The sequence below is a fragment of the Cervus canadensis genome, chromosome 5, assembly GCF_019320065.1.
Source record: "Cervus canadensis isolate Bull #8, Minnesota chromosome 5, ASM1932006v1, whole genome shotgun sequence".
NCBI classification, from domain to species: Eukaryota; Metazoa; Chordata; class Mammalia; order Artiodactyla; family Cervidae; genus Cervus; species Cervus canadensis.
Window position 1 is genome coordinate 97,858,554 of NC_057390.1, and position 136,353 is coordinate 97,994,906.

The 136,353-nt window shown below is 51.6% G+C and overlaps 5 protein-coding genes across 15 annotated transcripts in view; 4 read left to right on the plus strand and 1 right to left on the minus strand.

The window, feature by feature from the left end:
• Positions 1-3,616, plus strand: part of SPACA9 (sperm acrosome associated 9) — an 11,496-nt gene extending 7,880 nt beyond the window's left edge. Inside the window, exons 4-6 of one of the 3 annotated variants that reach the window (XM_043469960.1) lie at positions 1,692-1,894; positions 2,623-2,770; positions 3,548-3,616. In XM_043469960.1, coding sequence (XP_043325895.1) covers positions 1,692-1,894; positions 2,623-2,770; positions 3,548-3,559 — 363 coding nt within the window. In that variant the 3' untranslated portion in view covers positions 3,560-3,616. Of the gene's footprint in view, positions 1-1,332; positions 1,462-1,691; positions 1,895-2,622 lie in introns of those variants that run through there. The other 2 variants (XM_043469958.1, XM_043469957.1) reach the window with 2 other exon arrangements.
• A 904-nt stretch (positions 3,617-4,520) lies between these two features.
• Positions 4,521-56,696, minus strand: TSC1 (TSC complex subunit 1). 5 transcript variants are annotated; one of them, XM_043469940.1, is made up of 24 exons: positions 56,561-56,696; positions 51,089-51,256; positions 47,750-47,812; positions 40,799-40,983; positions 36,586-36,689; positions 35,324-35,476; positions 33,019-33,163; positions 31,369-31,523; positions 30,911-30,984; positions 25,045-25,220; positions 24,109-24,221; positions 23,661-23,772; positions 23,222-23,334; positions 21,384-21,453; positions 20,875-20,979; positions 20,068-20,626; positions 18,973-19,016; positions 18,223-18,389; positions 17,060-17,242; positions 16,103-16,213; positions 15,242-15,364; positions 10,424-10,611; positions 10,180-10,341; positions 4,521-9,850 (listed from the first exon to the last, which is right to left on the minus strand). In XM_043469940.1, the coding sequence occupies exons 4-24, from the start codon at positions 40,902-40,904 to the stop codon at positions 9,337-9,339; spliced, it is 3,477 nt and encodes a 1,158-aa protein (XP_043325875.1). In that variant the 5' UTR covers positions 40,905-40,983; positions 47,750-47,812; positions 51,089-51,256; positions 56,561-56,696; the 3' UTR covers positions 4,521-9,336. The 5 variants fall into 5 exon arrangements, with proteins under 5 accessions (XP_043325875.1, XP_043325874.1, XP_043325873.1 ...); XM_043469939.1 differs by having other exon boundaries at positions 56,532-56,599; XM_043469938.1 differs by lacking the exon at positions 51,089-51,256 and having other exon boundaries at positions 56,561-56,639.
• On the plus strand, positions 42,549-70,568 carry LOC122442531 (formin-like protein 14). The gene is made up of 5 exons (XM_043470383.1): positions 42,549-42,564; positions 48,294-48,459; positions 56,002-56,361; positions 56,553-56,802; positions 70,394-70,568. The coding sequence occupies exons 1-5, from the start codon at positions 42,549-42,551 to the stop codon at positions 70,508-70,510; spliced, it is 909 nt and encodes a 302-aa protein (XP_043326318.1). The 3' UTR covers positions 70,511-70,568.
• Positions 70,569-79,041: 8,473 nt separating this feature from the next.
• On the plus strand, positions 79,042-91,765 carry GFI1B (growth factor independent 1B transcriptional repressor). 2 transcript variants are annotated; one of them, XM_043470541.1, is made up of 7 exons: positions 79,042-79,193; positions 86,717-86,836; positions 87,300-87,440; positions 87,844-88,115; positions 88,678-88,815; positions 89,640-89,898; positions 91,012-91,765. In XM_043470541.1, exons 2-7 carry the CDS (start codon positions 86,737-86,739, stop codon positions 91,188-91,190), a joined length of 1,089 nt encoding a protein of 362 aa, XP_043326476.1. In that variant the 5' UTR covers positions 79,042-79,193; positions 86,717-86,736; the 3' UTR covers positions 91,191-91,765. The 2 variants fall into 2 exon arrangements, with proteins under 2 accessions (XP_043326476.1, XP_043326477.1); XM_043470542.1 differs by having other exon boundaries at positions 89,733-89,898.
• Positions 91,766-115,613: 23,848 nt separating this feature from the next.
• On the plus strand, positions 115,614-134,276 carry GTF3C5 (general transcription factor IIIC subunit 5). Of its 4 annotated transcripts, none has more exons than XM_043469961.1 (12): positions 115,615-116,029; positions 121,572-121,791; positions 123,419-123,617; positions 127,507-127,702; positions 128,504-128,608; positions 129,885-129,999; positions 130,208-130,267; positions 130,440-130,520; positions 130,690-130,811; positions 131,827-131,909; positions 132,727-132,869; positions 133,693-134,276. In XM_043469961.1, the coding sequence occupies exons 1-12, from the start codon at positions 115,874-115,876 to the stop codon at positions 133,851-133,853; spliced, it is 1,641 nt and encodes a 546-aa protein (XP_043325896.1). In that variant the 5' UTR covers positions 115,615-115,873; the 3' UTR covers positions 133,854-134,276. The 4 variants fall into 4 exon arrangements, with proteins under 4 accessions (XP_043325898.1, XP_043325896.1, XP_043325897.1 ...); XM_043469962.1 differs by having other exon boundaries at positions 130,714-130,811; XM_043469963.1 differs by lacking the exon at positions 130,208-130,267 and having other exon boundaries at positions 115,614-116,029.
• Positions 134,277-136,353: the final 2,077 nt, after the last annotated feature.

The window sequence follows — 136,353 nt, forward strand, 5'->3', positions numbered from 1 at the left end:
CCCATCCCTCAAAGGCTCAGCCTTCCACGGGCATGGACAGGTGTTCAGTATCAGGAAGGACCACCTGAGACGCCCCAACTCTGCTCAGAATCTCCATCCGGGCTTTGTGACCCCAGCGTGCTCCTTCTTGCCTTTAGGTTCAAGAAGGCTTCTGGTGGATAACAGCCCCGCCTGTGTGGACTCTCAACCCTCCCCCTGCCCTCCCTGGCCCGGGGCATGGGAAGGTGACCGCCTGCCCCGCAGCCTGCAGGAGCCCAGTGACCGCTCTGTTGTAGTTACGCCACGGTGTGGGCTCCTCCCTGCCCTGGATCCTGGGGCAGGTGTGCGTGCAGCGTAGGCGGATACTGTGGGTGCCAAAAGCCTCTTCCCCCACACAAAGCTGTTGTCCTTGGGAAGGACCACTTGAGATCACTGGGGGAAGACATCCCCTAGCAACAAGAAAGCAGCTGGGAGCGGCAGGAAAACCCGGGTGTAGACTCAGAATTTTCCAGGAACCGGAGGAGGCAGGCGACACCCGCTTCCAGCAGATCCCTGAGGGCAGGACCACATGGAATGGGGCAGTTAATCCTGCCCAGACTGGAGCCCGCTCCTCCTGTGCCCGCGTGGATCTCAGACCCAGACTGACTGGGTGTCCGGATGTGGAGTGTCCTGAGCTGGAAAGGCCCCCAGGGTCCCCAGGGAAGTGAGTTGAAATTAGATCAGCTGCATCACTGTCCTTAGCCTCTTTTGTGGCTTAAGAAAAACTTCAGTTCACTTGCTCAGTCGTGTCCGACTCTGCAACCTCAGGGACTGCAGCACGCCAGGCCTCCCTGTCCATTGCCAACTCCCGGAGCTTGCTCAAACTCATGTCCATCAAGTCGGTGATGAAAAACTTCCCTCCCACTAAAACACATTCACATGGGAGCTTTAGTTTGTTTTTAGTATTTTTTATATTGATTTTTATTTGGCTCAATTTAGTTACGTGGGTCTTAGTTGTAGCACACGGCATCTTTAGTTGTAGCACGTGAACTCTTAGTTGCGGCATGTGGGTCTAGGTCCCTGACCAGGGATGGAACCCAGGCCTTCTCCACTGGGAGCAGAGTCTTAGCCACTGGACCACCAGGGAAGTCCCTGTTTTTAGTAAACAAGTTCTCCATTCTCCTGGAGTTGATTTTGTCTGTGGCGGGAGGCGGAGGCTGCATTTCTTTCCTCATATGGACCAGTTTTCCCAGCTCTCCTTACTGACCTGTCCCTCCTTTCTCTGCCCCTGGAAACGTAGGACAACAAGACTGTAACAGATTCTAGTTTGCTCTGTCGACTGAGTGGCCCAGCCCAGAAATTCTCAAAGTGGGTGGGACCTTGGCATCAAGAGTCAGGGACCAGCCCCCTGTACTTCAGGTGTTGGCTCAGCTGCCTGGGTCCGGGCTCAGAGCTCTGGAGCTAGGGTGACTCAGCTTCACCACTGCGGTGGTGCCTGGGCAGGCATCTCACTCTCTGAGCCTCACATTCATTTGTAAAATGAGGACTGAAAAAGGGGACCCGGAGGGTGGCATTCAGGGAGGACTGAGAGAGATGGGGCCCGTCACAGTCTACAGGCCTGTAGACCCGACGGCCTCGCACACCGGGGGCCTGTCCCCCGTCACCCGGGAGGGCCGGAGGACCAGGGCGGGTGCGCAGGGGCCCTGGGCACTCACACCCGCGGGCCCCTGCAGGTGCAGAGCTACATGGAGCACCACTGCAGCAACTCCACAGACCGGCGCATCCTGCTCATGTTCCTGGACATCTGCTCGGAGCTCAGCAAGCTCTGCCAGCACTTCGAGGCCCTGCACGCTGGAACCCCGGTCACCAACAACCTCCTCGAGAAATGCAAGACCCTCGTGAGCCAAAGCAATGACCTGAGTAGCCTGCGAGCCAAGTAAGACCCTCCTGGTCCCATCAGGGGTCTCCGCACATTCGTGTGGGAGGAGCTGGGGCAGGGATGGGAGAGAACCCCTGGAGGAAGTGAGTCCCGGGGCTACTGTCCAGAGGTCCCCAGCTGGGAAATCCTAGGCCCCTTGGTTCACCGAGTGACTCTGACCCAACAAATCGTTTACTGAAAGTGAGGGATTCTGAAGCCCAGACCTAGCAGAACGAAAACCCTCTGGCTCGAGGCAGCACCAGGCCAGAAGCAGGTGTCACAGAGCAGTTGTTCCCAGGAGCCCACAAAGAAGTGGGATATCAGGAGCCCTATCCCATGGGCGTATGCTACTCGGTTCCCTCATTCTGAGCCCTGGGGGATCGATCCGCAGCACAGAGTACCAGATTTCAGAGCAAGCTGTTTAGGTATAAGGGTGAGCAAAGTCAGACGGTACGCGGTGCGCCTGGGGTGGTGACAGCAGGCTTCCTCGGCCCCCGCCCAGGTCTCTGACAGCCGCAGGCCAGGGGTTCTCCCCTCGCACCCTTCACACCGGGACCCCTGGGGGTTCTGGGGCCCTAAACCCGCTGAGCCACCACCATGCCTGGCATGGAGAGCCTGGCCTGGCAGGCGCACGGCTCCAAAGCCTCCCCAGGGGGCTGTGCAGCGGGGGCAGCCTTAGGAAAAACCCCTGCCGGCACACCAGTCCCCGGAGCAGGGCTCACCCAGCCCGTCCCGCCGCCCTGCAGATACCCCCATGACGTGGTGAACCACCTCAGCTGTGACGAGGCCCGGAACCACTACGGAGGTGTGGTCAGCCTCATCCCCATCATCCTGGACCTGATGAAAGAGTGGGTCGCCCACTCGGAGAAGCTGCCCCGCAAAGCGCTGCACCAAGTGAGTGAGCCCCAGGCAGCCACGCTGGCCACCGCGCACGCTCCCCAGGCCTCGGGCACCCAGCCCCAGCTACGGAAACAAAACTGTGGGCAACTGACACAGAATGTCCCCAAACCTGGGGGGAAAGACCAAGGAAGTTCAAAACCACCCTGGAGACCACCCGGTGGGAAACTGTAACTCGGGGTTGGGGGGACCCACCCGACCCCAGCCCTGCCCCACCCCATCGTGTTCCCTCCCGTCCCATCCCGCGGGGCGTCCTGTAACTAAGCCTGGTTTCCACCAGTTGATCCATCTGTACTGGTGCTCACCATCCTTGTCACTTACTGATCCCCAGGGGGCTACCCCATGACGGCCTCCAAACTCTTTCCCTCTAGCGCTCTAACCTCTCACTTTCCTTCGCCTCCGAGTGTCAGGCCCTGTGCCCAGGAGAAGCACCCCCACTTACATTGCTGCTGGTGGGTTCAGGGGAGGGGGGTGGGCCCCTGGAAGGGCTGGGGGCCTGACCCTCCTGCCCAGGCTCAGCCACACAGCCGGAAGAGACCGCGTGGCTCCCTTCCGGCCTGAGGCTGCTCGGTGGGGTCAGGTCTCTGGACCAAAGGGGAACAAGCCGCCCAGCCTCTCCTTTCCTTGAGAGAGAGATGGAAAGAAGCCGGAAGAACTGACAGTGTGGCTCCTGCAGGAGGACGGTCACCTGGTCCCCGCGACCTGCCTGCGGCCCGGGCGCTGGTGCCGAGCCTGCCAGAGGTGCTGTCTCACTGTTGGTTTTTCCCTTCGCAGGGGGCGACTTAGCTTCTGTATTCTTGCTTCCTCGGGGGCGACAGTCAAGAATAAAAACGTGTTCTGGCACCTCTCTGCCTGGCCGGCTTTCCTGGCGCTCACCCCTTAGAGAAAGTGACACTCACCCCGAAATGCCAGAGGATGCTGGGCAGGAGCCCCACGAGCAGAACCGCTGGTGAAGCTGCCTGCGTGCAGGGGACACCCCTGCCCCACGTGGGGTCTGCTCCCTAGAGGCTCAGGACAGAGGCCCGCAGCAGGCCAGCCCAGTAACTCTCTGCAGAGTTAGAGGCTTACTCAGACAAGAACATCTAAATTTTCCAGACAGAACTTAAAACTGCCACTTCAAAGTCTTGTCCCAAAGGAGCTGCTTCCTCCGTTCAAATAGGCAGAGCACACAGATTTCCAGGGCGGCGAGGCAGAGGTGAGCCGTGGAAAACCACGCCGCACACAGGGCTCTTCACCTCCGCTCCTTCCCCAGTCAGGCCAGGGTGCAGCTAACAGCCGTCTAAAGGTAGTGTAGACCACCTTCCTCCAAAGGCCTCGTGGGGAGGGCAGGTCGTGGACGCGGGCTGCCCTTTCTCCTCGGCACACTCGCGAGACACATTCGGCAAGGCTCGACAACTTCAGTGTCATTTGGGCTCAACTGTAAGGACTGTATTCAACCCCGTGTGCCAGCCAACCGCTGGGCAGGCAGGCACACACCAAAGCCGGTGCGCTAAAGAGGCCCGCGGTCACTGCTCCCGCACCACCACCACCCTCTGGGGGAGGGCACGAATCTGAGACAGACAAGGGTAAAATCTGCAGCTCTGCCGCAACAGAAGGTCTTCCAGGGACTAAAGTCCGATTCCACCCGTCAGCACCCTTCCAGCACCTGGGGTACATAACCAAGCAGTCCAGACCCAGGGCCGGTTCCCACTCAGCCTGGAAGCCCCTCAGAGGCCGGCATGAGCCACTTCAGGTCAACACAGCAGAGTAGTGCAAAACAATAAATTTTTATTTGTTCACAGTTAAACACAAGCAACTGCCTTGACATTTTTGAACATTCTAAGAAGGACAGCAAACCCTTTTGATTCAGATTCCCATTCACTACGATTGTACCATTTTTCTCTTGCAGTTCACATGTTTGGCATCTGATGTGGATTGTCTGACATGCTTTTAAGATCGAGATGGGAAGGTGGAAACCTTTTGACAAAAAATGACTTTCTTAAATTTAGCTAAAAGCAGTCAGCCAAAAAAAAAAAAAAATCTGTTTTTCACTGATGGAACCCCCTTTAAACTGCAAGGTAGCCACGTGTGGTTGATCCATGATTGAGTTACAAAACTAGATTATGTCTTAGCAAAATCTGTTCCTCCGTAATATATTTATGGTCCACAGAAGTCTTCTGAAAAGTGACCACTGATTCTTCCTAGTGCAAAACGCCTGGCTGCCTCTTCGATAAGCCAAAGCCTGTGCTGCCGAGAACAGCGCCGTACCCTCCTGTACAAACACTGTATGGAGGTGGGGAAACAGGGAGGAGTTGGTCTGGAAAGCGGGCGGGGGGGCGTTTCCTCTGAAAGGTCTATTCCAAGTTCAACTAGTCTACTTATCCCCAAGGGTGGACAGTTTGGTGGCACTGGGATGGGAAGGGGGAGAGAAAGCTCCTCTGCCTTCGTGAACTCGTTTCAAGGCCAAAAGCCATCGCGGGCACAGACGCTCAACTATCCCCAGCAGGCTCCCCTCATAGCCGCTAGAGCCATTCATTCTCCTCTCAGGTCGGCGCGTACGGACTGCAGGACTGCATGGAGAAGACGGAAACGCGGCTCCTCCCGCCCCCCCCCGGGGAACGAGCTGCGTGGGGGCTGGGTGTCACAGCAGCAGCCTAGGGACCAGGCTAGAGAACAGCTTAATCAAGTGCCACCAAATCCTCTGCTGCCGTCTGGGGGAGGGGGCGGGTGGGGGCACGTGTCAGAGAACTCTGGACGTAAACAGATACACACACACCTTTCCATGCTCACTGCTGGTCAGTTTTAAAGCACGCACGCACCTCCAAGAGGGAAATTGCCCAGAGTGAGACGTGCTGATTCGGGTCATTTCACATGAGACACACACTTCTGGGTGGGCACAGGCTGCTCCCAGGGGCCACAGAGGACAGGGCTGGCCTCTGGGAGAGCACCCGCACAAGGCGGGCCACGCCCCACAGCAGCCCTGGACTGTTTTCAAAGCCCTCCTTAGACCCATCCACACTTTCTACCACGTCTTATTGCTATTGGTCAGAAAAACCGCATCTTCATGTAGTATTTCTTTTCACTTGTTCCTCAGTTATTTCTTTCTGGCTTCAAGTGGTATATTCTAGTATTTGGTGAGAATTCACACTGGCTCGTCACAGCACTTTTATCATGTTCTTTACACAGAAACACTTAGTTTTTTTTAATTAACTGTTGAGTGTGAACCTCTGTAGTCTCCAGAGACCCCCTTCTCATCCTCATGATCATTTACCCTCTTCTGCAAAACTACTAAGAGTTTTATCTTTCTCAACCAAAACACTGGAAACTACACGCCACATGCTGTTGCAAATAGGGATGGCGCAGCTCTGGACTTCTGTTTCCCACTGTCCTGGTTTTGCCCTGCGGGGGTGCCGACCTCTGTAACTGTCATTGGCTTCTGGGACCTCTTTTAACAGTTTTATCTTTCAAGAATAAGAGTCTGGACTATCTCCCTCGAAATACAGTACACATATTCTGGCTCACAAAGTAGCTTATCTGTCTGTTCCTCTCCACTCAGAAGAGCCTAGGAAGAACCTTCCGCAGCAGCGTATTCCTAAAAGTTAGGCAGTTTCCCCTCCTGAAAAACCGCTGACAAACCTAGGGAGGTCATGTCTTCCTACCCACCTCATACAGAGAGTCCCTGCGCTCATCTCCAAGGAAACCTCTGTCCCAAGAAATGATCTCCATCTCCTAACTTCGGATTTCAGTTACTTTTTTGGTATTTCTTCCAACTCCACAGTAACAAATCTCACAGACTTGTGGCACAATCTTGCCACAAGGTTATTTTTGTTTTAATTCATGAAAGTTCTGTCTGATAGAGACCCATGTGCTTCTTTACCTGTAATAGGTTCAGGAGCTCCGTTTCTCTACAGAGACCATGCTATCACGTTCCTCCCTCTCCCCACTCCCTCACCCTCCCACCCCCGTGATTCTGTAGTGCTCTGTTCTAAAACGTTTCATGCTCCCAAGAAGCAGACCCCAGTCTTCTCAGGGTCTATGCTGACCCTGGTTAGCACCAGGTGGACATCAGGTTACAGACGCCGGCCAAACAACTCTGAGGCAGGCAGGCAGGCAGGCCTGCTCCGGGCCACTGCGGTCGAGGTTAACCCTGATGCCTGTGAACACCTCACTGCTTCATCAGTCTCGGGACAGGCTCAGCCTGGCAGCCAGTTCCCCGGCCTTTGCCCGGGCAGGCCCTGGGCCTAATTCTCTCTTGGGAGTTCCACTACCACTGGCCCCTTCCACCCTCACACACACTCACTGCAGCCTAATCGACCAACCTGCTGACTCTCAGCAGGTCTATGATTTTGAAAATCAAACTTTCTTGTAGTCTCAGGTCTTTTGGAAGAAGAAAGCCTACGTTTTCAGGCTGGGTAACTTCCTCATGACCCCAGGCCTCCGTCCCCAACCTTGGCTGCATACAACCCACGGCCTCTGAGAGCCCAGAGGAAGTCAAGTGCAGCTGCTCAGTGTCAGCCATTCTTGGAAAGCCGAGCACAGAGACACCCCGGCTGGAGGAGTGGGCCAAGGGCCTCCTGTCTGGGCCCCGGTCCACTGCACCACACAGCCTCCTCCTTCCCTGTATTTTTATAATCTGCCCACTAAAAAAAAAAAAAAAAAAAATTTTCTTTTCTTTACACTGGCCTCCTTCATTTTGCCAGTGAGGATAAAGGCTGCAAGCGCCTGGTGTCTTTGTTCTGTGGCAGGGATCCCCTGGGCTTGGGGAGGGGATGAGCGTTTAGAACCAGGTTTAACAGTTAATCTTGTAACATTTTTTTCTTTCCTGAATTTGTTCACACCTTTCTTTCCTAAATAAAGCGGGACTAGGAAACCAGGACGCGTGCGTTTCTAAGCTCTCCTCTGCAAACAGCTGAGTTAAGACGCGAGGCATAGTTAGTAATCCAGTCGGCATCCGGCAGCAGCTGCGGCCCCGGCTGGGCCGGGCTGAGCGCGCTCGGGCACGTCAGTCAGTCAAGACCAAAAACTCCATCCCGAGGTCTGCTGCCTGCACAGCCACGGGGACAAGGAGGCTGGCTCTCCAGCTCCCTTTGGTTAGGATGCTAAGAACACTTTTGCCACGCTTTAAAAAAAGAGATCGTCACCCTCATGTGCCGGAAGCGTCCACACGCACTGAAGTTCCGTACCATTACAGCGTGGTTTCCCTCTTCATGGATGAACCGTTCTACACTTTGAACTGAAAGAAGAGAGAGACGCCACGGTTGTTGGCTCTTTCCTACCAGCCTCTCCCTGCCCAGGTCTCAGCTGGAACCACAGGCAACAATCCTTATTAGGCTTCTAGCGTTTATTTCAGGAGCACTTGCTGGGTTCAGCTTCTCTGCCAGCCCCCGTTATGCTGACTGCTATCACCTCTCCCAAGCACGTGCACCCAGGCCCTGTGGGTCCAGGACGTCAGCCTTTGTCAACCCTCTCCAGGACTCTGCTTTAATGCTCTGCCATGACCAACTCATGCGGGGGGTGGGGGAGCAGCAACCAGCTCCCTGCAGGGTCAGCCCCTGAAGGTAGGAACTGGAGTGAAAAGCTGTCACCTGTAGAAATCTACTACAGTGAGGCAACGTTCACAGCCTGAGAAATGATGGTCAGAAAACTCGGGAGAAACTCTTTGGACCTTCAGAGGCTTCCTGCGGCAGGAGGCCAGCACCGCTCCACCTGCAGGGGCGCGTCCACACGCACAGCACTTTCCTGTTTAGGGAGCTGCGTAAGTTACTGCCCTCTCTCTTGCAGAGCCCAGGTCTGACCGCCCCCACCCCAGCCTGTGCGCAGAACAGTACCAGCTTTCAAGCAAACGCCACGTAAACAAGAGGTAGTGGGGCAGGGGGACAGTGTGCCCCCACGGGGAGCACAGTCTCCACAGGGCCAGCTCCAGACTGTTCGAACAGACCTTTGTTCACACAGAACTTTCTAGGAAGCTTATCAGAACCGCCAAAAGAACTTGAGAGAATGAACCATTGTTTTTTGAGCTCTGTGGCTTTAGATGCTGGACTTTAAAACCAAAAGCAGTGACAACATCTCATGTAAAAGCTCTCACGTCAAGATGCTCAGCTTTGCACGCCATGTCCTCCTGGAAAGGGACAGGACCGGACTTACCTGTGACACCACCAGTGACCTAGGCTCACAGGGAGCCTGCCCAGTGAACTGAGCTTCAGGAAAGGAGTGGGTGGTGTGTCAGACTCCAGGGTTCAATTTGGCCTCATATTGCACAGGTTCAAAGGACGCAACCATTTGGGGGGGGCGGGTGGGAAAGGAAGGAAATAAAGCTAGTGAGGAACGCACCCTGGCCCTCGGGTTAGTACACACTGCCAGGTAAATGGAAGAGAAGGTTTGGGGTGGCCGAAGGGAAAGTGAAGAGGCACTGCAATGCCAGATCCGAAAACCGTTCTGCATTCAGTCAACTGTCGAAGGACCCCATCCCATCTCCTCTGCGGGAGCTCGCCCCCAAGCCCTGGCAACAGGAAAGCTCTGAATCGGGCACTCACACCTCCTGTCTAGGCCAGCGACACGCAAGTTAACACTGACGGCCAGTGTCCCTAGCTGTGCTCGAGTTGGGCCTCGTTGTAGTCCATGATGCGGAGCTGGCCCACGCTGTCCGGCTTTGGGGCAGGCGGCAGCGGGCCATCGAGGGTCGGGGGAGGCCTGGCTTCCACACCCGAGTCTTTGCCCAGCTCTGTCTTTAGGGCCTCGGAAAGGCTGCCGACAGTCAGGCCGTCCTCGTCGCACTGGCTCTCGCTCTTGTTACGAAACAGCTCTCGCGCCTTCATGCCCAGAAAGCTCTCTGAACTGGGAAGCGAGCCCACGGTCGCGGGGGTGCCGGAAGCGGGCTCGCCCACCGCCGTCTCCCACCGACTGCTGAACGGGCCCGCCCTGGGGTTGGGGGGTTTCTCTGGGGTAGAGAGCTCACTGCTGCTGCTGCCGCCGCCTCTGCCACCACCACCGCCCCGGGCGCCGCTGGGCCTGGGGGGCTTGGTCTCACCGTTATGGCCAGGGGCCTCTTCGTTGTGCCCTGTCATCGAATCCGAGCAGCCGTCCTGACAGCAGTCAAGCCTGTGAGAAATCGAGGGGGAGGAAGAGGGTTGGTGGCTGCGGCGTCCAACCACTCCAACCCCACCAGGGAGGCGCGGGGTTACACTGCCACGTGCTCACGCCGACGGGGAGCTCCGCCGGCCGGCTCTGTGTCCTAGGACAGAGGACGCAAGCACGAGAGCGCGTGCACATCAGACGGCGATCTTAAATAGAAATGCTCCCTGGGACCATCACTGAGTGACTCGGGGCCCAGGCAAGGAGCAGAGGACAGCCAGGCCCTCAGGGACGCAGCTCAGAGCTCGTAGGCTGGGACCTCCCGACACGGCCACGGCTGCCGACTTGGTTCCTACCTTTCCTCCGCTGCTTCCGCTGCTTCCGGTTTCTGTTCTTCAAGTTTTCTCAGGAGGCCATCCTTCTCCAACTTGCCGTATAAATCTAAGATCTCCAATTCGAACACCTGGGTGATCCTCTTCTGGGCCTCATACCTGCTCTCTGCAGCCTGCAGCTGTCCTCTGTAAGACAAGGACCGCCCCTCAGAGTGTAGGAGGTTCTACTCAGTATATCACAGCAAAAACCTCTCCCCGCCAAAGTTACCTTGCCTGGAGTTTGACATCCTCTAGATACTTTTTCTGTTCTAAAAGAAGGTGGTCTTTCTTAGCCAGATGAGATTCCAGTTCCAAAATCCGTTTCTGACAGGTATCAAGCCTCTGATTCTGCTGGAGGACGTGGCTTCTGTTTTTTTCTAGCTCTTTCCGATATGCAGCCTTCATCATTTCTACTTCCTTAAAAAAAAAGGGAACTGGAGTTAGTACTTCTAGAAAACGAACAAGCCATATCTACTTTGAAAAATCTATGTAACAAGCACTGAGAACATTGGTTTACTGCTAGTGGAAACAGAAACTAGTACAACTTTCTGGAAAGTAAGTGGGCAGGAAGTATTAACCAACTAATCCTTCCCTGAAATCTAACCCTACGGAGATTATCTGAAACAGGAATAGATATTTTGGCACAAAAATAACCATCACAGGATATTTAGAAGAAAAAAAGACTAGAAACACTGTGAAGTCTAATGGTAAGGAAACAGTTACGTAAATTAAAATACATCTTCAACAAATTTTTTAAATGATATATATCAATAAAAGACTATAAAAGCCATGTGTATGGTATGGTCAATTATATAAATATACACATTCTGACAACACACCAATATTCAGTTACGATCTCAACATGGTGGTGGTACTGAGAGAGTCAATTCCTAGGCAGATTGATAAGAAGTCCAGGGTCCCCGAGGAGAAGAAAGGGGTCTGGGGTTCTTGAGGAGAGAGGGGTCTGGAATTCTCAAAGAGGAGGAAAGGACAAACTTTTTTTTTCCTCTACATTCCTTAGTCTTAGTCACATAAAACGTTTTTTTCTTTAAGCCTCAAACTGATGATTACACAACAAACAACTCAGTTGAAACACTGTACTAGGGATTAAATAACAACAATGTATCCTGCTTGAGGACAGTTTCTCCTTCCTGAAAACCTTCTGACTAATCCTGGTATTTTAGAATGTATATTATGAGAGTACATCTGGTAGGATCTTTCTGTTTTTAAATTCTAATCCTGTTATTCTAAAATGTAAAATGTGGGAGTGGGTCTGGTAAAATGTTTACAACCTTGAGACATTCCTTTGATTTAATTTTAATAACCAAATAAAAAAGTATGTAACTCGCTTGCTAAGACTAGCGAGGGGTGTGCTCTCCATCCCGCTTCTGATGTCTATGTCAGAGGCTTTCTTAGTCCCTCTTCATACTTTAATAAAACTCTGCTACACAAAAGCTCTTGAGTGATCAAGCCTGGTCCCTGGTCCCAAAGCTAACGGAGATCATGAATCCAACACCGTTCACCGTAAGCTATCACCATGCTGTGGGTTGTTCTTTCCTGCTCCCTGCTCTCTCCTAACACCGGCTGAGATCAAGCTAGCGACGCAAGGTGAATGACCAGATTTGCTCGGGCAAGGCAGCATCTGCAGACCAAACACGCACGTGAGGCCTGTCAATCGTGCCAGGAAGAGAGCCTGCCTACTGACTGATGGCAATAGCAAGGGTACACTGGCACGCGGAAAAAGAGGTGGAAAGGACACTTCTCTAACAAGCATGTGCTGCATTTATGTGGTGTGTTGTTTTTTTTAAATTGTGGTAAGATAAGCTTAACATGAAATTTACATTGGTTTTTTTTTAAAGGAGCAAGGAGATGAGCATCCGGGAAGGCACTTTTGCCTTGAAGATGACCAGCAAGTTTAACGCCTCCTCGGTCAGAAGGGGATGGAGTTAAGCTCAGGACTGGGACTGGATACTGTGGCCATTCCAGTTACGGTCAAACGGCTCCAGACTTCAGCGCAGGGTAGTGAGCAAACTAGCTCAGCAGTAAAGAACCTGCCTGCCTATGCAGGAGACGCAGGTTTGATCCCTCAATGGGTGGGGAAGATCCCCTGGAGAAGGAAATGGCAACCCACTCCAGTATTCTTGCCTGGGAAATTTCATGGACAGAGGAGCCTGGCAGGCTACAGTCCATGGGGTCACAAAGAGTTGGACACGACTGGGCAACTAAACAGCAAGTGAACAAACTGAACCTGTCAAAAAAGACAGCAGTTACTTATGGAACCTCAGAGGAGTGAACTTGAAACACCCATGCATCAGCACTAACCCTCACAGCCATGTAAGAGGGGCTACAACCAATACTTACCAGCATTCCCCACCTGAGGCTAGATACCCACTCCTCCTCCTCAACTTGACTAAACAAAGGAGGCCCATCTCCAGGCCAAGAGGTGAGTTCAAGGCAGTAGCTGACTAGGGATGCACGCACAACATCCAGTTCAGTTCAGTCGCTCAGTCATGTCTGACTCTGTGACCCCATGGACTGCAGCACGCCAGGCCTCCCTGTCCATCACCAACTCCCGGAGTTTACCCAGACTCATGTCCATCAGGTCAGTGATGCCATCCAACCTTCTCATCCTCTGTCATCCCCTTCTCCTCCTGCCTTCAGTCTTTCCCAGCATCAGGGTCTTTTTCAATGAGTCAGTTCTTCACATCAGGTGACCAAAGTATTGGAACTTCAGCTCCAGCATCAGCCCTTCCAATGAACATTAAGGACTGATTTCCTTTAGGACTGACCTGTTTAATCTCCTTGCTGTCTAAGGGACTCTCAAGAATCTTCTCCAACACCGCAGTTCAAAAGCATCAACTCTTCATCACTCAGCTTTATGGTCCAACTCTCACATCCATATGTGAGTACTGGAAAATCCATAGCTTTGACTAGACGGACCTTTGTCAGCCAAGTAATGTCTCTGCTTTTTAATATGCCATGTTTGTCATAGCTTTTCTTCCAGGGAGCAAGTGTCTTTTAATTTCATGGCTGCAGTCATCATCTGCAGTGATTTAGAGCCCAAGAAATAAAGTCTGTCACTGTTTCTCCATCTATTTGCCATGAAGTGATGGGATGGGATGCGATGATCTTAAGTTTTTTGAATGTAAATTTTAAGCCAGCTTTTTCACTCTCCTCTTTCACCTTCATCAAGAGGCTCTTTAATTCCTCTTCGCTTTCAGCCAGAAGGGTGGAGTCATCTGCATATCTGAGGTTACTGATATCTCTCCCTGTTATCTTGATTCCAGCTTGTGCTTCATCCAGTCCGCTATTCTGCCTGACACACTCACGTACAGCCTTGACGTACTCCCTTTCTCAATTTGGAACCAGTCCGTTGTTCCATGTCTGGTTCTAACTGTTGCTTCTTGACCTGCATACAGATTTCTCAGGAGGCAGCTAAGGTAGTCTGGTATTCCCATCTAAGAATTTTGCAGTTTGTTGTGATCCACACAGTCAAAGGCTTCAGCGTAGTCAATGTAGCAGATGTCTTTTGGAATTCTCTTGCTTTTTTTATGATCCAACAAATGTTGGCAATTTGATCTCTGGATTTTCTGCCATTTCTAAATCCAGCTTGAACATCTGGAAGTTTTCAGTTCACATACTATTGAAGCCCGGCTTGGTGAATTTTGAGCATTACTGGACACAGAACATGACCTTGGCCAGTAAGAAGGGTGGGAGGTTGGGTGGGACCGGTTTCCTGGATGAGAGACCTGCAGGCAGTGATGTTCTCCTCTTCCTTGGGACATCATGACATCTACCTGTGACAGTATTAACTGGGGCACACACCTTGCAACCAGGAGCACAGGTCGACAGGATAAGGTTGCGTGGTGCAAAAGAGCAGAAAGAACCGGGCTCCTTGATGCTGTCCCTCAACAACTGACCCTATCAACCTGGAACTCACCTGCTTCGGACTTCTTGTCAAGCTAAACAATGACACTCTTTACAGTTAAGCCAGTGAAGTCTTTTTTGTTACAACTCAGTGTCACCATGCCCCTTTTATGAACTGAGGTCAGGGGGCCTACTCGAGGTCCCAAGAGTTTAAGTGTTCCAATTGGAAGACAGCACCGCAGAGGCCAACCCAGCCACACTTCCCTCAGGAGATATTAGTGCATTTAAGTCAGCTTTATCAGATGTCCTCTAGTCCCTCAGGCCTGTTTCCCCTTCTTTCTTCCTCCAAGGCCATTATACTTTCAAAATAAGTGAGAGCTGGTTTCTAGAGACACTTACACATTTAACATTTAAGCGAGTCTGAATCTGAGTTGAGAGAAGCTGAGAAAGAAGGAGTAACTCCTACGAAAATTACATCTCTCTGGTTTCTAAGACTACTCCCTTTATTTGGCAAAAAAAAAAAAAAGTTTACAAAGCACAAGCCCAAGAAACCCCAGAGAATGCCTCTGTGTGATGGAGAAGTTACTGACAGAAAGCATCTAAGCATTCAATCCTGAAATTCCATCCCAACTCACTCACTGATGTTACTCTAGGCTACCTATAAAGTGACATCAAACTTCTGCCTTGACACCACTTGGTGAGGCCCGAATTAATGGGAGATCATCCCGATGCTGGCCTGGTTGCCAGGACTGAACCACCATCTGCTGAAATTAAATTCAGCATCATGAAGGAGAGAAAAGTAAGTATAGCAGTATAAACCCACATCCCTGAGAGCGCTACACTAAACAGAATTGGCTTCCCCAAGCTATTTCATTGTCTGTTTCAAGAGAGCACAGGTAAAAGAAGGAACATAGTTTCATCACCTACTCTGTCCCAATTATCATCAGGTGCTTTTACCTGTGCCTGACTGAATTTTGAAGCAGCCCACTAGGGGAAACAAGCTCATGTGACAGCTGAAAGGAGCCTGTGTTGCCAGGCCAGGGAGAGGTGGAAACAACCCTAGGGCTGCCAGACACTTTGTAGGAAATTGCTCATAAGCCGTTCTCTAGCCTGCACCACAGACACATGGCCTGGGTGGTAAGAGCATCCCAGGCAGGGTGTGGCTCCCGAACCCACTTACCTTGGTGGTGTCTGAATGCTTGTTCTGCAGCTGTTCCAAATACAGCTCGTTGACTTCCCCAAGAACCAACAGTTGCCTGTTCAAGAACTCCATCTGCTGTTGGACCGACTCACTATTTGAGAGCTAACCAAAACAAAGAAACAAGCAAAGGGAAAGAGCTGAGGACACAAAGTCAGCAAAGGGGCAGGAAGCAGGGAAGCAGCTGGCTATTCAGGGCTGGCGCACTGTATACAGCACAGTGGCCAGTGGGGATGGCCAAGGGCAACAAAGATGGACAGAAATGCACTTCAAAACTGTCCGTCTGCAAAGGGGAAGAAGTGCAAATGCTCCATGTCAAAACTGGCCACCTACAGGACACCTGCAGGAGATGGGTACGTATACAACCCCACAGCAGGGATGTTAGGCTCAGGGGAATAAAGTCTCAGGGAAAACCCATCAGTTCTTTTTCTAACTTATTTTTATTTTTTGGCCACAATGCCCAGCATTCAGGATCTTAGTTCCCTGACCAGGGGTTGAACCCCTGCCCCCTGCAGTGGAAGCGCAGAGTCTTAACCAGTGGACTGGAAGGAAGTCCCCCCCACTGGTTCCTGAATAAGCAATTTATAGAGAGTGCGATGACTCCCAGAGAGGAAAAGATCGTGGATCAAAAAGCTGAATGAACTCTTCCCGTTTATGTGAACAAGTATTGAGAAGGAGTTCCTGGAGCTCAGGCTGGGCGGCTCCCTGCTGCAGGGCTGTCCGTACACCGTCTGACATTTAGGGGTACCCTGCCTGCCCGCTCCATGTCAGCAGCATCAGAGATGTCAACCACAAATGTCTGCAGACACTGCCCACGCCCTCTGGGGGCGGAGCGACCCTCACCTTCTGGGACACCTGGCTGAGCAGCAGCTCCGTGTGGCACACCCTGCTGTTGGCCTTCTTCAGCTCCACGCGCAGCTCCGCGATCATGTTCCTGCAGTCCTCAAGCTTCGTCTGCCAGAGACACGGGCCAGGGGGTCACGCGGAGCGGTGGCAGGTCGGGCCACGGGGCGCCCGGCCCTCAGCCCACAGTCCTCGGAGAGCTGGGAAAGCCTCAGGCCTTACTGCTCTACTATTCCTGGGCCATCACACTTAAACCTAACTTCTTAGTTTTAAAAGAGGCAGTTACAGTTTCTGAGTGATTAACAAAAGGAAAAAAAACAAAAACAAAACCACCTTAAGTCTGCAGTTCCCAAACTGTGCGCCGAAGAGCCCCAGGGCTACACAGTAGGCTCACAGGGGCGCTGCGGGGCTAGTTGTAAATTTTGAGGGAGACACAGCGACATCTGTTGGTAATGATGTGAACTACTAGCTGGAGGCAGCTCGGGGCCTGAGTGCCAGCTCTTGTGTGTGCTTTTAGGTGGTTGCTGATAAACATCACCGTGAGGAAAGCAACGAGAAACAGGAATGGAGGGCGTCAGTGTCTCATGATTCCAAGGTCTGAGACTCTCCGCAGCGCAGAGAGTACACTCAGCATTCGGAAGTAGCTGTGGTTATTCAAAAATAAAATTGAAAACTGAAAAAAAAATGCATGTGTATTATTTTCAATTTTTTTTTCCTTCAAATTGCTAGGACCCCAAGCCCAAATTGTTTGGATCTCCTTAAGAAGCAGAACTTTCAGGTGTTTGTTTCAGCTGTGGAGCACCAGGAAAAAATTACTGAAATGCTAAAAGAACTGTGACCTCAGAAAGCCAGGGACCCTCTGCCCTTAAAGAGCACCCGACACAAAATCCAGCTGCTGTGACTTCAGAGATGAGCCGGGGCTTTCACGCCCTCTTGGGCCGCCTCTGTAGTTCGTACCTGTAGCTCCTGGCTCTGGTTGTAGAACTCCTCCCGGTCGTGCTGAAGCTGTCTGATCTGGCTATGCAGCTGGGTGACCACCGTGTCTCGCTGCTCCTGAAGCTGACTGTACCTGGCTTGTTCTTTCTGCAGACTAATCTTCCATATCTGGATGTCTTTCTCTTGCAACTTCAACTGGTCTTTCTAGCAGACACCAAAGATGCCATCATTTTAGCCGCCTTCCAGCCGGGGCAGTGATGCTCAAGTTCAACGCACACTGCAGACGTTTCATCTGAACAGTCACGAGCTAACCTGAGGCTGTAACCGCAGACCAGGAACCTGCCAGCTCACTGCTGTCTAACTTGGCTTTTGGTCAAGGGTTTCCAAATTGCACATTAGCAAGTGGATCAGAAGTGGCTTAAAGAACTTTTCTCAGCCATCAGCCTGCTCCCAATACTTTGAGAAGTCCTAACCGCCAGCACTGGACTTCTCAGGTGGCACCAGTACTAAAGAACCCACCTGCCAAAGCAGGAGATGTAAGAGACGCAGGTTTGATCCCTGGTTTGGGAAGATGCCCTGGAGGAGGGCATGGCAGCCCACTCCTGTGGACAGAGGACCTGCTGGGCTACAGTCCCTAGGGTTGCAAGGAGTCAGACACCACTGAAGCAACTCAGCACACAGCCACCAGTGCTGAGGTGAGCAGCGGTGCTGGCCAAGGTCACTAAGGCGACAGACACTGGATTCCCACCCTGCCCTGCACTGGGCCGGTGTTCTCTGCATCCCCAGTTAAGGCGGAGATGTCGCTATCACTACTCTCATTTTCCCTAACGGGTGACAGGGGCCTCCAGAGGCTCCAGTACTTTCCTAAGGTAACTGGGCGGGGAGCCAAGGTCATGTCCAGCTCTGCCTGGCTTCACAACGCTTCCCCCCACCCCCCACGAGTTTTTGTCATGAGAGTTGCGTCCGGAGAGCTAGTTTTACATCTGAAGAAACAAAATCACCTTTCGCCTATACTATCATTACCGCTGATTACAGACCAACAAACACCAAAAATCACTTGTCCCCACCGGTGCCAAGAGCTGCAAGGGAATGCGGGGATGCAACCCTTCACGGGCTGACCCCCAGACGCCGGTGGGCGGGGCCAGATGGAGAGCCCGCCCCCCGCCCCGCCCCACGGGGCTCACCATGGCAGCGTTGTGCTCCTCCAGAGCCGCGGCCCGGATCACCTTGCGCAGGAGCCGCCTGTTGCGCAGCGCGTGCTGCTGCCGCTTGAAACGCTCGTAGAGTAACTGGTTGTGCAGTAAAAGCAACTGGTTACGGAGGGTGCGGATCTCATCTGAGGGAGGAGAGCCTGATTTTAAAGCAGAGGGAGGATGGCAGAGATGCCTTTTACATGTTGTTCAATCGAGGCCCCGCCCAGAGCTTAACGCAATTCTTGAAGGAAGAAGTCACTCGCTTTGCCAATGACCACCTGGCTCCCAGTCAGTCGCTGGGGGCTGCGGGGGCTGGGGGTGGGCAGTGCTTACTACCTATCTCCCTCTGAAAGGAACACAGAGGGAGGGGCGTGAGGCAGGATGCCTGAGAGCCCTGTGTATCTCCCCACCTATCTGGAATATGATTATATGTGTGTCTACTCAAGACTCTTTTCCATGCTTCACGGGTATATTCCTACTACCCCACCCTTCACCTGGATCTTTTCTAGGGAGAAGCCTGGCGTGAGGACTGCCTTCCTGCGCTTCTGCTCTCAAGCACTGGGCTCCTTGCCACTTTTCAAAAATAGGAAATGCTGACTTTGCAACACGTGAGCTACTATGTAGCCAAGCAGATAACCCAGCTGGAGCCGAGGGGAAGGAGCACCTCCTTCAAGGACAGAAAGGGCCACCAGCAGGCAGGATCCCTGCCCTCTGGATTTGGAGCTGAAGTAACAACTTTACCTCCGAAGTGGGTCCAGTCGACAGACTTGCTGGGTAAAGACAACCTAGGAAGAAAGTTGCCAAGTAACAAAGTTACCGATCTCAGCTGGAAAAACTAGGCAGATCACTTCTCTGTGGTCACAAGCCAGAGGCATGAGACAGTTTCAAACTTGAAGTCCACCCGAGACAGAGGGGGTCAGAGCCCCCAATGAGCATGACCACGTCTCCAGAATGGAAAGACCCCTAACTCAGAGTGTTCCTCACACTGCACCCTGTGTATGCTGGGCGGCTCTTCACGGCAACGAGAGATCAAACACACTGGGTGCTGTTTTCAACCCTCCCTGCTGCCATACACAGGCTCTCTGCTGAGAAGCTACTGTCCTCCAGGTTAAGGACACAGCAGATGATTTACCTGAGTCTACTACACTAGACTTCATTCAAGCAAGACCTTAAACAGGACAGTTATCTGTCAAATTCCACTTGGGTTAATCAGCAGAAGAAAAATGAAAGCCCTCACCCCCTAAGAGCCTGTTTAGGAACGACATTACTGTGGATAGTGACTCTCTTATCCTTTCCTAGGTCACCTTTGAAAACCATAGTAAAAGAAGGGCTGAAAACAGCTGTTCAGAAGGGTTCTTAACCCATGTGTGTGAGCAGGAAGTGGGGACAGGCCACCTTGACCTTGCACTGAAATGTTGATTTTATTTTCCATCTAATGGGCTACGGTACCAAAACAGAACAACAAATCTGTAGCTGGAGAAGGTGACTTTGTGACCAGTATTTCTGTATTATTTGAATACCATAGGCTTATCCTCAAATGTCGGAGAGCAGACATGAAAGCATTTACGCTTGCTCACAGCACAGGAGGGTCTATGCAGGGAAGACTCATTTCTCACTGGCCCGTTATCTAAACGAATAACCTGAGGGTAACATGCACAGAGGACACGCACATTCGTAGGTATAAAAAGGCAACAAGCTAGAAGGACGCCCGACAAAACGGAGAACCAGCTGCCTCTGGTGAGCACACGAAGAGGAACTCCTGCCTCCAACCACCCGCTTCCTGCAGTTCCTAACCGAGTGGCAAGTGCAAAGACCAAGCCCGCGCCCGGGCCTCACCTGCTGAGCTCCTTGCTGTGCACGTCGGCCCCCTGCTGTACCAGCCTGTCCAGCACCTCCACGGGGGAGGCGGAGGGCGGGACGTCCTCTTCTGCGCCTCCCTTTGCCTTCTTCAGCAGCTCCTCCGTCTTCTTGCTGACAAAATGATGGGCAGTCTTTGGCAATGCCACCTCAAAAAGATGATCGTACGGGGGAGGCTGCCCACTGCCAAACCCCACTCCCCTCTGAGGTGGAATTTTACAGGGGCTGGGGGTGAGGATGCTGGCCTCCAGGGAGGCCTGGCGCTCCCTGTTCCCGGCAGGGCTCTCCCCGGTGCCTCCGCAGGGCAGGTCTATGGGCGTGAAGGCTTGCTTTGGTGTGTCAGGCCCCGGCTTGTCCAGGGAGGAGTTTAAAGGCTCAGGGTTTGCACTGGTGCCCTGAGTGCTGGAGGAGGCTGAGAGGGTCTTCCGCGGGCAGCCCGGCAGACTGTCCCGGTAGAAGGGCGAGTCGAAGCCTCCTCGAGGAACCAGGGGCTCGGCATCGGCCGTCGTGATCTCAGACAGCTCTTTAGATATGGCCGCTGCAAGGAGGGAGGAGGGAAGAGACGGCGCATCCGGGTCAGGCCGGGCAGTGTGGGGCTGTGTGCTGCCCTGTGCCACCCAGAGGGCCCAGGCCAGGGCTCAGAACAAAACTCCCATCTCCCTCCCCCAAAGGAAGAAAAAGCAGGCACTCTTGTGCATGTTGACACTAAGTCCCGGTTTTCAGGCAGAATGAGGGTTTTATCAACGTGCAGCACCTCACACAAGCCCAGAACCCTGCACACATTACCTTCTTCTTTATCCTTCTCAATACTGTCTTCTTCAGAAGCCAGGTCTCCTAAAAACCCTGGAAGGTCACTGAGAGTGACAGATCCCTTGCCTCCGTGCAGCTCGTCTAAAGAGAAAACAGGACAGTCAAACAGGCTGGAGACCCCCCGCCGTGAGAACTGCGCACACCGTGACAGAGCAGGCCCACCCTGACTCTCCCGCTGAAGACGGCGGCGAGACGGCTCTCTTCTGGAGCTCCCAGAGCCAGAAGGTTACAGTGACCCAACTCAAAGTACCACAGGAGACAAAACTCTCCGTTCTTTCTTAACATTGCAGAGAACAGCTAAAGCCATGGTTTGATCAGCTCAAGACACAAATACTTAGCAGCTTTTACGGGATGCTATTATGAGGTTGGCTTTTAGAATTAATTACATGTTTCATTATCTCTGTGTTTCGTGGTGCTCTGGAATTTCCCTGTTTCCACACTATAACCCAACCCATCAAGAGTCAAGCAAGGTCCAGAGGCCTTACCTAATCCTCTGTCATTCGGAAGATGGGGTTGTCTGTGTAGACAGGGCCTTACAGAGTCTGTTCTCTCTTCCTGAAAAGACAGGTCCCATTTATTTATCACAAGGCAGAAAATTGTGTGCATGGTCTCTAATGCTAGAGAAATATCCTAAACTCCTCAAATTTTAGTATATTATAAAGGAGTTTAAAGTTTAGCCCAGTAGTTCTCAAACTGGTGTCAGGACACCCTTCTGTTCTTAAAAATGACTAAGAATCTCAAGGATTTTGTTTATGTGGCTAAATCTATTGAAAATTACCACGCTAGAAACTAAAACAGAATTTTAAAAACATTAATTCACTTAACAAACCCAGCATTCCCTGGGGGTTCATCGTGAGGACTCTGTGCTTTCACTGCTGAGGAGATGGGTTCAATCCCTGGTCGGGGAACTAGGATCCCACAAGCTGTGCAGCATAGCCAGAAAAATACCCAACCCAACACATGTAAACATAAATGACATATTTTTACGAAAACATAACCATATTTCCCAAAACAAAGATAAGTTCAGTGAGAAGGGTCTAGTGGTTTCACATTTCTGCAATCTCTTTCATATCTAGCTTAATGGAAGGAGGCTGGGTTCTTATGGCTGCCTCTGCCCTGCTGCGTTACATGTTATTCTGGCTAAAGCGTAGGAAGAAAACTCTAGGCCCCCACAGATAAGCAGTTATAAAAAACAGAAAGATATTTTAGATAATTGCAGAAAACCATCTTTGATATTACTCCAAAACTTGACAACAGTATTTCGTCTTCAAGGTTAGTCATGGAGCAGAACCTGAAGCCATGGCAATTCACTCTTCACACTGTGTTAAGTAAGATCCACTGGTCTCCCTTGGCCCCCAAAGGTTATTAGCTACATGTGGGTCTTTAACATCGCACACAAGGCAGGCAGAACCCTGGCTCACCAAGCTGTGCATATCTTCTAAGTGTTGAAACATTTCATTACATGATATCAAAAACTCAAAACTATCAACCAAGTTTCCCAAGACTTTTCAATCTCGTCATGAAAGACTCAGGGGCACTATCAAGCACTTGGTGGCAGATACCAGTTTTTTAATATTCTAATTGCACCTTTTTATCATGGGCAACAAAGACCGTCAGTTGTTTATCTTCAAGTGACAGACCCCGTTTGTCATCTAAGAAGCTAACTGCCTGCCAAATACTCAAGTCTGAGTAACCGTGGTTTGTCGCCAGATATTCTTTCAAATAAGACTGCTGCTCCATAAGAGAGCAACTAGTTCAGCTCTCAACTCCAATAATGTCACAAGCGCTCATGGAAACCACCGCATGTTGGTATGCACTCAAACTGCTTTTTGTCGACTTCCTGTTTTATCACAAACAATATTAAACACGTGGGTTCTTTCTACAGAATACTCAATGCTGGCACTTTTTTTTTGGGAGGGGGTTGTTGCTTCTTTTCTTCTGCTAAACTGAAAGAACACATCAAGGAAGAAGAATGCAATGCCACTAGAAGAGTTCAATTTTGTGCCAAGCGGCCAGCCATCTTACCCATCACTGTTTCTATGCCATGAGTATAAATGCCAATGCAGAAAAAAGGGGCGAATAACCACATGAGTAACTGTGAAAGTAGATTTGCCCTGGCAGAGTCTCTTAGAAGGTCTGGGGACCCTCAGGGTCAGCAGACCACATTCTATGAGAGCTGCTGATTGGTCTATTTTCAGTTGATCTGATTCAAAGCCATTACATTTTAGGTCAGACTTCTAACTGGCATAAAAGGTTTCCCAAAGTGAGGCTAGAAGTAAGTCTGTGTGCGTGGGCGAGGGGACAGCAGACGAGCCCAGCAAACCTTCTTGGGGGCCGTGGCCTGCGGGAGTGAAAGGTGCACGTAGTCGTCCGAATGGCAGGGTGGGGCTGGAGGAGGAGAGGTTGCAGGGGTTCCCAGAGGAGTTCCTTTCCCACCTGCCCCAAGACAAGAGCAGAACACACACACAAACACACTGTCAGTTTAAAGACTAGGAAAACTGCCACTTTTTTTCTTTCCCAGTCTAACTAGTACTGCAAAGAAAGCTGCTACACTTCACTTTCTGGAGAATCTATATCAGTCTTTTTTTTTTTCCTTAGGCTCACTTTTAACTTCTGAAACTTCCAGGCATTTGTATTAAGCACCAAAACTAGGTTTCCTACTGCAAGAGGCTCTCAAACTCTTAGACCTTAGAGGAGACTGTTCCTTATCATAACAGGCAGGCCCAAACCAATCAGCCAAACCTCACCTAAGCCATACATACCAGCTGTACCAAAGACTCTGCTGTAGGGGTGTGACAGGTCAGGCGGGACGTTTCCAGGAGAGGTTGGAGGAGTGCTCATCCCACAGACCGCAGATGGGCTCCAAAGAGTAGCCTAGGGAGTTAACAGGCGGGTCAGCAACGAGGAACCGCCACCACCGCCTCCGAGGTACAGGCCCGTGACCGACCATCATGTTAAATTTAGCCTTTCAACTGGGAAAAGGAATCTTACTAAAGCTTTATCAAGAGACATGTTGCATTTTCTAAGTCTAGACGCCAAAAGAAACCCAAGTGGCAACAGTTAACTTTCTCTGCAAACATGAGGCATCCTTAAAACTAACTCCTGAAACAAGCAGTGAGGGATTTTCCCAACCGCAGGCTGAGCCCTGACCCCGGAGGCCAGCTTCAGCAGCGAGCAGAGAAGAAAGCAGGCACACTAGATGCAGCGTACTTGAGGCGGCTCAGCTAACAGCCGTGTCGACGGGGAACTCAGAGTCTGAGGTAGCTGCCCTGGCGCGTTTAACGTCAGCCGAGAAGTAGAGTAGGGAGTGGAAGTAGCATTCCCTACAAGGGAAGGGAAAGAACACACGGGGTCAGTGTGGGGCTCCAGTCATTCTGACACAGAACTGTGGTCCTCGAGACCATTTGATAGCATTTAGTTCCCTGCATTTAAAAAGGCTGAGGGGACTCCTAATGCCCAAGGGTATAAAGTAGCATTTAAAAGGCTCTTTATAAGACCCTTTTGGAGAAGGAAATGGCAACCCACTCCAGTATTCTTGCATGGAAAATCCCAAGGACAGAGGAGCTTGGCAGGCTATAGTCCATGGGGTCGCAAAGAGTCAGACATGACTGAGTGACTAACACTTTATAATACTCTTTAGCAATAAAGTTCACTAAGGTTTGATGTCTCATTAAGCTTCAGAATAGCTTGAAAAAGCATAACTTGTATGACAATTTCAGCCGATGCTACCTGTGGATAAGCCTAGACTTTTATTGACTCCAATTGTCCAGATTCATTCAAAACCATGTCAGTGTGACAGCCCAGGGGGCCTCACTGAAGGCATCTGAAAAAGGAGACACTTTCTTTATAAGCAGGAGCCTACAAGTCATACCCTTCCAACCATTTTCTTTGCTAAGTGTTGAGGACACATCTCAAGCCTGCTGACATACTATCAAGGTGAGATCAAGGTCCTAAGATTGTGAATTAAACTTAGGGGAGAACTTAATCAGGAGAAAACGGAGACAAATCCAAATTTTAAGTATTTGGGAAAACAGTTCCTAGGAGCTCAACTAAGCCTTACTGTAGGAAAAGAAACTAAAGTTAACAATAAACAATGCTTTCCAGAGACAAAGTTGTAAAGAGATAAGTACCAAAGTCACTTTTTACCATAGCTATTCTGTGTGTCAACATAAGAGCTGGCGGAGACATCGGCTGAACGATGAGGAAAACGGGCTGAGATTTGGTGAGACACAGAATAGCCATCTTCATATGAGGCTTCTGTAGGGTCCAGAGAGATTTTGGCACATTCTATGACAACATCATGTGTTTCTAATCTCTTCCACCTGTAGAAGACAATCAAATCAAGAAATGCAAGTTATAATCCATTTAATCAAACCATCAAATACTTCAGAGTGCAGACTCAATGCCAGTCACTGAACTATGACCAGCAAAGAACAAGGCAGAACCACCCCAGCCCCAGTACAAATTAGCACTACGATAAAAGGAATTAGCCATTCATTTTACAAACCTATAGTGGTGGTGATTTAGTCACTAAGTTATGTCCAGGTCTTGTGACCCCTTGGACTATAACCCACCAAGCTCCTCTGTCCATGCGACTTCTCAGGCAAGACTGGAGTGGGCTGCCATTTCCTTCTCTAGAGAATCTTTCCAACCCAGAGACTGAACCCCAGTCTCCTGCATTGCAGGAGGTCTCCAGTACTGCAGGTGGAGTGAGCCACCAGGGAAGCCTTACAAACCTATACCCTATTTAAAATGATTACATCAAATTATCAGAAAGTAAACTGAGACCAAAGTTTCAGCAACAAAAGACCAGGCATAGCCTCAAAACAGAACACAGACTATGCAGAGCAGTCAGCAGGGGACTCTCCTTTGGAACAAAAATCATCACAGAACAGGGGGGGCCTGGAAACTGCCAGGCAGCTGAGGCTGACTTAAGGTCTCCCATCAAAGCCTCAGGATTCTAATCCATCCCCAGACCAGAAATACAGATCAGCAAGTCTCAAACCCAGAGAAAGCCCATGAGGATATTTAAAGAACTGTCTCAAAGTCCTGCTGTCTGATCCAGAGTTCCATGTCTAAAGAATCAGCCTGTGGAAACAGACACATATCAAGATGGACAACAACAGTCTGCACAGCTTGTCACAGAAGAAGAAAAGAAACAACCTAAGGTCCAACCATAGAGTCTACAGAAAATTACCCCACCATGAAAAAGCATGCTTTCGGCAGATCCATGATTGCCAGGAGTGGGAGAAGACACTGACCACCGAGAGTATGAAGGAACTTTCTGGGCTTTAGCTTCCAGCTAAACTGTAACCCTACCTCCATACTTCTAGACATCAAATTTCTGATGTCTGAATTTCTAGACATCAACTATTAACATCCTTATGGTAAGTGAGCTTTTAGGTCACTTCCACAGATCCCTTTCCCTCCTCCCCAGTGCTCTCAAAATAACAGATCGCTGTTTTGTTGTTTCTAAACTGATTTTGAACAATTCATTATAGTGACTAGATCAGTACCACTCACAGCTGAGCCAAACAGTATTCTGTAATATTTCCCTTTCTGTTCAATTCAGTTTCTCCTAGAGTTAAAATTTTTCTGTTTCTTTGCCTCAGTCTTCCATGTATCTAATACTAATCCTTCCTAAACTTGCTGTAACAGCTGGGGGAAAACGCTTAATATAATTTTTACGTAACAAAATGCAAACCGTCTACTGAGACTGTTCACCTTCTCCTAAAGAGCTGCCTGCCAGAGCCCTCCCTCTCCTACTGGTTGTTCTCAGCACCACTACAGAAGTTATACCAAGACTTCCCTTGCCGAAGACCCTAAGTCAGATCCCCCATTTCCTGGACTCTGTCTTCCTTGATTTTACTCTCATTTTGGTGAAGGACACGCTTCAATGGTTCACTAAAGAAGGGTACATAGGAGGTGAATTTGAGTCTCTGCATATCTGAAACTGTCTCATACTTGATAGGCAATCGGGCTGGGAATAAAATTCTAAGTTGAAAACCTTTTTCCTCTCCATTTTGAAGGTGTTTCAGAAACTAACCTCATTTTGATTTCTGATCCTTACTGTTTTTTCCCCTAAAATTTCACAATATTGAGGCTGGTAACATTCTTTTCCACTGACTGTGCTGGGAACTACATAAACCTCTTCAACCTGGAAACTGACGTCTTTCAATTCTATTGTTATATTTTCTTGTATCATCTGTACTTGTATTGGAAATTTTCTTCTATTATTTCTTTCACAATTTCTTCCCCCACCAAAGTTTTCTCCTCCCCTTTTTATTGGATGTTAGACTTTCTGGACTGATTAAATTTCTTTCATCTAACTCATCTCTATCCTTTGATTCTGCTCTCCAAGATATCCTCAAATATACCCCCCAATTCTCTTATCAAAATGTTTATTTTGGCTATAGTTTTAAATTTCCAACACTGCTTTCTTTAGTCTCTTGTGTAACATCCCAAACTTTATATATGCACTAACATCTCGTCTCTATTGTAGATGTTCTCCTTTGCTCTCTGCATCATCATTGTTTCTTTCTAGCTCCTCTATCTCCTCTTTACACTGGTCTCTTGTCTCTGGCGCTAGAACCTTTCTTCAAAGGCCAGATGACCTGCCTATACAAGGTGAGTGAGGCTCTGTAAGTTGAACCAGGAGACTTCCTAATTAACGCAACAGACTGGACGTGTGCATCCGACTGCACAATACCCGCACACCCCACCAACATTTGTTTCCTTTTAACCATAAACCTACAAGAAAGACAAGGATGAGAAAACAGAGAACAGCACCACATGTGTTTGGAACCAGAAAGCCAAAAGCCAAGTAGTGACTGAGTGAGTGAATCCCAGAAAGCAGAATCCTAAGCTGCCAATGTTTCAAAGCTAAAATCAACCGGACTTATACTGGAGAATCCTTGAAAGGCAAAAGAACTTGTATACGTCAAGTATTCCTGAAACTGGAGATGAATGACAGGTCAATGAGGGCAGCTAAAATCAGAAAGACGGGGTAAATGCTGCCTGAGCCCTGAGATCCCACTTGGCTCTCCGAAATCTGGACTCATTTCTGAAGAGGTTCAACAGAGTCTAGGGACTGAGGCACTCCAAAGAGAGGAGGGCCTCTTTGAGGGCATGAGGGCTATCCAAACAAGAGGAGTTAAGTGAGCATGTACATTCTGAAGGCCAAGACCACTCCTCTCTTCCACCAAGCAGTCTCTACTCTCCAGAAGTAGCCCAACTCTTGTAGACCAGAGATCAGAAGACCCTTTTCTGAAAAAGTCTGACCAACTCAAAAGGAAACCAATATTGCTATCAGTATCTCCTACAGATGCTCAGAACAATCTACAAGAAACCAGAGAGTCAACAAGCCCCATCCTTGTGAACAGAGTTTTTTAGTCTCCTCATCCAAATACAAGTAGATCACCAAACACAAGTAGATCCAAATACAAGCAGAAAGCCTCAAAATTTTAAAAAGAACAACAGCAGAGCAGTTTAGAGAAAACAGACTATATAGGAAAAAGAAAACCTTAAAAAAAAAAAAACTCCCACTAATCCCATCAAAAACGTGAGACTGCATCCATGTATGGCAAAAACCACTACAATACTGTAAAGTAATTAGCCTCCAACTAATATAAATAAATGAAAAAAAAAACAAAAAAACAGGCTACAATTTTTAAAAATGGGAGCATCCAGAGAACTAAAAAGAGCTCTTCAGTACTGGAAATGTGGCAGAAATGAATACAGAGGATTAGGAGCTAAAGACAATGAAATCTTTAGGAAGTAGGACACGAGAGCAGAGAGAAAAAACAGGAGAGCAAAGACAAGCAGAGAACCACTCCAGGAAGTCTCAATCAGAACATTAAGAGTTCTAGAAAGAAAGACGGAGATAGCTGAGGAAAAGAAATCAAGCACAATATAACTGCAGAAAATTTCCTAGCATTTAAAGATAAAAGCTTCCAGACTGAAAAATGAGAACAGATTCACGGCAAGGGACATCACTAGGAAGTTTCAGAGTATTCTGAGAGCAAAGAGAAGACAGTAAACACGGATGATCAGAAATGAGAATGTCTCTGGGTTTCAACAGCAGCATTGGCGGCAAAGGGGCAATGAAATGATGCCTTCAAACTGCTGAATGACTCCCAACCCAGACATCTATACCCACACAGAAAACATCATCCTTTCTCTAAAATCCCATGAAAACAGGAGTGAACCCAAAAAGAAGGCATGAGACAGAGGAAATGGGAGAACGTGCACAGGTGAGAGGCACAGAGAAGCCATGAGAGAGTCACATGGCGGCCATGCATGAGGCACAGAAGATGACTGCTGAGATCAGAACGCACGCAGAGAGACAGGCGTGTGCAGGCCTCACTAAGGTTTCTGCTGCCACCGAACCACCTTTCCAACAGAGGGACAGAGCGTCTAGGTGACCCTGGCCTAGGTCACTTGTTGGTACTTAGCTTGTCGTGAATGAGTACACTAATGAAGTCCCTGCTCTCCCTGGATTAGCCGAGGACACTCATCTCATCCCACAGGACTCTGCTCTGAGCGGCACTGGGAAGCTGCCACAGGTGCACTCGCAGCAGTCTCCTCCCTCTGCCGTATTTCAGCAGCACGTTCAGTACCTGGCCCTCGCTACTGGTCAAACCAGACGCCCTAACTAGGGTAAGCCGTGTGTTCTTCTCTGTTGGTTCTTCCTCTTACCTCCTGGGAACCTTCATCTCATGGTGACAAGACTGCCTTTTCCAAGGCCAGACTTTGCCTCCTTTCAAAATGAAACAACACATGTGGTCAAACCATAAAAGAGAGGACTTCCCTGGTGGTACAGTGGTTAAGAATTCGCCTGCCAATGCAGGGGACATGGGTTCAATCTCTGATCTGGGAAGATTCCACATGCCATGGAGCAACTAAGCCTACGAGCCACAACTACTGAGCCCTTATGCCCTAGAGCCCGTGCTCTACAACAAGAGAAGCCTCCACAATGAGAAGCCCACGCACCACAACAAAGAGTAGCCCCACTCGCTGCAACTAGAGAACGCCTGTGCACAGCAACAAAGACCCACTGCAACCAAAAAATAAAGTAAGTAAAAAGAATTCTTTTTTTTAATGTAAGAGAATAATTAAAATGAAAGCAAGAACAGCAGTTGTCTCTGAGGTGAGACAGGGAACAGGGACAAAGATGACTGCAACTGGAGAGGGCACTGTCCCATTTTTTTTAAAGAGGTGTCTACACAAGCATCCACACATTACTACAAGCTTTTCTTACACATTTTCTAAGCTCCTCTACCTGTATCTCACAGCAAGTTGCTCACATAAAAGGTCTGTGAGCAGAGGGAGGGCTTGTGGAGATCTGAGATTTGCTGAGGAGATCAGGCAGTGAGTCATCTTTCTCAGGGGGAGATCCTCAAACATCAATATCCAAGGACCACTTTTCCTCCAAAAGGCATCAACTCCCTGCCTGGGGAGCAGCCAGAGAGCAGCAGGGGAAAAGCTGAGCCTCTCACAGCTTGGGGTGTAGGGTTTCACCTCACTCCCTTCTTTCCTGTCATGATTCAGCTCCACCTTCCACCATGCTTGACATTCTCAACCGAGGAGGCTGGCAGGTTCCACTTCTCCAGAGGTAAAACTGGGCACTTCCACCAGGCCCCATGGAGGACAGCAGTCACCTGGCTAAGCAGGATGGAGAAAGCGACCAGGGGAATCCGACCACTCAACATCCAGGCTGCCTGCTTCCAACCACACCCATCACCGCCCGCCTTGCACGACCACAGACCACTGAGCCCCCAGCCCTCTGGGGTTCTCCAGGACAGGCACCTGCAATGCAACCTCTTCCTCTGTCAGTGAGGGGTATGTCTTAGACTCATGCACGCAAAATGCTTCACCGTGCAAGTCCTTTAAAATAAAATAAACAGGAAAACCTGTCTTCTCCAATAACACCTCAAAAGGGACATCTCTGAGATCACATGTTCAATTTCTCAAATGAGTCTACGAAATTCTGTCACTAGTTCAGTTTCTATACCTTCGAGGGTCCAGTTCATGGTCCTTGGATCCAGTCACTAATTCCGGGTGAATTCGCACATGCTCCATCATTGGCTAAAAGAGTTTGGGTTGACAAGTTATAAAAGGCTTAAATTCTGTTGTATTTCTACACAATAAAATGTTATTTGACAATACAAAGGAATGAAGTACTGACACAGACCACAACATGGATGAATCTTAAAACATTACATTAAGTGAAAGAAGCCATTAACAAAAAACCACATATTATATGACTCCATAAGCATGAAATATTCAGGACAGGCAAGTCCTATAAAGGCAAAAAATAGATTTGTAGTTACCAGGGCTGAGGGCAGTGGGCAAGACGGGGAGAAGGCTGAATTTCTTTTCAAAATGTCCCTAACGTTTAATACAAAACTTACAAAGAGTAAGTCGATCTCCATAGTACACTAAGCGGCAAATAAATGGGTGCTCCTTTACCTTGACCACGTCTTCAAAGGTCTCCAGGTTTTCCTTCATACTGTAGTGAGAACGCAGAAAGGAGACAAAGTTGCAAGGGTACATCCCATACAGGCGATGGAAGAGAGCGTAAACGCTGGCGTGGAGGTGGACGAGATAGACTTCTGTCACGTGGCCTAAAAAAGAGATCCATTGAGGGGGCTCCTAGGTGGACATGGGACATGTGTGTGCAAACAGACAGGAGCACAGGCTGCCAATGGGACTTTGTGCACATGTGTGCTCCCGCCTTGCTCCAAAGACAGTAAGTAAAGAGCAGTTTTCCAAAACCCAAATCTGAACACACCGGACACCAGTCTGAAATCCATGGGTGGCTCCTGTGGCCTCTGAATAAACTCCCATCTACTTGGAGTGACCCACAGAGGCTTGCACTGATCCAATCCTTGCCCTCCTCTCTAGGAACCCCTTAACAAGGACCTTAGGACTGTAATACTGAAGCACCTTTACAGGAATATCCCCGGCAAGCTGTCCACATGTTGTCTCCACAGCCTGATTCAGTACACACCTCAAGAACAGCACCAGCTCACTCACCTCTGCACCTTGAGTGCTCTCACTGGGCTTGCTGCATAACAGGCATTCATATATTTGTGGAATGAATGTGTGAGAACCTTTTAAAATCAGTTCGTAGTCTTAGCTATGCAGATTTGTAACTACAGAGTGAAAAGCTACTACCTGAAATTAGCTTAAAGAGCTAAGAGTGGGAGAAATGGAAAATTTAATTCATCTAGCCTTACCCAGACCCTATGGAAAATCCCAACGGTATGCATAAAGCTCCTCTAATACAAAGGACAGGCCACTCCTTCCTCCCCAAGAAGAGCCTACTAGACAAGCCGGCATCATCCAGGCCTCAGGCTTGTTACTCAGTGCGGTAGGAGAAGCCACAGTGTTCCACTTCCCAGGGCTTACACATTTCATTCTTTTGATGTGAACATCTCATGCTGGGAGGTCCAAAAGATCCCAAAGTTCACATGTTTACAGCTTCTGAATCATTCTGATAGAGCTGTACTACCTGCTGATGTAGAAACAAAATCCCCCTGTACTAAAAACTAGAACACTAATCAGGACCAGCCGTGTCTTCTCTCCTCCTTCCACACTTACGACAGACGAGTTCTCTGAACCAGAAGCTTGTGCTCTGTCACTACAGACCAAGAGGAGGACAAACATGTCCCACAAGCATAGTCCCATACTGCTGCAACACAGATTTAAGCTGTTTTTCAGTTTACGGAAAATCAGGAAGTTGTACCCACCACTCAGTTTCTCTGACAACTAATCCTCTTAAGCCAACAAAGTAAGAACAGTATCTCAACAGTCATGCTTTTTTTTTTTAAATTTCTTGGCATGTGAGATCTAAGTTTCATGACCAGGGATTGAACCCACACCCCTGGTGCTGGAAGCTTGGAGTCTTAGCCACTGAAGCACCAGGGAAGTCTCTGTCTTGCTTCTTATTTGTGCCCCTGGTGGAAAATACCTGAGGTATTCCCTCCCTGGCTGGTGAGAACCAACCATTTCAGCTACAGGACTCTACACGCCCTTCTCTTCCAGCACATGGCCTGTCCATCACTCACACAAGCACTCACCTGGTGCAGCATGACAGGTGTAAGGGGGGATCGTTACCTGGTTTCTTCAGGCACCACGACGAAAGACGGCCAAAAATGTCAAAGAAGTCGTGCAGGTGCTGCTTCCCCGACTGAGGAATCATCGGGAGCATGGTTATCAGCACCAGGACCCCCGTAGTGAGGACGACGACATCGGTGTCCATCTGCCGGAGGTGGGGGTGCAGGCAGGAAGAGAGGGCTGTCAGGCGTGAGGCAGGAGGTCCGCACTCGGAGGCTCTCAAGCGAGAACCCCGGCACGGGCGTACCCTCCCCTCGGGTGCTGGGGGCACGGCACCAAAGCACACTCAGCCGCCAGCCGCCAAGGACCAGCTCGACCAGGCCGCGTCTGGGGGCCGCACTCAGGCACCACACGCATCCCGGGCAGGGCGGGAACGCGGCTGAGGAGACCCCAGGCCCAGACACTGCCGACGCGCTATAAACAGCCCTTGGCGGGAAGCACAAACTGCTTTTGAAAAGAACAAAGAAATGTTGCTATTCTTGTTCATTCAACCAAATTATGAAGTACTTACTCTTTAAAAGTCAGCTAAAAAGACCCATATACATGGACAAGTCATTCTCTATTTCTAAAGGATCATAACAGAAGTATAACTTAACAAGAAATTAGTATAGCACTAACAAACCTTCTTAATGGCTCACCTTCACAGCAGTATTTAGAGACCAGAAAATAAAAGATACGGTGACCTCTGACCACGTCTACAGTTTAAACATCAAGTCATATAAATTTAGATTAACTGAACTTAATAACCAACGAATAATAAATCACCTCGGACTAGCTATAGCGGCTCACCTGACCCATAATTGAATTATGAATGTCTGCCAAGTAACTGGAATTCAGATTGAAGCAACAAGACATTAAACAAAAGACTTCCATGCACGTTAGAACATTCATTATTCCTCAAAAAAAGGACCTTTGAGTCTGGAAATAAACTTTGGTTGTTTTTTTTTTTTTTAATAAATATGAATTTATTCATTTGGTAGTACCGGGTCTCAATTGCAGCATGTGCAGTCTTTAGCTGCAGCATGCAGGGTTTTTAGCTGTGGCATGAGAACTCTTAGCTGTGGCATGTGGGATCTAGTCCCCCAACCAGGGTCTGGACCTGGGCCCCCCGCATTGGGAGCATGGAGTCCCAGCCAGTGGACCACCAGCAAAGAACCTGGAAATAAAGTTTTAAATAGATTTAGTTTTTACATCAAGCACCAAGCCATATGTTATGGCAGATATCTAATAGGAAAGACATAAAATACTGATAGGAGAATCAAGAATCTGTAATGAATTCTGACTTAAAAAAAAACAAAAAAAAACACTAACAAAACATCCTAACTGAAAGTTTGGGTTAACAGTTTGTAAGTAATTTTCAAGGCTTATTCTTTTGGAAAAGGTTAAGTATTCTTTAATCTGAACTAAACAGTGTGCCTCAAAATCAGATTATATTCTCATCAATCCATTCATTTAAAAAAATTAAGCTGCTGAAGTGGCTCCTGCTTTTCCTTAACATTAAACGCACATCTTCATGACACCCTGCCACCGTGACTCCCTGAGATCCACCTCTGGGGAGGATAAACAGCTGGCACAGACAAAAATCAACTTGCACGGTGCTGTGTCAGATGCCTCCAAAGGCGTGGCCATCCTGGAACAAACACTACTGGACATCCTCATGTCTCTGGGAGGTACGTGCAGCTCACATTACCCACCTTTCCCTATTTTATAGGTAGTAAACAAGTCCAGGAACTATAACAGATTAAACAAATGCCCTAAGTATTTCAATAAGCCATGGTCAAAACTAAAACCATAGGGTTCTACTTAGGTTTTGACTCTGCAGAAAAGTGCACTAAGCTGAGTGTGAAAAAGCAGAACACAATCTGGTAGGCTTCTACCAAAAAAACCTCAGTTATAGCTGCAACCAGAACCTGCTCCTAAATAGTTACAAGTCTTAGCCATTTTGCTTTTAGCCAAAAGAGAACGCAGAAATACAGATTCCCTCAAGACAAACCAGTACATTTCTAACTGAGGAAAGGCTAGACAATGATGAAATCAGAGAGGGCTGGGACAGCATACTGTTGAACCAATCTGACCAAAAAGTGACCGTATTTGCCTGGACCACATGTAACTGCACTAGACACAGTGATGCACCGAGAGTTTACTAAGTACCAAGTTTGAACTGTGTTCCATTACAAGAAGAACCAAATGCCTAGAAGTTTTTAAACTCTCAAAGTTAAAATCTAGCTGGCTTGTTTTAAGGTACTTAGAATTTCAGATATTATATGATGAAGCTATTTCTCGCAAATCCTTACAAACATCATACCTTGAGACATTTTAGTAGAGAAGGCAAAAGAGGTGCTTGAGAGAGCTTATGCTTCCACGACGGCTGCAGCCTCACGACGTGGCCCAGTAGCAAGAGGGCGGATAACCGAGAGGCGGCCTTGCCCACGTATTCATTCATTTTGTCCAAGAGGTGCTGAATATGCACAAGAACAAGAGAACTGATCTCAGTAAAGCTGGGGAAAGTCAAGGGACCCCAAGGAAACACTCATGTAAGTACATGAAGTGCACACGAGGAGAGGCAACAGTGACCAACTCCAGTCTCTCGAGTCGTCACTTGGATGTAAAAAAGGGTCATTCAGGTAAAGAGATCAAACTCAAGGTTTTTTTAAAGCCAAGCAAACAAACATACTGTTGTGTTGCATGAGTCCTAAGAGAGGGCAGACAGTCTGCAACTCCTGAAAAAAAGTCCCCACAATACAGGTCTGTAAGTGGGAAGGAGACTCCTCTGTAGGCCCTCTTTCTGAAATACAAATAGGCCACTTCTTAGAATAACCACTGTTCTAATAAGTGGAGGCTGCTGAAGTTTCAGGGGATCCTGCTGGAAGCAGCTACTTATTGCTACCAGGGCCCTGCCTTCATGGTTTGGCCCCAGATATAACTCAGGTAGCAGGAGAAGTTAAAATTCAGCCCAGAGTGGAAACAAAACAAAACAAACAAAAAAAACCCCCACCCAAGATGTACTGTAAAAGGCAGACAGTGGCAAGGCCTTCAAATCCCAGTTAAGTAAATCACCAGTACACACAAACTCAAGACAAATCAAAACGTGCAATTGCAATGCTTTGTTAGCTATTTACCATCAACAAAAATAAAAGCAAAAACAAAACATAAAGGAGCCTTCCAAGTACCTGGTGCTTGGAAAGAGCACTAGGCAATTAGCCCCATGAGGTACCACACTTACAGCTTTCGCCATATGGATTAAAAGTCTAAAAACCCTACTCAGAGCACGTGTTTAAAGACGGGTACCTTATGGATCATCGTCACTGTACAATTATAGCTTAGGATCACAGGATTTCTTCTGAGAGCAAGATCTGTGAAGGCCTCTGAAATATGTTGTATTTTGAAACCTTTTCAGGAAACAAAAGTCCTGACGACTATTTGTACGTGTAGTTACAATCTGGGAGCAGCAGCATCAGTGGCACAAGGAAGTGGAAGGAGTGAGCTCCAAAGAGGCCGGGCATTGGGGCTACACAGATGCGGTCACAGCCCCCGGAGAAACGGGGCCACTCAGCACCCAGCAGGTACCTTATCATGGGGCTCTTGCAAGGTAGTCAGGATGTGCAATACAGGCTGAGAGTTGGTTTCCAGGTAATAATCCACCAAGGTGTTCACAAGCATCGGACCACGGTCTAAAGAAAGAAAAGGACTGTTTATAATAGTTATTTCCTCTAACATTCTAAACTTACCTCAAATATTAATAGTTGCCAGTAACAAAATCCAGAGAATGTTTCTTTGTACACTACCCACAGTTACATGAAGTGTTGTATTTCTGCTTTCTAAAATGAATTTAGGTTTAACAACAGGATAATATCAAGTTTATATGCCTAAGTAGCCATAGTTCAGTTCAGTTGCTCAGTCATGTCTGACTCTTTGCAACCCCATGGACTGCAGCACACCAGGCTTCCCTGTCCATCACCAACTCCCGCAGCTTACTCAGACTCATGTCCATTGAGTTGGTGATGCCATCCAACCATCTCATCCTCTGTCGTCCCCTTCTCCTCCAGCCTTCAATCTTTCTCAGCATCAGGGTCTTTTCCAATTCTTCACATTAAGTGGATGAAGTATTGAGCTTCAGCTTCAGCATCAGTCCTTCCAATGAATATTCAGGGACTGATTTTCTTTAGGACTGACTGGTTTAATCACCTTGAAGTCCAAGGGACTCTCAAGAGTCTCCTCCAGCACCACAGCTCAAAGCATCAATTCTTTGGCGCTTTCTTTTCTTTATGGTCCAACTCTCACATCCATACACGACCACTGGAAAAATCATAGCTTTGACTAGAAACACACCTTTGTGTAAAGTAATGTCTCTGCTTTTCAATATGCTGTGTAGGTTTGTCATAGCTTTTCCTCCAAGGAGCAAGCGTCTTTTAATTTCATGGTTGCAGTCACCATCTGCAGTGATTTTGGAGCCCAAGAAAATAAAATCTGTTGTTGTTTCCAATGTTTCCCCACCTATTTGCCATGAAGTGATGGGAATCAGTGAACTATGAACTGGAATGGGCGAATTTAATTCAAATGACCATTATATCTACTACTGTGGGCAAGAATCCCTTAGAAGAAATGGAGTAACCATCATAGTCAACAAAAGAGTACAAAATGCAGTACTTGGATGCAGTTTCAAAAATGACAGAATGATCTCTGTTTGTTTCCAAGGCAAACCACTCAACATCACAGAAATCCAAGTCTACGTCCCAACCACTAATGCCAAAGAAGCTGAAGTTGAATGGTTCTATAAAGATCTACAAGACCTTCTAGAACTAACACCCAAAAAAGATGTCCTTTTCATGATAGGGGAAGTGAAGTGAAGTGAAGTGAAGTCGCTCAGTCCTGTCCAACTCCTTGCGACCCCATGGACTGTAGCCTACCAGGATCCTCAGTCCATGAGATTTCCCAGGCAAGAATACTGGAGTGGGTTGCCATTTCCTTCTCCAGGGGATCTTCCTGACCCAGGGATCGAACCCGGGTCTCCCGCATTGTAGGCAGACGCTTTACCGTATGCAAAAGCAGGAAGTCAAGAGATACCTGGAGTAACAGGCATGTTTGGCCTTGGAATACAAAATGAAGCAGAGCAAGGGTGAACAGAGTTTTGACAAGAGAACACACTGGTCACAGCAAACACCCTCTTCCAACAACACAAGAGACAACTCTACACATGGACATCACCAGATGGCCAATACCGAAATCAGACTGATTATATTCTTTGCAGCCGAAGATGAAGAAGCTCTATACAGTGCGCAAAAACAAGACTGGGAGCTGACTGTGGCTCAGATCATGACCTCCTTACTGCAAAATTCAGACTTAAATGGAAGAAAGTAGGGAAAACCACTAGACCATTCAGTATGACCTAAATCAAATCCCTTACGATTATACAGTGGAAATGACAAATAGATTCAAGGGATTAGATCTGATAGAGTGCCTGAAGAACTATGGACGGAGGTTCGTGACACTGTACAGGAGGCGGTGATCAAAACCAACCCCAAGAAGAAGAAATGCAAAATGACTATCTGACAAGGTCTTACAAATAGTTGTGGAAAGAAGAGAAGTGAAAGGCAAGGGAGAAAAGGAAAGATATACCCATCTGAATGCAGAGTTCCAAAGAATAGCAAGGAGGGATAAGAAAGCCTTCCTCAGTGATCAATGCAAAAAAAATAAAGGAAAACAACAGAATGGGAAAGGCTAGAGATCTCTTCAAGAAAATCAAGAGATACCAAGGGAACATTTCAGGCAAAGATGGGCACAATGAAGGACAGAAACAGTATGGACCTAACAGAAGCAGAAGATATTAAGAAGAGGTGGCAAGAATACACAGAAGAACTATACAGAAAAGATTTTAATGACCCCAATAACCACAATGGTGCGATCACTCACTTAGAACCAGACATCCTGGAGTGAGAAGTCAAGTGGGCCTTAGGAAGCATCACTACAAAGCTAGTGGAGGTGATGAACTCCAGCTGAGCTATTTCAAATCCTAAAAGATGATGCTGTGAAACTGCTGCACTCAATATGCCAGCAAATTTGGAAAACTCGGCAGTGGCCACAGGACTGGAAAAGGTCAGTTTTCATTCCAATCCCAAAGAAAGGCAATGCCAAAGGATGTTCAAACTACCACACTATTGCACTCATCTCACACGTTAGTAATGCTCAAAAGTCTCCAAGCTAGGCTTCAACAGTACGTGAACCAAGAACTCCCAGATGTTCAAGCTGGATTTAGAAAAGGCAGAGGAACCAGAGATCAAATTGCCAATATCCACTGGATCATAAAAAACAACAACAGAATTCCAGAAAAATATCTATTTCTGCTTCACTGACTACACTAAAGCCTTTGACTTTGTGGATCACAACAAACTGTGAAAAGTAGCCTTAAGAGCACATGAAATACTGTCTCCTTTTTTAAACTGTTCTAGTGACAAAAATAATTCATGCCTATTGTTAACAACTCAGATGATGTGAAAGTGAATAAAACACAAGTGACCGTTTCCCTCACCGCTGGCCTCACGAGCCACTGCAGAGACAAACTCTCCTGGGTTTGGTTCCTGTCCTTTCAAAGCTTCTCACTCTGGCAGGATCATGCACACACAGCCCCACGTCCAGACATCCTCCGTCTGTGTATGTGTCTCTGCCACTCAACAAGGTGTTGCGGAAGGTGTCTCCCTCCTTCCTGCCGTCACGACCCCTTCCACAGCAGCACCGATGACCTGCTCCCTTCTCTGCGCCGAGCTCCTCGCTCTCCTCATGGCTCCACTGTTAGTTCAGTCATGCACCTACTGAAGGGTACTTTGGTTTTTCCAAGTTTTTGTTACATTTCATTCAAGTGAATGAAATATGGAATCTTATAAGCGGACCAAATGGCATGTGCTTTTAATTAATGACAGATACTCCAAAAGGGGTAAACGCCCATGTATTCATTCTCCTGCTAACAGTGCCCATTTCTATGACCAATATTTGATTTCTGCCAATCTGGTAGGCAAAAAAAGGGTACTGTTTAAACTTCTATTTCTGTGATTAAAAAGAGGTTCCGGGTGGCTCAGTGGTAAAGAAGCTGCCTGCCAATGCAGGAGACACAGGAAATGCAGGTTCAATCCCTGGGTCAGGAAGATCCCCTGGAGGAGGAAATGACAACCCACTCCAGTATTCCTGTCTAGAAAAATCCCATGGACAGAAGAGCCTGGTGGGCTGCAGTCCATGGGGTTGCAGAGTCAGACACAACTCAGCATGCACGCAAGCATGTTTCATATTAAAAATGACATATGATTTACAGATGAAACGATGTACCTGGGATTTGTTTTAAAATACCTGTGTAGGGGGATGTCAGGGAGGTTCACTGAAACAGTAAAGGCTGGGCACGGGGGGTTCCTTATGTGAGTCTTACTTCTATGTTTGTAAGTTTATGTGAAGGGACTCCCAGGTAGCTCTGTGGTAAAAATCTGCCTTCCAATGCAGGAGACGTGAGTTTGATCCCTGGGTGAGGAAGATCCCCTGGAGTAGCAAATGGCAACCCACTCCAGTATTCTTGCCTGGGAGACCCCATGGACAGAGGAGCCTGGCTCCAGTCCGTGGGGCTGCAGAGAGCTGCACACAGCTGAGCACCTGAGCATGTGTATGGTGCGGCCTGTGAACAGCTCCGCAGCCAAACACTAGCACCACACAGAACGAATCCACCCGCGCATGCCTTCTCTTGGTGGTTTCAAGGACTCTCTTCAGAAGATGAAGCAGCTAAGCAGGGCAGGGTCTGCCTTACCAGAATTGAGATTCTCTTTAAAGACCGCTGTCACGTCGTCACGCACACCCAGCAGCGGGGAGTCCAGCATGGAGAGGAGCTCCCCAATGCTGGCTTGCTGGGCCATTATCTGACACGAGTGTGCTCTGCTGCTTCAGGATGTGCAGTAAAGACTTGGAAGGGTCTTCATCGCTGCCACTACCAGACTGAAAAAAAGAAGAGGAATGCTGTTATAAAATGGCCCCATTTCCCCCCACAAAAACCTACTTGCCAGACAAACCGAGCATGTATTCAAAGCAGTGAAGTTTGTCCAGAACACTGTTGATAAAAGAAGCTAAGGAGTGTAAAAACGGGGTTCTTGACAAATTTATGAAGAGGAGTTCTAGGCAATGCAACAGAGAGAAACCTAATTATTAAAAGAAAAAAAAAAAGACACCCGTTGCAATCATCCCAGAAACTTAGTAACAGGACTAAATCGAAGTTTTATTAATTACTGCTGATTCTACCTTGGGTTTAGGCTTCAAATCACTGATCCAAAGAGTAGATAAACCATTTTCAGAAGAACTGAAAGAATGCTATCTTCTTGATAACCCCATCAGTGTCTAGAAGGCAGTATGGCCCGTTAGGTCACAAGTGTATGCGTTTGAAACCTGACTTCAACCAGGGATGGTTCCTCTGTTTTCAGTTTATGCCCCTCATTTCAGACACCGATCCCACACTCCAATGTTGCCAGTTACAGCGAAGTGGGTGTGAGTGAACAGGGGCATCAGGGCAAAGCCTGCACCTTCAAATACTCCGTCCTTTATGGCAGTGAAGCAGTCACTTTATATAAAAAAGCAGCTCACTTTCCACATGTCACTAGACACACTTATAATCATTCATTCCTCCCCACTATGGTTTTTAAAGCTGTGTTTGTAAAAACAGCTACCATTTCTTAGACAGGCACTGCACACCCTTCACAAACATCATCAAATATACTCCATATATAACTACAGTATGATTGGTTCTTTTATCCCCCATTTTACAGGGAGAGGAACAGAGATCAAGCTACTTGCTTAGTGTCACAAAGCTAGCAGGAGGCAAAACCGGGGAGAACTGAAATTTGACCCCAAATGTACTTCACTCAAACCCTAAGTCCATAAACATTACATTAAACTAACTCGTGGTTTTGATCATCACAGTGACTGTAAGGCAGGCAAATATTATCTTTATTTTACAAACCACAGTATGGATATTCAAAAAGGATAAGTAATTCTGCCAAGGTCCCACAGTAAAGCAGAACTTAGATGGCTCAGCTCTTAGACCAACAACTGTATATGTCACTTGCAGCCATTAAAATATGCTCTTAATTTGTTTTTGCTTGTCTTTGAGTAAGCTCAAGTAACAGTTCTGGGACTGGCGGTCCAGTGACTAAGACTCTGTGCTCCCAATGCAGGGGCCCAGGTTTAATCACTGGTCAGGGAACTAGACACCACATGCCACAACTAAAGATCCTGCATGGCCAATTAAATATTAATAAATAAATAAAAATACATACTTAAAAAAAGGAACAGTTCTCAGGCTTCAGTATGTATTAAAATCACCTGAGATCTAACTTTCTGGGCCCATTTCGGAACTGAATTGTGGACTCAGGAATTTTCATTTTAATAAGCACTCCAGAATAATTCTTTCAAGGGTAGATAAGCCCCATTTGAGAAATACCACTCTAAGGCATAACTGTGCTAACGAAGAGTTAAGCTCCTCCTACTAGAATGCCAAATTTAAAGGAGCAATGACCCCTGAAACTGGTGAGTATTAACTTATTATTATCTATGCTCTTGTTTAATTACAACCTGGTGATATTCACTGATTTTTCTCTTGGTGAATCAGAAATTCATTAGCCAGAAAGATCAATTAAAACACACAAATGAATTTTTGATAGCAAATCTCGATATAGAAAGCATACCGTATGATACAAGTATAATACAAATTTATATTTACATAAGTATAAATCCGACAGGTAAATCATAAAGGAAGTCATTTCAAAGGACTCAGAAATATGAGACCATAACCACTAAGGTTTCACTGTAAAAGTTCAAAGCTGAAAACAGAAACAAATTTCACCTGATCGTAAGTTGGATTAAATTAAATTTACAAGTGAAGATAATACCAGCCTGTCCGGGTTTATTGTCCATTGAGAGGATTAAATGAGGTAACCTCTATCACACAGTTAAGCACCGTACCTGGCACAAATAAACACTGAGTGGTACCCACATATCATCATTATGAATGCTGGTGACAATCTTTGGGTCACCACTTTCAAAATGACTTTAGCAGCACATTTGTCTAGCTGATCCCCACATTCATTTCCACTTCGGGTAACTCACAGAGGATTCTTAGACTTAAAGGTATTTGGCCCCAAGTTTGGTTCCGTGCCAGTAAAGCGGATGCCTACCTTGTCTCAGGCTCGGGAGGCTCCTGAGTCTGTCTTCTGTGTGCTCAGAAGACAGTCTTGTCAGAGCTGCTCCTCCAAATGCAGGCAGCCCGGAGCAGAGTGACTAAACAAAGATGGCGCCCGTCCAGTCAACTTGGCGGTACTCAGGGCTGACCGTCACGGACCACCTCACTTGTTTTTCAGATTGTAATTTAGGTATAAAGTCTGATTTCTGGAGCCTACTCTTTCCAAGTGCTTTACAGAAAGCGAAAATAACATTTTAGTCTAAAATACACTCGTACATTTTTTTGGCAACAAGCTTTTGTTGCTCGTCTCCTCAGTTCTAAAATTCTACCTTTCAATCATATTTTTCTAATCCCCAGGAAAAATATAAATCATGGGCTTTTTGTGGGATTTTTCACTTAAGTGCCTCAAGTTCAAGGATTTTTGACATTCTAAAAAGCCCTCTCGGGAGTTCAATCATAAGCCTTTGGAATTAGTTCCATGACTGTAATATCTCTCATTTTTAAACTTATTCAAATATTTCCTGAGGGGTTAAGTGCAGGGTGCTAAGTAGGGAAGAAAGTCTTAGCATGTGCCATGAAGAACCAGACACACATGAGCAGGAAATGGACACGGTTCAATGAGTACAGAAAGGAGGGAAGCGACCAGCTCCAGCTGGATGTGGTGGGAGTGCGTGAGTTGCACACATGTTAAACACACTTTACAGCCTAGAGGAGACAAGGGAAAAGTCACTGAGAGGTTAGCACCACAGGCTCATCAGGCATCGCTTTCGCCATGAAAGTCTTGCTTCCATTTTGGAAGTAACCAAGCATAGGAAACAGAAGACGGGAGAAGCCGAGAGTTCAGTATCCAAGTCCATACATTTCTGTATCCTACACACCAAAGCAACATTTTGTTTAGTTTACTATTACCGTTGGGGGTCACACAGCACAGTGCAGTGCTATCAATGATGCTGTTTATATTAGGGAGTGATGACTTTCAACACCCACTCCCCACCCCAAAACCTGTCCCTCTGCCAGTTTCCTGGACCTCAGTAACAGGCACAACCATCAGTCTACAGCCGACGTCTAGGTGACATCCTTGACTCTTGCACCACTCTGACGCTCACATCTAACCCGCTGGCAAGCCCACTGACTTCCCCTTCTGTCTCCCCCCAGTCCGAGCCCCAGTCGTGTCCCTTTAACGACAAGGGACCAGCAGTCTCCATCACTCCCCTCCCCTACACCACCACCAAGACGCTGAAACAGGGAAATCAGACTCCACTGCTCCCATGTAAAATCATCCAGCGGCTCCCCACGGAGCTCACAAGAGTCAGCTCCCCTGTGGCTGCCAGGCACACCTGACCAAGCGGCTGTGAAGTCCCACTGCCCCCGGCCTGCTTCACCGCACCCTGCCATCCCCTGCTCGAGTCCAAGGTTTCTGAAGCTCAGGGAAACTGCGCCCTGCTCAGGCCTCTGCACCTGCTGTTGCCTCCGTCCTCGGGGTGCTTTTCTCCCAGATCCTCGTGTTGCTGTCAGTTTCAAGCCTCTGCTCAAAACGTCACCGTCTTGGAGAGGCCTCCCAGATCACCCAATCTAAAGCAACAGGGGGGTTCTAAGTCACTACTTCTGAATAAACCAGACTGAACCTCTACACTGGTAACCAGGTTTGATCAAACAGAACACTCAGCATGGTCTCAACAAGCATGGAAAAGAGGGATTTAACAAAGTTTGATTTTAGCTTCTATTTTTGGCCCAAATCTGGCTGTGGCCTTGGTCTGTAGGACTGAAAGGTGAATGGTCAATCACCCACTTTAGCAGCATTTCTGGGACCCCTGACTGTGTATGCGTGACCAGCAAGGATATGTTAATGTTACCATCATACGTAATCCATACAACGTCTGTAATGTGGACAGGCAAGCATTTAGGATTACTGTTAATATCGGAACAAAGGGAAAACATTCTAAATGAAACATCTAAGCTTTGTGTTTTACAAGTTGAAATTCCATCAATACAATATTTATTCATTTATTTTTATTAAAAATAAAAGCTTCAGTTAATATGATTTTTATGTTCGAAAATAAGGACTTTCAAACAGTTAAATATATTAATGAATATCAAGAAGGTAGGTTCACTAGATAGCTTTACAAATAACAATAGTTATTCTTTGAGCCAAATGTTTATAAAACTTTTAACAATACTTGGCTACACAACAGAAATTAAAGTATACTTTAATTCTAACTTTTCCAGAATTTTTACATTTATTATAAAAAATAATGATTTAATAACTTCATTTAATTTGTAATCCTAATTTGTAGTCTTTCAAGAAAAAGTCAGATTTGGGAACACCACATGTCTTGTGAAGGTGAATTAAAAATAAAATGCCAGCTTGTTACCTAAATTTTAAAACATGAAAATAAAACCCCAAACCACAGTCAACAATATCCACGATAAATAATCTTCAAGTCAAACATAAAGAATATGCAAAAAACAATGTTAAGAAAAAAATGAAATACTCAAACACACTTTATACTCACTAATCAAAAGTTTCAAAACAGATTTTATAAAACTGTTATTGGAAGACAATTTCTTGTTGTTTTTGTCTTGTATTTTGTGTCTATGGGGGCTAAAAGTTTAAGCAAAAAGCTTTTCAAGATGACTGACATAGGCTGTCAATAATTGTTACGGTGGCTTTAAGATGAAGGATCCTTGAGGCTTGACCAAGCTATGAATCCCAGGTACAGGTTCCTTCTAAAACATAATTTACCAGAAACTCGCCTGAATTCCGTTCTGCCTTGTCCACAAAGGTTAGTGATGGGACTAAAAGTGGCAGCTGAAGAGGAACATCTTCCTGGTATCACACTTGTGCTAACACGGGAGCAATCCAGCAGCTAACGGTGCTGACCAAGTACTTTTCCTACATTAAAATTTCAAACTTTAACTATATGACTACTGAAATGTAAAACAAGTGCAATATTGAAAAATATTTAATATAGTCTGAGATTTCTGATGTGTGACAATCAGCTTGGGCCTCGAGGATATGAACAGGACCATCTGACACTGGGTTCAAATACATATTCAGTGGCCTTCCGGCAATGGACAGGGTGAGGTACACACGAAACGCGTGAAAATGGGACTTCCTTGCACCACTAGTCCAAGGTTAAGAACCCACCTGTCAGTGCAAGGGACCCAGGTTTGACCCCTGGTCCAGAAGATTCCACATGCTGCTGGGCAACTGAACCCATGAGCCACAACTACTGAAGCCCATGCACTCTAGAGTCTGTGCTCCCCAGCAAGAGAAGCCGCCGCAATGAGGAGTCCCGCTTGCCACAACTAGAGAAAGCCCGTTCAGCACTGAAGACTGAGTATAGTCAAAAATAAATAAAAATTTTAAAAAAAATTTGTTTTGAAAATGAAAAGTCAAACTCAGAAAGTCTTCCGTACTTGTAAGGGAACAATGCTTCTTCCACCTTCTTGTGAGTCTAATCTGTATTAAGACCCTGTTTGTGAACAGACAGCAAGCTTTAAGGCAAAAATCCTCACCCTTATTTCGTAATTCTTATGAGGTAAGATGAGGCAGGCAGTGACAATGCAGCAAAGGGCAACCAGGGCGGCATCAGATGAACCCCACTCGCCGTCTGTGTACAAAGACAGCGGACTTCCCATCTTCCCCATGCCCCTCCTGCAGATAGAAAGCTGCTGCCCTGCGCATGCCTGCCTCTAAACGCAAAATCTTGCTCAGGGATCACTCAGGCCACTCAGGCTACACTCCCAGCCACAGACATGACAGAGCCAGGATATGTAGGAAGGATATATTCTAGGACTCTGAGAATCCTCCAACAACTAGAAACCACGATATCATATATCTCATCCCCAAAAAACTGATTAAGACAAGTAATAGATAAAGCCATGTTAAGATGTAAATGCTAACTCATTAGCTCAGGGGTCCTCAGCCTAGTTTGTACACTAGAATAACCTGGAAAGGCTACAAAATCTTGAAGCCCAGGACTCACTCCAGAGCAGGTTAAGGGGCGAGGTCCAGACAGTACATCTGGTTTGTTTTTATAGATCCATGTGGGTTTTAAAGGCACAGCCAGGGTTGAGAACCTCTGTGCTAGTTAAATGGCTTGCTCAAACACTCAGGATTCAATTTTATTTAGTGGTTAAAACCAAATTTTGCTGTTCAACAGAGATGATTTGAGTCGCGGGTACACCAAGTACCAGCTATACAACCTTAGGAAAATTATGTAACATTTTGGAGCCCAATTCCTTATCTGCAAAATGAAGACACACCAAAAGTATGGCTGTGAAGAGGAAAATAAATAACCACAGAAGGCACTTAACACCATGCCTGGCACTGAATAAGCCGTTAATAAATTACCGGTAATTTGACTAATTACATCACGGCACAGAAGGTCCAGTTACTGGCAAAAAGCTAAAACCACCAACATTATATCCTGAATGCAAAGAAACCTCTCTGCACCAGTGCAGCCACAGACAAGATAAATGGTTCTCCCCTACCTTCCCGCCAGCTGCTGCGCTGAGTTTACACCTTACCTGTTCTGGGGACAATTGGTACTTCAGTTTCCTGTGCTGTCAACCTGGTGTCTTTCATGGTCACTGGAAAGAGAAAACACATATCTGTAAATCACCATCTCACGCTGCAGTGAGATTCCAGACGCCGTCAGAGGGGGTCGGGGTTTACCAGCTCCCCGCTCCACCCCACCCCTGACAGGTGGCCATCTGGTTTCCACTGGAATGAACACTCGGAATCACTGGATGCATGGGCCTCTCCCCATCTACATTTCTGAACAGCTGGCTGCGGGAAAATTCTTTATATTGCGCTGAACTTGTAAAGTCTGCCTTTCGTTAACTGTCTTTATTAGAGCTATAAATGAGTGGGCAGTAAATGCACGGGCAGGACAGGCTCTAGAATTAGAGCTCGGAGTAGAAAAACTCAGGCTCCGCCACTGAGCAGCCGTGTAACTCTGGCTGGCTGATCGCACATCTCTAACGTCTAACCTTAAATCCTGTCATCCGTACGGAGAGAAGAGTCGCAGCACCTGCCTCCTGAGGCTGTGTGGTGCCTGCTGCCTTGCAGCCCGCAGCACGGTGCGGGGCAGAGGAACTACCCGAGGTGCCCCAGGAGTAAGAACAGCGCCGGGCATGAAGCACTGGGCCCGCATCAGCCCCCCGCCCCCCGAGACCCTACCCTACGAGCCTCACCTTCTCTCAGCTGACCCATGTGCTCCCCACTTCAGGACCAGGTATGAGCTGTCCCCGTGCCCAAGAGACCCGACCTCTGCCCGCTCCCGAGCTCAGTCTTCACCCTCAAATTCTCCACTTGAACAAGCGCTTCCTCAGAGAACCCTTCACTTCCCTCCACTCACGCCCTGACCAAGTCAGGCCTGGCACATGCTCTCTGTAGCCTGTGTTTCTTGGTGTCACTGACCACGACCCGATTACAGAAGTGCAATGAGTTACTGAGCGTGTCCCCATCACCAGCACAGGAGTTCCAGGCAAGGAAAGACAGGAGCTTCCTCACACTGTATCTCCTGCACTGCCACAGTCTGGGACTTGCTGGCGGAATGACTAGGAGTCAGAATATTTCTTAAATAAATGTACAAAGCTGAACTCAGCCTTCAAAACAGCACCAACTCAACCTAATCCCTCTGCATGACAAACATAAAATATTTGAGAACAGCTAGCATTTTTCTATTTTCTTCTCCTGCTCTCTTTTCTGAATTATATTAAATATCCATGTTTAACATGATATATATACATTCCAGTTTGCTTTTTAAAATGTGGGTCCTTCCAACTACATTTAGGTACAGCCTGATTAGACGGTGAGCTCCACGGGGACTGGACCACCTGTTGGGTCCACTGGTGGACACCCAGGGCCTATTTCAGTGTCCGGCACCCAATGGGCAAATACCCTGTGTGGGTCAACAAAGAGTTCACCAGCTTATTTGGTAGCCATTCTAGGGTGGGACATAGACATGGCAGCTGAACCTCATACACAATAAAGGCCTAATTACACTCAGCATGGAAGAGCCGAGAAGCAAGCCCTTCAACATATGATCCTGGCCAAAGTTGAACCAATGTGTCGGGCAGCTCTCTCGCAGTTAAAACTTCATGCTCAGATGATGGGGTAATTATCTTTCCTTGTGGAACACATTCTAGGCATTCAATACCAGCGTTCCTCAGCAGCATACTCCAAGTGTGTGTGCAGAGCTGGGCAGAGAATGGCCTTCCGAGGAGGCCAAGCAAACCATTCGGACAGGGAGTGCTTGCCCAGCCACAGTCACTCCACCAGAAGGGCTGCAGTTAAAACCCTGGAGCCTCTAATCTTGAGAGTGTTAAAATCAGCTGTGAGTCCAGGGAGTCATGGAGACTCCTCTTGCAATTAATCACAGCTGGATGTTTTACCTGAAAAGGAACATCTACGGCAAGGGTAAAATTAGGATGTAATACCAGATGCGATCTCGTAGCCTGTCCAGCCAGGATCACTGTCACAGATAAAGAAATTGGCATAGAAAGTCAGAACGGTTTTTGTCCAATGCTCGACATTAAGACTTCACGTCTTTACCACGATGCTAAAAGATGGTAATGGTAGTAAGTGTTGGCGAGTCAAGGGCTACCTGCCATTATTTACATTTGGAAGTGTTTACCTGTTCACTTATATTTAAATCCTGCCCCGTGGAGATACTACTAGAGAAAATCATGCAGCCTGTGAACTTCCTGCTCAAAAGTGAGGAATGAAGAAGACCCTCCTCAAAAATGTGTCCCCCTGAGGGGTTAGGAAGGAAACACCTGTCAGAGTGTAACAGGGCCAATCCATGTTCTTACCTTCAGAAGCCAATTTAAAAAGGAAACGTGCCCTCAGACCTAGACCCTTCCTCTTTGATGTCTGACCCCAAAGCAGTATTCTCATCTGCAAGCAACACGGTAATTGCCCTTCTACAAGGGCAATTAAGAAGTCTCTCTGAATAAAAACAAAGGGTAGGTTCCAGGAAGAAGATGAGAGCTCTGTGCTTCAGTGTTTTGAGATGAAGCAGGAGGAGCATAGGCCACCTTGTTTTCACATTTCACCTTCATTTCATTCTGTAGATGTTTACAGAGAGATGGCCTATACACGGGGCCACACACGGGCTCCAGCTAGACCAGTCACGCGGCGGTGTCATTTAGCAGGACCTGCACACACTTTTTCACACATCTCTGCCCTAGCATATCTCTGCATTACAAGCGGTGAGAGAGCTAAGAGCTGTATACACCTTCATGAAACACTTGTGGCAGGTACCCAAATGCCTTTAGAAAGTATTTTATCTGAAAATATCAGTTGAATATTCGGACTTTTGGAAAAAGTATTGTGTGTGGCCTTCTCACCCCTGGGACTCTTCAGAACCACAAACCACATAAAATATGTAACTATGTATCACATCGCCTAAGATAATTTCGTACAACTTGTCTATGATGTAAAAACAACTACAGGTATAATAAAGGCAGGCAGAGGCCTTTTCACTGTAACTTGTTTTCTATACTGAGGTTTTTATCTAAGAAAGTTCAAAGACAATTCAGATACAGGTTGCAGCACAGATGGACTATGTCATGATCAAGTCCAGCACAAACAGAAGAGAAACATTACACCAGTAACACAGACAGTAATAAAACGTCAATGATATACTTTATACAGTCAGGCCTGGCTCTGGCTCCGTAACGCTCAGGTGATTTCTTACAGGAATATTCTATCAAGTGAATACAGTTGTCTTCAGCACAAATGCATCTAAAAAAGGTAAGATATGAGCTTCAATTCCCCTTCCTACTTCTGCACGGAAGGAAATATCACTCAAGTGTGTGAAAGTGAAACAGCTGAGAGCAAAACCTGGCAACATGTACCGTCATGTGTGATGTCAATGGTCTCAGCAGTTGTGGTCCCTCTCAAGGTTGTACAGACAGAGGAGGAGCTCCAGGTTCTCCATGCAGAACGTTAGCCGTCAGGGACCCGAGGGGACAATCTGCTGGAGTGTACAGCCTACTTCATAGGTGGATCCTCTAGTATCTTGTCTGCAGGGAGAGACACTGATTTTGGTTAGGTGTACGTCTTCTATAATATAAGGCACTTCCCTGGTGGCTCAGTGGTAAAGAATCTGCCTGCAATGCAGGAGAAGCAAGAGACACAGGTTCAATTCCTGGGTCAGGAAGATCCCCTGGAGAAGGAAATGGCAACCCACTCCAGTATTCTTGCCTGGGAAATCCCATGGACAGAAGGAGCACGGCAGGCTACAGCCCATGGGGTTCCAAACAGTTGGTCTTGAGTCAGTGACTAAAACAACAGCAACCACCACATCATCTATAAACAATGTTTCTTATGTTTTAACTTTCTATTAGCATGAACAAAATTATTTACCAAGAAAATAAACCAAGTGCCATGTTTCAAAATATAGAGCTTCTCTTAAAATAAATCTGAGCAAACTGTAAGTTTTCTTTAGGTTTCAAGTTCAAGGACTAAAATAGAAAACTCCTAGGGAATAAGGGCACAAGCTTTGATGGTCTAGGACTAACACCTGTGGGTCTCAAAGGTGGTCCTCACATCAGCAACACCCATCACTTAGGGATTTAAGCCTGGTCTGATACCCCTGAATCTGGAAGTGGGGTCTTCCAGGTGATTCTGAACCACTAGTCTAGGAAGAAGGGGGAAGGCAAGAAATATTAGATACATATATATTTAATATATAGATATACTTTTGAGGCTCAAAAGGAAAAAAAAATAGATAGTGGATAAACCTTGGAAAAAAGCCCAATGGAATTCTGCCAGGTGCTAAAGGTACACAGGGACTGAATGCTAAGCCTGACAAGCATTTAGCAAGTTACACACCTGAGTTCTCCACTTAAAACTTCTTTTAACGTGACACCTAAGGTTGATTTCCCAGTGAAGTGTAAAGAATCTTTCAATATAGAAGTTTTAACAAAAAGATTTATAGTACAAGCAGTACATAGTCCATCTTTAAAAGACAGGCCTTTCCTGTCTGTGGGTTGCTTTTGTTTCTGAAAGTCCGAGTCCATTTTTAAGAGCAATAAACTATTTGGAATGATCAACCGGTCTTCAGGCTGGGTCTGTAAAGTTCCTATTCAAATTTTCTTATCTGTGTGAATTTTGTTGGAGCTGATGGGATAGAAAAGGGTATTTGGTCCACAGCTTCCCACAAACTCTCAGAGGGGAACTGAGGCCCCCAAAATCTTAAGAACCACTGACCTTTCAACTAGTTTATGAGTTCAGCAGTTCAGACCATTTATCAAGTGAAAGATTAAATGTGTGGGTTCTGGAGTCAACCAACAGAGTTCAAATCCTAGCTCAACTCACTGAATAAGTTACTGAAGCCTCCACTTTCTCATCTCCCTATCCTGCCCCTGAAAGGTTTCGGGAAGAGCTAACAGGATCATGAATGTCAAAGACTTTAGCACACTGGCATTGTGCCAATAAATACAAACAAACTTTATTATAACAATATTACTACTACGCAAAATGTACTGCTAGGTACATAAGGCTTACAAGTCAACACTTAATAACTTATATCTGAAACACTGATAAAGTCATTCTGTAGTTTAAAATGGATACACTTGATGTTTCTCGCTGTGCCTGTGTGCTCTGTACTCCGAGCAGCTCAGGTCTTAACCACTGAAGACAGTAAGGTCATGACATCTGTTCTTTCTCACCGCGGTCCAGTGTGCCCTCCATCACCAACAGGAGAGTAAAATTATCCCTTGTCACTCAAGACACTTCATGGGCTCTACTGCCATCATCTCTCCTTTAGGAGGTGACCTGTGAATTCTAGGTCAGTAACTACCATGTCTTGTTTTGTATCAAAACTAGGTTTTTAAGGCACTTTACTCATTAGATGACAATCTGAATTCATTCAACCTTTAAAAGCGTTGTTAACCTTTTGCTACTTCCCTGTATAGAACAAAAGTTAGTACTACACAAGAGAAGTACCAAGAAATAAGCAAGGCCCTGGGATTATACATGTTTTATATACACGAAAGTTTTTGTTTTTTTTTTCATTCTCCCCCCTCCCAAAAATAGACACTAGACATTAAATTACTAATGTTTAGGAACTATAGGCTTAAAAAGCGAAGCCGATATATGTATACCTATGGCTGATTCGTTGAAGCTTGACAGAAAACAACAAAATTCTGTAAAGCAATTATCCAATTAAAAAAAAATTTTTTAAAGCAAAGTAGAAGAGGAATAATCTAAAATTGTTGATGGTAATTTTAGACCAATTTAAATGGGCTGAAACCTTTTTCAGACCAATGGGAAAAAATAGTTTTTTTCATATACAAACTATATGAAACACAGAGGGAAAAATTCAGTGTTTAAGTATATGCCAATTATAAATATTTATTTTTAAGCAAAAAGCTAGAGGAAGAGGTTTAAATGCTATTGAGTACACTTTTCTTTCATGCTTCCAGCTACTTAATTGATAAAACTAATACCAATAAAACTAATCTCTCAAAAAGAGATTTATAATGTGAGGCACTTACAAGGAATATCTTTTTATTTTATTTTTTTTATCTTTTTCTAAAATGTGATAGGAAAGGATAAAAACTCAACAGGTTGAGCTAAAAGTCGCCGGTTTGCTTAGTTATTATAAAGCCATTTAACACCTGATTCGATCAACATAGAATGTTTAACTTAACCCCCAAAGGACTTGAAATCTATGTGACTTTTAGAAAAGCTCGAAATGGTTGATGTATTGCTGTATTTGGCTCATCTGCAGTCAAGAATATCTAATTAATTCCAGGAAAAGTTAATTTTAGTCCACTAAGGCCCTAGAACCTGGAAAAGAATGGTACCTGCACCTTAACAAACTTTAAAAGAAGACACCCGTAAGATCAAGTCAGCTGTACCTCAGAGCCCCAAACTTACCCACCACTATATACACCAGAGGTTAGAAGCTATTTTAAAAAATGCCTCTGCAGTGAATTATAAATTAAAAGAAAAATAGCCAAACTGATAACTTCAGCCACTGGTCCTCAACCTCTGGTGCCATCACAATCACCTAAAACTTCTTCCAAAATATATACCCAGGGTGTCCTCAGCGACATATGCAAGCTACCTGTACATGAAGGTTTGATAGACACTACTGTTAAGAGATCTCTCATTTCCAGCAATTTCATTATTTTACAGACAGGAATACATTTGATCTGTCCTAGTCAAGACTGTTTAGTTTCACTTCACAAAGGAGAACAGAAGGCACCATGTTACACCCGCAGACTGGGATGTCTTCACCCTTAAGGATCCAATCAGGCTGAGTACAACTGAGTCACAGGATTTGAGACACTCCAATTTAACGGAAAACAAGTAACAATGTGGGTAGCTGCCTAGGAATCTGTCTAACTAGGAATTTAGGAACATACCAAAGTCTTTATGACACCAGGAAATGCATGAAGCAGAGAAAGCTTACATCATTTGCCCTTTCACGCACATGATGTAAGAGTATTTGGCGTAAGATATTAACTTTAGTAAGAGGATATTTCCCATTTACATCTTCTATAAACACACCTTAAGTTTACACCCGGTGGTTAGAGGAAGATTCTGCAGCTCCCCAGGGCAATAGCAAAAGATGTTTCACTGTTTCTGAGGCGCCTCATTTGCTTGATGCACAACCGTTAAAGTTTGCATTTCCCCACACGACCTTAAATCAGTTTCCACATTTGCATATTCCAGGTTTACTCGGGAATGTTCATCTTAAGAATCACAGGTGGTTGCTCAGTAAATCAAGGGCTCCCACAAGGTTGGGTTTTATAATGCTTCTCGAAATTTACAGCCCCATTTTGTCAACAAGTGCAAATTCAGATGACTCCAAGTTGATCCCCAAATTATAAATCCAAGTATCTCAGAAGAATATTATTCTATTTTAGTACTTTTACCAGCTTAGGCTGTGTCAAGTGAAGTGCTATTTCTATGCTTTCTATAAAAAATCCGGCAAGGATTTTAGCACAGCTTCTTTCTGCAATAAACGCATTGGTTTTATGAAAACATCAAATACTTTCCAGCCTAATTTAGACTACCGTGTTTATAGTCACAACACTGCCATCCCAAACAAAAGCTAAGGTATGTGGGCAAGTGGGCCCCTCTTCAAAATTAAGCACGCACACACAGGCACTTATGCACAAACCCTGGCCAACTGATTAACTCTAATCACCTGATCAGAAAGAATGACAAGTTAGATCTGATCAAATAACAGATAAACGAGAATCGTGTTAAGTACAAACAAAGACAGGAGCGCAGTCTTGGAATCAGTCAGACTCCAGTTCCAATCCCGGCTCACAGAATCCTAGAGGCGTGACCTTGGGGCACGGTACCCTAATCTCTGAGCCTCAGTTTCTTCATCTGAGAAATGGGAGGGACTCCTGGTGGCTGCCTCTCCCCTTTGTCGCGAGGGCTAAAGGAGGTGACGACTGCGGAGCCCTTCCACAGTGCTTGCTCGATCAACAAGCTGCTGGTGTCAGGAGGACCGCGCCCCCTCCAAAGCCCCCACCCCCACCCCTCCAAACCTAGAACGCCCGAAGCAAAACTCTGTACCAGGAAACACAAAGAAACAGCTTTAATTCTCAGAAGGCTCTCTGACTGCCGGTTCTTCATCCTCCAGTTCCTCAAATGAATGAATGAGCGTCTAGGAGTGGCTCTGCAAATAGCTGTCTCTTAAGAATCACCTCTGCCGGCTGGAAGGTAACTGTCTTTCACCACCAATTAAACACCCAGAAGCACACCTGGAGCGAGGCACACACGCTCATGCAAATTTCAGCGGAGACACCGAGTCCGGGCAGGTCCCCGAGGCCCACAGGCTGACTCCATTCATTCCCCGCCCACCCACCCCCACCCCGACCCCTCTCATCAAGCTCTGGCACCAGCCCCGACCCCTCAATCCGGACCTGCCTCTCCCGCGGAGGATCTCTCCTCGGCTCTCCACACCCTGCGGGAACCTGTCACCCCACCGAGCAAGGGGCTGGCAAAGCGGCCCACCTCACCCCCTGTCCTCGGCACCGCGGCCCGGGGGAGTGCAGCGGTCCCCTCCGCCGCCGAGGAGGAGCCAAGTGCCGACCAGGGCCTCCTCTCTTCCCCCAGAAACCCGCCAACCCCCGTCAGGCCCCGTCGGAAATAGCGAGTAATAAGAGGGAGGGGAAAGCTCCCCGAACCCCCCCTTCCCGGGGTCCCTTCCCCGGCAAGTGAGTGCCTTGCCCCAACCCCACAGGGCTTCCCAGACTGGGGTCATGGTGCCGGGACTGCCCCGAGAAGACCCCCGCGAAAAGGAAAGGGCGACACCCCCGTACTCACCCACCGTCTCCTCCCCCTCAGCTGTTTACCTCACAGTTCCTCCAGCCTACAGGGCGCCGCCATCTTGGACGTACAGCACCTCCCCCCCGTCGTGAAATGTCCACGGCCGCTGCAGCCTCCGCCACGAAAAAGAGTCCCCAGCCGCGCCTCGCCTCGCCCTCGAACCCGACGACCGTTGACCGTGGTCGCCTGCCCCTTTGGAAAGAAGGGGCCGTTCTGCTCATTACTGGTGGTGCTAACCGGTCGTGAAAGAGCCAAGAAGAGTTGTAAGGTAGGGGGTGTGGGGGGGTGGGGAGGCGGGGACGGGCGGAAGGATTCCGAAAGGGAGCTGCTGAGAGATCTTGTGACTCCGAAGGAGGCAAAAAGAAGGGCCGGCGCGGCGGGGAGGAGCCACGCGAGAGAGCGAGGGGCGGGGAGGTGGTCACGTGACCCGGGCCGGGAGGGAGGGGCCGTGCAAGAGGCGTAAACAAGTTGTCTGGGCTGGGTGTGGTTGGGGCGCCTCCTGCATTCCCGAGGCTCGCACACCCGGGTTCTTCACGACCGAGGGTCTCCCTTGTGCCTGACCGCAGATCTTCCATCTTGTTTCCCAAGGAGGCAGTGGGACCCCCGTGGGAGAAGGGCCTGCGGAGAATCACACTGCCTTCTGCCCCTCAGATTGCTAGCGTTTCAGACACCCGGTCACGACATCTGGGGAAAACCACCCTAATCAGAGAGGGCCGCTTTCAAAGCCCAGCCCCTTCATTCAATCCCTGCCCTGCTCCCTTCCTAGCTGTGTAAACCTGGGCAAGTTTTGAAGTCCTTTGAGCCTTAGTTTCTTTCTTTGTGAAATGGGCGTAATAACACGAGTGGAGTGAGGATTCAGGGACATAAAGTATGGAGGGTGTTTAAGCACAGTGACCCGTGCAGGGTAAATGCTCACAAGATGATGGTCCCCGAAGGCAGGTTGTGGTCAGCTCTGTGACTGATCCAGAGCAGGGTGAGAGAGGCCGCAGTCTAACTGAGGCATCTGAAAGGCTTTCTGAAGGAGTGCGCATCAAGCTAGGCCTTAAAAGAAAGGTAGGTTTTAGGAAATAGAAGTGGGAGAGGCAGTTGAGAAGGAAAGAACTAAAAGAAGCTAGTAGCGCCTGGGGATAACTCTGGGTGAATTATGGAAACCATTTGGGTCACAAGGCAAGGCAGTGTATGGCTTAAGGGGCCTACTGTGAGAGTGGCCAGGGTTCCAGGAAGCCCAGCGTGGTCCCAGGTAGGACTGCTGTTAGCCTTTTAGGGTTGGAGAGGCCCCAAGAGAATTAGAAAAAGGCCTTTTCTCTGGGCCCATAGCCCATGTGAGCAGAGCCCAGGCTGTACCTGGGCCCTTAGCCGCCCATACCCACTTCTCCTGGGGGCCCTTGAGCAGTGCACAGCCTTTATCACCGTCCTGGCTTACGGGGCAGGTGGGCATTGACCTGGCAAATCCGCCAGCCTATCACTGCCTGGAGGCAGCTGGGGAAGCCAAGAGGGGGTTGTTCCAACAGACCAGAGTGTGAACACAGGTTTCTGCTATTGTGCTAATGAACTGAGCCTTGGTTTCTTCCTCTGCAACATAGGAGTTTTAATATTAATCATGATGCCTACCGAATGGGGGTTTGGGGTGGATTTAACGAGACCTTAAGATGTAGCCAGCATAGAACCTATTTCAATAAATGTTAGTTTTGTTAGCATTTGTCAATGCTCTCACAACCGGCATCCAATCACTGCCTGGAGTCAGTCCACCTGATGCTAACTTCTGTGTAGTCACCCAGCATAGCTAGCCTGGGCCCAGAGATGGAAGGACTGGAGGAGAAAAGGGGAATGCCTAGGTTCCCCTAGTCCACAAACCATTTCACTGGAACAGATTCCTGCCTTGGCATTAGCCTGTGACAAGGATTCGGGCACAGTCTGAATCCCCCAGTGATCAGGAGGGATGGAGTCGGGGGATGGGCATGACTCCAGAGCTCCAGCCCAGGAATCCCCTTTCCCCACCCCCCTCTTTCTTGGCTCAGTGACCTCATCCTGCTGGAATGCTATCCTCCATGGAAGGGAGCAGTGATACACGAGCCTCATCAGCTCCTGATCCTCAAGGGGGCCATAACTGCGCTGTTACTGTTTATACAATATCTGGGAGAAGAATGGTAATAGTTCTCTCAATATGGACCGCTAGGGGCTTGTGAGAAGAGGCTAGGAGGAAAGGCAGAGGCAGCCCTGCCCCTGCTCAGGGGCTGGCTCCATGTTTTCTGCTTTTCTGGGATTGATTTTGTCGTTGACTTGTTGTTCAGTCGCTAAGTCATGTCCGACTCTTTGTGACCCCTTGGACTGCAGCACACAAGGCTTCCCTGTCCTTCACTATCACCTGGAGTTTGCTAAAACTCATGTCCATCAAGTCGGTGATGCCATCCAACCATCTTATCCTCTGTCATCCCCTTCTCCTCCTGCCTTCAGTCTTTCCCAGCATCAGGGTCTTTTCCAGTGAGTCAGTTCTTCGCATCAGATGGCCAAAGCATTGGAGCTTCAGCATCAGTCCTTCCAGTGAATATTCAGGACTGATTTTCTTTAGGATGGATTGGTTTGATCTCCTTGGTGTCCAAGGGACTCTCAAGAGTCTTCTCCAACACCACAGTTCAGAAGCATCAATTCTTCGGCGCTCAGACAGCTGTTAATCAGACCGCCATCTTCTATATACCTTCCTGGAGCTTCTCCATGGCATGAGCTTCCAGCCAGGCTTTCTCCAACCATCATGTCCGCACTCGGTGACAAGACAGAAGGGATGAGCCCTAGGAGGCAGGTGGCACTGACTTGATGTGTGTGAGGCACACCTGTGCATTTGCCTGGGCAGCATCTCCCCCTCCCCCTCCTGGGACCACAGCATCAACCTCAGGCATCTGGACCCATCTGGCCAATCTCAGATCCCAAGCATCCAGCTGAAGGGATTGGCACAGTTGGACATGTGACCCAAGTTGGGCCAATCAGGGTGCTTCCTTGAGTGTTTATACATGGATGATGAAAGAGATGTTATCTTTCCTCTGGGGTCATTGAACCAGGATAAAGCTGTGGCCCTCCCCTTCTCCCTCTCCTACCTCAGGCTCCATGAACGCGCTAGCCAAAAGATGGAAAAGATACAGAGAAAGAGAGAGATGAAAAGAGAAATGTTGGTTGCTCTCCCCTCAATTTATGAAGTCCCTGAGGCCAGCTTCACCCTGGGCTTCTGAGTTCCTTGAAGCGAAAACTGTTTTGGCTGATGCTAGTTTCAGCTGGGTTTCTGTCCTTCCCAAAAGGCCTTCCAGATGGAATAAGATTTGAAGGCCTTTGGAAGGATCCCACTAGTCAAAGTTACATCCTTTTCAATGTCACAGGGTCATCCATTTGAGGGGTCCTGTTGCTTCAGCTTTCTGCATGCAGCCCCCTGCTTTCAGGGGTCAGCCATCTCCTGGAGGATGGCATCCAACTTTCTGAGAGTAGCCCTGAGGGCCCCTCACAGCCCTGGCCTCTTCAGCCTTGTCATTGTCCTCTTGCTGCCTAGTGCTGTCAGAATGGACACATATATGTGTACAAAGGTATGCAGATATTTTTAGCTCATGTAAATGGATTATGTCATAGATGGCAATCTGCTTCTTACTTTTTGCCCCCCTCAGCATTGTTTTGAAGCCCATGCGTGTTGCTCTAAATAAATCCAGCCAGTAGCTTCTGTTGACAATTATTCAGTGGTATGGATCTACCCCAATCTACTCTCGTGTCCCATGGAATGACACCCAAAGCCCACCAGGAAAAAACCTGTGATAAACCTCAGTGTACCTGTTCCCTTGAGGCTTCCCAGGTCGAGCTAGTGGTAAAGAACCTGCCTGCCAGTGCTGGAGACCTAAGAGGTGTGGGTTCGATCCCTGGGTTGGGAAGATCCCCTGGAGGAGGACATGGATCAGCCCACTCCAGTATTCTTGCCTGGAGAATCTCAGGGACAGAGGAGCCTGGCGACCTATGGTCCATAGGGTCTCAAACAGTTGGACATGACTGAAGTGACTTAGCACACATGCACGCACCTGTTCCCTTATGGGTCCAGCTGAGAACTTCTTTGGGATACATAACTAGGAGTAAAACTGGTGGGTCATAGAGTATGCATGGACTTACTCTTTTTTGCTGTTTTTAGAGAAAAAATTAGCTTTACAGAGGTATAGTGAACATACAAATGATTAATGTTATATCTTGATGACTTCTCACATGGCATACACCTCTGGTACCATCACCAGAGCCAAGGTGCTAACTGTACCCATCACCCCCAGATATTTTACAGACTTAAGATAACACCGCCCGACTGTTCTCTAGGACAGCTGCCCCAGTTTACAGTCTCACTGTAAGTCTACAGAAATGCCCACATCCCTGCCAACAGTCTTCAACTGTGAAGTATAATAGGCCTATCATGGTGATACGTTCTCTTTTTAACTTACCTCTATTAATGAGATGGAGCATTTCTTTATGTTCTTGTTAGTCTTGTAGGTTTCATGCTCTACAAGTGGCCAATTCTTATCTTTTAACTATTTTTCCTCTAGTAGAGTTACTCTGTTTTCTTTGTTGATTTGCAGGATTGCAACACACAGAAATGTGTCCTTCATTGATTGTAGATATTTCCAGTGTCTTCCCCCATCTGTTATCTTCCTATTAACTATTACTGTATTGTACTTTGTTGAAAAAGAGACGTTAATTTTGGTGTTGTCGACCCCTCCTCCTCCTCATCGTCCTCTTTCTTTTCTGACCTATGATCTGGGTTTTTGGGGTTTTGTTCACGGATGCCTTTTCCAACACTTACTCATCAAGGACAGGCAGCGTGGTGGCCACGGGTGTGCAATGCATGCACTGGGCCACCTAGGGGGACAGAGGGGGACGGGCAGAGCTGAGACCCCGGCTCTGCAACCCTGCTGTGTGGCCTGGGTGAGTCCCCAAGCTTCCTTTTCTATACTTAGACAATAGGGATGCCACCAATGCCTTAAATACCCACCTCAGAGGGTCGCTAGGACTGTCCAGTGAGAGACTTGTGTAAATGCTCATCAGAGCACGTGCCAAAGTGTGGGCACCAGTGAATGTTGGCGTTACCATTCCCGCCACTTGTACGTGCTCCACTGTCTGCAGCTGCCGTGACAAAGTACCACAGACAGGCTGGCTTTAAATAACAGAAGCGTAAGGAATTCCCTGGTGGTCCAGTGGTTAGGACTGGGTGTTCTCACTGCTGGGGCCCCAGGTTCGATCCCCGATCAGGGAACTAAGATCCCACAAGCCGTGTGGCATGGCCAAACAGCAGCAGTGTATTCTTCCTCTGTTCTGGAGGCCGGAAATCTGAAACCAAAGCGTCAGCCGGGCTGACTTCTCCTGAAGGCTCTGATGGGTAGTGTTGCGTACCTCTCTCCTGCCTGCTGGGGGCTGCCCACCGTGTTTGATGACGTCCCTTGGCTCGGAGCTGTATCCCTTCACTCTCTACCTCCATCCTCACCGCCCTCCCTCCCCCTGCGTTTTCACAAGGCGCAGATTCAGTCACTGGGTTAAAGAGGTGATGCGCTCCTCGTGTGTGTCCTTTTCTCTTGTTTTTTTTAAAGTTTATTTATTCATATATTTTATATTTGGCTGCACTGGGTCCTCGTTACAGTGGCTTCTCTCATGGCACGAGTTCTCAACAAACGAGCTTCAGAAGTTGTGACACGCAGGATTAGCTTCCCTGTGGTATGTGGGGTCTTAGTTCCCTAACCGGGGATCGAACCTGTGTCCCCTGCCTTGGCAGGCGGATTCTTAACCACTGGACCCCCAAGGACTCCCCCCCCTCCTCTTTTTATAAGAACACCAGTCATTGGCTTTGGGGTCCACATTAATTCAATATGACATCATCTGAACTGAATTACATCTATAAAGACTCTACTTCCAAATAAGGTCGGATGCTGAGTTCTGGGTGGACGTGAATTGGGGGAGGGCACTAGTCAGTCCCCTACACTTGCTTTTAAGGTGCTTGGAGCCCAGCAGATGAGACGGAAGGGGGCCCATGGTGCTGTGACTCAGAGTCAGGTCCACCCTACAGAGTGGTTGCCCTCGGAGCGGTGAGGGCAACCTGTGGGTGGGGTTGGGACTTGGACTTTGCTTCCAGTTTAATCAGGAATCTGACTGATGGTGTTGAGGCAGGTAGGCTTTACAGGAGGAAGACCCAGTTTCCAAGAGGGCATCGAGGTAAGACCACCTAAGGCTCGTTGGCTGATCAATGGTCAGATTTAAGATATATGTGGAATGGGAGATGAGAAAGGCAGGACTTGAAGGGCGCTGAGCTTAAAACAACAAGAAAAGAAGCCTGAACTGTGTGTGGAGGCATAGAGGGTCCTCTGAAGGTTTGAGAGTTGAGGAAAGGAGAGGAGAAAGTTGTCTGCTGAATATTGGAAAAGGTTCCATCTTGACTTTCATGCCTGCGGATGGAAATTTTGAAATCCTGGGCTCCCTCTCTCCTGGGCAGGCCACCTCCTCACCCAGACCCCCGACCAGGTCCCTGTATCCCCCTTGCAGGACGATGTGGAGGACCACACTACACGGCGTTCTCCATGTCCAGCAGGAGTTTAAGTCACCATGAAACCCTCCCTTATCCCTGTCCCCCAGAGGAGAAGCGTCCACAGCTAGAAGTTTTCTCTCAGCGGGGCCTCTCCTGAAGACTATGCCAGGACTCCTTGGAAAAGATAAATCTGGGTCCCTGCTTCCTACCCTACACCAGAAAAAACTCCAAAGGGGTCAAAGCGCGTAAGTGTCAAAAGTGAAGACATAAAAGTGCTAGAAGAAGACAACACAGGTGAATTTTCTGTTGTGGAAAGTGGAAAAAACCTTTCTGAAAGTGGCTAGAAAGAAGCAAGAGAAGAAAAGCCTGATAAATCAGCCAGCGTCCAAAACAAAGAGAAAACAAAACAAAACCTTGGGTACAGCAGAAAAGGAAACCGGCAGAGACAGAAAACAAGCTGAAAGTATTTGCAACTTATTTCACAAACAAGCCTCCCGATACAGACGTATCTCTTTAAAATCTTTTTCTAACCCACTTATTTCATGGAAAAAGAGGGCAAAAGACATGAAAAGAAAGCTCACTCGAAAAGAAAAGCAATTGATTTCAGATTTCTGGCCTCCAAAACAGAGAGAATATAGTTTTGCTGTTTCAGCCGCCCAGTTGTGGTCATTTGCTAAAGCAGCACTCAGAAGCTAACACGCGGACCATAAAAAGGAGCTTCTAGATTGTGGTGTAAAACGTTTAAAAAACACAAACCCACGCGTTCATAGTGATAACTCAAATTTAAGGGGAAAAAAGGAGAGAAGATCTAAAAGATCCAGTTATGCCAACACCTTACTATGGTTCAGTTCAGTCGCTCAGTCTTTACAACCCCATGAACCTCAGCATGCCTTCTTCTCCCACCTTCAATCTTTCCCAGTCTGAGGGTCTTTTCAAATGAGTCAGCCCTTCGCATCAGTTGGCCAAAGTATTGGAGTTTCAGCTTCAGCATCAGTCCTTCCAATGAATAGTCAGGACTGATTTCCTTTAGAATGGACTGATTGCATCTCCTTGCAGTCCAAGGGACTCTCAAGAGTCTTCTCCAACACCACAGTTCAAAAGCATCAATTCTTTGGCGCTCAGCTTTCTCTATAGTCCAACTCTCACTTCCACACATGACCACTGGAAAAACCATAGCCTTGACTAGACGGACCTTTGTTGGCAAAATAATGTCTCTGCTTTTTAGTATGCTGTCTAGGTGGATCATAACTTTCCTTCCAAGGAGTGAGCATCTTTTAATTTCATGGTTGCAGTCACCATCTGCAGTGATTTTGGAGCCCAGAAAAATAAAGTCAGCCACTGTTTCCACTGTTTCCCCATCTATTTGCCATGAAGTGACGGGACCAGATGCCATGATCTCACTTTTCTGAATGTTGAGCTTTAAGCCAACTTTTTCACTCTCCTCTTTCACTTTCATCAAGAGGTTCTTTAGTTCTTTAGTTCTGCCATAAAGGTGATGTCGTCTGCATATCTGAGGTTATTGATATTTCTCCCGGCAATCTTGATTCCAGCTTGTGCTTCTTCCAGCCCAGCGTTTCTCATGATGTATTCTGCATGTAAGTTAAATAAGCAGGGTGACAATATACAGCCTTGACGTACTCCTTTTCCTATTTGGAACCAGTCTGTTGTTCCATGTCCAGTTCTAACTGTTGCTTCCTGACCTGCATACAGATTTCTCAAGAGGCAGGTCTGGTGGTCTGTAATTCCCATCTCTTTCAGAATTGTCCACAGTTTATTGTGATCCACACAGTCAAAGGCTTTGGCATAGTCAGTAAGGCAGAAATAGATGTTTTTCTGGAACTGTCTTGCTGTTTCAATGATCCAGCAGAGGTTGGCAATTCGATCTCTGGTTCCTCTGCTTTTTCTAAAACCAGCTTGAACATCTGGAAGTTCATGGTTCACGTATTGCTGAAGCCTGGCTTGGAGAATTTTGAGCATTACTTTACTAGCATGTGAGATGAGTGCAATTGTGTGGTAGTTTGAGCATTCTTTGGCATTACCGTTAGTATGGTAATCAGCAATTAAAAAGAAAAGACATCATTTACACTCTCATATTTGGAATAACTCTGGCTCATCCAGCGTTAATGAGGGAAAGCTCTTCTTTACAGGGGGGAAAAAAAAGCCAGATAATAAATGCAGAAGGAATGATAGAAGGATCACTATTTCCAACCAACAATGAAACTGTTGATTCAAGCAAGAACGGTCGGTGGAAACTGAACCCATTAGGAGAAAGCTGTGGGGAGCAGGATTTTTGCATGATGAGAAAGTCTTACTCTTTTGATCCCTGGGTCGGGAAGACCCCCTGGAGGAGGGCACAGCAACCCACTCTAGTATTCCTGCCTGGAGAATCCCATGGATGGAGGAGCATGGTGGCCTATAGTCCTCAGGGTCGCAAAGAGTTGGACACAACTGGAGTGACTTAGCACACATGCAGATTGCTTCTCAACTCATCTTTCTGATGGAGAGAGCCGGCTGTCACCTCTTCAACCCAGTGACCAAACAGCATCATGAAAGTGGGACAATCTGACATTAGGTACCTCCAATGCCGTGGAGCCCACAACATTACTTGAGAAGTATCCTTGCCTTCAACGTCTCACCTGAGTCAAATCAAATCTTGGCTTTAACTTCCAGTATATATGGGAGGGAGGAACAGGTTAAACGGCACCTGTAGGAAACAGACAAATCTAGAAAGCAGGCCCTTCTACCAAGTTGGCCTGAGTTCTTTTAGGGGGAAAAAAATCAATGTCAAAGCGATGAGGGCACTGTTCTATTAATACCATAAAGGAGACTAATGTGTGTGTGCATGCATGCTCAGTCATGTCTGACTCTCTGCGACCCCATGGATTGTAGCCCGCCAGGTTCCTCTGTCCATGGGGATTCTCCAGGCAAGAATACTGGAGTGGGTTGCCATTTCCTCCTCCAGGGGATCTTCATGACCCCTGGAGGAAAGACTCAGGGATCGGTCCTGAGTCTTCTTCATCAGCAGGTGGACTCTTTACCACTGAGCCTCCAGGGAAAGGAGACTTTCAAAAGGAGACTGAAGAAGCAGGCAAATGCAGTGCTTGAAACTGATTCTAAAAGAGCAACTCTAGAAGGAAATTGGGGGGAATTGGGGGGAAAAGTGAGTATGAACTGAATATTCAGGGATGCCAGGAAATTATTGACAGTTTTCTTAGGTGTGATCATGACAGTTATGTGATGATGTAAGAATACCTGTTCTTAGGAGATATATGCTCAAGTATTAATGGGCGAAGTGTCATGTTGTCTGCAATATAACTTAAAAATGTTTTATCAAAACAAAACACATTTATATACACTTACAAATGCATATAGAAAGATAAAGCACAGTTTGAAAACGATTATTGTGGAATAACAGAGGGGGGTATATAGGTGTTCATTAGACATATTTCATTCACTTTCCTGTTGGAAATGTTTCATAATAAACTAATCTTGCAAAAATACTGGAAGATCAAAAAATAATTGGACTTTGTGGTAAAGGGAAATCAGAGATCCTCATCACGAGATGGTGGGATTCTCTGGGCTTCACCTTCACTCTCTGTGTCTGTGAAAAATAAGGGTTTGGGCAGGATGGTTTGAACTGTGTTGCTGGAGAAAACTCGTGAGAGTTCCCTGGACAGCAAGGAGATCAAACCAGTCAATCCTAAAGGAAATCAACCCTGAGTATTCATTGGGAGGACTGATGCTGAAGCTCCAATACTCTGACCATCTAATGCAAAGAGCCGACTCATTGGAAAAGACCCTGATGCTAGGAAGGAATGAGGCAGGAAGAGAAGGTGACAACAGAGGATGAGATGGTTGGATGGCATCACCACCTCAATGGACATGAGTTTGAAGAAACTCAGGGAGATGGTGAAGAACAGGGAAGCCTAGCGTGCTGCAGTCCTTGGGATTGCAAAGAGTCAGACACGACAGAGTGACAACAACAACAAAAACTACACATAACGTAAAATTTACATTTTAACCATTTTCAAGTGTATATAGTTCAATGGCGTTAAGCACGTTCACGTTGTTCTGCAACCAGCCATCACCATCCGTCTTTAGGACTTTCTCCTCTTGTAAAATAGAGACTCTGTACCTATTTAATAGCTCATCTCCTCACCCCAGCCCCTAGCAGGCAGTATTCTGCTTTCTGTCTCTGTGATTTTGACTTCTTCAGATACCTTGTGTAAGTGGAATTAAGTGTTTGTCCTGTGATTGGTTTATTAAGCTTATCAGGGTGCCTTCAAGGCTCGTATGTGTTGTGTTATAGCACGTGTCAGAATTCTCTTCCTTTATTTATTTGTTGTGGCATGCAGGATCTTTCAATGCGGTGCATGGATTCTCTAGTTGTGAAGCACGGGCTCCAGAGTGCATGGGCTTCAGTAGTTGTGGGTTGCGGGCTTAGTTGCTCTGAAGTATGTGGAATCTTAATTACCCGAGCAGGGATCGAACCTGCGTCCCCTGCATTGCAAGTTGGATTCTTTACCACTGAACCACCAGAGGAGTCCCCAGAATTCTCTTCTTTTTTAAGGCTAAATAATATTCCATTGTACACATATACTGTGTTTTGTTTACTTATTCATTTGTTCATAGACACTGGGCAGCCTCCTCTGCTTGGCTGTTATGAATACGACTGTTGGAAAGATGGGCTTACAGGTGTCTCTTTGAATCCCTGCCTTGATGCTTCAGGTACATATCTGGGAGTGGAATGGCTGGATCTGGGCGGGGTGGCTTATAATGGATTCTTTCCTACTTTCCAAATGAGCTTACCACACGTGTCCTTTTAAACTGCAAACCAGTCATCTTGCAGAAATGTGTACACAGACCACCTTTCAAGCATGTACCAACTGTAGTCACAAGACCTCAAGAGGGTCCTCACCCTCTTCCCAGCTTCTACATCCTTTTCTTCAGAGGAGGAGACCTCCCTACATGCTCTTAGGATGACAAGAAGCATCAGGAATGAAAAAACGCTCACCCTTCAGGGGACAGTGATACAACGTAATTGGAAAACCTCTGAAGGTACATGCAAAACAGATGTAAATTTAGTGCACATCCTCGTGGCTGGAAGACAGCGCCCCCTGCAGGACACTCCTGGTGCCGATCAGCATTGAGACAGAATGCTGTTGCCCAGATGGGGTTGCATGTCCAGTTCTCTGCAGAGATGCATGCATCGTCCTGAATGTCTGTCCTTGGCTCTCACTTCTTTGTGGGTTCCTCTGAGGCTTTGTTTCCTTGGTCTAGAGGCTGAAGCTATGCCCCAGGCCCAGAGACCCCTGACCCACGTAGGATGTGGGGAAAGACAGAGTCTCTCCCGTCTCAGCAGCCACAGAAAACTCTGTTTGCTGATCCAGGCTCCAAGGCCACTGCCTGCGATGGGGGGGCCTGACCAGGGAGGTGAGGATCTGTGGGGCGATTTTCACCCTCCTCAGGCCAGCTCATGACCCCACACACACAAGTTCACACACACACATATTCAGACACATACACACTGCTTGGTGGGAATAATACAAACTTGCATCAGATAACACACACGAGCTTCTGATGCTGTTGTGTGCTTGTCGTGGAGCTGGACTGAGGAATAGGAGGTGGGGTCCTTGCCCGGGTGGGGTCTGGCAGATGCCCCCCCACACACACATCACTATGCGGACTTGACTTCGATGCCAGCTGCCGCTGGGCTTGCCCTTCCCATCATTTGGTCAGTAATTCCTAGGGACCAACTGCTCCCCGAGATTGAAAGACACAAGGCTTGCGAAGGCCCTGCAGCCTCTCTGGCCTGGGTAAACGTCCCTGGGACTTTTATTCCTTCCTCCACGCCCACGGCCTCCTGTGCGTGTCCAGAGAACACAAACGCGGAAGTCACCGAGGGTTCACGGCGCAGTAACCAGATGTCATGGGTCTCATTAATAATCAACCTACGGTGTAAATGAGCACAGCCCACCTGCTGGGAGTCAGGCCGACACGCCTCGTTTGCTCGTTTGCCCCCAGCAGCTCAGGCTTCTGGACTGTCCGGTGAGAGGGAGAAAGGGCAGAGTTCTAGAGTCTGCTGTTGAGGATTTCTGCTGAGATGTGCTACCCCACCCATTTAAAGCACTGTAGCATATGTAAGGAGAAGGCAATGGCGACCCACTCCAGTACTGTTCCCTGGAGAATCCCATGGACAGAGGAGCCTGGTAGGCTGCAGTCCATGGGGTCGATAAGAGTCGGACACGACTGAGTGACTTCACTTTTTTCATGCACTGGAGAAGGAAATGGCAACCCACTCCAGTGTTCTTGCCTGGAGAATCCCAGGGATGGGGGAGCCTGGTGGGCTGCCGTCTATGGGGTCGCACAGAGTCGGACACGACTGAAGTGACTTAGCAGCAGCAGCATGTGTAAAAGGTTTTGCATGTATTATTTTCGTTTGCTACCTGCAGCTCCAAGGGAAGCTTTATATTAGCTCCATTTTAGAAACAGCAGTTCTGAGGCTCGGGGAGGCCAGTGCCTGCCTATGGTCTGCAGCTGGTGAGTGTCAAGGCCAGGTGCAACCCAGGTCTGAGGATCACAGTGGTGCCCGCATTGCACCCAATTGGCTGGAGAATCAGATGTTATCTGCTCTATTAGTTGTCACTGGGGTCTCACACTTTATAAAAACCTATACAAGTTACGGGGGACTTCCCTGGCAGTCCAGTGGCCAAGTCCGAGCTCCCCATGTGGGGGCCGCAGGCCCAATCCCTGGCGGGGAAACTAGATCCCACATGTTGCAACTAAGGGTTGGCATGCGGCAGTGAAGATTTTCAGGAGCCACGACCGGAAAGATCCTGCATGCTGCAACCAAGGCCTGGCACAGCCAAATAAATAAAATATTAAAAATAATAAACATACGTGAGTTTTCTAGGTGGGAGGCGATCCAACAAGGGTTTCCATTAGGAAGGGCTGTGGCAAAGAGTTAGGAGTCCTGCCTCTGCTTCTCGGGAACTGTGTGACCTCGGCAAGTCTCTCTCCAGGCCTCGGTTTCCCCTGCTGAAACCTCAGGTGGTTGAATTGGGGATGTGCAGTCACTGTCCCTCTCCAGTCCTCCCCAGCCTCCTGCCAGAGGGCTCCATGGAGTCACTGTGGAGGAGAAGGAGCCAAGAAGAATCGAGAAGCTGCTTGAGCGTCGGGTTATTTCCTAAACCTATAAACGGGGTCCCCTGTTTCACGCTCCTGCCGGCGATGCTGGGAGGCGTCAGGCAGGAGCGTTGGTCCTTGCAGGCTCTTCCCTTGTAGCCTCAGCTTCCCCACCCGAGTCTCAACACCCCTCTTTCCTATCACGGGCCTCTAGGCAAACCAGATATCTTGTGACGTGAAGACACCCCAGAACCTCATCCACTGGTCCTCCTCCAGGATGCTGCCCATTCCCATCGAGAGAGTCGTGGCGGCGAGAGGATGGGAGGGTTGAGCTCACGGACTGAGGGGGAGACTGCCTGTGTGGTGCCCAAGAGCAAAGGACCAATAAAGACCTGTTTGAATTGAAAAACATTATATCCATGTATGTTTTTAATGGGCTTCCCAGGTGGCGCTGGTGGTAAAGAAAAAGTGAAAGTTGCTCAGTCATGTCCGACTCTCTGTGACCCCATGGACTATGTAGCCTGCCAGGCTCCTCTGTCCATTGAATTCTCCAAGCCAGAATACTGGAATGGGTTGTAGTTCCCTTCTCCAGGGGATCTTCCCAACCCAGGGATCGAACCCAGGTCTCCCACATTGCAGGCAGATTCTTTACTGTCTGAGCCACCAGGGAAGCGCCTGCCTGCATTTCAGTGCAGGAGATGTAAGAGACCTGGGTTCGATCCCTGGGTCGGGAAGATCCCCTGGAGGAGGACACGGCAACCCACTCCGGTATTCTTGCCTGGAGAAGCCCCATGGGCAGAGGAGCCTGGCGGGCTACAGTCCCTAGGGTTGCGAAGAGTTGGACATGACTGAAGCAGCTTAGGACACATGCACACCTGTGTTTGATATATATGGGGAGAGGGAGACTGGAGGAGGGAGGAAGACGCAGGGAGGGACGGAAAGAGGGAAAGAGTGGGGAGGGAGGGAGGGAGAGTGAGCATACATTAGGATGGAGGTGCATGTTTTATTTCCCTCTTCCTACTCTGATCTTATTTTGTTTTTGTGTTTTAAGCTATAATTAGGTAGATGGATAGGTAAGTGGATAGCTAGGTAAATAGGTAGTGGTGGTTTAGTCAATAAGTCGTATCCGACTCTTGCGACCCCATGGACTGTAGCCCACCAGGCTCCTCTATCCATGGGATTTCCCAGTCAAGAATACTGGAGTGGGTTGCCATTTCCTTCTCCAGGGGATCTTCCCAATCCAGGGATTGAACCTGCATCTCCTGCACTGCATGCAGATTCTTTACCAATTGAGCCACCAGTCAAGCCCAGGTCAGTTCCGTTCAGTCGCTCAGTCGTGTCCAACTTTTTGTGACCCCGTGGACTGCAGCACGCCAGGCTTCCCTGTCATCACCAACTCTCGGAGTTTACTCAAACTCATAGCCATCGAGTCGGTGATGCCATCCAACCATCTCATCCTCTGTGGTCCCCCTTTCCTCCCGCCTTCTATCTTTCCTAGCATCACTGTTTCCAATGAGTCAGTTCTTCGCATCAGGTGGCCACAGTATTGGAGTTTCAGCTTCAGCATCAGTCCTTCCAATGAATAGTCGGGACTGATTTCCTTTAGGACTGACTGGTTGAATTTCCTTGCAGTCCAGGTAGATAAATGAATAGTAATAAATAGCCAGTTTTCAAGTTGAGTTTTTTTAGCTGTAAAGGGGGCAGGAGCGCCACCGTGTGGCGACTCTGTGCACTGCTGCCTCCCGTGGCCCCTGGCTGGCGGCTGTGGGCGCGCACCCCTGCCGTGCCCGAGTGGCAGGCAGGGTGGGGCTGCCAGCACCCCAGCTGCCTGCAGTTCCTGTGCTTGGACAGGGCCCCCCAATCTCCCTGAATGACTGAGTCGCCACAGGACTGCGATGGGTGCTTTTCCAGCACCAGGAGGCAGGTCGAGGAGGATGGGGATGGGGAGACAGCCTCTGGGCGCCCCCCTACACACCCGCGTGGCTGAGACCACCTGGTCCATCCTCAGGTTGCAGGAGCAGGTGGGCTCAGCTCCTGTTTGCTGCATTCTGTGGCCGTCGTAACCTGAGGCCATGAAGGTACCAAGGTCACGCAACTGATGCCAGCCGGTGCCAGGACCACAGCCTGAACGCTGCCGCCCCCCGGGCAGAGCCCAGGGCAGACTTGCCAAGGTCAGTGTGTGCCTCTTGTCTGCTAAGACAGGAGTCCGCTGGGTCCCTACCCTCACATCACTGCTGGTCTCATTAAGAAGCAGCTGAGGGGCTTCCCTGGTGGCTCAGTGGTAAAGAATCTGCCTGCCAGTGCAGGAGACACGAGTTTGATCCCTGATCCGGAAAGATCCCACGTGTCCCGGAGCAACTAAGCCTGTGTGTGACCACTACTGAGCCTGCGGAGCCCAGGAACCGCAGCTATTGAAGCCCACCCGCCCTAGAGCCCGAGCTCCTCAACAAGAGAAGCCCCCGCAACGGGAACCCTGCGTACCCCAACTAGAGAACAGCCCCCCTCTCAAGGCGACTAGGGAAAAGCCTGTGAAGCGATGAAGATTCAGCACAACCAAAAATAAATAAGAATCTGCTGAGTGCCCTCGACCATGGACAGAGACAAGAATCCAAGGGTTGTCATGCTGGGCCAAATCCTTTATACCGCAGGTGACCCCAGAGATTGTGGGGAGTCCGGTAGGCTTCCTGAAGGAGCAGACTGAAGAGAAAGGACAGTCCAGATAGGGGAACAGAAAGGCAGGAGTTGGAATCTGGTCCAGTGGGCAGAGAATGCCGCCTGCCGCATCAGTAAACAGCTGTCGCCCGAGGGCGCCCCCTAGGGGATTCGGGATGGAGAAAAACAGGATACTGGCCCTAGAGAGTTGGGATGCATATCAAAGGAATAATTTCATTAAACCCAGACTCTTGCTTCTTCCCATACGTAGAAAAGCATTAAATTCATTAACTTGAGATGTCTGGACTTTCTTTAGTTAGCAGTCATCTTGTGACGTCCAACTGCCTGACTGTTTTTGTTTGTTTTTACAAAAACTCTTATGTATCCTGGTACCTCTTTGACACAGTCCCTCAGAGCTGAGAGGCTGTCTCCCAGGCTTGCATCTTCCAAATAAACCATAATTCTCAACTTTTAGATTGTGAGTTGTTTTGTTGTTGTTGTTTTTCACTCAACAATCTCCAGCAGAAAGGGATACAACATATTCAGGTGACAAGGATGGTTAGAAAATGGAGGCTTCGCCGAACACCTTGCTGGCCTTATTCTGTTGTGGTTGTTCAGTCACTGGGTTGTTTGTGACGCTTTGCGATCCCATGGCCCGCAGCATGCCAGGCTCCCCTGTCCTCCACTATCTAGCCGAGTTTGCTCAGATTCATGTCCATTGTGATGGACATGTGATGGACACTGTGATGGACATGTGATGCTATCTAGCCGTGTCATCCTCTGCTGCCCCCTTCTCCTTTTTGCCTTCAATCTCTGTGTCCTTATTCAATCTATATGGTCTTCTTCTGTGTCCTTGCCAAAGCCCTGTTCCCACTCTCGAGTGGTTTTAGCAGAAAGTTGGCCAACCCTGGCCAATGAGAGGCCCGTATCCCTCCTTCTGCCACAGTGAATGGCGCAGAGATGGGCCAATTAGAGTCAGCCCCTGGCCTCTTACAGAAACTGTTGAGAAAGCATCTATCTTTTCCACTGGAGTGTCTAAGCTTATAGACTACAGCTAGTAATGTTGGGGATCTCAGCCCCAGGATAGAGCAAAACTGAGAGATGGCAAGTAAGGTATTCATGCATTGATTGATCCATCCATTCATTCTATAAATACGCCATCAGTGTCTACATACACTGGTCTAAGCACTGGAGATTCAGCTGTGAGCCAGGCAGATGCAACCTCTGCTCTTGTAATGCTCACATTCCTTGTGGGCAGTCAGGCCCCAAAATAAATAAAAAGGAAAGAAATCCGCAAGATATTTTCAGAAAATTATGAATGTCAAGAAGAGCAAGGCTGATGAAGCAGAAAGTGCCTGGGATGGGAAGGTCCTGCTTTAGTTGGTGTCCAAGGAGATCTGGCCACAGAGGTGACATTTCAGCCACGACCTGGATGACAAGGAGTCAGCCATGGGAAGATCTGGGGTTAAGCCATCCAGCAGAGGGGATAACAAATGCAAATGTCCTGAGGCTCAATACAGACAGTATCACTTGAGCATCTGGATCCAACCATACCTGAAGCAGACACTTTTCACTGACATGAAAGAAATTGTTTTGTTTTTCTTAAACCAGTTTAAATCAGGTTTCTGCAACTTGCATCTGAAAAACTTCTGCCATTTGAAAGAGTTCTGAGGCTGTGAATACAGTGAACACTAACTTCTGAAGCTGAGGCTTTTTTGTCCTGTTAGGTAAAGGGAAATCATTGAAGGTTTTTAAATCAGGGAGTAATCTTCCTCATAGTGTTCCTTCTTTCCTCACTAGGCTCGTCTCTCTCTCTTCTTCTTTTTTTTAAATTTTGGCTGCACTGGGTCTTTGTTGCAGGGAGGGTTCAGACCTCCTCTGGTTGCGGGCACATGGCCTTAGTTGCCCCACAGCAACTGGGATCTGGAATCTTAGTTCCCTGACCAAGAATTGAACACATGTCCCCGGTATTGGAAGGCAGACTCTTTTTTTAATTCTTGTTTAGGAAAGCTATGACACACCTAGACAGCATATTAAAAAGCAAAGATACCACTTTGCTGACAAATGTCTGTATAGTCAAAGCTATGTTTTTTCCAGCAGTTGTGAATGGATATGAGAGTTGGACCATAAAGAAGGCTGAGTGCTGAAGAATTGATGCTTTTCAACTGTGGTGTTGGAGAAGACTCTTGAGAGTCCCTTGGACTGCAAGGAGATCAAACCAGTCCATCCTATAGGAAATCAGTCCTGAATATTCATTGGAAGGACTGATGCTGAAGCTGCAGCTCTAATACTTTGGCCACCTGATGCAAAGAGTCAACTCATTGGAAAAGACCTTGATGCAGGGAAAGATTGAAGGCAGGAGGAGAAGGGGGCAACAGAGGATGAGATGGTTGAATAGTATCACCACGTCCATGACTCAATGGACATGAGTTTGAGCAAACTATGTGAGATAAAGAAGGACAGTGAAGCCTGGCATGTTGCAGTCCTTGGAGTTGCAAAGAGTTGGACACAACTGAGCGACTGAATGACAACAACTTACGTATTTTTTTGGTTTCAAGGGGTCTTAGTTGCCGCACGTGAGATCTTCAGTCTTTGCTGCAGCAGGTGGGATCTTTAGTTGTATTATGTGGAATCTAGTTCCCTGACTAGGGACTGAACCTGGGTCCCTTGCATTGGGAGCTCAGGGTCTTAGCCCCTGGACCACCAGGGAAGTCCCTCTAGGCTCATCTCCCAAATGTCCTATCCTTCTGTCCCCTTCCTCCAGTTGTCTCCTCCACTTACAGTGGACTTGGCCGCTGTCATTTGTCTGAAGGTCCTGGCTTCCAACTCTTGTACATCCTTCCCGACCCAACTAACTCAGTCTGGTGTCAATTTCAGATGTCACTTCTTTCATTAACTCTCCCATGTCTGGGTCTATTTCCCCATGTCCCAAGCTCCTTGCTTACATGCAAACCATGTTTATATCACAGCACTTATTACCCCAAATTGTAAATTTGGGTGTATTCTGTCCCACCTGCTGGACAAAGGAGAAGCTCACTGGGGCTCCTGTCTGGTTCTTGTTTGAAACCCTAGCGTGTGGTACCTGATATGTATTCAATAAACATGTATTAGCTAAAGGATGTAATGGACTGAGTGTCCGTGTCGATGAATGAATGTGATGGTGTTTGGATGTGGGGACTTTGGAAGGTAAATGGGTTTATGAGTAAGGTAAATGAGGTCATGAGGTTGGGACCCCCAGGATGGGATTACAGTCCTCAAAAGAAGAGGAAGAGGGGCCAGAGCTCGCCCCCACTCTGCCACGTGAGGACTCAGTGAGAAGGTGGCCGTCTACAAGCCAGGAAGCCTGTCCTCAGCAGAGACTGGATCTGCTGGCACTTTGACCTTGGACTCCCCAGCCTCTGTGAGAAATAAATGTTATTTAAGTCACCCAGTCTGTGGGCTTTTGTTCTGGAAGCTTTAGCTGGCGGGAGGGGAGAAGAGAAGGAGGCACCTGCTATGTGAAAGGTACCAACAGAACTGGAATGAACAAATGAGTGGGCACAAGGCTATTGGTGTGACTGGCCCTTGGGAGAGGCTCAGTGAGGGCATTTCATCTCCAGGGCTGCCTACTGAAGCGAGTGGTGTTGACTCTGTGGGCAGTCCTGGATGAGATCCAGAGGCCAGGGCCTCAGCTGCAGGAGCCTATGTGAGGAGGCTGCCGGGGGTCTCCCAGCTTCAGCTGATGTGCCCGGGCTCTGGGGTCCTGAACGCTTGCTATCCCCTAGAGGGGGCTGCAGGTGGCTCTGGGCTTCCCAGGTGGTGCAGTGCTAAAGATTCCACCTGTAAGTATTCTCTTAGACCTAATGACCAAATTTTGGCTGAAGAGAAACATAAGGAACTCAGGACGGTGATTGCAGCCATGAGATTAAAAGATGCTTGCTCCTTGGAAGGAAAGCTATGACAAACCTAGACAGCATATTAAAAAGCAGAGACATCACTTTGCCGACAAAAAGTCTGTCTAGTCAAAGGTTGGAGAAGGAAATGGCAACCCACTCCAGTATTTTTGCCTGGAGAGTCCCATGGACGGAGGAGCCAGGTGGGCTGCCATCCATGGGGTCACAAAGAGTCGGACACGACTGAGCATAAACACACACACACACACACACACACACACACACACACACACACAGAGGTGGCTCTCGAGAAGGCTTGCCTTTGCTTGCAGGCTGGGATCCTGGTCTAAGAAGGGATTCCCTGAGTTGGTTACTCAAGGGAGAGGAGAAGGACCCCAAGTGGGATTACATCTCAGAACAAGAGCTAGCTGCACATGCCTGATACAATGGCTTTACATTAGAAAATACCCCATGCAACTAAATGGCCCAAATGGAGGAAGCGGTGAGTAAGGTAAGCCATGAAAAACTGTGAAATCATGAAACATGTTAATAAAAGCCACAAGAGAATTTGGGCGGTATTTAAACAAAATAACATTCAGTGGGGGAAGGAAAAAGACCAACTAATTAACAGTGGCAAAATGTGAGCTTGTGTGTATAGTGAAATGAATTAAGGGACAAGTCCTCGAATTATTTATAATTTTTTATTTCTAATGTGATCATTTTTCTAAAAAAAAATTGGGGAGGGTACACTGTACTGCTTGTGAGATCTAGTTCCCAGGACCCTTGGCCATGAAAGCAGTCCTGACCACTACACTCCCAGGGCATTCCCTATCTTTTGCTTTTCTTCATGTCCTTGAACTATTTGTCAAATTTTCTGCATAACAACAAATATCTCCAGGTGACTGTGGGCAAAACACGGGATGCAGAGAAAATTCCAGGCATTGCCACTACTCTCTCTCCACCAAGAAGACAGACTGGTGGCCTGTGGACCCTCTGACCTGGGAGCCAGGCCCTGACCGGGCAGAGGGCTGACGCTCGCTGCCGGCTGGCCCTTCGCACTGAGACCTCTGGTCCGAACCCCGCCCCTCGTTCTCTCCAGCTCGGACCTTGGCCTCCAGTTGGGTCGGGGCTTCCTGTCGCCAAACTTGTTTTCTTTAGGAGGGAAACACAATCTGTCCAGCGCGGCTGGCTGGCAGAGCATGCAAATTAGCCTAACAGTGCCCTATTCTGTGAGTTCTCCCTGTATGCAAAACCTCCTGAAACAAACCAGCCATCCCGTAAGCCGGAGGAGGAGGAGGAGGAGGAGGTTTGAAGGGCCGGGGAGGAGAGAGGAGGTCAGGGGTGGACCCCTGTGCCAGTGAAGTCGCTCAGTCGTGTCCGACTCTTTGCGACCGCATGGACTGTAGCCCACCAGGCTCCTCCGTCCATGGGATTCTCCAGGCCAGAGTGCTGGAGTGGGTTGCCATTTCCTTCTCCAGGGCATCTTCCCGACCCAGGGATCGAATCCACGTCTCCCACCAGGGAAGCTCAAAAGAACTTCTGTGCCAAAGGGGCTGGAATGTCCCCCACAGGCCCTCCCAGCCTTCCCGCGGGGCCGGGACACCTGCAGGCCGGCCCCGCCCCGTGCCCCCCGCGGCCACCAGGCGGCAGCACTCGCGGGCCCCAGGACCGGAGCGCGCCCGCGCGGCGCGCCCGGCGGCTGAGGGTCCCAGGGCTGCGGGAAGCGCCCACGCTCAGCACCACGCCCGCGGCTCCTCACTCCATCAGGGGTCAAGCCTGGGGAAGCGTGAATTTTGACTTTTTTTTTTTTTTTCTTTACGGCGACTTCTTCGAGGACAAGAGGGGGCCCCTCTAAAAGCAGTCTGCAGCAGCTCCAGCCAGGGGCTTCCTAGGCGAGGTCTGGGGAAGCTGAGTCCACGGAGGGGCAGAGGAAGGCAAGAAGAAGAAAGAGAGGGAGGGAGGATGGAAAGAAAGGAAAAGAAAGAGAAGAAGTAAAAAAGGGAAGAAAGCGAAAGAAAGAAGGAAAGAAAAAGAGACTAAATGAGTTCTCTACCCAAGATCAGGTTTTTAAGCAAATGTTGTATTTCAACTTCACTTTTTAAAATTTTAAGGATTTAGCCATCACTGTTAAAATCCACAAGTTGTTAAAAAATTTCCGGAGAGAGAGTGCAGCTCCCAGAGTGAAGGTTTAGAGAAGAGAATGGGGAGTCCTGGAGAGTTTTGATAAGCAAATAGGGCTCCGCGCTCTCGCGCGGTCTCCATTGGCTGTTCCCTCGCCGCCAGATTTTGACACAAATAATCAGATTGAAAATCAGGGAGGGGAACAGAAGAGGAAAACACACACACACATACACACACAGAGGGTGGGAAGAAAAAAAAAAAAAAAAAAGGAGAAGTATCTATTTGTGCCGAGAGTCACGAATTGACCGGGCGGCGCTGATCCGCAGAGAGACGCAGCCAGGTTCTCCCCGGCGGACCGGCTCCGGACAGGTGAGTACTGAGAACGCTCCCGCCTTTCCTTTTGAAATTTGCATATCTCACTTAGAGATTGTTTCCAAGTAGGTTACCTAGTCCCTTTGGCAGTCCTCAGAAGACTAAGGTGGGCTGGAAAAAAATCTCTTTTGTGGAATGTGGCTTTCAGCTCTCGAGCCCAGAGAAGAGATGGCAAGGAAGCAGTCTCAGCTGAGATGCTTCCAGTCCGCGTACCTGGTAGGAATTACCTTCCGCCAACTGCGGGTGATCACCGGGGGGTTTTTGTTGTTGTTTGCTTGTTTGGCCCTAAGTTTCCCCGACCAGGGATAGAACCCGAACCCGAACCGGTGGAAGCTCGGAGTCTTAACCGCTGGACCGCCAGGGAAGTCCCATGAGCACCCTTGGAAGATCTGGTTTTAGGCTGACAGAGGTCACCTGCCTGCACAGAGTCACACCCACACCCCAGCTCTCCCAGGGACCCGGACAGGCAAGGCAGGTCACCCGCGGAGGTGCCCCGAGGCGTCCCCCACCTGTGGGCTCCGACTGGGTCTGTCCCCAGGGCACTCTGAGCCTTTCTTGGCTGTGAAATGAGAGAGTGGGGTTGAGGACTCTGAACGGAGTCCAAGCTTCAGCATCCAGAGTCCCAGGCAACTTTCAGCAAATCTTCAGCACCCAGAGTCCCAGGCAACTTTCACCAAAGTTCCTGGGACACTTGGAGAGGGATGCTCTTCTCATCGGAGCCCCTCAGGGGAGGGGGAGGCTGCCATCTCCACCGTACCCCAGCCTCCGGGAACAAGACACGGGGAGAGATGGTGCCTCAGCCTCTTCTACCTAATTTTGATGGAGAAGCCAAGACAGAATCTGCGTGGGGAGAGGCGCTCGCTCTAAACTAGGGCTTGTTAAGGGGGGCTTGTTAAGAATGTCTGTGGCTATGTGCCTGTGTACATTTTTCTGGGAAGAACATCCACGGTGTTCATGAGACACCGTGGTAGGGAGGGGTGCACGGATTAACCTGCAGGTTCCAGGCGCGGGTCTGGTGGAAGCCAGGCGAGTTGCACCTGCCCGTGTGGGCTCACTCCCTACACGTTTCTGAGTGGACAATGGGGAGAAGATTTCAGGGACTGCCCCCGCAGCGGGTAAGACTCCAAGCTCCAGTGCATGGGCGGACTGGTTCAATCCCTGGTCGGGGAACCAAGATCTCACATGCTGTGCGGCGTGGCTCCCATCGCCCCCCAAAGCAACTATACTCCAATAAAATTCCACTTAAGAAAAAAGATTTCAGTCTTAGTGAGGGGGCACGTTTCTGGTCCTCAGAGGTGGTTTGGAAAGGATTCTTTGCATAAGAAGATGTGTGAGGTTTCTTCCAACTCAGATTTGGGGGGCAGAGGGGGTTCCCTGGAGGTCCAGTGGTTAGCACTCCATGCATCTATTATAGGGGGCATGGGTTCAATCACATCCCTGGTCGGGGAACTAAGATCTGGCAAGTTGAGCAGCCAAAAGGGAAAAAAAAGCTTTGGGGGTCAGAATATCAGTTTCTCAGCAGAAAGTTCTTGGGGATCACCAGAGAGCTCTACCTGCTTGGGTCTGACTGATGGAGCCACTCAAAACCAGGGCAGAGCATTCCCTCCAGGCTGCCAGGACGGTGGGGTGGGGTAGGGGGTTCACGGAGAGTCTTAGGAGTCAGATCTCCAGCCCCCCCCAACCCGGGAAAGCCAGCCTGATCACATGCAATGCTTCACTGTGATACAACATCTCAACCCTTTTCAGAAACAAGAGAAAACTTTACCCCTCCTCAGTCTTAAAGGGGTTTTTGTTCCTTTGTTTCAAGGAATTCAAATCCATGGGAGCAGCTTAGTCTCTCGTTTAGAGATGCTGGGGAAATGTTTTGTTCACTCCCTTTTGTTTTTATTGAGGTAAATGGCACATAACATGAAACGGGCCGTTTGAACCATCTTTGAACTGGCCAGCCCCGGGGCGTTTAGTGCATTCACTTTGTGGTGCTACCATCACCACTGTCCACTCACAGAACGTTTTTCATCTTGCAAAAAACTGAAACTCTGTCCCCATTCCACAGTTACTCCCCATTTTCCCTCCCCCAGCCTCTGGCCCCCACCAGGCTACTTTCTGTCTCTGAACTGGACTACTCTAAGTAACTCACAGAAGTAGAATCATACGGCATTTGTCCTTCCGTGTCTGACTTAATTTCAAGTAGTAATGATGACCTCATTGTTCATCTATGCTGTAACATGGGCCAGTATCTCCTTTCTTTTGGAGACTGAATAATATTCCCTTTCTATGTCTAGACTACATTTTGTTTATCCATTCATCCACCTTTTTTTTCCCACCTTTTTTGGCTATTGTGAATAATGCTGCTATGAACCTGGGGGTACAAATATCTGTTCAAATCCCTGCTTTCAATTCTTTGGGGTATATACCCAGAGGTGGATTCATCCATTCTTTTTTTTTTTTTTTCCTTTAATTTGGCTGTCTTGGGTCTTAGTTGCAGCATGTGGAATCTATTTCCCTGACCAGGGATCAAACCTGGGCCTCCTGCATTGGGAGCTCAGAGTCTTAGCTACTGGACCACCAGATATCCTTTTGACATTACATTCTCTGAACTTACAAAGAAGCTTTTGAGATTCTTCCAAATTTCACGTAGAACTAATGCCCACTCTCTGCTGGGGCCCCGAGAGGGACCAGGGCTCATGCCCCCTGCCTCCTACATGGAATGAGTGGCTTGTTTGTTTGTATGTGTTTCCCCTTGAGTTGTATCTTCAAACATAAAGGAAGTCCAGGGGTCCCTCCTAGCAGATGCTGAGAAACGGAGGCTTTCTCAACCCTCCCAAAAAGGGAACCTGAGTGATGAGTTTCTTAGTCAAGGTGGGTCAGTCCCGCGCTCAGAGACAACGAACCCCAGCATGGGATTTTAGAGCAAAAGGGAAGTTTAGAAATCTCTTAGTCTAACCGTCCTTTTGAGAGATAGGAAAACCAAGCCCCAGGTTGGCGGCAGACAGGGTCAAGTTCAAGGTCACAGAACCCGATTTGGCAGCTCGGGAGGTGCCGTGTTTCGTGGAAACCCCAGGGCAGCTGCTCTGGCTCCAAGTGGAAGTCGGGGTGCAGGGCTGCCCCCCTTCAGAAGCACTGGCCGAGATTCTGACTCGGGGCCAGGGCAGGGGGGGGACCCTCTATCAGGATTGGGGGTTTCTGAAGAGATATTAACAACGAGGCTCTTTCCGGAGGCCCTGATACCATCAAGGCCTCTGTTTTATGAAGAAATCTTGGGCTTCTTTCACAATCTCTGCTCTTAGTTCTTTCTCATAACAGGTTCGTGTGAATCAAAACAGTGTGGTTGTTAATTAACTATAGTATAGGTGATTGGTTCCTGTTTTTTTTTTTTTTTTTTTAAACTCAGCTCACAGGGGCCAGAAGGAAGTTCTCTGGGTGCCTTTGGCCCCCACGGGGAGCTTGATGGCTCAGCTGTAGGCTTGGCTATGCCACTGTCAGTTTGCCAGGCTTAGCGGAGAGAATGTTCTAGGGAGGGAGGGGGAGGGGGTGGGGAGTGGGGGTTATTACTAGAGTAGGCCTCGGGAAACCTTCCTCCATCTGGGGAACCCCAGAAACAGGGACCCCCATGCTCTCTTGTTTAAGTGCCCCCAAATCCCAGAAGTGCCGTTGTGTTATCACCTGAATTCCCATCAGCTGACCTCGAGGGTCTCCTCCGGTTGAGCCCAAGTGGTCCCGGAAGCTTCCTAAAAGGAGTCTGTTCTCTCACCAGCCTCTCCACCCCAAACTCCTCATGAACCCAAGTGGGGCTGGCTGGGTTCCTAAAAAGACCAAAGATAGAGAATCTGTCTTCCTCCCCTCCCCACTCCTGCCCCTCCAGGGAGCCTTCCCCTCCCTGCTCCAGGCAGGCAATCGTCAGTGTTGGAAGGATCGCACGCAGTCCAGCAGAGCGCGGGGCCAGGAATCCAGGCCCTGCAGGGCAGGGGCGATGGGCCCAGCCCCCGTGCAAGGCCCTGGACAAGCCACGTGGCTCTGTCAGCCTCGGGTGTCCCCCTGTGACCCGCGACGACGGTCACTGCCTCCCTCGCCTGGTGGGGGTCAGAATCGGTGACCCCACACTGTCAGCGTTTCCTCCTCAGCTTGTCAGCCCAGCTCCCTCTGCCCTGAACCAGCGCCCACCCCGTGGTCTGACGGTCAAGAGCACGGAGGCCCGGGAGGCGAACCTCTAAGTCTAGCTCCGCCTTGCTCTGGGACCCTGAGCCAGTCTCTCAGCCTCAACTCTTCCTCTGTAGAATGGGGTCATGGCGACTCAGCTCACACGCCAGGCTTATCCGAGCTGAGCTGCAAGAAGTATTCCCCTGTGTTCTAGCTCAGCGGCTCTAACACCTACCTCTGGTTCTAGTTGATCAACTAATAAAATGCTATGTTGTTTTTTTTAAAAAAAATCATGTTTTGATTGAAAGACAGACCACGGTTTTGGAGGCCCCCCAGAACAAAAGGCGAGGAGAACCCAGCCCCCCCGGCCCTCCCCGAGTGTGGAGGTCTCCTCCCACTCTGCCCGGGGTCTGGCCTCCTCTGGGGGCGGGGAGGGGGGCTCCCAAAGCCAAGAGTTAGAAGGGGGAAGGAAGAGGGGGTGTGGGGAGCCCTGGGTGGGGGGAGACGGGGAGGCAGGAGGAAGACTGTCGCTGGGAGATAAGGCGGCCGCGGCTGCCCCACAGTCTGGGGAAGACGGCAGGCCGGCCTGGCCTTTGAGGTCAAAATCTGACGGCTGGACGGGACCCCGGAGGCCTTCAGGTCCCACCCCCTCATTTCAGAGCCCGGAGGGGAGGGGCTTGGAGTGTGTCCCGTGCCCATCCATGCCCGCTGGCTTCAGCCAAGACACCGGGGATGCCACCTGACCCAGCAGGACCAGGCAGCGCCCGCCCAGACCGAGCCTCTGCTCCGCGGGCCGAGGCCCCCCGGGGCACCACGCCAGGCCCCTTACACGCTTGCAATAATTAAAGGTCTTTCTCAGCCCAGCAGCCCCAGGAGGTTGGTTTGTGATCCCCATTCAGCAGATCTGGACACTGAGGCTTCCATCAAGGTGGGGGCTGGGCCTGAGCCGGGCCCCCAGGACGGAGCGGCCACGGCCCAGACTCCTGCTGCCCCCAGAGGGGCAGGCGGGCTGGGCAGGGTTGGTGCCTGCCCTGGGTCGTCCCCTTGGGGAAGGGGTGATCGGGGTCGGCTCCCCAGGCAGGGCTCCAGGCACTCTCTAATCTGCGGGCTCCCAGCCCCCCACCCCGGCCACGGCCTTATCACCCAGAGCCTTGCTGTAGTTTGGAGCTCCCCGCGAGCTGTTTCCCGCGCTCTTTTTCCCGCGCTCTTTTTCCCGCGCTTAGCCCTATCACGCCCGCCCGCAGTCTTGCCCAGCGTGACTCCTCCTCCAGGCCCAAGCAGAGCTGTTGGCGGACAGGCAGTGACTGAGTAATTCCTCCCACTTCTGCCCGCACGGGCCTGGGGGTGGGGCGGACAGAGGACCACCTGATGATGCTCTGTCTCCCGGAGCTCTCAGGAGACCCTCATGGCTGGGATCGGGGAGGTGACACGTTGGGGACAGGGGCCGCAGCTGCTCTGTGCCCCAGAGGGCTCTGCACCCGAAGCCAGGAGGACCGGACGCTCAGGCTGGCCTGGCTCTGCCCTTGCCTGGCCGCTAACCCGCCGGCTGAGTGCTGGGCCTGGGCTGCCCAGGGCTCAGTCCTCGCACTTGGTAGACACTGACCTCCTCCTCCGTGTGCACAAAATGACCTCAGGCCTCCAGCGTTGAGCCTTGAGCCCCGCATACAGCTCCAACCATCCCCTCCACCCACAGGGAGAGAGAAAAGGCCCCTCCTTCCCTGGGGAGCAGGTCCTGGGCTGGGCCGTGGACCAGGGTGGCATCAGCTCTCGACTTACACGATCGATTGTGTGGGGTTTGCGATCGCCGTGGCCTCCCCCGTTGCAGCCCACCTGCCAGGGTCCCCTCTGATAGGCATTGAGCGCATACAGTGGGCTCGCCGGCCTCTGGAACCTGGAGGCCCCACCTTACAGAGAAGATAACAGGCCCAGAGAGGTTAAGCGACGGCCCCAAACTGCACAGCAGGTGAGCTGGGATTCCAGCCTGCGAGCATCTGACTCCCAAACTGAGCTCAGACCGCAAGTTTCCACGGTCTCTGAATGCAGACCCCAGTGGGATGAGGAAGCAGGTTTCTGGGCACAGGGTCCACAGTGGGTCACAAATGGAGGTACCCCTGGCCTTCGTTCTCTCTTCCCAGCATAACTCAGGGCATGCAGCAGGAGCAGTCTGATCTGGGATCTTCTAGAAGGGAGTGTATTGGTTTCCCAGCAAGAGAGCAGTGAGGGACGTTAGGCTTTGTAGCTGCCATAACGAAACACCAGGGCTTCCCTGGTGGTTCAGTGACTTAGACTCAGCACTCCCAATTCAGGGGGGCCTGGGTTCAATCCCTGGTCAGGGAACTGGATCCGGAACGCCACAGCTAAAGATCAAAGATCCCGCGGGCTGCAGCTGAGACCTGGTGCAGGCAACTGAAGGGAAGTGAAGTCGCTCAGTCGTGTCCGACTCTTTGCAACCCTGTGGACTGCAGCCTACCAGGATCCTCTGTCCATGGGATTTTCCAGGCAAGAGTACTGGAGTGGGTTGCCATTTCCTTCTCCAGGGGATCTTCCCGACCCAGGGATTGAACCCGGGTCTCCCACATTCCAGGCAGACGCTGTACTATCTGAGCCACCAGGGAAGTAACTAACTCAATACAAATAAATATTAGAACAAAACTCACAAACCAGGTGGCTTAACCCCCAGGAGCAGATTCTCTCAGGGTTCTGGAGTCTAGAAATCCAAAGTCAGAATGTCGGCAAAGTCAGCTCCTTCTGGAGGTTCTGAGGGATGGTCCATTTCGGACCTCTCTCCTGGCTTCTGGTGGTGGCCAGCTAGCCTTGGCTCGGGGCTACATCCCTCCAGCCCCTGCCTCCGTCTCCATGTGGCCTTCCTGTGTGCACCTGGGTCGTGTGTCCACATTTCCTTCTTCTTAGGACACGAGTCATATTGAATCTAGGGTCTCACTGAACCCGATGTGACCTCAGCTTCACTTGATTGCATCTACAAAGACCCTATTTTCAAGCAAGGTCACAGTCACAGGTTACGGGTGGACGCAAACTTTAAGGGGACACTATTCAACCCAGGAGGGCTTCCCTGCTGGCTCAGTGGTAAAGAGACTGCCTGCCAATGAAGGAGACACGGGTTCCATCCCTGGGTTGGGAAGATTCTCCTGGAGGAGGAAGTGGAAATGAACTCCTGTATTCTTGCCTGGGAAATCCCATGGACAGAGGAGCCTGAGGGGCGACCACGGGGTCACAAAGAGTCGGACACGATTTAGTGGCTGAGCATGCAGGCACGCTCATCCAACCCAAGTCAGCGGATTCTGATTTTAGGAGGAGGCCCTGAAACATAAAGGAGCATTTTCCTTCTTGTCCCACCTAACCCTTCTCACCCTCTCTCCCGGTAGGTGTGGGGCACCCGCTGACAATGCCACGCTCCTTCCTGGTGAAGAGCAAGAAGGCTCACACCTACCACCAGCCCCGTGCCCAGGAGGATGAGCTGCTCTGGCCGCCGGCCCTTGGCCCTGGTGAGTCCGAGGCCGCACCCACCGGCCTTGCTGCCCCACGAGAGGGGGACGCAGGAGCATCCCATCTGGAAGTAGCCGCTCTTTTGAGTCTGGAATCAGGAGGGGCTCAGTAAATGCTGGTTGAATGAATGAATGGATGGATGGCTGCCCCATCTCTTCTCAGCCTGTGGGGGTGATGAGCGCATCCTGATTGGATCTGGCCCTCAGCCGCTGACACGTGATTTGTGATCGGAGGGCTGATCCAGGGCTGAAGTTGGGTGCTTGGAAAAATGGAGCTCTCCAGGGGGTGGGGGTGGGGGGCTCCTCCTGGTCTCCACCCTGCTCCCAGCATCCTGGGTAGAAGCCCCTGAGTGTGACTCTCCAGGAGCAGCCGCAGGGAGTCTCTCTCTGGTGTCCCCCACCCCCAAACTCTTACCAGATCTCTAAGCAGAGCTAAAGTCTGACCGTCTTGTCTCCCCAACAGTGGCCAGGGACCAGGTCCCGAGCACCATCCCTGTCCTCAGCTCCCTGTTCCCAAACCAGCGCCTGGACTGGACGGACCTCAAACGGGAGCCGCAGCTGGAGCTGGAGCAGAGCCCGATGACCCGGATGGCCTCGGGCCCAGGTGCCCAGCCCGGGGCCCCCGCCTCTCCCCAGTGGGCGCAACGGGACTCAGAGGGTGGGCAGGGTCCCTTGGAGCTGTGGAGTCAGGAAGGGTCGACAGTCTGGGCTCTCAGGCTTCTGCTTGGATCCCTCCAGGACGGCGAGCTTATTCCCTGCTGAGAACCCCCGTGTGGTGGGCAGGCTGCGCAGGCCCACGCGGTGGGCGAGATGGGTGCTCTGCAGGGGTTGGGGTGCTTTTCTGAACTGAAAAGTTGAGGAGTCACAGTGAGCACCCAGACCTTCCCCCCGCAGGAAATAATTCGGGCTGCACACCAAAGCCTCAGCGTGGGGTCACGGTGGAGGGTGGCGGGGAGCAGGCGCCTGTTCTTAGTGTCACCACTAGACGAACATCCCACCCTCCACAGAAGGACCTGCTGTGACGTCCCGACCCCAGGATGGGGACTCGCCCTCCTCCGACTCACCCCCGTTCTACAAGCCCAGCTTCTCCTGGGACGCCCTGGCCTCCTCCTATGGCCACAGCTACCGGCAGGCCCCCTCCACCATGCAGTCCGCCTTCCTGGAACGCTCCGTCAGCCTGTATGGCAGCCCTCTGGTGCCCAGCGCCGAGCCACCCTTGGACTTCAGCCTCCACTACTCCCCGGGCATGGACGCGTACCACTGCATCAAATGCAGCAAGGTGGGCTGCCGGGCCTGCTCGTACCCCCTCCCCAGCACCCTGGCAGCCACGAGTGTCCCTAGTTGGGCACCCCCTGTGCTGTGACTCGGGTCCTCTGGTGGGATCAAGAGTTCACAGTGTTCGTCTTCATCATCACTCTGAGCCCTGACCGCGTGTTAGGCCCTGTGCTAAGCACTTGATGTGCATGAGCTCCAGGAGGTAGACGAAGGGCTAAAGTTCAGAGAGGTTGAGTCACTTGCCCCAGAACACACAGCAAGTAGCTGTCAGAACCACCATGCCCACTTGGCTCTGCCCAACTCCCGCATCTTAACCACTAGGCAACTCAGCCTCCAGACAGGGCCAGAAGGGGCCTTCCAGATCTGCCCTCCCTTGCCATTCTATAGCCAGGAAAACCAGACGCAGAGAGGGACAGAGACCTTCCCAGGACACACACACGCGCCAGCAGAGTCAGCAGCCCAGTGATGGCTGGCTTGCGTCCTCCTCTGGACGTCCACCTGCGGCCGAGCTGGGCGCCCCCTCCCCCCTGCAGCCCCCTGGCCTCACGCTCTGCCCTCCCCCGCAGGTGTTCTCCACCCCCCACGGGCTGGAGGTGCACGCCCGCCGCTCTCACAGCGGGACCCGGCCCTTCGCCTGCGACGTCTGCGGGAAAACCTTCGGCCACTCCGTGAGCCTGGAGCAGCACACGCACGTCCACTCCCAGGTGGGCAGCTGGCCGGGCACACGAGCCCCGGGGCTCTCCCCAGGAATCCTAGGGGGCTGGGGGTGGGTCTCTCTCCACGCCCCTGAGAGTGACAGACTGGGGCCCCTTATCGTCTGCCTCCTTGATCTGGGTGTCCATCCGCTGCCCTTAACAGTCCCTGACAGATCAGGCCGGCTCTGCGTACAATTGGAAGAGGCTAGGGGCTCGGGTGGGATGTCAGGTGGGTGTCTGGGATGCTGAGGAGCGGCCCCGCCTTCTGGGCGCTCAGGGCACTTTTCTCCCCTTTGAGGCCCTTGACTCTTGGAATCCGGGAGTCAGGTTTAAATGTTCATCTCGTCCACTTAGCCCTGCCTGATGCCAAGATCCCTTCTTCAGGATCCCATTCCAGGGAAAGCACCTGATACTGCCCTGAGGGCTAACACCTGGGTAGATCTGAAAGCTCAGGAGGAGAAACAGGCCGGGATGGTGAGAGCGTCCGTTCGTGATCACGTTCACAGTCACGCCAGCTGCCGGCTCGGTTCTCGACCTCCAATCCTCCCAATGACCCTTTGAGGTCACTACTCACTAGTCCAATGTACAGATGAGGAAACTGAGTCTCAGGGAGGTTGAATGACTTGCCCAAGGTCATGTGGCGAGTAAGAGGCAGCAGCCAGATTCGGGGCCCCCAGAATTCACTCTTAAGCAAACCACAAGGTGCCCCAACAGGACACCGCTCAGCCGCCAGGCTCGGCCCTTCTGGGAGGGGCAGGAATGGGGGTGCCCTGCGTCTTGTTCCTCCAGGCCCTGTCCTTGAGGCCACCCCAACGGAGTGTCCTATTCCTCAGGGGATCCCGGCCGGGTCCAGTCCTCCGCCCAGCTTGGCAGCCCCAGGCCGCGAGGCCCCACCTGACCCCCCGGGGCCTCGTTTCCTCCGGCAGGAGCGCAGCTTCGAGTGCCGGATGTGCGGCAAGGCCTTCAAGCGCTCGTCCACCCTGTCCACGCACCTGCTCATCCACTCGGACACGCGGCCCTACCCCTGCCAGTTCTGCGGCAAGCGCTTCCACCAGAAGTCCGACATGAAAAAGCACACCTACATCCACACCGGTGAGGCCTGGGCTCCGCTCCACCCCACCGCCCCTCACCCGCCCGGGCACCCCCAGCCCCTCCAAGCACCCCGCAGGGCCCAGGCCGAGCCTCTGAGTGTCCCCGCCGATCACTGTTCGAAGGTCCAGGCTTTAGGACCTGGCTGCGGGGAGGGCAGGGGGGTGTCAGGCTGCCAGGGGAGGCTGCTCCCTTCCAACTGGAGGGCTGGACGCTGTGCTGCTTAAAGGAAAGAAAATGCACAAAAAAAATACCGGAAGGAGAGAGCAAAATGTCAGCACTGTGACCCACGGGCAGAAGTGAGAGTGGCAGGTGAATTCCTCCTGCCGCCATCATTCCTTCCTTCACTCATTCTCCCACTCATTCATTCCCCACTTGTCATTCATTCATCCTCTAGGCATTCATTTATTCATTCCCCAATTCATGCCCACACACATACATTCCCCAGTCTATCATTCATTCATCCCTCCAGATACTCATTCATTCATTCCTCCACTCATGCATCCCCCATTTGTCTTTCTTTCATCCTCTATGCATTCATTTATTCAGTCCCCAATTCACACCCACACTCATTCATTCATCCCTCCACTCATTCATTCCCCATTCTACCGTTCATTTGTCACTCCAGATATTCATTCGTTCATTCCTCCACTCATCCATTCCCCATTTGTCATTCATTCATTCCCCAGTTCACTTCCACATTCATTCTATTCCTCATCCTATCATTCATTCATCCCTCCAACTATGCATTCATTCCTCCACTCATTCATTCCTCCCACAGCCGGTCATCCATTCATTCTATCATCCATTCACCCCTCCAGCCATCTGTTCATTCATATCTCCATTCATTCATTCCCCCAGTCATTCATTCCTCAGCTGCTGACCAGCGCCTCTTTTGTGCAGAGCCCTGGGCCAGGTGCTGGGCTCCATTGGTAAACAAAGTGGACCCAGAACTGGGATACAGTTCCCTGAAAGGGGTGGGTGGTCAGACTTTTTCTTGCCTCCCTTTTCTAATAATTTTCAAAAGCGAATGTGAGATAAAACATAATAAAGTCCCAGAGAACAAATGCAGGGCACCTGGCCCGGGCGACCCTGACCCTGTCTCTGCTGCCGCAGGTGAGAAGCCACACAAGTGCCAGGTGTGCGGGAAGGCCTTCAGCCAGAGCTCCAACCTCATCACCCACAGCCGGAAGCACACGGGCTTCAAGCCTTTCAGCTGTGAGCTGTGCGCCAAGGGCTTCCAGCGCAAAGTGGACCTGCGGCGGCACCGGGAGAGCCAGCACAACCTCAAGTGAGGCTGCCCTGAGCCCGGCTCCCCGCCGGCCTCGAGACCGTGTCACCTGGAGAGAGGCCAGTCTCACACACCCAGATCCCCAGTCTCGTGGAGGCAGCCCTGGACAGGACTCATCCAACTTGGTTTGAGACTCAAATTGCTGTGTGACCTCAAGGAAGTCACCTTCCCTCTCTGGACCAGCATTTCCCCTGCCGCTGCAAAGGGGCAGCTGGGCCTTTTCCAAGCCGATGCTGTCTGCAGGTCCGGGAGCTCAGAGCCTTCCCCTGTCAGAGCCCAGGAGGCCAGAGTAGCCCCAGGTGGGCCCAGAGAAATCCTCCCCTATTTGCTGCCCCCGGGGATCGGGTCAGCTTGGCTTTCAGCAGGCCTCTTTCTGGGAGATGGTCAGAGCCATCTCCCGCCTCAGTGGGAGGCCTAGCACCCCTCTGCTTCAGCCGGCTGATCCCCACTTCTGACGGGCACTCGGGCCACGGGGATTCCAGTTCTGCTGTCAGACCATGGAGAAGCCAGCAGTCACTGCTGTCAAAAGCCTGCTCCTCTCAACAGCTGTAAATAAAAATAAAGACACCCCTTTACTTACATTTGACCAGCATTTGTTCAGTGCCTACTGGGTATGAATTACTGCTTGAGGCTTTGGGGAGGGATGGTACGGAGTCTTAAAAAGCAGAGAAAGCTCTGTAGTCACTCACAGACACGTTGAGAGACCAAACAGGTAAGCGCCGGGGCAGAGCCGTGGAGACCCCTGTGACAGGACGGCAGGCGGGGCCAGGTGGGCGTAGCCGGGGGCACTCTGTTTCCTGTGACCGCTCTAACAAGTCACGCCAGCTTGGCGGCTTCAGCAACACCAAGGGGGACTTCCCTGGTGGTCCGGTGGTTAAGACTCCACGCTTCCAATGCAGGGGGCGCAGGTTCGATCCCTGGCTGGGGAACTAGGATTCTGCATGCTATACAGTCTGCTCAGTCATGTCCAACTCTTTGTGACCCTGTGGACGGCAGCCCGCCAGGCTCCTCTGTCCACAGGGAGTCTCCAGGCAAGAACACTGGAGTGGGTGGCCATGCCCTCCTCCATGGGATCTTCCCCACCCAGGGATCGCAGCGTGGCCAAAAAAATTAAAACAAAAACACAAAGGCATTCTCTTACAGATGTGGAGGTCAGAAATCCAAAGGGCGTCTCACAAGGCTAGAAGTCAAGGTGTCAGGAAGCTGGTTCCTTCTGGAGACTTCGAGGGACACTCTGCTGCCGCTTTTTTTCCAGCCTATATCCCTCAGCTTGTGGCCTCCTCATCTCCAGACTGCATCCCTCTGATCTCCCATCAGCCCACCTCCTTTCTCTGCGTTTGACCTGCTGGCTTCCCTCTCGTAAGGACCCTTGTGATCACATCGGGCCCCACCTGGATCACCCGGGAGACCCTTCCCGTCGCAAGGTCCTTAATGGAATCACTGTGGTAGGCGGAATAATGGTCCCCAGAGGCCTCCCTAGTGGCTCAGTGGTAAAGAATCTGCCTGCCAATAGAGGAGACACAGGTTCAACCCCTGGGCTGGGAAGATCTCATACGTGTCTCGAAGCAGCTAGGCCAGCGGGCCACAACTACTGAAGCCCGTGTAGTGGGACCAGAGAAAAGCTGCACACGCAAGGAAGACTCAGCATAGCCCATAAATAAATTAATCAATATTTTAAAATAAGTTTAAAAAAAGAATGCCCCCCAAAACAAAATCATGTCCTCATGCCTGAAACTTGTGACAATCATCTCATAGAGCAGAGGAGACTTGGCAGGTGTGATTACATTAAGCCTGGTGTGGCCCCTCACTGCTGCTGCTGCTGCTAAATCACTTCAGTCGTGTCCAACTCTGTGTGACCCCATAGACGGCAGCCCACCAGGCTCCCCCATCCCTGGGATTCTCCAGGCAAGAACACTAGAGTGGGCTGCCATTTCCTTCTCCAGTGCATGAAAGTGAAAAGTGAAAGGGAAGTCACTCAGTCATGTCCGACTCTTATCGACCCCATGGACTGCAGCCTACCAGGCTCCTCCGTCCATGGGATTTTCCAGGCAAGAGTACTGGAGTGGGGTGCCATTGCCTTCTCCGGTAGCCCCTCACTAGCTGCCAGATTCTCCTTTGTAAAATGATGAATGTAGCAGTCCTCCCTGTGGGCTGTGAGAGGATCCCCTGAGGCCATGTCTGTACCGCAGTGAGCCCGGCCCAGCACATGGTAAGTGTTGCTCGGCCATGAACATGCCCTCTTGAAGTCCTGACTGTCCTACAAGGCCTGCTCAAGTGCTGCCTCCTCCAAGAAGGCTCCTTGGTCATTCCAGCCAGAGTTCTTCTCCTGCTTCTAAACACGGAGCTCCTTGGGCTCCTCGCGTGCAGCTCAGAACACACTGAGCCTGCACTAGTAGTTATCTATGGATAAGCTTCCTCTCTGCTAGAAGGAATTCCCTCTGGGCTCTGGCTTTCAGCACCAAGCCCGTGCCTGGTCCGCTGCAATGAACACTTGTGAATGAATCACTTCCAGGTGCCAGGCTAGGCCCAAGGTTGCTCGACATTGTCTCTGACCCACACGGCCCTCTGCAAAGGAGATGTCGTTATCCCATGTTACAAAGCGGGTGTAAATGAGGCTCAGAGAGGTCACGCATCTTGCCCAAGGTCACCCAGCAGGTAAGTGCAGAGCTGGGATCATTTGATCCATGTCTTCTTTGAGTTTCTGTTTGCCTTTCTTCCCAACGACATCTGCGATGTTTGCTGTCCTCCACGGTGAGTCTAGAGGTTTCTGAGGCCCCTGGGGAATGGTAAATCCCTGGGCTCCCAGGCTCTGGGTTTGGCTGGGCAGGACCCCTTGGCCTACTTCATTGCAGAGGCCCTTCCTGTTTACTTTAGCAAGAATTCCCCTGCACAAACCCGTCAGGTGTGCGGAGGGTGGGGTGGAGGCTTGAGATTTGCATACGAGGGTGGTCTGGTCTCCTCAGCAGGCTTTCAGATCCTGTCCTGCCATTGACCTTGCTCTTGAAGTCCGAGGAAGACAGCCTCTGGCAGCCAATCCAACGGAGGCGCTGGGGCCCTGGAGACCCCTGCTCCCGCCCCTCCTCCCATCCACAGGGACCCTGTGGCCCAGAGAGGGAAGAAAACTTGCCCAAAGCCGCACAGCAGAATCAGGCTCACCTGGAGTGAGCCTGCACCTCCCAGAGACGGGAACACACACATACACACACACACACACACACACACACACACGTGCACACGGAGGAGATACTTTGCATGCTCCTTGTTTGCTAAACAAAACCACTCTAATATCAGGATTTCAGCCACTTCTGCGGCAGGGCGGGGCTAGGAAGAGGAGCTCTTTCTTCAAGAAAGACAAGGCGTCTTTCTTCCTCCGCTGAGGTTGGGAGAGTGGGATTGCTCACGTCGACCCCTCCGCCCAGTGCCCATGACAGGGTGGTGAGGCGGGGGCTGCAGCCTCGGAGCAGGAGGCCGGAACCCCACCTCCACGCACACTGCGGAGACAGGGGGTCAGCGCACAGGCAGGTATCCGATTGTGAAACCTGCTTCCTGGGAAGAGTCCACGGGGTGTGGGAGGGGCAGGGGAGGGCAGAGCCACCCTGCCGCCCCTTCCCTGCGCCCACCCCTCACCCAGCCTTGGGAACCCCAGGGCGGTCCCAGGGAGGATGGGCTACCCGCGCGGAGCCGCGGCCCTGGAGAAGGCCTGCAGGTCAGCGTCAGCCCACAAGCCAGCAAGCTGTGCTCAGGCCCATGAGAGCATCTCAGCCTTTGGGACAGCAGGGCTTCACTCAGCACGCTGGGGTCGGGGGGGGGCCCAACCACATGGGTGCAGTGGGCCCTCCAGCTGCTGTGATTGGAGGGAGTCCAGTTGCTCATTCTCTGCGTCCCAGTCCACTACCACTCCCCCTCGTCTGAGATGCCCAGCGTGGAGTCCCCACGTGTGAAGCCCCATCCAGCCCTGAGAAGACTGCCCGGGGCTTCCCTTTCCTGCAGGAGGGAAAGGGCCCGGGGGGCGGAGTTGCTGGCCCCCCCGCCCCGTCACATGGCCTATTGGCTGTGACGTCACACAGAATCCAGATCTTCTGACCCTCCGGTCTAGGGCCTCTCTACCAGAACAGTGAGACTGATTGCACCATGCCAGGGCCAGGGGACCCTGCTTACAGAAAACTCGGCGTCAGTGGCAGCCTCTGAGGCTGTGTGGGAGATGAGGGGTGGCTGGACTGTGGCACTGGCCCGGCTGCTGGGGACTGGAAGGGTGTGGATGGAACAAGTCAGACATGGTGTCGGTAACTCAACTCGGAGGATTGATTTACTCCGGGGTACGTAACAAAACCGATATTTTAATATTAAAATGAACTGGTCAAGTCAGGAAGCAGAATGCAACATTTGAATCAATTTTCGGATGGAATGTCCCACCGGTGGTGGCAGCTTCTGGTGACACCCTCAGGCCCCGGCCAGCCCCGGAGGGACACGCTGGGAGAGGCCAGGCGGCCCTCCGTGGAAATCAGTGGTTGGCATGGAAACGAACCTCCCAGGGGCAGTCCGTCCAGGCATTTGCACAGTGGTTGAGCTGACCCCAGCCTGTTAGGAGGGGACCTCCCCACCCTGCCCAGCCTCAGCAGGGACCCGGGAGGAGCTCGGGGCGGCTGGTGTTGCTGTCACCCCAAGACTGACTGAGAACCTGGCTTAGAACCGCCTCCAGCCCCCAGTTCTCCCGCTGGGCTCCCCAGACCACACCGAGCATGCAAGACAGATTATCTTCCCGAAGCTCAGTTCCCATGTCTCGGGGTCGTCCCCCTGGTCCAAAGCAGTCAATGGCTCCGGTGCCTTGGGAAGACTCCTCTGGGTCTTGGGTCTCTCCTGCTGCCTCCGGTCGGGCAGGGAAGGCCCCTGGGATGGAGACCATCACGGCTGCACCATCCCACTTCCCCAGGATTCTGTACAGGAAGCCGAGTCTTCCCTGTTCTTTCCCAAGAGGCCTTTAGGGAATTCCCGATGCTATTTTCTACCCTCTTGGCCAACAGTGTTCCCTCCCCTAAACCCTTGAAACCTGGTTCAAGTGCACAGATTTTTCTTTTATTTTGGCTGCACAGCATGTGGGATCTTAGTTTTCCAACCAGGGATTGAACTTGCAGCCCCTGAATTGGAAGCACAGCCTTAACCACTGGAACCCCAGGGAAGTCCCACAAGTGCATAGATTTCCCAACACGTGCTCACCCCGGACCCTCAATTCCACTCCCAGGAATTCACATGAAAGAGAGACAGTCACGAAGGGACCACAGTTAGCTACCATGTCATCTTCTGAAGCCAGCTGGAAATGGAAAAAAAAAACCAAACTGGAACCACCCTAACCCCCCAGGAGAGATCGGCTAAGCAGCCCGTGGCACACCCAGACAGTGGTCATCCGAGCAGCCGTCACGAAGAGCCAGCGTGCTTTATAAGGCCTGACCCGGAAGGGGCCTGGGTGCTGACGTGGAGTGAAAAATGCTTGCTTTACCATCGCGTGCTGATTCTTTAAAAACAGCACAACATATGTTTGTGGGTGCTTAGAGAAACAAATCCGAGGAAGGCACGTCCAACCATTGATAGCGGTTGTTTCTGGGGCCTGGGAAGGAGGGTTGACTTCACCCTCAATGCTATCTATGAAAGAAACTCGGATTTGTGTTTGTCTGTGTATGTGTGTTTTACTAAAAAAAAAACTGAACAGAAAATAGATTTTGCAGAATAAACGCATTGACGTAGGAAGCTGTTCATGATATCTTAAGTAAAAAAGTGGTTTAAAATCAGTATATACCATATGATTCCATTTTGTTAATTACACACACGGAAGGAAGTTCGCGAGGATAAAGAGCAGCATATCAACAGGGGCTGCGTTGAGGGGGGCTGCAAATTTTCTTCTCCTTCTCTTTCAGCATGTATGTTGTATTTTTCCGTCATGGGCATGCATGATAACATTATCAATGGCGTTACAAAACAACTCCTGCTCAAACATCATTTCCCTGCCTTGAGGTTGCCTCTCCACTCCTCCCTCCAAGCTGCTGGTCCTCCACGGCTCCACAGGGCAGGGTCCGCTCTCCTTTACCAGTGCTGGCCGGCTTGTCCCCAACTCCCAACCCCAAGAGTCGCCTCCTAGCAGATGCTGGTCCAGTCCTAATCCTTAGCTTAGCAGCCAGCACCCAGGAGGTCCCAGGGAAGTCCAGGAAGGATGTGCACCCCTGTCAGGGCCCCCGGCTCCTTTGTAGCAGGTCAGGTGGGACCCCTAACGGAGGAGCCCCTGGCTTGGGGATGGTGGGCCGGACCCTAGACCCCCAGATCGTCCTCCTAGCCGGGCGCAGGTTGCCCCCTCCCATCTGCCTGGGGTCTGGCTGAAATTGGTCCCCAGCCAGGAGACGGGCAGGGCCCCAGGTTCCAGCGGCGGGGGTGGGGGGCTGCAGGAAGGCAGGAGGAGGGAAATCTGAGACAGGGGCTGCGCTGAGCGGCCGTGCTCAGGTTTGGCCTGATAAAGTTTATCAAACGGTGCCGGCTGCCAACCGTCGGTGTGGAGCAGGCCTGCGGGCTTTGGCGGGAGGATGCGCCCAGGCCGATAGCGCCTTCCCGGTGTTATCAGGGGGCCTGGTGTCCCAGAGAGCGGGAGAGAGGGAGATGCAAAGAGAGAGAGAGGGAGGCAGGGAGGCAGCCTTCCAACTACTTCACCCAGATGACAAGAGCCAGGGACAAGAGGTCTCATCGCAGCCGTATGAGCAGCTGGGGAGGGGCCCCATGGAGGTGCGGGCCAGGGGCTCTGGCTTCTCCCGGGGCCCAGCCTTCCAGGCCCCAGAACAGGCTTGCTGCCCCTCTGCCGTTCTGCAAGGCTTAAAGAAAAAGTCCCCTTGGGGTTCCCTTGGTGGCTCAGTGGTAAAAACTCTGCCTACTGGGGCAGGAGACACAGGTTCAATCCCTGATGCAGGAAGATCCCACGTGCAACAGAGCAGCTAAGCCCGTGAGCCACAACTCCTGGGCCCGCGCTCCAGAGCCCGGGAGCCCAAACTGCTGAGCCCGTGTGCTGCAGCTGCCGGAGTCTGCACGCCGCGGAGCTTGTGCTCCGCCACGAGAGAAGCCGCTGCAGTGAGAAACCCGAGCATCTCAGCTACAAAGCGGCTCATACTCTCCCCAGCTAGAGATAGCCCATGCGCCGCAATGAAGACCCAGCACGGCCAAAAATAGATAAAATTTTATAAAAGAGAAAAAGTCCCTTTTTCTGGAAGGTTCCATGCCCTAGAGGAGGGGGCAGGAGGGCGCCTCTCCACACCGCCCCTGTGGTCTCGAGGTGAAGGTCAGGCTCAGTTCACCTTAGGGACCACTCCCGTAAATGTCACTGTCTTGGGAGTCACCCTTCAGGGAGTCATCCCCACCTTACAAATGAGGAAACGGAGTCTCAGAGTGAGTGTCGACGAGGACTGGGAGGAGGAGGACCGGGGAAGCAGACGGCAGAAGGAGGAGGGATGAGAGGCTGAGGCCGGGCACCCCGCCCCTGGCTCGCGCTCCGCAGGGCCAGCCGCTCCAGAGGCGGGGGTGCTGGTCCCAAGCTCAGAGCCACGCGGGGCAGCCCCCTGACCTTGGCCATGGCGGTCAGAGGGAGGGCAGACCCCAAGGTCTGCAGGGTTACCCTGGGTTGGTGGGAGGGGTGGGTGGCATCTTTGTGGGTTTTTATAATTCCCTTTTCTAGACGTTTCCTGCCTTTTCCGTGATTTCTATGGTAACAATGTGGGGGCATTGGGGCGCCCGCGGGGAGAAGGGTGATATGTTTGCTTTTAGAAGGAGAGATTGCAAGGGCCCCAGGAGCCCCTGGCCAGGCCTTCGAGCCCAGGAGCACCAGCCCGGGGCGCAAACGGAAGCCAGGCCTGCCGGTGTCTGCTGGCGCAGACAGTCGGGTCCCCTAGAGCCCCGGAGAACCCCCGGGCCAGGGGCCTTCCCGAGGCCCCAGGGCCACCCAGTGGGGTGGAAAGCACTCATTGATTGACTCTTATTTACAGAGCAGCTGCCGTAAGCCAGGCTCACTTTCGGGCAGTGAGGATGGGCGGTGGGAGCAGCCAGTGTCCACGCTTATGGCACCGAGGGGGCTGCCCTAAGAGGAGAAACAGGGGAAGCCCGAAGAAATACAGAAAGGGGGGCGGGGTGTTGGCGTGGGGAGCCTGCCTGGTGAGAGGTGGGGAGGAGACGGCCCAGACGGGGGTGGGGGGGTCGGAGGCTGAGATGTCACTCTGGCCCCCTCCTGGCAGGACAACTCACAGGCGCTTCCCTCTGGACCTCAGTTTCTCTCATCCGTACGATGACCCCCGTGGTCTCAGAAATCTCCATTCAGCCCACACCCTCCAGTCCCAAGACTTCCTTTCATTAACTCTTTTTGTGTTTTTGGTAGTGTTTTGCACTTTAACTAATCAATATTGAGATGGAGTTGACAGATCACATTCTATCAGTTTTATGTGTAGTGAGTGATTATTTGATGCTTGTATGTGTGATGAAACGATCACCACGATAAGGGAATATCCATCAGCACACAGGTAAAAACGTTTTTCTGACGATGAGAACTGCTCTTTAAATAGCTTTCTCTTTGACTGGGCTAGGTCTCCCTTGCTGGGCAGCTTTCTCTCTAGTTGTGGAGCGCGGGCTTCTCATGGCGGTGGCTTCTCTATTGCAGAGCACCGGCTCTAGGGCTTTAGGGCTTGAGGGCTTCCGTGGGTGCAGCTCCCGGGGCTCCAGGACGCAGGCTCAGCAGCTGGGGCACACGGGCGCAGTTGCTCCACGGTGTGTGGGATCTTCCCTGATCGGCGACCTCGCCCGTGCCTCCTGCATTGGGAGGTGATTCTTTACCACTGAGCCACCAGGAGGGCCTGATGAGAACTTTAAAGACCTACCCTTCTCTCTCTTTTTTAGTGAAGTATAGCTGATTGGCTACCTTGTGTTAGTTTCAGGTGTACAACAAAGTGATTCAATATATATGTGTAGATATATATGCACATATATTTTTTCAGATTCTTTTCTGTTATAGATTAGTACAAGATTCTGAACATAGCTCCCTGTGCTACACAGTAGGTCCTTCTCGTTTATCTATTTTATCTAAGTAGTGTGTATCTGATAATCCCAGACTCCCACTGGGTCCTCCCCCGCCACCCCCTCCTGGACTCTTGAAGGGAGGGTGCAGGTGACAACTGTCGGGGAGAGACCCCGGAGTTTGCACATTCGTGGGCCTTCAGTGCACGTGGGGGCAGGCAGGTGTCCAGATATGGAGCAGGGTTTCAAAGTAGGGAAGACAGAAAAGGGTTCCTGCCACATTTTTGCAGCTTGTCTGCAACACCTGGCAACACCCTGTCTCAGAACCTCTGCCCTCTCCCCACATTCAGTGTGGGAGTCCCTCAGTCGTGTCCGACTCTTTGTGACCCCGTGGACTGTAGCCCGCCAGGCTCCCCTGTCCATGGGATTCTCCAGGCAAGAACACTGGAGTGGGTAGCCGTTCCCTTCTCCAGGAGATCTTTCCGACCCGGGGTTTGAACCCAGGTCTCCTGCACTGCAGGCGATTTCTTGACTGATTGAGCCACCTCATGCAGAAGTAAATGGAGTTGTGGTCATTATCTTCGCCAAAGGCTCTGAGCTTGGAGCCCAGGCCCGGGGCTGGATCCCTGGGCCCCATGCCCTCCAGGCCACCGTGGGCTGCACTGACCCCGGGCCACACTCACGGGCAGTCCCCGCTGACAGCTGGAACCACAGACGCCAGGCTGAAGCTCAGAGCTATTTCTGCAAAGGGTGACTTGGGACTTCCTCCCGGATCTCTTAAAAATAAAGGGGTTATCGTGGTCCTCAGGCTCCTTCCTCCAAGCGAGGAGCCCTGACATGATTTCTGGGGGGGGCCTGGGCCCCCCGAGCCCCTCAGCCCAGCGAGGACTTATCTCTGGGCTCAGCTGGGCAGCAGAAAGGGAGAGACGCGACCACCGCGGCCGCTCTTCCTGCCCCAGAAGCCCCTTTTGGGAGCAGCAGGGGATGTGGCCACTGACTCAGGGGCGTCAATCAGCCTTCTTCCCCGGGGCTGCGGTTGCCCACCGGACTCTGGGGGGGGAATCAGAAATCAGGGGGGCAGAGAGAGATGGGGGGAAGCCTCTGGCACGTCCAGCCCAGCCTCTGCCTCTGGCACGACCCAGTCTGTGTGACCCACGCCCAGTCCTGCAAAGCTGGCGGAACATCAGTCTCCACTACACCCCCAGCCCCTGCAGAGGCTGGGGGACCCGCTCCCGGAGGTCAGGCCACCCTGTAGGGAGAGTGAGAAGGCAGAGGCTCTGGGAAGGCAGGCGGGGCTCAGGGCGGTCCTCCTCCCCCCTGCAGGGGTCCACTTTGCAGCAGAGAGGAGCCCAGGGCCCAGCCCACCCCCTGTGGGGACTCTTCCCCACTTTGCAGTCCCCAGAGTTTTAGTCCCAGTGGAAGGCAACTCCTCTCAGGGTTTTCCAAGAAAGAACCCTAAGGCTCCATTCAACAGCCTGGGCCCTGAGGGGGCAAGATACAGGAGAGGGGACATTTGGTGGACTCTGGGAGGCTGAGAGGCCACCAAACCCACGCTGGGGCAGAGAAGTCTTCCCACAGGAAACGACCATCCGAGGAGAATTTGATCTGTCTGGAGTGGAGAGGGTGGCTCCAAGCCTAGGAGCAGTAGGTGCAAAGGCCCTGGGGAGACCTAAGGCTTCCATCTGTCCCAGCTCCATCCCCAGCCTGCTGGGGGCCTGGGGGCCAGCCAGTGCCCCACTGGGGCCACAGAAGCCAAAGTGTAGAACAAGGATGAGCTCAAGGGCTCACAGGAGCCATCCTGGGGTGCTGGGCACCCGGTCATGTTCACCCTGGCTTGCTGGTGCTGGCTATCATGGGCCCAGCCGGCCAGTCCCACCTGCGGCCAGTCCTCCTCTGGGAGGAAGGTTCAGGCCACCTGACCAGAGTGCGCATCCCCAGGGCGGCTCTGCAGAAGCCAACAATCTTAGCTGGAAACCGTCGCAGGGCAGGTCGGGGCTTCCTCCCTGCCCAGCTCCCCAGCGCCCCTCAGCCCAGCCTCAGACTTATCACTGCCCTCCAGCTGCCTCGGCCCGGGCCCCCTCCAACCACCTCCCCCGGATGATTCAGCAAATCTTCCCTCCCTGGGGGGAAAAACAAGGGTGTAAAAAAAAATCACAATGTCAGATTACAAAGCCCCAACTGTAGGGCAGGCCCCTGGCGGGGAGATAAGGGTCCCACTCTGCCCTCAAAGCCCCTCTGGCAGATAAACCTTCTAAAGCAGGCTGCAGGTGTGGGGTGCGGAGGCCTGGCCTGGGGGAAGTCACTGGGCCGTGCATGCCCTCGGGTGGCGAGCTGGGCAAAGAGGAAGCGACCGGCCACAGTAGCAGAGGAGCTAGTGTTGCCAGCCATCCCCCCCTCCCCGCCTCCGGCCCCTGCCAGAGAGACAGAAAGAGCGGGGCGGAGGCCTGTGCAGAAAGTGCACCGGGAGCGTGCCCACAGATGCCCTCTGCCGCGAGCAGCCCTCTGCAGCTCGGCCTGCAAACCCTCCCGGTGCAGGGCCGGCTGAGTGGGGAAGTGAGGGTGCCCATCTTCTGGAGGCCCTCGGGTGCAAGGAGCAGCGGGGGCCACTGGAGGGCTGGGCACCTCCTCTGGGCAGGGCTGGGGCAGCCCGGGAGACCTCGCTGGGGGGCGTCCAGGCTTCCAAGTCAGAGTCGGGCCAGTCTGGAGCCCCTTCCACCCCGACTCCCCGACTCTATCTCTGGAACGTGGGAGGAGGCAGGGGCTGCTGAGGCCACAGGCTTCCTGCACCAGCAGGGGCCGGCCAACTGATGATGGGTTTAAGTTAGGGCTGGGGCGGGGCTCTGCCATCCTAGACAAGTCATTTCTCTCCGCTCTGGGCCCATCGGTAAAATGAGAGTGGTCCCAAAACCCACAGCAGGGCTGTCCTGGGGCATGAAGGTGCACCTGCCAGGCAGGAGCCACTCCTGTCTCCGAGGCTGGGGGAGTCAGCGTCTGGTTGGAAAAGCAGTGGTTAGGGGACAAACACCCACCAGATCCTTGGCACACAAAGTCAGGGGGCTGACTATCTGACTGCCTCTCCTTCTCCACCTGGGGCAGCTTTCTGAGCTCATTTCTCTGAAAGAGCGAGGCTGGCCAGACAGAAATAGGTACAAGGGGAGGCTCCAGGCACAGGCTTGGGTGCAAGGGACTTCCGCCTATTTAAATCCTCTGAGCTGACCTGGAGCTGGTCAAGCCTCTGCCGTGACTTCAAGGAACTCCTTGCCTTCCTCCAGGGCCTCCGTTTCCCAGCCTGCAAAAGTGAGAGAGCTGGTCAAGACGGGGAGCGACCACCCCGACGTGCTGCAGGTTTGCAAATACCAACAGCTCCCAGGGGCCGTGTTTGGCCCAAGGCGATGAATCAGAAGCAAGAAACGCCAAGGGGTCACGGCAGCCAAAAGGGGAAACGGCCCAAGGGTCAGCCGAGAGATGGGGGAGAGGCAGAATGTGGTCCGTCCACACCGTGGAATACTCGTCAGCCTGCAAGAGGAAGGCGAGTCCGACCCCGCGGCAGCAGAGATGAGCCCTGAGGACCCCGTGAAACGAGCTGGACACAGAAGGACAAGAACCGTGCGCTCTCACTTCTAGAGAGACCTGGCCTGGTCAGAGAGACAGGAGGGCAGTGGGGGCCAGGGGCTGGCGGGAAGGGACGGGGAGGCAGGGCTTGATGGAGACAGAGGAGCAGTTTTACAAGATGAGAAGAGCTCTAGGAGCGGATGGTGGCACAACAGTGTGAACAGAATTAATACCCCTGAGCCGCACACACAAGCGTGATGAAGACGGCAAACGTGCTGCATATTTTTAAAATATTTATTGATTGATTTGTAGCGTCAGGCCTCAGTCGCTGCACGCGGGACCTCTGTTGGGGCACAGACTCTCTCGAGTTGCGGTGGGCTGGCTTAGCTGTGGGGTGCGGATTTAGTTGCTCCATGGCAAGCGGGATCTTAGGCCCTCAACCAGGGATCAAACACCATGTCCCTCACATTACAAGGCCGATTCTTAACCACTGGACCGCCAGGGAAGTGCCTGGATTATGTATGTTTTAGCATTGCTAAAAAAAGAGAGAGAAGAGAGGAGAAGCAAGCCAGCGGGTCGAGTGTGGCCTTGGTGTTTGCTGAACAAAGGCTCCAGGACCCGAGCCCAGCAGCAAACAGCTCACGGTCAGGGTGGAGAGACGGGCTGGCAGTGTCCACCGCCGAGGCCGAGCAGGCCGGGCCCGTGCTGGAGGGGGCAGGAAGGGACCCAGGGCTGCGGGGAGAGGCCGCGTCCCTCCAGGACCAGGCAGCTGAGCACCCCCCAGGCAGCTGCACCAGAATCCCAGTGTCTTCTCCTCCTCCTCCCAGAGCGGCTCTGCTGGCCTCGGGCCTCCCGCAAAGCTCTTCCCTCTGCCTGGAAGGCGGGCCCTCAATTCTTCAGCAGGCTTCCTCTTTCTCCAGTCTAGTTTCAACCCACAGGCACCCTCCGAGGAGACCTGGCCCCAAGAGATGCCCTCCTCTGACACGGATCATGACTGCCATCAAACAGCTATCTGTGCCACTGTCTAAACGCCCAGTGAAGGTCTCCACCGCCTCCCCCGCACCCAGCAAATAAACGCGAGGATAGATGGGTGGGTGGGTGGGCAAACCAGCTCATGGGGCTGGCCCTCCCCATCCCAAGCGGCTGGTGAACAGTGAGGGCCCGGGCTGGGGTTGGGGTTGGACGGCTGTGACTTGGAGTTCGAAACCCCTGGTCGGTCCTGCCTGAGCTGCGTGATTGTGCAGTTGTGTGAGATCTGCTTCCAGACATCAGCGGATGGCTGCGAGACCCCAGCCCAGAGCTGCAACAGGAAGACAGCACCAGTGCCCACCGGGAGGACCAGCCCTCAGTGTGAGACCTGCCCTCCCACGGAGCGCTTCGGCAGCAAACAGTGACACTTTAACAACCTCGGAAGCTGAGGCAGTCGCTCAGTCGGGTCCGACTCTCTGTGACCCCTTGGACTGTGGCCCACCAGGCTCCTCTGTCCATAGGATTTCCCAGACTAGAATACAGGAGTGGGTAGCCATTTCCTTTTCCCGGGGAATCTTCCCGACCAGGGATTCAACCTGTGTCTCCTACATTGGCAGGCGGATTCTTTACCACTGAGCCACCTGGGAAGCCCTAAACTGAGGTATCCACTTGTCTGAAGCTTGGCTGAATTTTAAGTATTCCTGCCTGGAGAACCCCATGGACAGAGGAGCCCGGCAGGCACGGGGCTACAGTCCACAGGGTCACAGAGAGTCGGACAAGACTCAGCGACTTTCACATCACGGCCCAAAGGCTTTTTAATGGGCAGGTCAGCCCTGCCCTCAAGGTCTTGGGTTCAGTCCCGGTTCGAGGCCCCTCTCCTGCCCAGAACTCCCCACTCCCCGAGTCCTGGGCACGGAGGAGGCGTCCCTGCGCTGGGCAGAGGGCCGGGGCTCAGTAAGGGGGAGCCCCAGCGTCCAGAACCGCAGCCCCCTTCCTTCCCCGGTCCCCTCCCCGTCGTCCCCTCTCCCCCTCCTTCCTCCCCATCCCCCATCTCCCTCCCCCCTTCCTAGCCTCAGGTGGGGTCGGGGCCCTGGCAAGTGCTGAGCCCAAAACTGCTGAATTATGCGGTGGTTCGGGTCATTCATCCTCTGGGGTCCCGGGCAGGGTCCCTGCCGAGTACGGAGGGGACGGCGCCCCCTGGTGACCGCGCCCGCGGAGGGTGGGGGGCGCGCAGGGCGGAGGGCGGGGGCGCCAAAGGGCGGGGCGGGGGCGCAAGGGACTGACGCCCCTCGCGGGTCTGCGTTCGCTCCCTGACCGTCTCATCCGCCGCCGTAGGCGTCGGTGTGTCTGTCTGCGAGAGGCGCTGGAAAACGGTCCAGAGACCCCGCCACCATCTAGCAGTCAATGGGGTTGGGGGTTCGGGGTGGGGGGTCAACAGGTGTGCCACGTGCGGAGGCCTCTCCAAAGTGGGGAGCGGACCCCTGTTCTCAGGGATCACCCTGAGAAGATGGGGCGGGGGGGGGGCGGGGGCGGGGCAAAGGCAGAGGCCCTGGGGTAGGGGCCTGGAGCCTCAGGGTTAAAAACTGGGGCGGGGGGTTCGGGAGCAAACTGGGTGTGATTGGGAGAGTCTGGGGAGCAGGACCCCCGGAATCTCTGTTAAAGGGTTTGGGGTCCCCGCCTCCCGTAACCCCAGCAATGAGCAGCCAAGGCGCCTTGATGGAGGAGCGCCCCCTGGCTTCTGCGGGGAGGATGGCGGACACCAAGCCCTGCGAAGGTGTTGAAACCGGGGATACCCGGAGGTGGGGGTGCCCGAGGGAATCCGGACCGGAGGATGGCCTGAGCCACCCCACCCCGGGGGGGCCCTGAGACCCCAACACAGTCACTGGGGCAGAGGTCATACAGGATTGCGGCCCCAGGGGGGGAACCTTTAGTGACGTCTGAGGAAATCACGGAGTTCCATGCCCTTTGACCCACCAGTATCTTACAGACATCTGCCCATGTGTGAAGAGACACACAACAGTGATTCATTGCGACCTTTATTTGCAAAAGGTTGGAAACAACCTAAGTATCCTTCAAAGAGGGCTGGTTAATCATGGTCCCACCATCCAGTGGAACACTGGGCGTCTGTTCAAAGAATGCGGAAGTGCCATGTGAATTGATATTTCCCAAGATATACTGTCCCATGAAAAAGGCGGATATGGAAGGGAGTGTGTAGTAAACCCATGTGTCATCAATTCATTTAGAGCTGACTACGTTTTGCCCCTGCGACAGGCGGGATCTTAGTTCCCTGACCAGGGATCGAACCTGTGACCCTGTAGAGGAAATAAGGAGTCCTAACTACCAGACCGCCAGGGAAGTCCGTAGAGTTCACTTTAAAAGATCAAGGATTCATGTTACAGCCTCTCGGGAGCCAGCAGGAGCATGTTCAGCTGTCTATGAGAGGGAGAAGAGACGAACAAAACCCCTTTGTGGGTTAGTGGTTTGCTTTTTAAGGGGGGGGGTGAAGAATATACAATTTTACCTTTAACTCTGTACATTATCTCTAGAGAGATAAATAAGAAACTGATAATATTAGTCACCTCCAGAGAAAAGATGAGTCCCGTGTCTGGGAAAGGAGTGGGAAGGAGGTCTTTTTACCAAAAGGCTTTGGTGTCGTTGAGATTTTGAACCACCTGTATTTAGCTACACATCCTCCCGAGAGAAAAATGTAAGTGGACGTGGGACACCTGTTAGGAGGCTGTCACGGTGGTCGCGTTGAGAGGTGAAGTGAGCTGGGCTGATGGATGCACTGCATTTGTTTATCCATTCATCTGTCCCAGGACACTAGGGTTGCTTCTGCCATTTGGCTATTGCGAGTGACGGTGTTATGAACCCCGGTCTACAGATAGGTCTTTGGGGCTCTGTTTTGATTATGTTGGATGTATACCCAGGCGTGGAATTGCTGGACCGTGTGGTCTTTCTGGTTTTAATTTTGAGGAACTGCCGTGCTGTTTTCCAAGGGTACATCACTTATTTTACTTTGTTTATTTATCCTTGGCTGCACTGGGTCTTCACTGCCACACAGGGGCTTTTCTCTAGTTGCGGCGCCGGGCTTCTCACTGCGGGGGCTTCTCCTGTTGCAGGGCAGGGGCTCGAGGCACACAGCCTTTGGTAGTCGCGGCTCCCGGGCTCTGGAGCACAGTTGGTAGCTGTGGCTTAGGGGCTTAGTGGCTTCACGGCGTGGGGGATCTTCCCGGCCGAGGGGTGCAACCCGCGTCCCCTGCAGTGGCAGGCGGATTCTTCACCACTGAGCCACCAGGCAAGCCACTCAGGGCCGCCCCATTTTACCTTCCTCTACTGGGTGGAGGGATTTTCCGCAGACCAGCTTCCGGTTCTTAGTGCTGTATTGCCTCTGGCTCTGGACCTTCATATCACAGCACCAGCAAATTGTCACAGAAGTTGGTAAGACTGCATCTCTGGGAACCATTCCAGATGGCCATCAATAGCTTAGCTATCACAGAAGGGACCACATTCTCAAAAACCTAAAAACAGAAGTACCACAAAAGCCAGCAAGTCCACTCCTGGGTATATATCCGAAAAAACCAGAAACACTAATTCAAAAAGATATATACACCCCAGTGCTCACAGAATCATTATTTATAATTGCCAAGATAATGGAAGCAACCTAAGTGTCCATCAACAGATGCATGGACAAAGAATATGTGATTAATATATTTACACGCACACACGCACTGGAGACCTGGGTTCGATCCCTGGGTTGGGAAGATCCCCTGGAGAAGGGAAAGGCTACCCACTCCAGTATTCTGGCCTGGAGAATTCCATGGGCTATACAGTCCATGGGGTTGCAAAGAGTCGGACACAACTGAGTGACTTTCACTTTCACGCACACACACGTATATATACACATACACACAATGGAATACTACTCAGCCTTAAAAAGAATTAAATTTTGCCCATTTGCAGCAACGTGGATGGACTTGAAGGGCATTATGCTGAGTGAAATAAATCAGACAGAGAAAGACAAATACTATGTGATATCATTTACATGTGGAATCAAAAAAATACAACAAACTGGTGACTATAACAGAAAAAGGAGCAGACTCACAGACTGGGGGGACAGACTAGTGGTCACCGTGGGGAGAGGGGAGGGGGGCAGTGTTGGGGGAGCACGCTTAAATTCTGTTAGCTTCATTGATATTTGCCTCTGCCTGGCGCATTTTTGAAAATATTTAACTCGGCCATATAAACTCTGTTTGTGATCAGTCTTTGATGTTCAGCCCTGGAGGTGGATGCTTATGAATTGTGGTACTGGAGAAGACTCTTGGGCCAGTCCAGTCCATGGACTCTCCAACCAGTCCATCCTAAAGGAAATCAGTCCTGTCATTCATTGGAAGGACTGATGCTGAAGCTGAAGCTCCAATACTTCGGCCACCTGATGCAAAGCACAAGCTGGAATCAAGACTGCCGGGAGAAATATCAATAACCTCAGATATGCAGATGACACCACCCTTATGGCAGAAAGTGAAGAACTAAAGAACCTCTTGATGAAAGTGGAAGAGGAGAGTGAAAAAGTTGGCTTAAAGCTCAACATTCAGAAAACTAAGATCATGGCATCCGGTCCCATCACCTCATGGCAAATAGATGGGGAAACAGTGGAAGCAGTGCCTGACTTTATTTTTCTGGGCTCCAAAATCACTGCAGATGGTGATTGCAGTCATGAAATTAAAAGACGCTTACTCCTTGGAAGGAAGGTTATGACCAACCTAGACAGCATGTTAAAAAGCAGAGACATTACTTTGTCAACAAGGTCTGTCTCGTCAAGGCTATGGTTTTTCCAGTAGTCCTGTATGGATGTGAGAGTTGGACTATAAAGGAAGCTGAGCATCAAAGAATTGATGCTTTTGAACTGTGGTGTTGGAGAAGACTCTTGAGAGTCCCTTGGACAGCAAGGAGATCCAACCAGTCCATCCTAAAGGAGATCAGTCCTGGGTGTTCATTGGAAGGACTGATGTTGAAGCTGAAACTCCAATACTTTGGCCACCTGATGCAAAGAACTGACTCATTTGAAAAGACCTTGATGCTGGGAAATATTGAAGGCAGGAGGAGAAGGGGGCAACAGAGGATGAGATGGTTGGATGGCATCACCGACTCAATGGACATGGGTTTGGGTGGACTCCGCGAGTTTATGATGGACAGGGAGGCCTGGCGTGCTGTGATTCATGGGGTCACAAAGAGTCGGACACAACTGAGCGACTGAACTGAACTGAACTGAACTGATGCAAAGAGCTGACTCATTGGAAAAGACCTTGATGCAGGGAAAGATTGAAGGCAGGAGGAGAAGGGGACGACAGAGGATGAGATGGCTGGATGGCATCACTGACTCAATGGACATGAGTCTGAGTAAACTCTGGGAGATGGTGATGGACAGGGAGGCCTGGTATGCTGCAGTCCATGGGGTCGCAGAGTCGGACACGACTGAGCGCTTGAAGAACAACAACCTGTAGGTACGTAGTTTAATTTTGCTTTGGAACCAGTTAACTAGGCAGACGAACGTCCTCTGGAACAGGGTGTCCCACTTGGAAGAAAAAAGAAAACCACTCCCCACGTCCCCATCATTGACCGTCATTGGTGGCACTGTGTGGGAGCATTCCGGGACCTGTGGCCACGCCTCCCGGGGGTCAGACCTGATGGGGAGGGTCTGACATCGCCCCCGCCCCCCCCCTGCCGCCCAGAGCAGGCCTCTTATTAGACTCTGCTCCCGGTGCCCCCAACCAGGCGGCCTTCCTCTGCGGCAACGTCTCCCTTTCTCTTTTAGGGTGTCATGGACGTTGAAGACCACCAGGTGGCGGTGTCTGCTCATGGGGCGCTCTGTCGCCACCTCGTGGCCGAAAGTGAGCATTACGCCTTCTCCCCAGTCCCAAGGGTGCAGTGAGAATCCAGTTCCAGCTGGCAAGGGTTAACCCTTCACTCTGTGTTCTGTGGGCTGACCCAGCGGCCCAGGAGGGAATATTCAGATTCTGGGGCCTAAAGGAAACATTTTTCAAAGGCTTCCTTGCTCTCGGTTGATTGCATTATTCTTGTTGTTGAGTCACTAACTCCGACTCTTTGGGACCCCATGGACTGCCACACGCCAGCCTTCCCTGTCAATCACCATCTCCCGGAGCTTGCTCAAACTCATGTCCATTGAGTGGGTGATGCCATCCAACCATCTCATCTTCTGTCCCCCTGACCTTCTCCCCTTGCCCTCAATCTTTGCCAGCATCAGGGTCTTTTTCCAAAGTGTCATTGTTCAGTTCAGTTCAGTCGCTCAGTCGTGTCCAACTCTGTCACCCCATGGACTGCAGCACATCAGGCCTCCCTGTCCATCATCAACTCCCGGAGTCCACCCAAACTCATGTCCATTGAGTCGGAGATGCCATCCAACCATCTCATCCTCTGTCGTCCCCTTCTCCTCCCGCCCTCAATCTTTGCCAGCATCAGGGTCTTTTCAAATGAGTCAGTTCTTCGCATCAGGTAGCCAAAGTATTGGAGTTTCAGCTTCAGCATCAGTTCTTCAGGACTGATCTCCTTTAGGATGGACTGGTTGGATCTCCTTGCAGTCTAAGGGACTCTCAAGAGCCTTCTCCAACACCACAGTTCAAAAGCATCAATTCTTTGGCGCTCAAGTTTCTTTATAGTCCAACTCTCACATCCATACCTGACCACTGGAAGAGTCATTGTTACCTGTTCCCAATGCTATGAGGCTTCAGGGAAAGCCCCAGCTGCTTCTTTAAGGTTCCCGAGCCTTCCTGGCCTCTCTCTCGCCTCCCGGCCCTGCCTGCCCGCCCCACCTCTGCCTCTGACCTCTCCACCGTGGATCCCAGGCAGGACCACGGCCTCGTCCTTGGGAAGCTGCTGCTTTGGGGGAGGAGCGATAAACAAGAGGGCTTCCCTGGTGACTCAGTGGTAAAAAATCCGCTTGCCAGTTCAAGAGACGCGAGTTCGATCCTTGATCCGGGAAGATCCCACAAGTCCGTGTGCCACAACTACTGAGCCTGTGCCCCAGAGCCCGGGAGCTGCAGCAGAAGCCCGCACGGTGAGAAGCCCACACAGCGCAACTAGAGAGCAGCCTCCACCGACCGCAGCTAGAGAACAGCCCAATCTGCAAGGAAGACGCAGCCCGGCCCAAAAGAAACAAAATTACATTAAAAAAGAAAAGGAATGAAACAGCACTGCAGGCTCTGTGATGGGATGAGTTTGGGTGTAACAGGTTCAGAGCATGACCCCAAACGCTCCAGGCAAGGTGAACTCTAAGCTGCACCCTGAAGGATGCTGAGGAGTCAGCAGGTGGCTGATGGAGAACGGGTGGGGTTGTCACTGGAGACAGGTGAGGTTTCATTCCAGAGCGATCACTTCTGCTTCCGTGAAAGAACAGATTTGCAGAGACAAAGCCAGAGGGTCACTGGGTGGGAGCTAGGGGGTGGTCAGGGCCTCAGAAGCCTCCCTAAGGTGGTGGGTAGTTCATGTTTTTAATGTTTTGCTTATTTTTGGTTGTGCTGGGGCCGGCATCGCTGCAGGGGCTTTTCTCTAGTTGCTGTGTGTGGGTTTGTCTTGTGGTCATGGGTTCTAGGGCACACGGGCTTCAGTAGTCATGGCACATGGGCTCAGTAGTTGCAGCTCGAAGGCTCTGGAACAAGGGCTCAGAAGTTGTGGCCCACGGGCTTCGCTGCTCAGCGGCCTGTGGTATCTTCCCGGATGAGGGATCAAACCCGTGTCCCCTGCGTCAGCAGGCTGATTCTTCACCACTGAGGCCCCAGGGAAGCCCTGGTTGTGGATAGCTTAGAATCAGCTTTGCAGGTTCAGAAACTCAATTCCTTCAATGTCCAAAGATACGTGTGCCATATTTAGCAAATAAAAATACACCTACCTAATTGGAATTTCAGATAAATTATGAAAAAACGGTTATATGAGTATATATAACCATAAGTATGTATAACTTATAAGTATACTTATAAACATAAGTATGTCCCTAATATCATGTGAAATTCTAATTTGACAGTGTATCTAATGTTTTATCCATCAACTCGACTGTCAATGACAGACTTCAGGACTGACTCATGTGTATCAAACTCACAGGGGACTAATAGAAACACACCGATTTATTAATTTACAGTGGTGGAAAGGGCTAAGAATACACATCTCTTATTCAGACTCTCCTTTCTGGCAAATTAAACCAACCGATGCTCACTGCTTGGTGAGCATGGAATGAGAGCAAAGGACATGAGAAGTTTGAAAGGACATTTCATCTCAAGGTGAAACCGTTAGGTGTCATTTCCAGGGCTCCCAAGAGCTGTGGCACCACACGCCTTTGTTTCAACCCAGAAAGGAATTCAGCGAGAGGCCAAGTGGCAGCTAAGAAGCGACTTATTAGGACACTTGTAAGGTTCACAAGTGGGCAGGCAAGCACTGCACCGTCTCTGATACTCAGGGGGTTACACTTCTATAATCAGAGGAAGAGAGGGGAGGAGGAGAAGACCTTTTTTGTCTTTCTTGAGTAGACATGTCTCTATCATCAATTCCTCCCTCAGATAGGGCAGGGCTGTTTACTCGCCCCTCCCAATACGGGGAGGCCAGGATTGTCATAGCACCTTGGAAAAATATTTTCAGGTCTCAGTACAATGAGGGTCTTTCATTTTGAGGGGTCACCTTCCCATAAATGATTGCTTTTTGCGTGCACAGAGCCTGTCTTGGGGGTCATTAAGTTCGTGACCCCACTGGGCATGTTGTAGGCCTTATTTTTTTTTATTGTTTTGGGGGGTTACTAACTTACTGAGCTCACGGGGAGGATGTAGGTCTCATGCCACCATTGTTTTTGTTTGTTTGGGGACATGTCTTCTGCTTCTGTTGCATGGTTTTGTTGCTAAGCAAGTTAGCTGGATTTTGTCATTAAGATGGCCAATCTGACTCTGATGCTAAGTGATTTGTTTTGCTTCATGAGTGAAGCAAGCCCATATTGCTTCAGAATTTTCCCATTACTTTCTTGAGTGATCATTAGTCTTACTGTGGTCTCCCAAATCCCCCTGAAGTTCCCTATCTATAATTCCCTAATGGAGAATTCTGTCCTTATCCAAGGCATGGGAAAGTGGAGTATTATCCTGGCCTCACAGCATAGAACCTTCTTTGGTAATAGAAGAGGCAAGTTCCCACGGAACGAGGTAGGTCAGGGGCTGCAGTCCTCACGTCCACCCTCCTCTGGCTCGTCTGCCACGTTCTCTTGGTTGATTCCTGTGTTCTCAGAGGGGCCTTCCTTTCAAAGTCTCAGAGTCTCACTTTTGGATTACACATTTTTCTTTTAAAAACATATTTCCGTGGTATTTATTTGGCCTTCTTAAATCCATCTAGGCTAAAAAGGTAGTCTTTTGACTCAGAAGTCACTTCAGAAACTTGGGGTATCCATATCCAAGGGGCCCTGTGCTCTGATTTTTATCTCCTTTAACATCCTCAAATCCAGTCCCTTCTTTCCATCCTCACTGCCACTTCCTTGGTCTCAAGCAGCATCCCTTGCCTGGATTATACAGACTCTCTGTTAGTTTGGGCTTCCGTGATAGCTCAGTAGATAAAGAATCCGCTTGCAATGCAGGAGACCTCAGTTCCATTCCTGGGATGGGAAGATCTGCTGGGGAAGGGATAGGCTACCCACTTCAGTATTCTTGGGCTTCCCTTGTGGCTCTGCTGGTAAAGAATCTGCCTGCAATGCGGGAGACCTGAGTTTGATCCCGGGGTCAGGAAGATCCTCTGGAGAAGGGAAAGGCTACCCACACCAGTATTCTGGCCTGGAGAATTCCATGGATGATCACAAAGAGCTGGACACGACTGAGCGACTTTCACTTCGTTAGTTTATCTGAATCCACTTATGCCTTTTCTGGTCTATTCTCTACACAATAGCCGCAGTCTTTTATATGCATAAGCCAGATTCTGGTACTCCCTGCATAAAACCCCTCAAGCGTTCTCCATCGCACTCAGAAAAAGCCAATCTGTTAGGTACATCCTTTTCAGGATCTGTCTGGCCTATGTCTACCTCTAACCCTTCATCTCCCCATCACACACTTTTCTCCCTATAGTTTTTGTCCTCGTAATTCTCTAGAATGGCCCCCGGCCCCTTGGTTCGGGGTCTTCCACACAGCTGCTCACTTAACGCTTCACAACAGGCGTTAAATAACTCTTAAGAAACAAAGGACCAACGCCTGCATTCTGCCCCAGCCGGGGGTGAGTGGGGGGCCACTTCCAGGTTTGCCCTGTGTGGAGGCGGACGAGCACTCAAGGCGCAATTCCCGGGAGTTCCCTGGCGATCCGGTGGCGATCTTAGACTTCTGGGCTTTCACCTGATCACTGAGATCCTGAAAGGCGCGCAAAATGGCAAAAAAAAAAAAAAAAATTCAGAGCACAATTCTCTCGCTCTCGCCATTTCCAGACTGAACTCCTCGTGGCCTCTGTCTTCGGAGGGCCAGCAGGAGTGGGGTAGAGGTGGGGAGTGTCGGGGGGGGGGGTCCCAGCCCCTCAAGAAACCTCTTGAGGTGAGCGCCCGGAAACCAATTCATTATTGGGACCTACCCGCCAAAGACAACACACCGGAAGTCCGCCTCGAACCCGCCCTCGAGCTGTCAGTGGGAGGAATTCGAGGAAGGGGCGGGGCACCGCCTACGACTGGTTTGTTATTAGCGGAAAGGAAACCGGAAGGAGGGGGCCGGAACCCGGCTTCCTCTCGACTCCTCATTGGCTAAAAGACTGCGGGCCCCTCGGGTTCTCATTGGTTAAAGTCTCACTGGGCGTATCTTACACGTCCTCCGGGTCCCTCGCGGGTTGGTTGATGAAATTGGCCTCTACCCCGCCCCTCGGGTGCTTCATCTTATTATCTTACACACAGACGTGGGGTTCCGCGCGGTCGTTTGCCGCCGAGGCTCGGGCCTTCTCCTCAGCGGTGTCCTCCTCGAAGCCTTCGAGCCTCACGGAAGTCAGGGATATAGACTACAAGCGAGTGGGGAGGGGACCCCGGAACGATTCCTTCGCGGAACCATTGAGACGAGGCTTCCAGGAGCGTGTGGAGGGGACGTTCCCCCTCCATACCCCCGCCCCCCGGTGGGCCTGACTGGACTGGCAGGGATGGCGGCGGCGGCGGCGGCAGACGCTCGGCCGGGCGCCGCCATCCCAGTGGAGCTGCGGCGCGAGAGGCGCATGGTGTGTGTGGAGTACCCGGGCGTGGTGCGCGACGTGTCTAAGATGCTGCGGACCCTGGGCGGCGAGGAAGGCGTCTCCCGGGTGAGGAGCGGGGAGTCCCCAGGGGAGCGCCGAGTCGCGGGACTGCGGCTGAAGGGCAAGACCACCCCGGGAGGGATCTGAGGTTGCCTTGGCAACGGAGCTCCAGTCGGTTCTGGAGCGGCCAGAACCGGTTCTGGGGGCGGGGGTCTGCTTTTGGGGCTGCCGGGCGTAGACTGATTTCCTCTAGGATCTGAGGGAACAGGGGCTTCCCTGGTGGCCCAGTGGCAAAGAATCCGCCTGCAGTGCAGGAGACGCGCCGTTCGAAGATCCTGGAGAGGAAATGGCAACCCACTCCAGTGTTCGTGCCTGGAAAGTCCCATGGACCAGAGGAGCTCGGAGGGCTGCAGTCCATGGAGGTCGCAAAGAGTCGGACCGACCAAGCGACACAACAACAGACCTACATGAGAAGGGGAGGAAGGATTATGTTATTAGAGTTAAAGAGTAGTAATGTATGTGTGTTAGTCCCTCAGTCATGTCCGACTCTTTGCGACCCCGCGGACTGTAGCCCGCCAGGTTTCTCTTCTGTCCATGGAATTCTCCAGGCAAGAATACTGGAGTGAATTGCCATTCCCCTCTCCAGAGAACTTCCCAACTCAGGGATCGAACCCTGGTCTCCTGCAAATTTATTCTGCACCAGCTATATTTCTAGGTTCTTTACCTACATTCGCATCGCATCAGAACCCTGCCATTGAGGAGTGTGGTTGTCCAGATTTTACAGGAAAACTGAAATACAGCTTGTTCAAGTTCCCCCAGGAAACAGTGGAGCTGGGATGAATTCTTTACCTTGTGCAAAGCAGTATGTCAGTGACTTAATGCACCAGGTCTTGAAGTGTCTCTATTTTAGAGAGTCCTTCCTTGACTGCCCTTACTAAAGTGGCTGCTAGCAGTTCAACTACTAATTCCAATCTGAAGTTGTGTTTTAGAGTCTTTGTTGTCTGTCTTGGACCCTTGGTTCTGAGATGATCAGCTCTTGTGGGTCCTGGTCTCTCTTGATCATTCTTGTAATCTGAACATCCCTAATTGTGCCTGCTTCCAAAATATTGTTTGAATGCATGATTGAATCTTCACAGCCATCTAGTGATGAACTCACAGTTCAGTTCAGTTGCTCAGTTGTGTCCGACTCCTTGTGAACCACACAGTCAAACACTTTGGCATAGTCAATAAAGCAGAAGTAGATGTTTTTCTGGAACTCTCTTGCTTTTTCGATGATCCACTGAATGGTGGCAATTTGATCTCTGGTTCCTCTGCCTTTTCTAAAACCAGCTTGAACATCTGGAAGTTCACGGTTCATGTACTGTTGAAGCTTGGCTTGGAGAATTTTGAGCATTACTTTACTAGCCTGTGAGATGAGTGCAATTGTGTGGTAGTTTGAGCATTCTTTGGCATTGCCTTTCTTAGGGATTGAAATGAAAACTGACCTTTTCCAGTCCTGTAGCCACTGCTGAGTTTTCCAAATTTGCTGGCATATTGAGTGCAGCACTTTCATAGCATCATCTTTTAGGATTTGAAATAGCTCAACTGGAATTTCATCACCTTCACTAGCTTTGTTCCTAGTGATGCTTCCTAAGGCCCACTTGACTTCCCACTCCAGGATGTCTGGCTCTAGGTGAGTGATCACACCATCATGATTATCTGGGTCGTGAAGATCTTTTTTGTATAGTTCTTCTGTGTATTCTTGCCACCTCTTCTTAATATCTTCTGCTTCTGTTAGGTCCATACCATTTCTGTCTTTTATTGTGCCCGTCTTTGCATGAAATGTTCCCTTGGTATCTTTAATTTTCTTGAAGAGATCTCTAGTCTTTCCCATTCTATTGTTTTCCTGTATTTCTTTGCACTGATTGCTGAGGAAGGGTTTCTTATCTCTCCTTGCTATTCTTTGGAACTCTGCATTCAAATGGGTATATCTTTCCTTTTCTCCTTTGCTTTTCACTTCTCTACTTTTCACAGCTGTTTGTAAGGCCTTCTCAGACAGCCACTTTGCTTTTTTGCATTTCTTTTCCATGGGGATGGTCTTGATCCCTGTCTCCTGTACAGTGTCACGAACCTCTGTCCATAATTCTTCAGGCACTCTATCAGATCTGATCCTTTGAATCTGCTTTTCACTTCCACTGTATAATTGTAAGGGATTTGATTTAGGTCATACCTGAATGGTCTAGTGGTTTTCCCTAGTTTCTTCATTTTAAGTCTGAATTCGGCAATAAGGAGTTCATGATCTGAGCTACAGTCAGCTTCTGGTCTTGTTTTTGCTGACTGTATAGAGCTTCTCCATCTTTGGCTACAAAGAATATAATCAATCGATTTCGGTGTTGACCATCTGGTGATGTCCAAGTGTAGAGTCTTCTCTTGTGTTGTTTGAAGAGGGTGTTTGCTATGACCAGTGCGTTCTCTTGGCAAAACTCTATTAGCCTTATCCCTGCTTCATTCTGTATTCCAAGGCCAAATTTGCCTGTTACTCCAGGTATCTTTTGACTTGGATGGTTTGCCCTGGAAAGGAACAGAGCTCATTCTGTCGTTTCTGAGATTGCACCAAGTACTTCATTCTGGACTCTTTGTGGACTCTGAGGGCTACTCCATTTCTTCTAAGGGATTCCTGCCCACAGTAGTAGATATAATGGTCATCTGAATTAAACTCATTCATTCCAGTCCATTTTAGTTCTCTGATTCCTAAAATGTTGACGTTCACTCTTACCATCTCCTGTTTGACCACTTCCAATTTGCCTTGATTCATGGACCAACATTCCAGGTTCCTAAGCAATATTCCTCTTTACAGCTTCGGACTTTACTTCCATCACCAGTCACATCCACAACTGGGTGTTGTTTTTGCTTTGGCTCTGTCTCTTCATTCTTTCTGAAGTTATTTCTCCACTGATCTCCAGTAGCATATTGGGCACCTACCGACCTGTGGAATTTATCTTTCAGTGTCCTATCTTTTTGCCTTTTCATACTGTTCATATTGCGGTGTTGGAGAAGACTCTTGAGAGTCCCTTGGACTGCAAGGAGATCTAACCAGTCCATCCTAAAGGAGATTGGTCCTAGGTGTTCATTGGAAGGACTGATGCTGAAGCTGAAACTCCAATACTTTGGCCACCTGATGCGAAGAGGGTCTTTGAAAAGACCCTGATGCTGGGAAAGATTGAAGGCGGAGGAGAAGGGGGCAACAGAGGATGAGATGGTTGGATGGCATCACCGACTCAATGGACATGAGTTTGGGTAAACTCTGGGAGTTGGTGATGGACAGGGAGGCCTGGCGTGCTGTGGTCCATGGGATCCCAAAGAGTCGGACACGACTGAGCAACTGAACTGAACTGTTCATGGGGTTCTCAAGACAAGAATACTGAAGTGGTTTGCCATTCCCTTCTCCAGTGGATCACATTTTGTCAGAATTCTCCTCCATGACCTGTCCGTCTTGGATGGCCTCCACAGCATGAGTCATAGTTTCATTGAGTCAGACAAGGCTGTGGTCCATGTCATCAGATTGGTTAGTTTTCTGTGATTGTGGTTTTCAGTCTGTCTGCCCTCTGATGGAGAAGGTTGAGGCTTATGGAAGCTTCCTGATGGGAGAGACTGACTGAGGGGGAAACTGGCTCTTATTCTGATGGGCAGGGCCATGCTCAGTAAATCTTTAGTCCAATTTTCCATTGATGGGTGCAGTTGTATTTCCTCCCTGTTATTTATTTACCTGGGGCCAAACTATGGTGGAAGTAATGAAGATAATGGAGACCTCCTTCAAAAGGTCTTGTGCACACACTGCTACATTCAGTGCCCCCAACCCTGCAGCAGGCCACCGCCGACCCACGCCTCCGCCAGAGACTCCTGGACACTCCCGGGCAAGTCTGGGTCAGTCTCTTTTGGGGTCACTGCTCCTTTCTCCTGGGTCCTGGTGCACACAAGTTTCTGTTTGTGCCCTCCAAGAGTCTGTTTCCCAGACCATGTAAGTTCTGGCAGCTCTATGGTGGGGTTAATGGCGACCTCCTCCAAGAGGGCTTATGCCACACCCAGATCTGCTGCACCCAGAGCCCCTGCCCCTGCGGCAGGCCACTGCTGACCCAGACCTCCTCAGGAGACACTCAAACACAGTTCTGTGAGTTAGGTACCATTATTATTCCCATTTTTTAGGTAAAGACACAGGAAGAAAAGTTGGGTCAAACAAGCCCCTACATAGTACAGTGGGAATTTAAACACATGCATGCCTCCCTCTGAAGTCTGAACTCTTATTAATTCTGCTTCCTTATCCTTTATGAATATTGAAAAGCCTGAACGTGTCATTAGCACAGGAGGCTCGTAGAGGCCCAGTCAGTCACATCTTGTTCTTTTACCCTTACTGGCTTTACTGTGGCTTTGACAGGATCCTTACTCCTGCTAACCCCAGGGATGTTTGTACCGAGGTACAGGGTGAGCCCTTTGGGGAAGAGACTGGTCACTCATTCATTCCATTCCTGTTTCTTGTGCACCCACTCTGTGCCAGGCCCACATCTAGGGTCATTCCTGGCACAGCAGTCTAATAGACCTATTCCCTGATGATAGGGGCTTTTTTTAACCTCCTTTCCCTAGACGCTTCCTGAACACCTGCTGAGGGCCAGGCTGTGTCCTGGGTGTTGGACACCAGCAGGTAGGTGGCCTTGGTCTAGGGGACGTTGTTGGTGCTTTCACATGCACGCAGCTGACACTTACTGTTCCCTCTTAGCCCGTGTGGGACAGGCATTCCTGTATGGATGACACGGGTAGAGTGTTTACCATGGTTTAGGTGTCAGGCTAAGCACCTGACATATATGTTCATTTAGTCATCGTAAGAATCTGAGGAGTAGATACTCCTATTACCATTTTAAGGAGAAGGAACCAAGGCCTGGAAAGGAGAAGTCACATGAGTCAGGGCCAAAGTGCTTGTTACTGATTTCGTCTCCTTTGGACCTGGAAGCATTTGTAAATGAGGCTGAACACTCGGATCTTTTGGGGTGAGTAGTTCCTAACCCTCGACAAGTCATGCAGTTCCCACCCAGACTCTCCATGGCAGACGCAGGGGTAACACCTCCATGAAGTGCTGCCGGAAGAATGGCGGTTCCTTGCACTGACCAGGCTTTGCTTAACTGGCAGTTATTGTCTCCAACTTTGCCGCTTTACAACCTTTTAGAAGAAAGAAGGTGTTAGTCACACAGTCGTGTCCAACTCTGTGCGACCCCATGGACGGTAGCCCACCAGACTTCTCTGTCCGTGGGATGATCCAGACAAGATTACTGGAGTGGGTAGCCATGCCCTTCTCTAGGGGGTCTTCCCCACTCAGGAAGGAACCCTGGTCTCGCACCTTGCAGGCACACTCTTTACCATCTGAGCCACCAGGGAAGCCTTAGAAAGGAGGAGGCTGTCCTCATGTTCTCCACCAGATAAAAGCTGAGATCCTTGGGTTTGGAAGATGAGTCTTTTGGGAACTAAGAGCCCAGAACACAAAACAGAAGAAGCCTCCAGGGTCCCCATCGGGCCTTCACTGAGGGAGGAGCTGCCCGCTCAGCCAGCCTCCACGTCACCGTCTCCTTTGGCCTCACCGCAGATCTATGCAGATGCCACCAAGAGGCTGGAGCTTTACTTCCGGCCGAAGGACCCCTACTGCCACCCCGTGTGTGCCAACCGCTTCAGCACCAACAGCCTGCTGCTCCGGATCAAGCGGAAGACCAGGCGACAGAGCGGGGTGCTGGGGCCTGAGGCTCGCCCCCGGGTCACGTACGACATAGAGAGCCTTGGAGTCGTCTCCACTGTCTTCAAATTTCAAGGTAACTGCGAGATGCATTCTTCCTGCCTGGGTTATTTCCGGGCCTGTGTCCCTCTTGCCTGCGGGGGCTGCGTGGATCATCTGCCCGTGAAGGGGGCCAGGCTGTGCCCAGGCGTGAGGGTGGGGGCAGAGCATGGGCCCCGTCCAGAAGGCAGGCTGCCTTCACTCCAGCCAGCAGCTCCCTATGGACCCTGGGCTCTTGGCCGCTGGAGTTCTCTGAGAAATCTCATGTTTAAAACCATTTTGTGGGGCCAAAGGGAAAGGTCCACAGGCCTCCAATTTTCAACCCCATCCCCTCCCTCGTATTTGGAGACCCTTGACCGCTGCTGGTCTTGTCTGCTGTCTGAATCCTTTCCAGATCACCTCAACCCCTCAGGACCTCATGTCCTTTTTTTTTTTTTTTTTTTTCTTGTAGAGTACTTTTGCCTTCTAACCCTCTTATATATTTCCATATGCACAGCCTCTTGTCACACTTGGATCCTTAGAGACAGACTCCAATATCTGATGGACAGTATCCTCTTGTAAAAAAAGGGGATAATGTTATTCACTGCCTAGGGATTTCATGAGGACTGAGTGGAAGAAATAAAACACATGGGTATACAGCATAGTTATATTGTAAATATTATTATGAGAGTCTAGCTGAACAAAAATGAGAGCTGGTACTTTCCCCCCAAATGGTCATTTAGAGAGAGAAGTCGCTCAGTCATGTCTGACTCTTTGCGACCCCATGGACTGTAGCCTATCAGGCTCCTCCGTCCATGGGATTTTTCAGGCAAGAGTACTGGAGTGGGTTGCCAGTTCCTTCTCCAAGGACCTCATGTCCTTTGACCTCTTAGCCAACTAGATGTCTCCCGTGGGGTCCTCACAGGGGTGCGGCATGGAGTAAGGAAGAGAGTCATGCCTGCCTGAGCCTCCCTGGGTCTGCTTGTCTGACAGTGGGGGCTCTGAGTCCCTTAGGCCCCCATGGGGATTCGGGAGATGATGCTGTGTAGAGAGCTGATTCATGTGCACGGGAAGCACTTGGCAAATAACTAACGTCTGGAGCGCGTCTATAGTAGCAACTGCAGTTCTAAGACAGAAACTGAAGGAAACAAAAGACTGAAAACGAAGAATAGAAAGTGTACAAAGACTAACGCAGGTCTTGGGACCCCTACATGTTGGGCGTTTTGAATGTCCATCGCTGGTGGAATGTGTCTTCACCAGAAAGGGCTGTCCTTCCCGGGACGGGGCTCTCCCCATGATGCATTTTTCGTCTCTAACTGAGCCCGCAGTTCCTGCTCAGTGTGTGTCCCGGACCGGCAGCATCAGCCTCACCTGGGGCTAGCGAGAGGTGCGGCGTCTCAGCGCTGCACGGTGCGGCATGCGCATTCCCAACCTGGACTCCATCCTCAGGGTCATGTAACCCCCCGCCCCCCAAATAACATCTCTCCAGGTGACTCGGAGCACCCGGGGCCGAGCTCCCAGAAGCGATTCAAGGCGGGGGTGGTTTCAGCTCCTGCCACTCTTGCCCAGCAGCCTCTCCCGTAAGGCCCCCTCACCGCCCCCAAGCAGACGTGGGCCTTGTGTGGCAGCTGCCAGGGCCTGGGCGGTGTTAAAGGGCGTCCGCCATCCATCTGCTCCCTCCCCAGGAATGTCCGACTTCCAGTACCTGGCAGTGCACACAGAGGCGGACGGCAGGCAGGTGTCCATGTACGACAAGGTGCTCATGCTCAAGCCCCAGAAGGAGAGCTTCTTCCACCAGGACCTGCCGCTCTACATCCCCCCGCCCATCTTCTCCAGGCTGGACACGCCGGTGGACTACTACTACCGCCCAGAGACGCAGCACCGGTGAGTGCCGCCCTTGGTCGCCGCTGCGTGGCATCGGGATTCAGGGCCAGGGCCCCGTGCTCAGAGGGCTGGACGCTGCCGCTCACGGGCCCAGGGGCCAGGGCAGCTGGCTTTGCTCAGGCCCATGGCCCCAGTGCCTCTAACAGCAGAGCAGCTGGTTACCAGGGGAGTCAGGAACCGGCCCTGGTCCCTGCGTCTCACCCAGAGTCCTTGCTTAGGGCTGTCCCCACACCATGGAATGTCAGTCAAGATGTCGCCCCAGGACTTGAGGGCCCATCGCCAAAGGTGTGTACCTGGAAGTAGGGAGAGACAGACCCCTCCTACCTGGGAGCACCAAGAACGAGGTTGGTTGACTGTTTTGGAGAGCGATCTGGCAGAATTTATTACAGTTATGTTTTAATTTGGCCATACCAGAGGCTTAGGGGATCTTAGTTCCCTGACCAGGGATCGAACCCGTGTTCCCTGTAGTAGAAGCACGTAGTCCTAACCACTGGACCACCAGGGAATTCCCCTGCTGTGGTGTTAAATGTTCTTTCCAGTCAACCAAGTGGTTCCTCCTGTAGGAACTTATCCCATAGTGATTCCCACCTCGGTGCTCTAAGATAATACACTGATGAGAGCGTTCCTGGCTGGCTGTGGGCAGGAAGCTGGGAGAACCTGGTGTGGTGGGAGAGCCCGGGCTGGCGGGGCCTGTGTTCAGGTCCTGGGCCTGTGATCCCACAAGAGCCCCAACCTCCTGCTCCCGCCTCTCCGCCTGATAGCAATGGTAATAGTCCCCGCGTCTCTGCATCGTTAGAGAGCTGCATGACCGAAGCTCTTGGGAATACTCAGAACAGTGAGTGCCGGCAGAGTGTGAGACAGTGGATAAGTGGGTGGCGACCAGTCCATGAATAGGGGCCATGTAGTTAATTAAATGACGGCCTGTCTGTGCCAGGGAAGACCACGCTGCCTTGACCAGAGCCGGCTCCGTGGGCCGAGGTGGCTCGTGTCCAGAGAACCGCGCCAGAGCAGACTGCATGCTATAAAAACAAACTGAGTTTGAGAACAGAAGCCTGGGAGAACCGGGAAGGTGGGGCCACAGTGGATAAGTGGGTGGCGACCAGTCCATGAATAGGGGCCATGTAGTTAATTAAATGACGGCCTGTCTGTGCCAGGGAAGACCACGCTGCCTTGACCAGAGCCGGCTCCGTGGGCCGAGGTGGCTCGTGTCCAGAGAACCGCGCCAGAGCAGACTGCATGCTATAAAAACAAACTGAGTTTGAGAACAGAAGCCTGGGAGAACCGGGAAGGTGGGGCCAGGCAGTCATCTCTGGAGGGGCGGGCGGACGAGCACCTTCTCCCTCATCAAGGATTTCCAGCAACGAGCACTGCCCGCCTGGCGGGGCCCAGGCCTCCCCGTGGAGCCAGAGTCGGAGGGAACACGACAGGCGGCTCTGTAGCGGCCCAGCTGGGGAGCCGGCAGGCCACGTGGGGTTAATGAGTGGGCGGCGGGGACCAGTGGGCAGGCGTGTGTCTTAAAGGGGACAGGTGGGGAGTGGGCTGTTGTGGACCATGCGTGGGGCATAGGGAGCACTCCTGGGGGCCGTGACCTTTGAAGCAGCCACAGCCGGGCAGGTGAAGATCCGGGGAGGGAGGGCGTGCCAGACCCGGGTGCTGCTGCTGGCCGCTGCAGAGGACTGGTCTGGGGGCGTCGTCCCTGAAGCCGAGAGACTGGTTGCTGAGGGTCCCGCAGACCCCACGGAGGAGCTTAGATTCTGCCCTGAAGAGAAAGAGGAATGGTTCTCTTCCTTTAAAAAATGCATTCTGTGGAGTTCCAAAAGGAGAGGGGCGGTGTCTGGGCCCCCAACCCACGTCACCAGCTTCAGCCGTTAGCAGCCTTCTGCTGCTGGCTTCCTCTCCCCCTCCGCCACCCTGGCCTCACAGCGCGTCCCCCAGAACCAAGTCGGTATGCGTCTCTGACGGGAAGGACTAAGGTGGCCACAGCACCGTCCGCAGAACGCGCGAGCGTAACAGTGTCCTCAGCGTCATCCCAGCCCAGGCCTCTCTGCTGCCCCGTTGTCTCCAAGGTGACTCGAGAGCCAGGCAAGGGTCGCGTCTCAGGCCTGTTGAGTCCATTATCCCGCCCCGCTGGCTGGTGGCATTGGAGTCACTTCTCTGTCCCCTGGGGCCAGCAGACAGCCGTCCCCCCGCCTCTGGAAGGGGGACTAGGGTGGAAAGCCAGCTGCCCTGGGACCCACGGGCCCTGTTTTTCTCCTGTGTGTTTTATCGATTTTCTGGCACATGGAAAGAGTCTGCCTTTTCTCCCAGGGCTGCTGTCGATTTTTCTGCTCTGCTGACCTTCCTGGGTACCGAGGACTGGCTGAGGAGGCCTGGCGTCCGCCTCACTGGCCTGCCCTGGTCCAGGGAGGTTCACCTTCCTAGATGACCCGTGAACTCCTGACGGGGTCCCTCCTCCTTGAGGCAGTTGAGGTGGGGGGAGACAGCCAGGCGGGGGGGGTTCTCCTTGCAGCTGCCGCCTGGCCCAGGGGGGCCACCAGGGGTTTTCCTACTCAGGTGTCTGGGGCTTCAGGGAGGTGTCTTTGAAAACTGGACAACATTCTGGGGGTTTCAGATGGAGTCACGCTTTTGAAAAAAGGCACAGGTTTGATCCCATCTTTGTAATTCTATTTCCCAATGTGAAAAGTCACTTTGTTGTTCTTTGTAAATATGCAGATGATGTGTACTCATGGAAAACTAAGGTGAAATGGAAAGAGATTTAAAAGGGAATAATCCCCTGTGTGACATCCAGGATGCACTTTAAAAAGTACTTCAAAATGATTCAGTGGGTTGGGGTGGGGCCTGGATGGTGTGGAAGTGGCCATGTGATGGCAGTTGTGGGAGATGATGGTGGGCATCTGGGGGTCCCTGGGGCTGCTCCCCTGCTTCAGCGAGGCCGTACGCTCCGACTCCCACCACAGAGGAAGGCGCTTGGAGCCTCCTGGGAGGTGTTGGCCCTGTGTGTTCCGTGCTCATAAAGGCAGGCCCAGCACAGTTGCTGGCAACAGAGTGCGTTTTTCTTTTTTAATTTGCTTGTTTCCAGTTGAAGGATAATCGCCTTACAGTACTGCACTGTTTTCTGCTGTAGAAACGGAGCCCTTTTTAAACACTTGTTTTATTCTTGGCCACACCACATGGTTTGCAGGATCTGAGTTCCCAAGCAGAGAGGGAACCTGTGTCCCCGCAGTGGAAGGAGAGTCCTGTTAGCCTCTGTGCTCTGTGACGAGACTGTTCGGCAGTATCCGTCTTCCCTTCACTGCAGTATCGTTGAGATGCTTCCAAGTCAGGGACTCGGGCTCCATTGCAGGCGGCCGGACAGCGGTCGGTGCCACCGCCACCCACCCCCGCATCTCCCTGCCCAGCCTCCCGGGGCTGGAATCCAAGCTCTGTCTCCTTGAACTCTGGCCCAAGCGGGTCTCCAACCCCCGTGGCCTCAGGGACTTGTGGAAGTTGGGTCCTTCGTTATGGGAAGACGGAAGGACCGTTTCGAGGGTTAGATGAGCAAGCTGGGACGTCAGTAAGCCCAGCTGACAGAGGCTCTGTGGTTCCTGTGTGGCCACACCTCCGCTGATTCCCCGCTCCCTGCCCGACGGACGCTGGGCTGCTCCCAGCTTCTCGCTGGCTGGACGGTGCCGTGACAACTCGATGCGGGTGTGAGGTCACCAGCCTCTGGGGCTTGAGGCCCAGCTTCAGAGCCTCCCCGAGCTCTCAGACTCGCTGCCCCTTCTCCCCCAGCCGGCACCGAGGTCCTCCCCTTGCCCAGGTTCCAGTGGAAGCACCCAGACGTGGGCCACCAGTGTCCAGCCGGGCCCACACCTGGCGCTCCTGCCCTCACCCCTCTCTCTGCCCCTAGGGAAGGCTACAACAATCCCGCCATCTCGGGTGAGAACCTGATCGGCCTGAGCAGGGCCCGGCGCCCCCACAACGCCATCTTTGTCAACTTTGAGGGGGACGAGGTGCCCGAGCGGCCGATGGAGGCCGCGGTCCAGACGTGGAAGAAGGTCTGCACCAACCCCGTGGACCACAGAGTGGAGGAGGAGCTGAGGAAGGTGCGCCCGCGCCCCCCCCCACCCCGCCCCGGCCGCCCATTTACCTGCGGGCCCCATCGGCTGCCCCGTTTACCCGTGGGGCCCCATGCTGGTCTCAGACTTGCTTATTAACTCGCGGGAACCGTTACCTCCAGATGCCACGTCTAAAGCTCTGCCCGTGTACGCCCTGCCTTCCCAAGGCTGAAAGTGTTCTTCAGCCTCCTCCGAGGTCCTCTGGGGGTCAGCGTGGTCCAGGCGTGACTGCAGCCTGGAGCTCCGGGGTCCTAGAAACTTCCTTCCTCCAGTCATTGGCCCGGGCACATCAGCTGGGGCACCTGCTGCGTGCCAAACCTGGCCCTTCCTCCCCATTAGAGTCGGCTGGCCGGGCGGCCCCGGGAGGAGGCAGCCTTCCGCCTGGCCCAAGTCACTGGGTCAGGGGACGTAGGGCTACTCTCCGAGCCCCACCCCCCCGTCCTCTGCACGCAGCCCAGCCTCTTCGTGGCTCGGGGCCACTCCTGCCCTGGCCCGCCCCCCTCGAGTCCCTGCTCTGACACCTTTGGTCGTCTGCCTCCCCTGTTACCCTTTGAGCTGCGAAAGGACAGGGATGGTGCCCCGCGTGGTCCTTCCAGGACACCCGGGCCCAGCTGCCCTGGACACAAGCTGGGTGCACAGGCCGCTTCCGAGGGAGGGACGAGCCAGCGCACAGCGGCTCTTGGAGGCGGCTCCCTGCCGGCTGCCCCTCTGGGGCCAGACCCTGCGGGGGCCCTGGGGCCGGCGGGCACGCTGCCTACCCTCCTCTCAGCCTCGGCTTTGACCCTCCAGCTGTTTGACATCCGTCCCATCTGGTCACGCAACGCCCTCAAGGCCAACATCAGCGTCCACCCTGACAAGCTCAAGATCTTGCTGCCCTTCGTGGCCTATTACATGGTAAGGGTCCGCCCGCCGCCTCCTGGGTTCCTGCCAGGGTCGTCCTGATCCCGGCACCCGCTGGGCGGCTCGTTACCGCCCCTGCAGAGGCCCTCCCTGGCCTCCCCGGTCACGCGTCGGCCACATTGGGGTGACTGTGGGATTCAAGACTGATCACGTAACTTGCAAGTAAAGGGATTGTGTGTTTTTTAATGGCCTTGAGCTGAGAGCTTTCCAGGACCAGGGGCTGGGGTAAGTGCTGTGCGCACAGCCTCCTTTCTTCTCTGCAGGCGCGGCAGCAGGGGCGTTGCTCTGGTGAGGATGGTAGGCTTGGCCTGGGGGCTCGACGTGCCAGTGTCCTGCAGCCAGCACGTGGCAGAGCTCCTGGGGCCCCTGGCCACAGTGCCGCCTGCATTCACCCTTTCTCCCAGGTCGAGTGGCCTTCAGTGCACAGCAGATGTATCTTGGACTGAGTCCAAGAGGGCACAGAGATGGGGTGTCGTTGTCGAGATTCCCCAAGGGGCTACAAGGAGGCGCTCCTGCCGGTCAGGGGTTGAACGTGGGGCCCTGGTGGGGGGCAGGCAAACGGTGTGACTGTGATGGCAGGCGGGGTGGGGGGCGCGGGGGTGGGCGGCACCAGACGGGCTCGGCCCTCCTCGGCCTAGACCCGGCCTCACGAAGCTGCCTTTCAGCCTTGGCTCTCTGGACAGAGCACCATCAGAGCTCTTGTGGGGCCAGAGCCTCCGTCCGTCAGCGTGGTTGTGACGGTTCTCAAGCTCTTCCTCTGTGCCAGGCACTGTGCCAAGGGCTCCAGGGCCTCCGTCTCCTGTGTTGTTGCTGTTCAGTCACTCAGGCGTGTCCGACTGTTTGCAGCCCCACAGACCGCAGCACGCCAGGCTTCCCTGTCCTTCATCTCCTTCACGAGTTTGCTCACACTCCTGTTCATTGAGTCGGTGATGCCATCCAACCATCTCACCCTCTGTCTTCTCCTTCTCCTCCTGCCCTCAGTCTTTCCCAGCATCAGGGTCTTTTCCAGTGAGTCGGCTTTTCTCATCAGGCGTCCAAAGTATTGGAGCTTCAGCTTTAATACTCCTTTAATCCTCCCAAAAATGCCCTCTGACAGGAAGACCAAGGTTTGGAAGGGTCAAGTGACCCATCCCAGGTGACAGAGCCACATGTGCGCACTTGGGGGGCAAGGGCTGCAGAGCCCCACCTGGGCAGCCCCCGGGCCTGCATCTCAGGGGAGCCGAGGATTGGCCGGAACCTCACCTCGCACCCCCATCCTTTCTGTCTCCAGATAACAGGCCCCTGGAGAAGCCTGTGGATTCGATTTGGATTTGACCCCCGAAAACGCCCAGAGGCCAAGATTTATCAAGTGCTTGACTTCCGAATCCGATGTGGAATGAAATACGGTAAACAGTCACTGAAACCTTTGCTTTCCTTTTCCCTTCCTAGCTTTGCGTTTGCAGCGTTCTCTCGGGTAATGAGAATAGGTCCGCATGGAGAGAAGTGCCTTCCGCCCTCGGCAGGCTTGTTGGAGGCGGGCTAGCGCAGCCAAGGCCCCGAGCTCCCGTCCTGGCCCCGTGGTGCCGCTCTAGTGGTCCTTCTGTTCTTCCACAGTTACTTGTGGCTCCTGCCGTGCAGGCCAGGCGTCCGGTCAGTGTCCATCCCCCGCCTGCGGTGAGTCCCCCGCACACCAAGCACCGAGACACGGCGGCTCCTGTCTCTCCAGCTCGGGGGCTGCTGTCCCTCTCTCAGGAGCCGCCCCGGGAGCCCCGGTGCACCTGTGGTGCAGGCCGCGCTGCCAGGGGCTCTGCACCCCCTAGCCTGACGCGCCCGCCCTCTCCGGCAGGTTACGCCCCCAGCGACATGCCCGTCAAGGCCAAGCGCAGCACCTACAACTACAGCCTCCCCATCACCGTCAAAAAGACCAGTAAGGGCCTCGGGCTCCCTTGCAGAGCAGGCGCCGGGAAAGAGGGGCATCCAGACTGCGGGAGGGGCAGGGGCCTCCCGAAGGGTCACTCTAGGGCCCTGCTGGCCAGCGCGCCCTAGAGTGGGAGGGGGCGGTCGGGGGGCAGGAGAAATACCCCCCTGTATTCCAGACCCCTGCCGTGGTCCCCTCGCAGCCAGCCAGCTCGTCACCATGCATGACCTGAAGCAAGGCCTGGGCCCCTCAGGGTCGGCCAGTGCACAGAAGTCGAGTCCCAACAAGTACAAGCTCAAGGTGGGTGTTGGCAGGCTGTCTGTCTGGGCGAGAGTGAGGGGTGGGTGGAGCGGCGGCCCCTCCCCTGGGCAGGCCGGGCTCTGCTGCCCACGCTGAGCCTCGCCTGTGATGCGGGGAGGCTCTGACGGAGGCTGCATGGTCCTTCCGGTCCCTTCACCCAACTCCCACCTCTCAGCACAGCCTCCAAACACAACTCAGGATGCAAGCCCCCAGGGGCGGGGGTGTTGACCACCGGGGCACGTCCATCTCAGGGAGGGTCCTCAGACACCAGCAGCCGCATGCACTGCCCTCTCAGTTGGGCCCTGAGGCCCCTGTGACCCCCCGGGAAGGGTGAGGCGGAGGGCTGTGAGCCCAGAGCCACAGCAGACCACCTGCACCCAGCCGTGGGCTGGACGAGGGCTGCCCTCCCAGCCCCGGGCCTCCTTAGCACAGCCACCCAGCAGACGCAGCGACGTCCCAAGGCCTGACGTGAGCTGCTGCAGGCCTAGGGAGGAGTCTGGCCACAGAGGGCTAGGGCCAGCTATCTGCCGTAGCACCCGTCTCCTCTCTGCTCAGGGAGGGAGGCCGCATCCTCGCCCGAGCGGCCATCTGCCTTCGGGGGCCTCATTTTAGGCCGCAGTCCCCACCTCTGGAACTGGTCTGCAGCTCTTCCTAAGATGACCAGATAGGAGAAGTGAGGCGGCCTCCCTTCAGAGGCGCCGAGGCAGAGCCCAGCCCCAGTGGGCCTCCCCACCAGACGCGCCTGGTTGGTCCTGGGGGTGGCTCGAGGGTCCTGGGGTCCTGGCTGCTTCCACCCCATCCACGCTGGGGGGTCACAGCTCATGTCCTCCCGGCCTCTGGTCCGTCCGCCCACCTGAATCCAGAGAGGAGAGCCAAGCCTGCCAGGTCTCGTGGCTGGCACAGGCCGCTGCCCTGGGAGAGGGCCCGGGGAGCCGCCCACTGTGGGGTCTCCAGCGCCGTCCTCCCCCGGGATGCTCCCCTGACCTTCCCGGCTCGTCTCGGCCCTCCTTTCCAGGACTCGGTCTACATCTTCCAGGAGGGGGCCTTGCCGCCGTACCGACAGATGTTCTACCAGTTTTGTGACCTGAACGTGGAGGAGTATGTACCTGCGGGGCACTGAGGCGAGGGCCGGGGGGCTCAGGCGCAGAGCAGAAAACCCCAGAGACCGAAGGGTGTCCTGCCTCTCTTCCCTTTCACATCCGCCGTGACCCCTCGGGATGGCCGGGGGGAGCGAGTGCTGCCGACCCTCCTCTGGCCGGGCTCGCGCAGCACACAGCAGTGGCTTTCTGGGGGCCCCATGGGCCACCCTGCCCCTAGCAGCCAGCCATCCTGGGCGCAGAGCGTGGCACTGGGCTGGGTCTTTGTCTTCCTCCTACGTGGCCCGCATGGGGGTTCCTGACATGATTCCCAGTCCCCAGAGCTGACAGAACCCCGGACTCGTTTAACCCAGCTGTTCGCAGTGATGTTTAGAAAGCTGGGGGCGGGGTGCTGGGCTGGAGGGGCAGCTTACCCCAGGCTGGAGTCCGGAGCGGCTTTCAAGGACGCCCTCCGTGACCACACTTGTCCGCTCCGAGTGCTGTTTTTCTGAGCACAGCGCCAGCTCTGTCGAAACCGCTTACTGGCACCTGTGAGCAGAGACACCCCCCCAAGCCCAGACCTTTGAGCAGACCCCCACCCCAGACCTTTGAGCAGAGACCCACACCCTGGACCTTTGAGCAGAAACCCCCCCCCAGAATGTTTAACAGAGACCCCCCCCCAACCCCAGACCTTTGAGCAGACCCCCACCTCGGACCTTTGAGCAGAGACCCCCTACCCCATACCTTTGAGCAGAGACACCCCCCGCAAGAACTTTGAACAGAGACCCACACCCTGGACCTTTGAGCAGAGCCCCCCGACCCTTGTCTCCGACGCCCAGGCTGCAGAGAATCATTCACCGCAACGACGGGGCAGAGAGCTCGTGCACCGAGCGTGACGGCTGGTGCCTCCCCAAGACCACGGACGAGCTGAGGGACACCATGTCCCTCATGATCCGGCAGACCATCCGCTCCAAGAGGCCTGGTGAGAGCCGCTCGCCCCGCGTGCGTGGGCCTCCCCGGGGCTGGAGCAGGCGTCCCTCAGGGACCTGCTCCCCAGGAAACCTTACCCCGTGGGAGCCTCCTGCCCTGAGGAGGGTGGGAGCCAGGAGCCAGCACCCCACCCCACCCCCGGCAGCCCCCTGAGGCGCTCAGCCCTGGGCGTCCAGGCAGGAACCGGGCCCAGAAGAGTGGGGCTGGGGCTGCCCTCGGGGCCGCCACTTCACGCCTGGACATCACCCTGCGTCCTGTGGCCACATGTGGGCAGGCCGCTCCTGTCTCTCCTGGGGGGCGGGGGCCCTGGCGCTGTGTGCTGCCCGCCCTCCCCTGGGCGTGGGGAGGGAGTGAGCCCTGTGCTGGCCCGCGGCTCTGACGGAGCTGGGGGAGAGTAGGGGAAAGGACCCCTCTCGGGGGCTCCTTCCAGGCTCGGGGTGGGGGCGTCCCAGACCACCGACCCCCACAGAGCTGACAGGAGCCGGGCCACTCAGCCTCCCCCAGGACGCCGGCCCCTCTGAGCGCCCAGTTGAGGAAAGCCAGCCTGGGCCCACTCCTGTGGGTCCCCTGGACTCCCGAGCTGCCCGGGGCTGCTCCGGGAAGGTTCCTAATGCCCCGGGCATCAGTGTTGCTCTGAGGTGCTGGTTAGACCAGTCCGAGCCCACAAGCCACCGTACTTCCCGGAGCAGCTTCAGAGCTGGAGCCCCAGCCCCTGAATTTGTAGATAGGCCCCCTGGGGCTGAGACCAGGGACCGCCGGGGCGGGGCCGCCCGGGGCCAGCGTCGGGACACACCCGCCCTGCTCTCTGGGCCCAGCCCTCTTCTCCAGCCCGACCAAAGCGGACAGTGGGAAGGAGCAGCTGACCGGCGAGTCCGGGGAAGACGAGGAGGAGGACGAGGAGGAGGAGGAGGAGGAGTTCAAGCCGTCCGACGGGAGCGAGAACGAGATGGAGACGGAGATCCTGGACTACGTGTAACGCGGCCCTGGGCCCTCGGCCGGGCCCCCGCCCAGGCCCACTAAGGGGCCGGGACGCGGCAGGGACCCCAGCGCTGCCTGCAGCAGCCAGCACGGCCCTAGGCGGCCCGTCTGAGGAGGGCAGCGGGGTGCGCTGCCCCTGGTCCCGCCCAGGCTGCCCCGTGGCCCCGAGTACCTGCGCCCGACCTCGCCAGCCCGGCGCCCAGCCCCGCCCCTGGCTGAGCCCAGCGGGAGCTGAGGTGGGGATGGTGCAGCTGGGGAGGGGGCGGCTGCAGCTCAGACTGGAGGTGAGGGCGGGGCGGGGACCCTGGTCCAGATCACGGTGGCAAAGACTGTCCTCAGGTTTAGACCCCATCTGTTGGAGTGACCTGGCAAAGGGCAGGCCCAGCTGGAACTGCCCTCATTAAAGACGTTTCCCCAAGGAGTCTGGGTGTCTCCGTGCGGGTGTCAGAATCCGAGAGGGGTTTTCTCTGGCCTTGGGGCTTGGGCTCCAGCCGGACGTCATTTGTCCCTTCAGTTGCTCATCAGTGACCCGATGCTGGTGATGCTGGGATAGCTGAGAACAGGCCGGGCGCCCCTTGGTGGGTGGGCCAGGCGAGAGCCGCCTCGGAGGGCGCTCCAGCCACGCGTTCACCCCTTCATGTTCCACAAGGACGTGTTGCAGAGGGGTTCCCGGGGACGACGTAGTCGTCTCAACACTGCCTGGTGGGAAACCAGAGGGCAAGCAGGTCCCTGGGTGGGACCGAACCTACGCTCCTGGGGCGCACACCCCACACGCTTCCCCTGCCAGAGGGGAGCCCATCAGGCCGCCTCAGCCCGAAGGCCAGAAGCAGCTGTTCCAAAGGGCAGGCCAGGCCTGCCCATGCCTCACCTCTGCAAGGCTTTCCCTCAGGCCGCCGGTCCCGGCCGGCGGATCTCAGCTAGGACTTGTCCCACCTCTCCTGAGCCATGCTGCTAAGCTCAGACCTCAGTGGAGAGGGTCTGGGTTCTGGCCCCCCACCCGGAAACCGCCTCAGTTCCTGTGCAGAGGTGAGAAAGGCATGCCTGAGGCAGGCAAGCACCCTGCCTCTGCACCTCAGCCCCACGGTTCCCAGAGCCTGCCTACCGGGTGCCAGCCTGCGTGGCCTTGCCAGGTCCTGACAGGTATTCGGTGATTCTCAGCTTAGAAGCCCACATGCCTGCACCACCACCACCACCCCCTTTAAAGAAGCGTTTTGTTTATGGGAAAGAACAAACATACACGAAAATACTGCATGTTGTATAAAAAGTCCCATTTACCTTCTACCAAACCTGTTGCATCTACTCCTGATTTAAAAACCGCACTTGCTAGTTTAGCTGTGCCGTGTCTTTTTTGTGGCACGTGGCTTCTTTCGGTTGCAGCATGCAGGATATTTAGTGGTGGCATGCGGGGTCTGGCTTTCTGGCCAGGGGTTGAACCCTGGGCCCCCTGCAGCGGGAGCATGGAATCAGCCACTGGACCACCAGGGAAATCCCTGTCCGTGTTTCTGTTCTATTTCATATTTGTGTTTTGCTGGAACTGTTTTAAGGAAATCCGGTACTTCAGTGTATATTTCTAACACATCAAGGCTTTTGTTTTAAAAACACAGTGATGCTGTCATCACACCTAACAAATTAACAGCAATTCAGCTTCAGATGGGCCCGTGCAGTTGGGAGGCTCCAGTGTCTGCTGGGCCCCTGCAGAGACACGAGCACTGATTGACCGGCAGGTTGGGTTGTGGTCACCCTCGTCCCCTGGCCTCATTTCTGGCCCTGGTGATGACCAGGGGGACGTTTTAAGCTTTGCAATGGTTTGTTTCAATCAATCGCAGTCTTGCTTTTTGCTGCCCAGCTTGTCTCATCTCTGCCCTGAGAACAGCCCCAGGCTGGCTGCTGTGTCCTTCGACATACCATCTGGTCTTCCCAGCCTTCTTGCTTCTGGGCACCGTGATGGCCCAGGCTCCTCCACCTCACTTCTGGTGTTAGACCCAGCCCACCGTTTGCTCTCGGGTGCCCCCCCTTCCTTGGTTTCTATTGCCACTGAACTTCCTCCAGCACAGGAGGCTTCCTCTCCCCCATATTCAGAGTCACTTCCTTTAGAGCAGATTCTTAGAACTGGGGGGGCTGGACAAAGGTGTGAGCCAAGTGCATCTTCCTGTCATTGCCGGCATCCTTCAAACCTCTGCGGCCCGGCCCAGCCTACACTGTTCCTTCTTCCCAGCATCCTAACTCCTGGCTCCCACCTGCAGCCACCCACCCCTCCCACATTTCTCCAGCCTCTCCACTCACTCTGCATCACAGAAGATCTGGGTGCTGGAAATGATAGGCAGACAGGCAGTTTGACCAACTGTGTTTCTGCAGGTCTCTGTGGGTCTTGGCCACAGGCTGGTGACCCCGGGGTCTTTGCTTGGGCCCTCTGTGGCTGGAAAGGCTGGCCCTCCCTTTCCTTGGGGAAAACCTCCAGGCTGGACCGGAGTCTCGTCCCCGCCTGGGCCAGCACTGTG

Bases quoted from the DNA above. Each gene is read 5' to 3' on its own strand.
- LOC122442531 (XM_043470383.1), top strand. The intron at 56,362-56,552 runs GTAATAAGAGGG...CCTCCCCCTCAG, and splicing joins GGCCCCGTCGGAAATAGCGA to CTGTTTACCTCACAGTTCCT. The intron at 56,803-70,393 runs GTAGGGGGTGTG...ACGGGCCTCTAG, and splicing joins GAGCCAAGAAGAGTTGTAAG to GCAAACCAGATATCTTGTGA.
- TSC1 (XM_043469940.1), bottom strand. From the start codon at position 40,904: ATGGCCCAGCAAGCCAGCATTGGGGAGCTCCTCTCCATGCTGGACTCC. The intron at 16,214-17,059 runs GTACGAACTACA...TGTCTCTGGCAG, and splicing joins ACCAGAGCCAGGAGCTACAG to ACGAAGCTTGAGGACTGCAG. The intron at 15,365-16,102 runs GTGAGGGTCGCT...TGTTTTGGTTAG, and splicing joins TCAGCCAGGTGTCCCAGAAG to CTCTCAAATAGTGAGTCGGT.
- GTF3C5 (XM_043469961.1), top strand. From the start codon at position 115,874: ATGGCGGCGGCGGCGGCGGCAGACGCTCGGCCGGGCGCCGCCATCCCA. The intron at 121,792-123,418 runs GTAACTGCGAGA...CTCCCTCCCCAG, and splicing joins CACTGTCTTCAAATTTCAAG to GAATGTCCGACTTCCAGTAC. The intron at 130,000-130,207 runs GTAAACAGTCAC...GTTCTTCCACAG, and splicing joins CCGATGTGGAATGAAATACG to TTACTTGTGGCTCCTGCCGT.
- GFI1B (XM_043470541.1), top strand. From the start codon at position 86,737: ATGCCACGCTCCTTCCTGGTGAAGAGCAAGAAGGCTCACACCTACCAC. The intron at 88,816-89,639 runs GTGGGCAGCTGG...CCTATTCCTCAG, and splicing joins ACACGCACGTCCACTCCCAG to GGGATCCCGGCCGGGTCCAG. The intron at 89,899-91,011 runs GTGAGGCCTGGG...CTGCTGCCGCAG, and splicing joins GCACACCTACATCCACACCG to GTGAGAAGCCACACAAGTGC.